Genomic DNA, 133,312 nt, shown 5'->3' on the forward strand with positions numbered 1-133,312 from the left:
GGCCTGTAATTTTCTCAGAGGAGGACGGAGAACGCCAACATGGCCGATCTGGACAGAAATAAAATCCCAGAGTAGCACCTGTAACATAGAAAATTACCTCAAGACCAAATGTAAAATTGAATCCCATCCAAATAGGGCTTTCGAGGTGGCGTTCAAGTGCGCTCACCTCGTAATTACGATACTTCTGACAGGATTTGGGGGCAGTATTAAATTCGAATAAAGGTACAGATATGTGGAGCACTGAACACACACACACACACACACACACACAGGGTCACTGCAATACGCCGCTAACGTTTACTTTACTAGCACATTTTATCAGTAGCTGAGTTTATGGCTCTGAGTTTATGGCTCTATTTCCAAGTAACACACTGTTTCACCCCCAAACTTTCAATTCATTTACGGTTTACGAGATGATTTTAATCCAGAACACGGATTATAAATTCATTTGGGCCGGATCAGAACCTGTATCGGGTCGGTTCCTGCTTGGACGCCACTGGTTTTAGGGGAAAAGGAAAAAAAAAAAAAAGCTCAGTAGCATAACATGGTGGTTGAAAATGTTCAATCTGGCAACATGGCGGACGAGAGGAAAGCGCGCGACGTAGCCCGCGCTCAGCGCGCCGAACTGTGTGGAAGCCCCGCCCACAACCGCGCTCTGAGGCGCGCGCCACTGGGAGTGAAGAGAAAAACACACACACACACACACACACAGAGCGCTCGAACGTGGCCACAGAAAAAAAATGGAGTATTTAAAACCAGAGTAAAATGATTAACGCTCCCTTTCTGTAGCCACGCCCCCTTTCTTCTTCTACCGACTGTGGAATAGTTTAATCATCGAGTCACGTTTTTTTTTAATTATTGTTTTTAAATGTCTGATTAAAAGACACTAATAACTCTCTCTTTCTCTCTCTCTCTCGAGTTCCTCTGAACCGTAAAACAATCCACTTTAAAAAAAAAAAAAAAATTTTAACGGCTTTCTTTAGCCACCGACACCAGCACGACGGCACGCGCTTCTCGTTGCTCGTGCTGCTCGCAGTGGCGTTTAAAAGAGCGACCTTTCTAGTTCACGCATCTCCCACACACACACACACACACACACACACTCTCAAACACACACACACACACGCGCGCGCGCGCCCCCTCGCATCAGTCAAAATCCTAACCGACTTTTTTTTTCTTCTTCTTCGTTTTAACGGAAAATGTTTCAAATCCAAACTCAAATTCCATTTTTTAAAAAATTCCGTTGAAGGAAGAAAAAAAAAAAAAACCCAGAACACAACAGAACCAGCTTCAGTTGGTGGTAGCTAGCGAGGTTAGCCACCGCCGCTCCCCGTCTGCGGCAGTGTGTGTGTGTGTGTGTGTGTGTGTGTGTGTGGTGCACTTGCTTTTTCGCGACGTCGCTCATTTCCACATGAAACGAACTTGTTTCAGGTGTGTTCTCGCTGTGAGGTTTATTGACTTTAGAGACGCTTTTAACCGGAACTCAGCGCTGTGAGAGAAATGAAATGAAGCCTCCGGCACACAGAGCTGCTGCTCTCTGACACTCTGTGGAGTGTGTGTGTGTGTGTGTGTGTGTGTGTGTTTGGGACTCACTTCCATGTCCTCCACCGGGTCGTCCCCGGCGGGACCCTGCGCGCTGTCGCTGTGGTTCAGCTCTGCGGGTGAAGCTCGCTTGTTGTTGGAGGAGGAAGAAGAGGAAGAGGAGGAGGAGGAGGACTTCTTGCCGGCCGCCTGCTCGCTCCTCCGCCTGCCGCGCTGCACTTTGGCCGCGTTGCGGTACGACACCGAGCCCTTGTAGTTCACTTTGAGCACCGCGTGCTCCTGGATGAGTCTCTCCAGCTCCAGGCGCGTCCGCTCGGGCTCTGATCCGTGTCGCCTCCGGACCATCCGGCAGATCCGCTCCAGGTCCGGTCGCGCTTTTCTCGACCTCAGCGAGTCTATGGTGTCCAGAATCCACTCGCGGTACCTCGGCTCCGACATGATCCACCCGAGAACAAAAAGTTTAATTTGTTTTTTTTTTTTTTTTTCCGTGTGTGTGTGTGTGTGTGTGTGCGCGCGCGCGCGTTTTTGTTTGTTTGTTTGTTTGCTTATTTATTTATTTTTTTTTAAAAAAAATTGTTCCACAGCCAGCGCGTCGACGACCTGATTATTTAATCCTGCAGAAAGCACACACGCGCACAGACCGAGAGTGTGTGTGTGTGTGTTGGAGAAGAACGGAAACATTAGCTACGGCTACTGTACGCGTGCGTTGGCTCGCATCGTGCGCTTAAGGTGGAACGGAAGAGATGGCGCGCGCGCGCCACAAAGACACTTCGTTTAAGGTGGAAATGCGGATGTGCGACGTTTGCGCGAACACAGCAACGATTCTTCTCAATATTTTAGCATCACAGTCTCTCAGTATTGTTGCACAGTCATTGTTTTACACGTGTTTATTCGCCCACTACGCAGATAAGGGTTAATCTTGGATTTTAACTTTAATATGTTATTATTTACTACATGTGTATCACAGCCATTTGTGTTTCCAACTAAATTTTAAGCACACAATTGTATAGAATGTCTTTGGATGCTGTAGCGTTACAATTTCACTGGAACTAAGAGACCCAAACCTGTTCCAGCATGACAATGCCCCTGTGCACAAAGCGAGCTCCATGAAGACATGGTTTGTGAAGGTTGGTGTAGAAGAACTCGAGTGTCCTGCACAGAGCCCTGACCTCAACCCCACTGAACACCTTTGGGAAGAACTGGAACACCGACTGAACCCCAGACCTCCTCACCAACATCAGCGCCTGATCTCACTAACGCTCTTGTAGCTGAATGATCACAAATCCCCACAAACACACTCTAAAATCTAGTGGAAAGACTTCGCAGAAGAGTGGAGCTTATTATAACAGCAAAGAGAGGAATAAATCTGGAGTGAGATGTTCAGCAAGCACATATGAGTGTGATGGATGTCTTGAACTTTAACGTGAACACACCGCCTTTCAAACATAAAAATCTAATGTTAGATTTACCTCTAAATGACGCTATGGTTAAATTTAGCAAGCTCAGGTCTGATGATTTTCTTTAGCAGGTTAGACACACGGCAAGTACACCAGCTAGCTAGCTATTTATGAAAACGACAAAATGCTGGGGTTTTTTTTTAGGAATTGCTTAGGTTATTTAAAGAAACTCCACCCTGAACTATTTACATATTAATCTTTATAATTAACATGTGATCTTAAACTGCATCTACATTTTATTTTGTAATAAAATTCCAAGTTGGGTTTTTTTTAGTATTAAACTTCTTTTCACTTTGGTTAACAGTTTCCTACGTTACCCACACTGCCGTTCGACTAGAGCACGATGCAGCTGCGCTTTAATCCTTCAGTCTGTCCAGTTCTCTCACCTCTGTACACATCTGTACACTCTGCTCAAACAGATCAGCTTCCAAAGCGCCAGATTTCACGCATGCCGTCATACCGCCGTCAACACCATCGCGCTGGTCGTCTCATGGATCGCTAACTGGACAAGTCGAGCCTCGCAATGCATTGTGGGACTTTGAATCCAGTATTTGCTCTAACGTCTCGACACTACTTCTACACTGGATTTCTCATTAATATGACGCTTGAAAATGGTGAATGAGAAAAGAAGCTCTTGCTCTTTTGTTTTTAGGAGCTAACAGCAAAATCAGACCGTTCAAAATCAGTATGTTTGAGATCGTTGAAAATTTTTTCCCCCGCCATTGTGACTGCACTAGCAAAAACAACGCTAGTGACGTCAGTGCTGGAAACAAGTGCTAACTTTTCACAGGAATAATGCAAATACAGCAACAACCAACAAATTAGCACTGCACACATCACAGATATTTCAGTATAAACATATTAAACATATTTAATGAGTTTCAGGGTGAAGTTTTGCTTTAACTACAGTGGGCATTTCCCTTCAAATTTGGGATTTTGGTTTTGCTTAGGCTAATTAAAATGTCCACGTCCTCCCCCCTTAGTATAAAATAAATAAATAAATATTTAAAAAATTCAGTATTAAACAAACAGGACCCACTTTTTTTTTTGTCATTTTAACAATTAAAACTTTATTGGAATGATACATGTTGCAAAATATTATTCTGTGTATTTTTTTTATTATTATTTTTTGGCTTTTTTTTTTTTTTTTTTTTTTTTTTTAAACATACTCCATGTGTCTTACAGGGTTTTTTCCATCAAGTTCTCCAGAAGGTAAAATAATTAAGACTGTTAAAGGCAGAAGAATATACAGTATTGTTTCCCGAAAAAAGGTACAATTAGACCACACCATCACCATACCTGCGTCGGGAGGAAAAGAGTTTCTTGTTATTGAAAATACACTTAGAAAATATGACCAAAAAAAAAAAAAAAAGTAAATCAATAATGGTGGTGGTGTTTTTTTTTTTTTTTTTTCTTTCCTGGCTGTGATTCTAAAAAGGAAATAGAAGTGTGTCGGGACGTGGATGTGTACAAGGCAAACTGACGTGTGGACTCGATGCACGAGAAGCTGATTGATGATATAACGAAGGTGAGAAGACGGAGAGGAGAAGGAGGAGATGGAGACGGAGTGGCACGTGACTCTGAACGTCTTTTCCGTTATTTATTATTTTTTTTTGAGAGAATGAAGAGGAGACAGAGAGAGTGAGTGTGCCGGGAGAACCGTGCTAAACGATCACTTATTTATATTCTAGCTCTCGTTAGTGGTGCGTCTGAGCTTTTAGATCTTTGGTTGCTGGAAAACGCTGCTTTTCTTCATCATGTGTGTAAAACACTGCGGAGAAGAAGCACCTGGATATCTCGCACTAGCTCCAGAACTTTCCACACCGCATCAGGATATGAACGGCCCACAACCGATCCTGGATCAGCTTTACTTCTAGGAACACTGACTCAGGTACGTTCTCTGTCTTGTGGAAATTTGGAAATATTCTTCTCAAAGTATCCCTGCAGCCAAGCCCGGATAGAAACAGCGTGTACTTCAATAAGCGTCCATTTCTACTTCCAGCACGTGAGTATACAAAGCAGAACAGTGGAGCTGTTTCTTATTTGGACAACCATTTTATGGCATTTAAAAAAACAAAAAAGAAAAAAAGAAAGAAAGAAAAAAAGAAAAAAAAAGTTGGAGGAAAAAAAGCTCTGTGGTGGTTGAATAAAGTGGCCTAAAAGCGAATTAACAGCGAAACAATAAACTGAAGCATTTTATTTTTAAGGAAGTGCTCTAAACCTACAATTTGTGATGCCCCATAAACTTCATCGAAAACTCAAGGAGAATGACAATCTCCGGTTGCTGGAATCAGTTCACTTGCAGCAGAATTGAGAAAACGCTACAGAGCATTTCCTCAAACATCTTTCTGTAGACTTTTTGTTTTGTTCCTGTTTGTTACACTAAACAGTTTGTTTAAAAAAATAATATGAATCACATGACCGTCCTCAAAACAATCGTGAGCATCCGAACTGGCTGACGCAAAATTGCACAAAGCAGAGATTAAAATAAGCAATATCGCACATGGTGGAGTGCTAAAGACAGTCACTGAGACACGTTCAGATTGTCTTCGTGTCGTACAGAATGATGGAGCAAGAGCCATTTTTCCTTCCACAGAGAGTCGTGTGAAAGATGAAGAGCTCTTGCTGAAAGTCCATCCTGCACACATACAGCCTTGTGACTTGAGGGGGGGGGAAAAAAGCAGAATTTATTATTAATTCTTTAATTAATTCTGCATTATTTGAATCATAAATTTTAAAAAAAACTTTAAGTAAAAAAGAAATAGGAAGATAGAAAGAGAGCTCGACAGGGTTGCTCATGAAGTGAATATGAAGCCGTCTTTTAACCATCACTAAGAGGATGTAAAACATGCTGGTTGTGTCACACTGAGTGTAAAAACAACCATTGTTGCATTTTTGCAGCAGAAAATCTACTCAGCACGTATAAACAAGACAAAAACAACAGACGTCGTTTCTCTTTCTTCACTCCGGAGCGATTTCTTTCACATTTTTTTCCCTCATTTCAGTAATGATTTACTTCATTAAGTTTCAAATATGTCAAACAGAAGCAGACATTAATGTCATGAGCTACAGTGTATTATATAACAGTATGCTACGAAAGTGATATTCAGGGAGCTCACGAGCGCCGCAACAGGATAGCGTTCATCCGTCCGCCGAGAAAGCGCCGAGAGTTCCTATCCCAACAATGACACAGCCATCCGTGGCTGGGAGTGAGAGTGTAAAACAATTGGCCATGCTCTCTGGGTGGGAGGGGCATACACTCTCTGTCCTGTCAATCACAGTGACACTAGCCAATCATGAGCATCTGTGTGCTCAAGTATGTGGAAGAGGGCAGTCAGCTTCCTCCGTTATGCCGGCATGTGAAAGAGCACTGCTTAGAAAGATCTGTGATTTTTATGCGATACATAAAAATAAAACTAGGTTAGATTATATTATATATTTCAGACAACATAGCGATATATGTGATATTGCCTAGCAACGGTCCCGACTAGTTTACACTTTTCTGGCTCAGAAATTAGCAAAGCTTCCAGCTCGAACAAAACCACTAAATCCAAGCCCCGCCCCTTTTATATAGCAAACCACGATGCTTTCAATGTTTCAGCAGAGAAGTGGAAGTCAGTCTGTCAGCTTGAGGGCTTTAAAAAAAACACCTCATTTGGTCTAAAAGCAATTCATTTTAGCTCTAATCCTGTGACAACTTTTTGGTTATCCAGAGGACTTTCATTACTAATAACTACTTACTAACGACTCCAAATGGCTGACGCTGACAATCCACATGGTAACCATGACGCGTTCACATATGCTGTCCATATGAATCGAACCCTGGTGCGTTTTCACCCCTCGTTTGGGGGGAAAAAGAAAAAAGTTAAGACACAGAAGATGTAAATGTGGGACGAACAAGCAGGAGGGCCGCTTCCTGAACCGGCTCTGAGAACAAGAATGAGAATTATGTGATGATTTCCACACTATGGGAAAAAAATGGCTCCCCTCCCCTCCAACAAAACACCTGTTTGCCGTCTCGGTATTGCTTGGACAGATTTGGGACGGGAACACTCAAAAAAACAAATGAAAAAAATTCAAAACAGGGAACCAAGACAACAGAGCAGAGAATGTGTGTTTGTGTGTGTGTGTGAGAGAGAGAGATAGAGAGAGAGAGAGAGAGCACAAAGCCATGTTTAAAAAAAAATATATCAGAGACGAAGCTCTGTGTGTGTGTGTGTGTGTGTGTGTGTGTGTGTGTGTGTGTGTGTGTGTGTGTGTGTGTGTAAAACGCAAAGAGACAACTGCACCTCGACCTAGATGACCCTCACTAAGACTCTGGAAAGAGATGAAAATGGATAAATATAATAATTATAACTCTAACAAGAACAATAAGTGACAAACGATCTCGAAAGGCAACACTGCTGGCTTTCTTGGGACATTTTTAAATACCCCCCTCCCCCTCTCTCGTGTGTGTGTGTGTGTGTATATAAGCATGTGTGTGTGAGGTGAGTGTGTGTGTGGATACAGAAGAGGGGGGGCTCTAAATTGTTGTTGTTCTTGTTGTTTACTGAATACAGACTCAAGTCCAGTCCATCATCATCTATCTCTCTCTCTGTCTCTCTCTCTCTCTCTCTCTCTGTCTCTCTCTCTCTTTTTTCCTGCTGCCCCGCCCTCCACCATCCATATCACTCCGTCGCTCTCTCCCTCCGCCTCTCCAGGCTGGCTCTAGAACTCTGCAAATTCCTTTGCGCATTTTTCTGTGAAGGACACCCGGATTTCCTCTTCCTCGTAGTCGTCGAAGTTGCTGGTGTCACCCGGACCTTTGCACTTCGGGATGAAGGGGGCTTCGACCTGAGACACACACACACACACACAAATTATGTTGGAATTCCACAAAAAAAGACTAAAAAAAAAAAAGTAACTCTTGGACAATTTATGAAACAAAAGAGCCTTGCTCTTACTTTTCTGTGATTTACCCCCCACTATAGAGAATGTGATGAAGTGCCCTATAGGATGCCCCTACATGCCCTAGTGGCTACCCTTCAAACAGACAAAATGTGATGAAATGCCCTCTAGGGTGCCGTTCCAGTGGAGAACATGTGATAAAGTGCCCTATGTGATGCTCCTACGTGCCCTGATAACTGCCCTTCAAATGGAAAACATGATGAAATGCCCCATAGGATTCCCCTACATGCCCTAATGGCTGCCCTTCAAACAGACAAACAGTGACGAAATGCCCTCTAGGTTGCCCTTGCAGTGAAGAGCATGTGATGAAGTGCCCTACAAGATGCCCCTACGTTCCATAATGGCTGCCTTTCAAATGGAAAAAAAATGTGATAAGTGCTCTCTGAGGTGTTCTGAGGTGATAAAAGATGACAAAATGCCCTCTAGGGTGCCTTTAAGTGGAGAATATACGTGACGCAGTGATCCACCTATCTGGAGGTTATACTGACACAAGCCTGACTGACCTTCCTCTGATAGATGGCGATCCAGTCGGTGGTGGCGAACCACTTGTGGCCCTTGATGTCGTTGACGCCGTTCTTGAGGTTGCCGAAGCGCTTGGTCAGGTCTACCTGGAGCAGGTTCCTCAGCAGGTCCTTCAGGTCTGAGCTGAAGTGGGAGGGGAAGCGCACCTGGAGAGAGGAGAACACGAGAACCACACCGTGAGGAACATAGTAATATTATGTAATTTTTTTTTTATTACTCCAAGAATTAAAAGCAAACATCAGTCAGTGCAGCAATAGTGTTAAAGACAATGGCATTTAAACTCAACCCCCCCCATTTCCTGATGTTCTGGATGCCAAAAATTAGACGTGTTCCAGGAAAAAGTGCACTGAACTCTGTGTGAGACACAATTCCAAGAAGAGCACTGTGAAATACCTGAGCAATATTTCAAAAGCTGTTTGGAAGCAGGATGACACACTGAGTGGATACATTCTGAGCAAAGAATGTTGTCTAGATGGAAAAATCACCCAAGCTATATGGAGGGAAGATCAATTTAGGTAAAAACAGACAAACAGCGGGTCTCGATCAATCTTTTAGTAACACTGTGTATGTTTTTCACGGACAAACCAAACAAAAAATTCTTGCCAGATTTAAAGTTTTGCTAACACTGATTTTCTTTGTACTCATATGCGTATAGAAATTACCAAGCATGTTCATGGCACAGCGGATGTACATTTAGCCACGCCCACAAAAAAGCTCACAGAGAGCTGAGAGGACTAAACAGTGAAAGAGCGCCTCTTAAGCGTGGCATGAGCAAAATTTTCCAGTAATGCAGCTCAGCCACTGCAGCACATCAGCAACCACAGACACACGCTAACGCTTCATCTTTTCATAGAGCTCCATTACTTTTGTCCTGATTGAACTGCTGGTCTTATTTGTCTTAATTTATGGATTTGTTTTGGACTACCATTCGTTCACGTCATTAACATGAACACCATGAAATGTTAATTTTAATTATACACCAGTTTAATGAAGAGGAGATTTAAAACGTCAGTGTAATCCGATAATAAAATCGCAGTAACTCGTCACTAATTATACGATTTAATGCGATCGATCGAGGTTCACATTAGTGAGTCTCTCCATAACTGCAAACATTTTTCAAAACTGGATTTTAATGAATCCCAAATTTCTTATGTAAACGCTCCTGTGAACTATTCGTGAATAATTATCGTTCCAGTTTGACAAATGAAGCCCCGGTGGATATTATAAATATGAATTGTAATTCCCACAAGCAGTGTTCTGTTTATCTGTTTTAGACTATTTTATTTTTATCTTTCACCTAATCTTCTACCTAAAAACAAAAACAAGGTTATAAGAGCAATGAGAACCACACACACTGAGGGACAGAAGGGATATACTCAGAAAAGGAAAGAGGAGGACAGGAGAACCATGTTCTGACGAAGGAATGATGAGAACCACTCTCAGGAGTAAGGTGGAGAACAAGAAAACCATGGAGAAAAGGACCATAAACAGGTAGAAGGAGAACTAAAATCAGTAGAAAGTCCTGGAACATATCTAGCAGAGAAACAAGAATGAAAGGAAAAACATACTCATAACAGAACCGCAGGAGCAGAATGATAAAGTAGAAAAACAGGAGAAGCGTACTTAGGAAAGGGGAAGAGGAGAACCATATTTAGGACTAAGCAGCGCAATATGAGAACCATTCTTACAGAAGGGGAATAGGAGAACCATACTGAGTAGTAAAAAGCACAAAAAGGGTACCATACTCAGACAGGAGGAAGGAAAACTTGAGAACCATGTCAGGATGGCAGGAAAACCCAGAGAAGCAGTTAGGAATAAACAGGAAGTAATTGTTTTTCCATTTTCTTTTTAAAATAGAAACATCTTATACACATTCTCAGTTTATTCAATTAATGCTTAGTGCTTAACTGGGCCCGAGAGATGTGCAGAATATCGGTTCCTACATCCCCGTAGGACTTTATTTCCTAAATCAAAGGAGATTCAGAGTAAATCAGGAACTACAGACGGCTGAAAGGCTTTCCTCCACTCACCTTGCCTGAGACGATCTTCTCGTAGATCTGAATGGGCTGGTCAGCAAAGAACGGGGGATATCCGGCGGCCATCTCGTAAATCAGCACGCCCAGAGCCCACCAGTCCACTGCTTTATTGTAGCCCTGAGAGACAGAGAGAGACAGAGAGAGAGAGAGAGAGAGAGACAGAGAGAGAAGGAGCCTTCAGAACCTGGCTCAGATGTTACATTTCCATGACTCGGGTGTGTTCATGCGTGTACGTACTTTACTGAGGATAATTTCTGGAGCCAGGTACTCAGGAGTGCCGCACAGCGTCCAGGTCCGGCCCTTTACACGCTTGGCAAAGCCAAAATCCGTGACCTGTAGGAGAGAGAGGTAAAGACAGGTTCTGTACATGATTCGCCATGTTTAAAATGCATAAACCTTATTATACCAAATCTGATCAGTCAGAAGGTGTTTTATTCCTTACTTGGTTTCTACTTAACGCTTATAAGCACATTATAAGCACAGACTATCTGCTCCATCTAGTTTCATTCCTTATTTGCAACATTAGCACTGTTTTAACCACCGCTGTGACAATGTGACGCAAGGGAACCGTGCTCCTCTTTTTCCACTTATTCCAGTATGACCCAACATGACCGTGACTCATCACGCTTACAACACCGATCAGAGGTTCCTCGCAGCGTTCCTGATATCACTGTAAAGTCTTTCACATGCTCTAAAATATGAAACCGCTCATTTAAGGCTGAAGTATTCAACCTGGGGGCGCAGAGGTGAGATAGAAAATACCAAAAAATAAAAGTTTATAATGATTTTATATCACAATGCGGCTGAATTCTTGAATCTGATTGGTCAGAAGGTGCGCGTAAGGAGAGTTGCTCCACCTGTTACACGAACAACGTGAACGACAATGCGCTCGTTCTAATACGTTATCATTTCTATAGTAACTGCTTATACGCAGGGAGTTGGATTCGTGAGAGTAAGCACTTCGTAACAGCTTCACAACAAAGTTTCCCAGAACAGCGGAGTTTATGCTTTCCGTTTCTCTGTAGAATGGTAAGCTGCTGTAAGAGAGAGAGAGAGAGAGAGAGAGAGAGAGAGAGAGAGAGTGAGAGGGAGAAGCTGGCGAGGGAATGACGGTTTATTGCTGCTATACCACAAGAAATATCAGGAACTTATTTGTCTCGTGGACGTTCCATAACATAATATGTCAACATAAAATGAATCCACGTGTTCGACTTAGTTATCGTTAAAAAACTATATACCCGGTTAACATCAATTAACTATATTTAATAGGGATACTACTGAAAAATGTTCAGAAAATGGTCAAAAACCGTCAGTTTTTGGATGAAAGAAGATAATGTCATGTTTTAACTAAAAATAAACATGAAAATAGTCAAATCAATGTCAAATCTAACACTTTATAAATAATTTTAATAAGAATAACTGGACAGTGATTTAAAGTGCAGCAGGGTTAAGCAGCATTTTGGAGAAAATGTGTCTGATTTAGGGTCTGTGTGTCTGTGTGTCTGTGTGTGTGTGTGTGTGTGTGTGTGTGTGTGTGCACGCGTTTACCTGTATATAGCCCTGCTGATCGATGAGCAGGTTCTCAGGCTTAAGATCCCGGTAAATGAGGTCGAGTGAGTGAAGGTATTCAAAGGTCAGGACTATCTGGGCGGCGTAGAAGCGAGCATGAGGCTCACTATAAAAAAAGAAAAAAGAAAAAAGAAACAGGTTTTATACATCACCACTTCTTGAAAGTTTTCTTCCACGACTTATTTTATATCAGTGTTCTATTCTACAGATTTTTGTGGACCATTCGTGAATGTATGTATGCAGTCAGATTCAGAATTATTGGCCCCCAATGGTAAAAATGGGTTTTTAAAAAAGGGAGAATAGAAAAATGTTTGTGTAGTTAATAAGCTTAACCTCACACTGTAATCATGAGAAGTCTGACCTTTAACTGAAGCAAATTTTACATCACCTCTTATGAAGAAAATGTTCTCTAGAGTTTACTCAGAATTGTGCGTAAAACAAAAAAAACATCCTATGAGTGGAGAGTCTGCAGGCTGAAACACCTTGCTGATGAGAGAGATCAGAGGAGAATGACCGCACTGGTCTGAGCTGACAGGAAGTCTACAGTAACTGAAATAAGCACTCTTTACAACCGTGGTGAGCAGAAAAGCATCTCAGAACACACAACACATCAAACCTTCAGGTGGATGAGCTACATCAGCAGAAGATCACATCAGGTTCCTCTCCTGTCAGCCAAGAACAAGAATCTGAGGCTATCATGGGCACACACTCACCCAAACTGGACAGCTGAAGACTGGAAAAAGACCAGGCGATTTTTTTTTTTTCTAATCTGACTTCCTGTTCTCTTAGTCACACAATATCATGTGGAAGAAAAGAGAGTACACAAATGAAACAAGGCCAAAGTGTGTTGTTCTTCATGAATCGGACAACGACTATAAAAAATAGCTAAGCTGAATATCACGGTTGGACATTTGCAGATGAAGACGAGAGCATTTTAGGGTCAAAAAGTCTCCGAATCTACAATAAGACGCCACTTCCATGCCAACAAACCATCTGTGCCAGAGGAAAACAACTTCTTCCTTCTAACCACAAACTTAAGTATCTGGGGTTCTGCTGCTTTTATGGTCAGATGAGACCAAAATGGAGCTTTCTGACAACAAACGTTAAGCTTGTTTTGGTGGAAAAAAGAAGAAAAAAAACCTAATCCTTACTGTTAAACAGGACTGGGGCAATATGAAAGGAATATCACATCACGATACATGATATGTATCATGATATACAGACTTGCTAACCAAGTAGTGTTGCATTTATTAAAAAAACAATTATGCCTACAATGTCTACAAATTGAAAAAGACACAAAAATAAATTATACTTAATTTAATAAATTCTAATATTAAAAAAAAAAAGTTAAAATGTTCAAAGTTCAGGACAAAATTTTAACATTAAGCCTTTGTAAAGTTTGTAAATACTATTAAAAATTTTTTTTTTTAACCTTTTTACCTATGATATCTCAGGAAAGTATTGTGACATAATTTACCATGATACTGATATTATATCGTTGGAGGATCTGTTTTTACCTCCAAAAAGCTCCTGGGAACCTTGTGATGACTCTGACATTTCAAGGAGCTTCTAAATGAAAATCAGACTGCCTCTGCCATGAGGTTACAACTGGGACATGACGATCTTCTAACAGCAAGATAGTGATTCAAAATAAAAGTCCAAATCCGCCCAAAATTGATTCGATGATCTCAGTATCGAGCTATAATTGTGACTCTCAATTACAGTTTAGTTATTTTCTTAGAATAATTTCACATTAATAAACTTTTATAGCCATCTTTACCAGGGGTGCCAATACTTCTCCACTGACCTTATTTACTTTATGGAACTTGCTGTACACATTTGTGCGTTTCACATTCATATCTGTGAAAAGCACTGATGTTGTTCTAACCCTTACAGCAAAAACTTTCTATAAAGGCAATGTGTATAATGACCTACACTCATAACCTGTCATAATGCATGCATAAGGCATTATATATGTTGTTATAATTATTTAGGAAAATGCATTATTACATAGTATGTAGCAGTGACTGCTTTATAACATGATATGAATAGGCTCATTGTTCTTTATAACTAGTGAATGTTTCCTAACAGCGAAGAACAGCACGGAGGACTGAAGCAGATACGACTCAGATCTGATTTAATCATGGTGCAGGAGATTCACCTGAACCTGCCGATTCTCCTCAGATGAGAGAACATCTCTCCTCCTGGAACATACTCCATCACCATGTACAGGTTAGTGTTGTCCTGAGGAGCAGAGACATGATTAGCCTGGGTCACATAGCCTGGGCGTTAGCAGGTTAGTCACTGCTACACCGAGAATACAGAAATACCAACAAGCTGCATCAATTAACCCTTTCCTCAATAGTGTCCAGACTTTTTAGTCAATTTAAGGCTCTTTTTTTATATTTTAGTAAAATATAAGATGTAAATCACCTCCAAATCACTTGAGCATTAATGTAGATTAGTCGATTAATTAAAGTAACTTTAGAAACTTCTGTACCTCTCTAGACTATTTGTTGCTCTCAAGTTCATTAAATTGTTCTAAGTTCATTAAATAAAATGAAAGTTGTTTTTTTAACAAAAATGTTTTTGTGCCAGACTCTACTGATCACCTTAGATTTTTAAAAACTAGGCTTTTTTTGTTTTGTTTTTTTAAACTAGTGTTGTTTTTGGGAAAAGGATTTTTTTTTTTTTTTACCTCCTTGCATCATGCAACAGTCCTAAATCCTAAAATGCTATTTTCCAAACTTTTTTTTTTTGTCTTCAACATGACATATTTTAGACCTTGAATGTTAAAAATTTTAAACTTTGTACATTTTAATTTTTTTCATGCATACTATTTTATTTATTTTTTTACTAGTTATTTTTATCTCATGGACAATCCATTTACTTTTTAACATGAGTAATATTTACATCATGTAATTTTAAAAGTAAAAAAAAAAGAGAAGAAAATCTATAAGTATCTGGATCTGCATGAAACGGTTAAGGAGTGTGCGCAGTCTGACATGCTTCGTGTCAGTACTATTTTAATCTTTCAGATCTTTTTCGCTGCTAATTTAGCCTCTTGATTGTCAGAGTGGGGTCTTAGAAACTTCAGGGGTCCATCATGTGGAGATTTTTAATGTCACTGGTGGTGTTCACTCTCAACAAAGCTCTTTTGTGGTGTTATAGTTATTATTTCACTACATTCCACCTGGATTTTAAATGACGCCAGTCACACGATGGTGTTTCTTATAGGAAGCTGTTCGCTGGAGCTCTGATCTGCTTTGCGTGACTTGACTGTACGCTTAACTGTATTCACAGTTAAATCTGGACGTCACATCAGGTACCGTCGAACGTCCCAAAAACACACACACGCTGGTATTTTTAGTTATATACTGGCAATTAAATGTTTGAGTCAACATGACAAACCTCCACATATTCACCCACTAGCAAGACATTTTTTTAGTCGAGTTTCTCAACCCGAGATCTGATTGGTCCATAGGTTTAAAATAAATAAATAAATAAATAAGTGCTGCACTTTTGATGTCACTTTCGAAGAAAACTAAGAAGGAAACGATGCAGTTTGTTAGGAATCAAACCGGACACCTTGAAGGAGTGCTCCAGCCGGACGAGGAAGGGGAAGCTAACAGCCTGCAGGATGCGTTTCTCGTTCAGTGTGTGTTCTATCTGTTTCAGCTTGACCACCTGAAAGACAAGACAAACAGCCAACACAGTTACACACACCAAACACCCGCAACACACACATTTTCCAATCAGCACCATTAAAATTACTTTTAGATTTAACACAAATGTACGTTTACTTTTTTTTTTTAAAACACTGTTTCAAAAAAAAAAAAAAAATCTTGTTTTTACTAATCTCAGCCACATTTTTTAACAGCATTGCTAATAAATATAGCTAACTGATGCTAACTATTTTCCGGTCTAACGTTAGTTTAGTCGAAAACACACTCATAGGTTTTATTTCACATTAACAAACTCAAAACGTTCATCGTTTTCCGTGACAGAAAGCGACGACGGCACATCTTTCCGGGGGAAGGGGGCGGGACTTCCAGGCGTTATCAGTTAAAATCGGAGAGATCAAAACAACTACACGTCTCTCAATCATTCCAGATTTATATATCTCTACTGGTTCGTCTGTCATTTTTATTGGGGGTTGGGGAGAAGATCTCTTTGCATATTTTTGAGCGATAACTCGTAGCAGAGTATGCTGCTGTTAAAATGCACAAAAGCTCCTATGCAGAAATAGAAGAAAGCTGAAAAAAAGAAATTGTCATCTCGATGCTCTTTAAAAAAAAAATAATAATAATAATAATAATAAGGGGCTGTGTTACGCATTATGTAACCAATAACCAAACAACAGCGCTGTTAAGACGAGTACCATTACCTCGTGTGTGTACCGAAAACAGAAATCTGTTGGTTTTCTTGTGCTAAACTGTTGGAAAAAGGACCAAACGTTTAATACATTTTAAGTAAAATGTAGTAAAATGACTTGTAGCGTGTTAAAGGCGCAATAGTCGATTTTTTTTATTCCTTGCTTGTACAAATAAATTGGAAGATACGTAGAACATGATAAAAAAACAACAGATTAAGTCGTAAAAGTGAAAGTGTATTAAGTCGTTAAGAAAACCTGTTTGGAAAACTGATTTCCGGTCTGGAATGCTTGCTTGCTTTTGGATGCGTCTCCTGTCAATCATTTTATAGACACTCTACTCTATGGGCCATCGTAGATCCGTAGACTGGATCGTTATCATGCCAATGTCAGCGAAAAAAAAAGATGGATCGGATATCGGAGGGAAAAAAAGGAATGAATTAGATCCGATAGTCTTTAGCAAACTGAAACGAGTCTCTCTACATGTAAACATTTCCAGGTGCAAGAATTAATTTCTTTTCCAAACCCAATTCCAATCTTTGCCATTTGTCAAGATCCGATATCTGATATATTTTCTCTGATATGTACCATTTTTGCATGGTATCAGATCAGTGGCATCTTTAATTTTTATTATATATATATATATATATATATATATATATATATATATATATATATATATATATATATATATATATATATATGCTATCATGCCGTCTCGTGTTAACACGTTTATTTTTCCCAACCTTCTGTTTGTCGAGGATCTTCATGGCGAAGTGCTGTCCCGTTTCTTTGTGCTTGACCAACATGACTCGACCGAAGGAGCCCGTGCCCAGCGTCTTCAACCTCTCAAACAGGTCCAGAGACGCGGTGTTCTGGGAAAGAGACAGGAAAAAAATAAACGATCGTGAGAATACATAATACATAGCACATACAGAAAGTACTTTATGTATCTAGACATAGTGTCTGACAGATATAAGAATTCAGCTGATAAACGTGCTTTTTCCCCCCCATCCATACACAACTCCAGGGATAGAAAAGAACTAAAACATTACTCCTGCACTTCGGCACTTGTCCAGAAGGTGGCACAAACAGCCTTGTTATCCTCAACAGACAACGAAGAGGCAGCAATTTACCTGCTGCATGGATTTTTGCAGTTCAAAATTAAGCCAGTTGTGGAGCTTTCATGTATTTATATGTTTGTTTTTTATTTTCTTCTGTATTTAGCTGACTTTTTTAAACACTCTTCACACATTTTGCACATTACAGAGCATCTCTATTGCACTGTATTTGAATTATAGCCCATGCAACAATGTTTTAAGTTTTAAGAAGGGAAACTGGACCCAACAAGTTCAAACATATGGATGTGAAACATCTGTAGATGAGTTCGACCAATCAGCAATTGGCAATACGCTGTGCACAACAAGATAACAACACAAACACAACTACTGTGTAGCTCTTAAATTAGATCTTCATGTTGTTGTTGTTGTTTTTTTCCATGATGCTTTATGCAGGAGTTTAGTCTGATTGATGGAAGGGAATATGTTACTAGGATGCCACTATGACTGCTTGAGCCATATTTACATTACCAAGTAGAGTCATATTTGGTCAAATGACGCCAAAAATGAATTTCCTGCGACCCCAAGCCTGTGACGCGCCTACGTTTCTTTAAATTCCAGATCTATAACAGGACTATTGTGTCATTTGAACATGTTATGATGTCAGTAACATACGCATGTGCGACGCAAGTGACTGAAAACCACTTTTCTGATTTAGTAGTCTAGTGGGAAGGGCTGTGTTACGCTGGGAAAATAATCCACGCCGGGGTGCTGTGATACGGCCAGATGCCAAGCAGCCTGGTTTATAACTGATGCATGACTTTACATGCACATGCGGAAGCAGTGGTAATGCGAGTGACACTGTTCACGCACCCGTACATCCAAAAGATTTAAAAACTACAACCAACAGACGGCATGTCAGAGCAGGAACATTCCTGTAAGTCAGGTTTCCAAGTCGAACTGTAAAATGTTTAGTGATTTTACATACGGCGGTGTTAAACACAATGACGAGCTCTGTTTCTCTTTAAACTTTCCGCTGTCGTTGTGACTTTTGTCATGAGCTGCGTTTCAAATTAAAAACTCAACAGACAACTTCACATTATGAAGTATTTACTAATCCAGAAAATCCACAAGACTGCTACACAAAACAAACACTTCAGTAGGTCTGAAGGTGACATGAGAGGTTTTTAAAAATTAAACACTTACTGTAATAGGAACAACCGGTTAGTGTTAGTCCTCAGTAACAGTCTAGAATAGTACATAAGTATACAATTTGAGACGCAACACTAGTTTGAGATAGATGGACGGGGATAGTTGTCCATTTTTACTGCTGAACTGCACTAGTGCAGCGTGTCAGGATAGTGGAAAAGACTAAAATAACACGTACCCTATTCATTTAAATGTGACTTGTCTGACTGCGACTCCCAGTAACATTTCACGATATTAGCCCACAAAATCCCTCTTCAAAATTCCTAATACTAGTTTGTAAAATAAATGAATGAAACAAAAGAGGAGATTGTGAACAAGCTTGGGAGTTTAATTTGTAGAAAATTAAATCGTAATCATGATACTATGAATCAGAGACATCAGTGCTGTGACTATATTGACATCATCTACTCACCTAGCAAGCGTTTATGATTTCTTTTAGACAGATATTATTAAACACACGATGGTTTTTTTGTGTGTGTGTGTGTGTGTATGTGTGTGTGTGTGTGTGTGTGTGTGTGTGTGTGTGTGTTAGAGCAGAAAAGGCTTACCTGTGCTGGATTCTCCCATTTCTTAAGGAAATCTTCTTTGGCTTTAGCGAGAAACTCCTTCACTGTAAAGAGAGACGTTACTAAATTACATTTGTTTAAACAGGTTTAAATGTAAGAGCAGCTTCACATAGAAAAGAGTAAAGACACACGGTCAAGCAGGAAGCTGTAGATACACATTATTTTCCTATAACAGCACAAAATGTTTTATTCCTCTTTATACTACAGCAATCTTCCAACAATTACAATTTTAAATCTATTAAAGAACAATCGTTTGTACTTCTTATCCATTTATAACTACATTTCATGTTGTGGAATGTCTGTGAAACGAATTAGTTCCTTTTCTGACTTACATTATAGCAGCTATAAACAGTCGTTCCCTCACAGGCCTCTCTTTTTTTCTCTCTCTCGACGTAAATAAGACCAAAAAACACGCAGATTGCGGTGTTACTGAGAAACCACAACTCCTCTGTCCTGAAGATGTCAGAAAACTTGACTGTTACAAAGCCCTGACATCGGAGACTCCTTCCATAAACATTATATAAACGTCTCCTTATAGAAAACTTCATGTCAGTAAAACAATACAGTATAAGAACAAGCGCATTAATATAAACCTGTGATGAAAATTAATCAACACCTTCTGACCAATCAGAGTCGAGAATACAACATTGGTGCCGTGGTGCCATACCAATTAATACGACTAGCAATTTCAGACTTGAAACAGACATATTAATCACAAATAAGCAGAAAGTAGAAGCATCCATCTTGTTTTTTTCCCCACTTTATAGCTTGTTGAGAATGACGTGATTCCGAGCTCAGACTTCCCAATTCCTAACACGTAATCTAATAATCTCTAATCTGAGCACTTTCTCTCTCTCTCTCTCACACATTATCCAACACTTCCTGTTCCCACCATGACAGAGACAAATCAATACCAGCTGGCGCCCTGTGTGTGTGTGTGTGTGTGTGTGTGTGTGTCTATACATACAGTGTACGTATATAACAGCTTCATCAAAGCCCTTAAAACAACTTAGACTATATAGAGTTAGTTACAAGGTGTGCCTGCTAGCGAGCACACACACACACACACACACACACACACACACACACCCTTACACTAAAAAAGGGCATGCAGAAGTACACACAGAAGCACACACATCCCCCCCTTATCTTTATTGGGCTAATGGCTGTGTGGGAACGCCGCGATTCCCGGCCCTTCCCCATTCCTCTATGCTGCTCGCTCGAGGGAACGCCAGGCTGCTTCGAAGCCTCGGGGGAGATGAACTCTGCAGTGAGTCTCAGTGCACAAAGCCTGAGAGAAGTATTTCAACTGCACACAGCAATGCTGCACATGCATACGCTTGCAAAGCACGCACGTAAAGTGCATAAAAGTACACACGCAGTCTGAGCGAAAGTGCGAGACGTTATCTCCCATTCACACAACTACGGCTGTAACTTCCCCTGCAGTTTGGAGCTCTTGGGACTACGCCTCTTCCTCCATCTCAACTGCTTCTATCTCTCTCTCTCTCTCTCTCTCTCTCACACACACACACACACACACACACACACACACACACACACACACACACACACACGGTTCTTTACAAGGCTGAGCTCTGACATTTCTACTTGATTCAGATAAGTGAGGAAGGAGGGGGAGCAGCAGCCAGAGACCAAAGTTCACGCAACACAACAACAACAGAAAAACCCACACGGAAAGCCGTGTCACAGTGCCAATATTTTTGCACTAACCACCACACATACAGCAAGCTGCTCTGCTCAGATAGGAATATGTGACAGTAGTCAACCAGAATCTGGAGTTTTTTCACTAATACCACCATAAGTGCATTTTTTCAGCTAAGTGACATGAATAGAAGAAGAAACAAAAGAAACATTCCCACTTTTTTGTTGCTTAAGAAATTTAATTTTCCCGGACTCTTCCAGAATGTTTCCAGTGACCAAAGTTGTCAAGCTGATCACAGAATCACTCAGATCTACAAAATTTACAATACAACCCTAAAAAAGCAAAAAACAAATAATAATAATAATAATTCTGCCAGCCAAAACCACACAACTTCACAACCAAATGATCATTTTAACATTACATGAAATGAAGTTTTACTCAAATATTAACTATTAAAATATAAAGGGTTACTGATGGTCTGAGAGCAGGCGCTGGTTAAAGCCGTATTAGTTCAAATACTAATACGCTAAAAGAAAAAGAAAAAAAAAAAAAGCAAGTACAACCTGAAACCTAAATCCATACCACATCTGGTCAGAATAGCTAGTCTGATAGCTAGGTCTCCTTTACAATAGAGATTTAATAACAATAACAATAAGGATGTTAATAACAATAAGGAAGTAAAATAAAACTCAAATACCTACCTATCACCCAGACTCTGATAAGTAATAGGAGCTAGGTTCAAGTACAAATGCACTGTCAATAAAATATACAAATGTCACCTACTCAGGGCAAAAATAAATAAATAAATAAATAAATAAAAAATTTGCGAAGTCTCTCGCTTCCAATCCAATTCCATTCCAGTGTTTGTGCAACTTAAGGGTGGGGCGATATGACAACAATATTATATCACAATACTTACTGGATAAACAAACTGCCAGTAAAACATTTAAAAAAATGATATCTACAAAAGTCTACAAAAGTAAATCACTTTAAACTGGAAAGGGTAAAGATTTTTAATGATTTTATTAAATTCTAACAATAGATTTTACCATTTTCGTGGCTCAAAATTTCAACATAAAATCAGCTGCTTTGAATCTGTTCATAAGTGTGATTTAAAAAAAATAAAAAAAATAAATAATAAAAAAAAAAATTCATGATGCCGGTGATCACAGAAAAGTGTATCGTGACATAATTTATCACGACATCAATATTATATTGTCAGTGCAACGGCTATAAAACAGAGTGTGTCACTATTTCTCCTTATTCACTGTGAACAATGCGCAGTGATGCGCCTGAAGCACAGCGACGAAAAAGGGGAGAAACAACGTTGGAAAGCTGAGAGTGAATTTTAGAAATGACCCAAAAGCCTTGTAGCGAGAAACAACAATCTGTCCTAAACAAATGTTTAACATTAGATATTAGATATTAAATTCATAATTACCAAACAAACCATGAATAAAAGTATGAAATGAAAGAAAGAAGCGAGTGAGTCACGAATGAATATGCTGCCTCGCTCAAAATTCGCCAATGACGGATTACGCAGAGGGCACAACAAAAAAAAACAATGAATGATTTAGCCAGACGTTAAGATCGCTGGAGACACACAGTGCTCTCATCTCCCCGATACAATTCAAGTTTTATACTAAATATCTGCCGTTATTTTGATCAGGATTTTGCTGAAAATGTGCAGTAAATATGCACACTGCTCCTTAAAATAAAAAAAAAAAAAGAATTACTCAAAGAATTCCCTGAAGCCCAAAAAAAAAAAAAAAAAAAAACCCTACTGATACTTTCACACTTCCTAGGATTATCCTGATTTTTACACTTTCAGGACTTTTTATGTTTGATTTTTGTTAACGATTTTAAAGATGAAAAGGGGGTGTGTAGTAAAATTAAGTCAGGTTTAAAAACAACTAGATAACCAGGATTTTCTTTAAAAAAAAAACAAACAAAAAAAAAACTTCCAGATCTGGGAATGAGTGCCTTTACATTCCATACATTTCCAGACTTGCATGAGAACCCTGGAAACTCTTCTCCCTCCTCCCTCACCTTCACCCAGCGATGCTGGACCCTCTGACCCTCCCGGTGCTGCCTCGAAGGCTCGAGGCAACGATGATGATGACGACGACGACGACTCCCTCTTCCCTCCGTGTCTCCTGGAGCTCTTACGGTCACACATGAGCACTCGGTGCGCTCTTCCTCCTCGTCTTCCTCATGAAAGCAGCCTCATGGCCCCGACACGGATGTCCAGTCCGAGCTGCGGTGCTAGATCTCTCGCGCAGGACCACACGCTCGCCACCCGAGCGGATCAATTGGACCCGTGCTCCATTCGTATCAATATTTATTCTGCACACACAGCGCTGTCTCTCTCACACATTAACACACGACTATATTGATCACAACAGGGGCCCAGTCACCAAGGGGAGGGGCACAGCAGCCATAACATCAGATTATTTCCAACGAGACGGGAAACAAACATCGTTCCAAGAGCTGACAGGTAGTGAGGATTTGTGAGTGGCTGTATAATCAAAATACGTGTGTATGTGTGTGTGTGTGTGTGTGTGTGTGTGTGTGAGAGAGAGAGAGAGAGAGAGAATGATCACACACTCATTGTCCTCCACTCATTGGAGTTCACAATCAATCACACAGATCAATCGGTGCAGCTCCAGGCTACCGAGCCTCGCCATGACGCCAACCGAAAGGGTCAAATCGGATTGCGCCACTTACTGTTGGATTCTCCGTTCTGATTGGTCAGAAGGTGTTAATTAATTTTCTATAACAGCTGCGATGACCGTAAGGCAGCTGCAAATCATCTGTTCTCATTCTAACATGTTATCGTTTCTATAGTAACAGCTTGTTCACAGTGACCTTTATAGCGGACACTCCACATAAATGGATTATTAAGAGAAAAAAAAAAAAGTGTCTAATTTTTGCGAAAGTTTACTGTAAAGAGACAAGCATTTAACACTGAAGGAGCCTCCAGTGTCAGCTTTAAGGTTTCTGACATCTTCAGGACAGAGGAGCTGACGCTTGGCGGTTTCTCGGTAACATGACACGCTGCATTTTTGTTGTTTTATTCATTTCAAGAGAGGGAAACGGATACTATAACTTCATTCTTATGATTATTCATATTTACGATAAATGTCTGCACTTTCCACATTTTAATAGCATGAGTAGGCCAAGTTGTTGGCACGGCGACAAAATGAGTGACACCACCCCCTTGAATTTCTTTTTTTTTTTTTTTTTTTTTTTTTTAGGATTTTGTTGCTGGAACTGAGCTGAATTGACCAGCCAAACCAGTGGGGAAAAAGCATGGAATGGCTCCAGATTAGACACCGGAGTACTGTTGGTGGAAAAAGGCTATCAAGCATTAGTGCCAATCCTCTCTCACACACACACACACACACACACACACACACACACACACACACACACACACACACACACACACACACACACACCCCACACAGCGAGTCATGCATAACGGAAATAAATAGAAGTGCTCATTTGCAGGGCAAAGACAGAGAACAAGTAAAAAGAGAAACTGAAAAGCAGAAAAGAACAATGAATGAGAAAGTTGGACAGAGCGATATCAAAGAAGGAGAGAGAGAATGATCCTCTTACATGAGCCTCTCCGTTATAAATCACCAACCCCTTCTTCATCCTCATCCTACTCCTCCCTGACCTTATTTCTGACGTCTGTAGTCGTCTCTCGAGTCCAACAACAATTTCTCTTGGAAAGTGTGGGACAAATATTTGTGTTTAAGATCAATAAATAAAAGACTGCAATTTTGCTGAGCTCAGCCAATGTTTGGTAACTGACAATTATTTATTTATAATAAATCAGTATTGGTGATACGAACAACCCCAAATGGACTACTGTAGCATTTAAAAAATTGTAGCATATCTCAGTAACATAAACATGTAGCTTAAACACTTATGTAACGCTTACATCACGCTTGTAAAACCATTTTCAATAAATGTTTCAGGAGCATATTTGTTTGTTTTCTGACTTCTGTTGTTCCAGTGAGTCAAGAGTTTCTTGATGTTGTCGAGGATCTAGCGAATGGATGGAGAAATTTGTTCACTTTTATTGCTGAACTCCTACGCTAGTGCAGTACATCAGGACAGCAAGAAAGACTGAAACAGGACGGACAACCTTCATTTAACTTGTGGCATGTTTGAATGCCACACCCAGTAATACTCATATTTATATAATTGTAATAAATGGCTGGTTGAGTGAAAATAAAAACAGACATGACACGATTTCTGGAGACGCACTGTATAAAAATAGCTATGTTTCTTTCCATTATTCCTCCAGTTCTCTTTGCAGAACAGACAATCCTTCCTGCCTGTGTCTCCCCAGACAATCCTTCTTCCATGTATTTCCTCCTCCTTTCTCTTTTTTTCTGGTTTCCATACAAAACGGTGCACAGACAACCAGATGCTCAGGCTCCATCTTGATAAAGTTGCCCGATAGACATCGCTCATAAGAACGTGGGATTAGGAGCGCTTCAGTAGCAATCTCACTGTGAAGACTAATGCAGCTTCACTGGCACATGCTTTTGTAGTGTGCACACCCCTATGTCCACAAACAACCAATGCCATGTGATTAAAGGTGTGTAGCTTAAGGACTACAGCAATTCTGAAAGATTCTGAAAAGTCATTTAGTGTCCACTGGCATAACTGTGCACCTCTTTTACTCGTTGACCTGCCAGCTGCCATTTGGCCACATTGAGGATCTCTTGGTAGTAACTAGAAAAGCAACATCTGGCTGTTTTAGTCAGCACTACATCCAAGGTGGACTTATTACAAACTATTATAACTAGTATAAAATTTGATCACACACAAATATGAAAATATCCGCTTCAAATCACCTCCAGTTCTTCAGTTTCTTGCTGATGTGGTTTAGGACACAGTTGGACTTGCTGTAATCTATAAACCCTTGGCCTTGGCCACACAAAGTCTGAAAGTGTAATTCTCGCAGAAAGCAAAAGGGTTATGCGGAAAACAGTACTTCAACTCAAATTCGTAAAACACAGACTGTCGTTGCTATAGAATACTTTGAAGCACATATCAAGATTCAAGATATCAAGAAAATACTCAGCAATTTAACAACATTAAACTAGACGCTTCAGTGCAAAACAATACAGAAAACGCTGACCCTTAAACATGGTCTCTGAAGATCGACTACATTTGGTGTAGGTGGGAAATTGTGTCCATTTTCTCTCAGGAGTTCAGGATGCCAATCGAGGACGAACAACAAAACAGATGCTGTTGCGCAAGTTAACATGGACTGTAACCCACAGATATATTTATAGACGTTGTAAGTGCTCCACCTTGACAGCATGTCAAATCACAGGCTGAAGGCCTGCAAACAAAAGGCTTTCGTGGGTTACAAAACGTGCCACTGTCGTAATTTTTGGGGAAGTATGCAAATCATAAAAAGAGTGAGATCAGAGCTGAAAGGACCTTCGACTTTCAACAGGTAGTTCCAGCCCTAAAAGCGCTTGCTGATTGAGGACAAAAGAAAAGTTTCAAATATGAGAATGAGTTTTGAACAAAATCCTACAGGTGCTGATGGACTGACGGATGGATAGCACCTTGTCCAGCTGAAGAGAACAGAGTGAGGGATGGAGCGAGGGAGGAAAGGAAAGGAAAGCAGGACACACTGACAAATCTCCATGGGAGACAGACACACGGCCTCTCTGGAACTCCTATGTGAAACAGCCAATACCAGGCAACAGAGCAAACATTAGACGGTGAATAAAAAGGGCTTTGTGTGTGTGTGTGTGTGTGTGTGTGTGTGTGTGTGTGTGTGTGTGTGTGTGTGTGACCGCGCGCGCATGTGTGTTGGCAGACCACATCAGTCCACTGAGCTTCAACTGCAAAGTGTATTAAAATCATCTAATCCTCTCTACAACGCCCCAGCTTACAGAAGCTTTCCACCAGCACTTTTTTAACTAAGCTGCTAGATTGCTGATTGAGACAAAGCAAAAAACACCACAATTGCACGAGATCTCAAGAACTGCATGACTTGATCTTTATTTCACACACACACCCCAAAACCTAACCTCTTGTTTGGCTCCTCCTCCCACTGTCCCACCCAATCATGAGTCGCCTCGGCACAGTGTCAGTCTCAACCTCTTCAAGAATGCTCTCTAAACTGAGCCACTCACTAGAGACAAAGGCCTCTGGGTCATCCTGGGTATGGTGTCGACTGCCCTCACCAGCATCCAGATCACCGAGACATGGACCAGCGTGGTGGAAGAGCCTGCCTGCTAATCTTTGCAGAACTGACATCCCCAAGTGTGCGTTTAACTTAGCCAGGAGGCGTCCAAACTTGACAGAATTGGAGTTTCACATCCGAAGGAAATAGTAATGAGATGAAGTATCGGAATACCAATCAGGTTCCCTTCTTGCGCAACTCCACCTTCAAAGCTCCTTGCCTCAATGGACTCGTCTTCCCACCCCTGGTAGGCCACCGGAACTGTACCTCAACCTTGTTGTTGTTCTTCTCCCTACTACATAGGCAGAGCAGCCATGTTGTCCTTTCTGTGTGCACCTCCAGTAAGAAATGGCCCTTGTTAGACAGTGGCTCTGATTGCAGCCCTGCACCTGTCTCTAGGGATCAGGGTGGGCCAAAAGAGATGGCAATGATAAAGCCATGAGGCATGCCATGGGCAGGAAATCCAGAGCCCTCCCCATCCCCTTTCACAACCTGTCCTGGGGTCACAGGCCTCATCCCTCTCCTCTACGGACCTGAAAAAAGCTTGTGTCCCCAGAACTGAAAAAAGCTCTTTGCTTTCTCAAAGCAAATCTATCAGCCTTATTCAAATGACATTCAGTCACATGGCAATAGAAATCTGCTCTTCACACCTAAGTTCGAGCAGCAGCAGGGCCGCTGAGACTCATTTCGCACATATCTGTCCCACCTCGCAGCCAAGGCTCTTCAGCTTGGAGCGACCCGACAAAGATCTTGATTTTGGGTGGTGGGAGTATGTCAGATATCAGAAAACAACAAACATCAAATTAATTTTGCTTTCCACCAATCCATGTGTGTGTCATAGACCACAGTCCATCATACACTTCCCAAAGAAAAAGTTCCTAAATGTCATCAGTGGCCACAAAGTTAAACATATTTGGCCTGCCAAAGCAAATCAGCATGCAGTGAGGAAAAAAAAAAAAACACAAGAGAAAAAGCAGACAAGAACAAGAGGAGAAGGTATCACCACCTAAAGCCATGTGCAGGAGGCCACACAAAGTGGTCTTGTTCTTAGCACTGGGCGTCACATGATGTTCAAAAGACTTTACAGCGTCACACTCCAGCCCGGAGAGATTCACGCTAGCTGCATCATATGACTCCGCCTCCACAGCTTCTTCAGTGGAGAATCAGCAACTAACACACACACACACACACACACACACACACACACACACACACACACACACACACCCCACACCCATCCCGCACCAGCCTCCGGCTCCCCTGAGATCTCGGCCCTACAAGCTTCTGTTTATATTTCAGGATTTCTCCACTCCAACCCCCCTCATAAACACACATCAAGCTCTTCTCTACAAGTCGACCTTCAAGGTCAGAGAATCTTTCTCAGGAAGTCCACTGTGCCTGGAAGCTCCAAATTTTTCCCACTTCTTTTCCCTGCCTGAAATGTTACTGCAACTTTCTCCCTGAAGAGTTTTAGGGTAACCCCAAGTAATACAGTATATCCCGTCCTATATCCCATCCCGTACAGTCTATCCTGTGGGAAAAGACATTTAGCAGTTCCTCTTCAGCATAAAGACACTGCAGGAAATGGGAAGCGCTCGCTCATTTCTATTGTCTCGTGCCAAAACAAAACCAAGTCCAAGTTTAAAACGTGGAAGAACAAAATATAGACGACATTTAAAAGGATGCGTCAGAGATTTGACCGTCAGTTACTGAGTTCCTAGCACAGGTATGGCCTACATACATGTTATGGGACCTACTAATGATCAAGCGCAACATGTGCGGCCACGCCCCGTACAACAAGCGATTGTAATAAGAGGTGGAGATAGTAAACAAGGTCTGCATAGAGTTTTTACTGTGACGTCCATCTGTTTATCGTGAAGACTCTTTGCGAAGAAACTCATCCCATACGAATAATACTCTAGGGTGTATTCACATCTACTTATCAAACTTGCTGCCAACCCATCAAACTTTTTCTTTAGGTCGGTCTGTTTTGATAGATGTGAACACTACTAAGGTACTAAAATGTACACCAAACAACTGAATCCTCGTCCACCAAAACTCGGTTTTCTCAGCCTTCATCCAAGTGAACCCAGGTTCGGTTTGTTACTGGTGAGAGGTTTAAAGGTTTTATGATGGTCCACACCAAAAAGATGTAAAAGGGACTGAACACTAATCAGCGCTATTGAATTTGAGAGGCATAATCAAGAGAAATAATAGACAAATATTCAAAAAACGAAAAAGAAAAAGCTTTACTCAAGGTCAGCTCCTCTGCATCCAAGTGAAAACCACTCCTGAGACATTTTTAGTCTCGATGCACCTCTAATATCATTTATCTAATATACATTTTGTACTCAATCTTTAAAATGCCTATGAAGTCACTTCTCTTTCCTTTTGAAACAAACTCAACAACTCTGGATAAGTGAAGAGTGTAACCTGAGCCTTTTTTTTCCCAGCTGTGGAGAATTTCTCACTGCCACCTTCACCCAAGCCTTTTGACATTAACGATATCCTATCCTAAGATGCACTGTGTTTGTTCCATACATATTTTTGAGCCGAGATTGAGCCACAGAGTCATCACCTGGAGACGTCCGAGTCGTAGACTTATATCTAAAAAATTATCATTATCTGCATATAATTTTGCTAATGGGGGTGTTACACAGCGTAGAGCAAAACCTGCCTCCGGGACATATATGTTTCTAAAGAACATTTAATTAGATGATCAGGAGTGAAGTTGAGATATACATCATAGAAAATTTATTGTAAAACTTCCCAGAAGTAACAAACTAAGGCCCAATCCCAATTCTATTTTATACCCCTTCACCTACCCCTTCCCCTTGTCCCTTGAAACAGAGCATCAAGGGGTAGGGGTGAAAATATTCCCCTAAGAATTGGGACACCACTACACTACCATTACACGTCATCATACGTCATCTAGGTCCTAATTCTCTCTCTCGAATTGGCAATTTAGCAATTTCTAATTATTGGTGGTTACAGCCCTGATCAGACATGAAAATATGTTGTGGCACTATCATGCAGTCTGTAGTGATATGACGTTAGCAAACTTTAGCGATTTTTTGCAAACATTTCTTTGAATAACATCACCGTAAATATGAACACACGATTGAATGTAACATAAAACAAATAATTTATGTTCATTAAAATCTTTATTAACGTCAGTAATGCTTACATTTGTGGGTCTTTTTGTTCGCTCGGGCAGCCACGTTGCCGCTGTAGCCGGTTTACGCTGAGATAATTCATACCCCTTCGTTTGAAGTGTGGTCCCAAAAAATCTTCGTTTGAAGGGCTATCTGGCCCTTCCCCTTACCCCTACCCCTCCAACCAAAAGAGAATCAAGACACCCCACGTTCACGTGAACGTGCGAAACGGAGGGGTAGGGGAAAGAGGAAGGGCTAAGGGGTAGAAATGGGATTGGGCCTAACTATAAAACCAAAATGAGAATATCTCTGGTGTTCATGCCACTAAGGAATGGGTACAAAAAGCTCTGAAAGGTATTTTTACAATGTGAAATGTTAAATTAAATTACACAAAGTTTACCTTACTGCCTTTTTTCACTGTTATATAATTTATCACTGTATACATTAAATGAAAGTCTAACCAAAACTCCAGCTTTTTAAATGCAACACTAATGCTTTACTGTCTTCAAAACATCGTCCAGTTCCCGTCCAAAGTATTCGTTAGGCTTCATCGTACACAGGAAGTCATTGAGAAATTCTGAAAGTGAAAACCACGTCTAAAATGATTTTAAGCCTCAATGCACCTCTAACTTGCACAAGATGACAGTGCTACTCTCTGCAAAAAAAAAAAAAATCTGAGTTTGATTTGTTTTAAAGATTCAGCTACTTCCATCCAGAGTTTAACCCATGCATACTCGTAATCACCTTAAAGATGTTAAAACGCATACAAAAATGTATAAAAACCATTCAGTTTGGCCGAGTGTGGCAGCAAACCAGTCATGTTATTTTAAAAATATTTTTTAATTAAACAAAATGAGAATAAAAAAAGATTTGTATTGTCTAATAAGTGATAATGAAGCCGAAATATCCATCAGATGATAACCACAACACTCCCCAAAAGCAAATTGTAATAAAATTCATCGATATTCAACAGCATATCACCACATCGCCCACCCCTCGTGAACCTTACCCCCGACTTCACCAGGGAAAAGAGAAAAAAAAAAGAAGCACAGAACTTCTTAGAACGAACTCTTTCACACCGAAGTCCAAGAGAAAAGAACACAAGACCTCAGGTTTTATCTCGTCTAATGCTAACAAGCTTGTTCCCAGAGTGTCATAAAAGCTTAAATTAGTACATCAGGCCATTCTCATTAGGCCTACTTCCTTCACAGCACACACACACACAAAAAAAAAAAAAAGGTACGAATGATTTGGAGGAACTCGCTGGAGATAAGATTCTCTAATCATTGTAGCTGTGTCTCAAACCACACACTGCGACCTTATACCTCAAAGTATTTACTATGTGCTTATCTACAAGATTACTACACGGGACACGATTTAAGTGCGTTCCGACACGAGACGCTCGCTAGTACTCTAGGTTCGGGACGTACCTGATATAATATAGCACACTACTTAGTACAGTAGTATGAAGTACAGGATGTTTTGATCTTGTTTACTTCGGGACGGTTTAGGACATTGCCTGTATATTTAGCCACACTACTACTGATGTCCTGTTCTGGCACGCTATTTAGTACAGAAGTGTGCACTTACAGATCACCTAATGTGTTTTTTTACACACTATTAAGTCCAGTATTATGTAGTCCGGGGTGTAGCCTATGCAGTTTTGGCACACTATTTAGTAATGTGCTGTACTATTTGAGGTGGAGCGTGAATATTTAGCCATACTACTAATGATGTGCTGCTTTGGCACACTATTCAGTACAGTAGTATGTGCTTACAGACAGATCTAATGTGTTTTACACACTATTATGTAATCTATGTAATAGTTTTGGCACACTATTTAGTAAAGTAGTGTGCAGTTTGGGATACAGCCTATGTATTTGGACCTAATACACTATTTAGTACACTAGTGCTATATGTATTTTGACTAGTCAGTCTATTCAGATCTAACACACTGTTTAGTACAGTAGTATGCATACGGGACATATTTTGAGTGTACTGGAACCTAACACACTGTTTAGTAGTATGCAGTGTGGTACAGAGCCCATGTATTTGGAGTGTACTAACACCTAACACCTAACCTTGCACACTGTTTAGTACAGTAGTATGCAGTGTGAGATATATTTTGAGTGCACTGGAAGCTAACACACTGTTTAGTACAGTAGTATGAATGTGATATCTGGAGTGTGCTAAAACCTAACACACTGTTTAGTATAGTAGTATGCATGTGGGACATATACAGAGTGTACTAGGAGCTAACGCACTGTTTAGTACAGTAGTATGCAGTGTGGTACAGAGCCCATGAAACCTAACACACTGTTTAGTACAGTAGTATGCAGTGTGGGGCAGAGCCCATGAAACCTAACACACTGTTTAGTACAGTAGTATGCAGTGTGGGGCAGAGCCCATGAAACCTAACACACTGTTTAGTACAGTAGTATGTAGTGTGGTACAGAGCCCATGAAACCTAACACACTGTTTAGTACAGTAGTATGCAGTGGGTACAGAGCCCATGTATTTGGAGTGTACTGGGAGCTAGACCTAACACACTGTTTAGTACAGTAGTATGAATTTGCGACATATATGGAGTGTACTAGGAGCTAACACACTGTTTAGTACAATAGTATGCAGTGTGGTACAGAGATCATGTATTTTGAGAGTACTTTGATCGAACACACTGTTTAGTACAGTAGTATGCAGTGTGAGATATATTTTGAGTGCACTTGGAGCTAACACACTGTTTAGTACAGTAGTATGCAGTGTGAGATATATTTTGAGTACACTTGGAGCTAACACACTGTTTAGTACAGTAGTATGCAGTGTGAGATATATTTTGAGTACACTTGGAGCTAACACACTGTTTAGTACAGTAGTATGCAGTGTGAGATATATTTTGAGTGCACTTGGAGCTAACACACTGTTTAGTACAGTAGTATGCATGTGATATATTTTGAGTACACTTGGAGCTAACACACTGTTTAGTACAGTAGTATGCAGTGTGAGATATATTTTGAGTGCACTTGGAGCTAACACACTGTTTAGTACAGTAGTATGCAGTGTGAGATATATTTTGAGTGCACTTGGAGCTAACACACTGTTTAGTACAGTAGTATGCAGTGTGGAACTGAGCCATGGTGTGAAGTGGGCAGCTGTACAGCAGGTACTCGGGGTACTCACCGCTCTCCATCTCGCTGCCCTTGTTCTTGGCGGTGGGCGCGTTGCCCATGACTGCAGGCCGGGGGTCAGGAAGGAAGGAAGGAAGGAAGGAAGGAGAAGGAAATCCCTCAGTTCGTCTCTTCTCACACCTCAGACCTCTGATCCCGACTCAACATACGAGTTGATTCCTGATTTCCGGCGCGCGCACTAGCTCGGCTCAGCTAGCTATTTATAACCATAACTCAGAGACTCACTCATTCACCGTGGAGAAATCAGCCAGTCACACAGTCAGTCAGTCAGTCAGTCAGTTAGTTACTTAGTTAATTAGTCAGTTACACAGTCAGTCAATTAGTTATGCTAGTCAGGTATGCTAGTTAGCCTGTGGTTGTCAGCTAGCTAGCTAGCGAGCAAGCGCTAGCTAGCAAAGCGAAACAGGCTGTAAAGAGCGCGTGCACTGGCTGCAATCTCCGTCAGTACAGTCCAATCCGCCGAGGCCACTTTATTATCACAATCCTGTCTTTGCAATCTTCCTCTTCCTCTTTTCTGTCCTTTCTTTCCTCCCCAGCTCCTCTTCTGAACCGAGGCAGGCCGTTTCCACTTTCCCCCTTATTCCGCGACACACACACACACACACACACTCACACACACACCTTATATAAATATATATATTTTTCCAACTCCAGAAACAATAAACGCCAAAAATCCGTTCTGTTATCCTTTAAAACCGTCAGTCCTGTTTGTCCAAACTTTGTTCAGCTACATTCGGCATCGATTAACCCCCGCAACTACACCTTTCCTCCTCTCATAATTCGACAGTGAGAGCCCACCATTAACATTAATCCTCTACCACAGCTACAGGGAACTCCTGCTCCCAGAGAGCCCGCCTCCGGACGCTCGCGATTGGACGACTCTCCTGTGACGTAGAGCAAATTCCCGGCGCGGATTGGTTACCGTGGCTGACCATCATGAGCAGGAGGCGCTATGATTTGTCAACTGATATCTGTCTGTAAGTTTGTATTCCTCCTTCGCGCACACACACACACACACACACACACATACACTAATAAATAACCGTCATTTATTTATGTATTTATTTATTTGTTTTTCGTTTAGGTTTAACACAAGAGTTTTATTTTGGAACTGTCAGGTTTTAGAGTAATATCCTATCTACCAAAAAAAAACCAAAAACAAACCAGGCAGACATTTTGTAATCCGCGATGGCAGATGACTATCACACAGAGGTTTTTAGTGAACGGCGCGAGCCCCTCCCGCTACGCTAATCCGTGATTGGCTGCGTGACGTCAAGGCGGGCTATTTTTAGAAAGTTGGTCAGAATTTGCGGCACTCGGACAGCCTGCGTCTAGAATATTAACACTGTGCTGTGCAAGACACACACACACACACACACACACACACACAGAGTCAGGTCGTGTGTGTGTTTATGCAGGAATATCAGACGCAGCGGTTATGCATGCCGTGGTTCTTAGACACGGGGTGGCACAGGAGTGGTACAAGGGTGGTATAGGGTGGTACAGGGGTAGTATAGGTGTGGCACAGGGGTGGTACAAGGGTGGTATAGGGTGGTACAGGGGTAGTATAGGTGTGGCACAGGGGTAGTGTAGGTGTGGCACAGGGGTGGTACAGGGGTAGTATAGAGGTGGTACAGGGGTAGTATAGAGGTGGTACAGGGGTAGTATAGGTGTGGCACAGGGGTGGTACAGGGGGTGGTATAGGGTGGTACAGGGGTAGTATAGGTGTGGCACAGGGGTGGTACAGGGGTAGTATAGGTGTGGCACAGGGGTGGTATAGGTGTGGCACAGGGGTGGTATAGAGGTGGCACAGGGGTGGTATGGGGTGGTACAGGGGTAGTATAGGGGTGGCAAAGGCGTGGTATAGAGGTGGCAGAGGGGTGGTATGGGGTGGTACAGGGGTAGTATTGGTGTGGCACAAGGGTGGCACAGGGGTGGTACAGGGGTAGTACAGGTGTGGCACGGGGTGGTATAGAGGTGGCACAGGGGTGCCGCAAGGGTGGCACCTCCTAATTATGGGTTGCAATTCCACAATATCTGATTTGTGTAATCACATAATGACTTCACTGTAGGGTACTGACGTCACAGTTCCTCTATAGTTACTAATATTTCAGTCACATGTTATAATAATAATAATAATAATAATAATAATAATAATAATAATAATAATAATGTTGTTGTTGTTTCTCTTTCGGCTGCTCCCGTTAGGGGTCACCACAGCGGATCATCAGTCTGTGTATTTGATTTGGCACAGTTTTTACGCCGGATGCCCTTCCTGACGCAACCTCCCCAGTTTTATCCGGGCTTGGGACCGGCACTGAGAGCGCACTGTTGCACGCAAACCCAGTGGCTGGGGCTGGTTCCCTGACCCGGAATCGAACCCGGGCCACAGCCGTGAGAGCGCTGTGGCCTAACCACTACTCCTCCAGGGACATACATAATAATAATTATTATTTTGTAATTTATATGTTGTAATCATTATTATTATTAATAATATGATTACTACAACAACAATAATAATACTAATAACAATAATAGCAACAACAACAGCAATAATGTAAAAAGTAATAATAATGATAATAATGCATTCATTTAATAATACATTTAATTTATATAGCGCCTTTACAATGTAACAAATAACAAATAAACTACTATTAACTTAATAAAACTAAAATGTATTAAAATCAACATCAGCTAAAACAACGTGTTTAATTTATATAGCACTTCTCTACAACTCAACAATAATAAATAACAATGTCACAAATTATAAATAAACGAATATTTAAGGTGTGCGAAAATCAACAACAATAGTAATAATTATATTAATTAGTTTATTAATAATTAATTTATTAGTTAATAATAATAAACTCAAGGTTAATAATAATAAACTCAAGGTTGCTTTTCAGAGTCCCAACGGTAAGCAAATGAAAAGCAAAAAGCAAATATTTAACTGGTTATTAAAATAAACAAGAGATACATAATAGTTTCAAGAAGAAGAAGAAGATATAATAAGAAACTGAATTTATGTACCTTATGTACCTTCATCAAACTCAAGGTCACTTGAGTCCAGCAGTAAGCGAGTAACAAATAAACAAATAATAATTCCATACAAACGTCCTATACAAAAAGATATAAGATCAGATCAGATCAGTTGTACAGAGGCACACAGATGTGTCAGACAGATCGAAGGAGAGGAAGGAGAGCTGTCAGTTACAGTATAACTCATAACTCTTTCAGTCATTAGGAGTAACGAACCTCTCCGAGAGGCGTGACCTGAGATGTCGAGGTTTATTTAAAGAATCTGCCATGTCCCTGATAACACACCTTGTTTTGTTCAGAGACGAATAAAATGTGATGTGAGGTTGGACTGCGAGACGTGGAAAAAGGATGAGATGTCGTGCAACAGATTTTACCTTGTTGCATTATTTTGATAACATGGCAATGAAGCGTGAAATCCGTATTAAAGTAGATTTAATTCCACTTCTGATTTTCCCTCAATTACGTACAGAGTATATAATAAACCTGAAAAAGATCAGAAAAACATTTCCAGCTCTGCAGAGAGAGAGAGAGAGAGAGAGAGAGAGTATATACACATATGTATACACATAAATATAATAAAGAATATAATAAGGAAAAAAAAAAAGAAAAACATGAGTATATTTAATAATTTATTGCCTTATTTGTATGTTTTAATCAATTATTAAAAGCACATTGTAATGGGAATAAAAGCACTGTAATGAAATACTCAAACACGCAAAGTTTTAAATGAATGATTTTATTTACACGATTAAATGAATAAAATAAGTGGGCTAAGGTTTGGCCTAAAACCCCTGTGGCTTATTAATGCAAAAAAAAAACAAACAAACAAACAAAAAAAACCCAACAACAAAGAAGAATCAGATGAAAGCGGAATCAAATTTGTGGCGCTTTGAGGATTTCTCATCATAGATGCAGTAACACGCCTCGTTGCCTAGCAACAGGACCCAAAAATGGCGCTACAGGCTAGTGTGTGTGTGTGTGTGTGTGTGTGTGTGTGTGTGTGTGTGTCTTCCAAACGCTGTGGCTTTTTTATGAATGAAAAAGAGGAAAACACAGCTGCGTGGAAAAACAAAAAAGAAAAACACACTCAGTGCAACCATCACGTAACAAAAGATATTTATTTATTCGGAGAGCCAGAATACAAACAGAAGTAAACATATATACAGTATAGTACAATCTCACCTGCACACTTAAACGTAGTTAATCTGAAAAAATCCTGCTTGTGTAACACTCCTAACCTTTAACACTCCATATCTGACATCAGTGATTATCAACCTCCTGAAAATACTGAAACACAAATCCGAAAAATCAAAGACTGCGTCTTTTTGCTGTCCGTGCTGTTCAGCTAGTCAGAGTCTCTGCGCTGCTGGATCTGGGGTCTATGAGCTCGTAAAGGTGATGATGATTCCTTAACAGATGGATTGGAGGCTCTACAAGCAGTCCATGGAGTTATCTGGCATCAGTCCGAGCGGAGGTGCTTTCCCCGGAGGGCACGACGGAGGCAGCATCACGTTCGGAGCCGGGTCCACGTTCTCCGAGTCCTCCATCTTCTCAGAACATCCCTCCCAGTTGATGTGGAATCGGGTTACGCGTGGGTTCGACGCCAAAATGTTTCTCTGGAGCTGAGAGGAATAAAAACACCAAAAAAAATCAACTCAAGATGACAATAATAAAAAAAAACAAGGTAGTGTGTAAAATAAATATGTCCCAATAATCAGTTTTCATGGACCAGGGATGTTGAAATGGATTTCATGATGAGAATTTACACATTATTTATTTATTTATTTAACATTTACACATTCAGAAGACAAGAATCAACATTTTGCTTTCAAGGCTGGATAATACGCGCTTTTAAGTACGTGCACATCGACACAAGATGGCTGCTGCGCGTGTATCCTGCGGTCGATTGGAGCGTCGCTTGTGTACGTCCTCAGAAATTAACGCTACGAATCCGTGTGGTGCAACAGCAACGTAAATAATACGTACAGCATCATGTGACACTGTTTTCATAACTGGATAAACAACCTAACGTTGTGTGTCAAACTGCATACTTATGTACTGTTATAGACAGTTATTCAGTACTAGCACTAACCAGATAAAAAAAAAAACAAAAACAAGTTGTAATATATCGAGAAAGAAATATTACTAATAATATTATTATTAATATTGTCTGATGTTACCAAAAAAAAAAAAAAAATCCAAACACAAAACTATGCTGGCAGTTTAGGGCCACTGTTTAAAGAATAATACAAGTTTTCGAGAATAAATTCACAATATTTCGAGAAAGAAAATCATAATATATCCAGAAAAAAAGGTGTAATGTCTGATGTTATTAGGAAAACAGTCCTAGAACTTTGAGAATAGTCACAATATTTCAGAAATAACGTCATGATACTTTGAGAAAGTGGTACATACCAGAGCAATGATGTGTTAAAAACACACACTTTGCTCGGATATGCACCATTCTGTAATAGTATTACAACTTTATTCCCAGAATATTGCATTTTCCCCGTTATAATATCAAATATTCCAACTTTTTCCTCACTATATTACAACTTTGTTCTTGAAATCTTGAACTGTTGTCTTTTAAACGTCATTGAAGTTTTGTTTTCTGGATTTTCTAGATGAGCCAGAACTTTTGAATGTAAGGTCAGAGTTTCTGATTTGAGACGCAGCTCATGACGACAATCACGACGATGGCGGAAAGTTTTAAAGAGAGACAGAGCGCGAGAGTGTGTTTAACGTTGCTGTGCGTGAAATCGCTGAACATTTCACAGCTCGACTTGGACACCTGATGGTCAGGGATGTTTTGTTTCTGATGTGCCATCTAGTGGATGTCGCTTTTAATCCTCTAGCTGTACATAAGATACGCAGGTGAGTGTGTGAGCAATGTGCCGAGCTGCACACAAAGTCATGTGTCAAGTATAAACCATCATTTATGTAACTGATAAGAGACGCTCTCACTTTTCAACACTGTGATCAGCGTCTACTCTGGGAACATGGCCGCCATTTTATTACTGGTTATTTTATTTCTTTGGTTTATTTTCATTTATTTAAGATTCATTCAATTCCAAAAAAATTCATATTTTAATTTAGATTAGTAAGTGCTTTATCCTGGTCAAGGTCACTTTGGATCAGAAGCCAATCCTGGGAACACTGGGACTGAGGTGGGAATACACCCTGGATGGGATACAGTCCAACACACACAAACACACACAAACACACACAAACACACACAAACACACACAAACACACACAAACACACACTAGGGGCAATTTGGAAACACCAATCCACCTGGTATGTTTTTGGGAGGTGGAAAGAATCCAGAGAACCTGGAAGAAACCTAAAAGGACACGGAGAGAGCTTTGGAAACGCCGCACAGAGAGCAACCCGAGCTCAAGATTGAAATTAATCTGTCCTAAGGGTGTGCAAACTTTTGTATCTGCATGACGGCATTCATATTCTCGCTTTAGTTTCTTCACCTGCGAGTAGTCGGGTTTGAGAGGTGGGTTTTCCCGGAGCTCGGCGTCGGTGTACTCGTTGTTGACGTAGTAACCGATGCGAATAAACTCCTGTCCTCTGTACGTGCAGGTGATCAGGACGACGGTGACGCCCACAGCATCGCTCTCAGGGATCAGGCCCGTGTTCGGAGCATCTGCCTGTTACACACACACACACACACACACACAGTTTATTTATTAATTTGACTTTTTCCTCATGTATTCCAACTCCAGCAGATGGACGTCTTCATTCAGGATTCTGGAAAAAAAATTAAACATAAGTTAGAAAGAATAAATCAGCGCTAACTCACCTGGAACACAAACATGTGTCTCCCCGCAGGCACCGGTCCCACCAGGACCGAGTCCAGGGTCTGGTCGTACTCCTCGCTCTCAGCCGAGCCCACATATATGATCTTCCACTCGAGATCTGGAAATGAAATCAAATACAGATAATCTGCTCGATAATCTGACGGTGAATCAACAGTTTAGGGTTCTGGGTTCTGATCTAAAATGTTGAGTTCAAATCCTGACATGATCAGTGCTGTGTCTGTGACCAAGGCTCAGCTTAACCATGTCGTGTTTCCTCAGAAGACCAAACACGGTAAAGATAAAAGCTGTAACCATTTCGTTCAAATTAAAAAGAAAAAAAAAAAAAAAACTAAAATTTACTAATTACTAAAATTACAGTTCTGTCATCTGTCCTTATGGGTGCTTAGAGTTATAGTTAGCTTCTACTTTATACTTTACTTTAAGCTTATAGCTTAGCTTATACTTTAAAAAAAAAAAAAAAAAAAAAAAAAAGGTGGAGAAACTAATCCACCTTCCCTCGCCTTAAGGTCCTCCTGGGAAGTTTGTATATCCGACTTCGGAGGTCGTGATAAGGACACGGTGTGTGTTCAAGTAGTTTTGGATGAAAAAAAAAGCCAATGTGAAAAAACTTCTTTTCTTTTTATATATTTATTCTATTATGACGAGTTTATTTTGCCTTTTTAAAATAAAAAGAAGAACTGAAACAGATAACATGCTGGAGAGGGTGAAGGCTAACATGTGCTTCCTTCCAGACACGTGAAGACAGCCAACCACGTCTTTTCGAAAATGCTGCATCACAGGACGACGCAACACACTCTGAGGAAAGCGCTATCTGCCCTCTTCCACATACGTGCGCTCACAGCAGCCCACGATTGGCTACTGTCCCTGTGATTGACAGGGCAGAAAGCGTATGCACAGCAAATGTTGTTCTCTCAGACTCCCTGATTGTTGCTTCATCAGGATTCGAACTCGCGATCTCATTATAATTATGACATTGTAGTGATGTTCAATTGCGCTCACGTCGTAATTACGATATTTCTGACGGGAAGTGAAGGAAGCCATGTTTGGGTTTTTGGTGGAGAGTTCTTGATGGTTTTTTTTCCTTTCTAAATGCTGCAGGGATTCTTTATTTACACAAAACCTGCCAATCTTACTTGAAAAGCCACAAAATATTTACTGTGAATGTTTTGCCATTTTGTAGCCATTTACAAAAAACATAATGAACAATTTAGGAATTCCCACAATGCACTGCTGAGGCTTAGTGCCCAGTAATGTTCTCTAAAAAGACACAAAATAGCTCAGTGCTTTTTACGGTTTCTAAGAAGTTAGGAGTAGTGACCATTTTAGAGTCAGAAACAGGAAGTGCAGCTGCTTTACTACTTCCGGTAAAAACTTTAAAAAGAAAAAAAAAAAAGAGTAAATTTTATTGTTTCATTACTGGACCATGATTTCCATACGAATTGCAATACCTTGCAGTTAAAGAATATAATAAATGCATTAAAAAATGCATATTTTGCAACAGAGAAAGACACTAAGCATCAAGTATTTCTTGGAAACTGAGCAATTTAATACTACAAAGTAGTTTAGAATTTAATTTGCAAAACCCAACTATTAATGCACGTGTTTGTGTAGACACTAAATGACTCCTTTATCATGTGCAAATGCATTTAAGTGTAAAATAACGGGCTTCGCACCCTACACACTGCACAAAATGTCCGTCTTCAGACAATAAAAAGCAGCTCAAGTTTATTCAATTCAGCGCCGCTCGCGCCCCGTCCCGCCATAATGACGTCACGAAGAGAAGTTGCTAGGCTACGCTAGGCTAATTCAGCGAGTCTACAACTTTTTTAAAAAAATATATATTTATTAAAAGAATAACTACAAATAGAAAAAATTGTCACCTTCAGGAAGATCCTCCATGCACTCGAACGTGATCTCGAACTGAAAAGGATTCCCGAAAGGACTCGGGTTGTCCAAAACAGCAACGTTTAGCACCTGAACCTTCGCCATTAGCCTCTGGGTCGTTAGCAAGTCAACGAGCAAAAGAAAAATGTCGAAAACTGTCGTAAAATTTCCAAGGAAACAAATAGACAAGGATAGATTCTAGATGATCTAGATGCTGGTTTCTTTCTTTCTTTTTTTTTTTTTTTTTTTTTTTTAGATTCTCAGCAGACTTTTCTAAAGAGACATTGGGCTTAAGGATAAAATGTTAGCTTTCCTAGCTAGCTTTTATGTTTCTGGGAAAACCAGCTGATTTTCGGCGGGCGACTTTTATCAACAAAAAAAATAAATAAAAAAATCGAGCGTCCTATTGAGCCTTGTGTCTCTTCTGTGGATTTTAAAAATGCAGGAAAAAATATAGAAAAAAATATTTTGTGCACCGCGCTGCTAATCACGGGCTAACAATAAAAGCCTGTGCTTCTTTCTCCCTCTCTCCCGCCAGTGTGTTCAGACCATTTCAATAAAACGTCAAAGAGCGGATCAGTCTCTGATCGCTGATTGGCTAGATGCGCGACACGTCACGGACATGCTGGTCGATGATTGGATGCCAGTGACAGCGCTGTAAAGATTACTGACAGCTTCCGGTCTCTGTTATTTCCATACTACGACTCGGGGTGTGTCTCAAATCGACTCGTTGTTGTTAAATAGTAAACTAAGCAAGCAGTCAGCCATTTTCTAGGGTGTGCAAATTAGACAACTCTGCTCTGTCCGAAATGGTGCCCTACTCCCTGTTCCCTACAAGCAGCAAAGTGCATTATGGGTAATTTATACCCTCTAGGGCAGGGTTTGCAAACAGGGACCCCTTCCAGAGTACAACAGTTTCACAGGACCCCCTTTTTATTCACAGCTCAGATTTAAGTTAAGAACAAAAGAGCAAATATGTACTATGATATTAACTGAATGTTAGAGCTTTTTATTCCTGAACTTTCCACTCATCCAGATATGAAACACTGTGTAGCATATTAACAGCACTTCCTGATTTTATTACAGTCATAGACAGATTAAAATTAACATTGTTTTTATGTGGTTTTATTATTATTATTTTTCATTTTTAGATGAACCCTTTTCATTTCACATGACTAGGCTTACATCTTGGATAACTTAAGAACATCCCTGATGCTTGATAGCAGCAGAAGCACATATTATTTGTCACATAGACATTACAGCACAGTGAAATTCTTTTTTCGTCACATATCCCAGCTTGTTAGGAAGTTGGGGTCAGAGCACAGGGTCAGCCATGATACAGTGCTCCTGGAGCAGAAAGACCTTGCTCACGGAGCAAACATTGACAACTTGGTAGTACTGGGGCTTAAACCCCCGACCTTCTGATCAGTAACCCAGCACCTTAACCATAATCTCCACCTGTTGTGTGATTTAACTTTAAATTAAAAAAAAAAAAAAAAAACACAGCACAGACCCCACTTTGAGAACCATATGGCTCTACATCATTTGGACCTTGTGTGGGATTTCCTGAGCTCAATGGAGACTCTCTTTAACTGTAAAAAAAATAAATAAATAAAAATAAATAAATAAATAATAATAATAATAAAAATAAAATCACAGATTTCCTTGATGTGGATTTATTTAACCAAAACTATTAAGAAAAAAAATTAGGCACATTATTTAAATGTCTGCACCAGTATTTTGGCTATATTTTGGATTCTTCAGTTCTGAACTTTCCACCCTAGGAGCCATTTTTTATTAAAATTGTCACTGGACATTTTTGCATTACAAATTTTCCCAATTTGTTGTTTGTTGATTATTTTGTATCTTTTTCCTTTACTGCTGTTACTTTTCTATAACATTTTGCACCAAGGTGGCACTAAGGAGAACGCTATTTCGTTCTTCTGTGTACTCGTATGTGGTTAAAAGACAATAAGGCTCTCTAATCTACTCCCTCTACTATTATTTACAGGAATAATAACTTGTGGTTTCCACAAATCTAATAAAATTATGAATGTCACAGATTCATGAGAGTCCCTACTTTGAGAAGTGTGTGTGTGTGGTGAGAAAGGTGCAGCTTTGGACACAACATGTAAAACTGAAAACGTGTTTGTTAGCTGTTATATCACGCTAATGCTGCTCCGTAGTTTTGCCTGTTCTCGTCATATCAGGGTGGGTTTCCTCTGGGTTCTCTGGTTTTATCCCAAATCCCAAAAACATGCAGACTGGCTGCACTAAATTGCCCCTGGGATGAATGTAACGGACTAGAATCCAGTCTGGGGTAAATTCTCCTGCCTTTGACCCAGTGCTCCCAGGATAGACACCAGATCCACTGCAACCCTGACCAGGGCTTTTACAGGACTACACCCTGATAACAGCATATTACTGTGGAAAATTAATTTTAGTCTCTTGTTTTATAAACATGGGAAACAATGAATGTGATATAAATGTGTTGATAGACAGAATCAATAGAACATCAGAGAAAAATCTAGCAGAAAGTAAGCTTTATGGGTTACCTATTACAAAAATATCAGGCTAGCTAGCAAACATCAGCTACCTAGCTAGGCTAACATTATCTAGCATCCCTGCTGAAAAATTCAGCTTCTGATCAGCTGCCAAAACACACACCGAGCTTGTCGAACTGGTAGATCGTCTTTACCAGCTTGTAGGAAGGAAACGGTTTCTGAGTTAATGCTACTAATGCTACATCATAGACTAGTTATTTTTATTTCTCAATGTTTATTCATCAATTTATTCAAGTAATAAGGAAGCTGGAAGATAACTTACCAGCCAGTAAAGATGGTCTAAGAGTTTGACCAGCTTGGTCTGTGTGTTTGCAGCTGGTATCTGGTCAAGTGCTGGGTTTTTTTAAGTAAGGGTCGCCATGCTTCCTTGCCAGGCCTTATTTATTTATCCCTTATGTATTTATTCTGTTTTTTTTTTTTTTGCTAAAATAATTGAACCCTTTCTCGCAGTACACTGGCGTTCCATTTCACAGACAGAATGAAAATCGACTTATCAGACATTTTCAATCCATATAAACAAATGATTTATTTTATTACTGCAAATCTGCTATAAGATCAGTCAGGACACTGTTGGGTTTCTGTATGTAGAGTATCGTCAATAACACTGGTACAAGGATAAAACGGATAGCACAACTAAAGCTTTATTTGATAGTAAAACTGTATACAACTGCCACAATAAAGTTATAATATTTAACCCTAGTAGGCTAGGTAAAAAAAAAAAAAATGCTTATGAAAAACTGTGAATTCTTAAAGCCCTGCATGTCTACTTTCATATGAGCCTTTAACCACTACTGTGGAGTGTGACGTCACTAATTCAATGCTGAACACGGGCGCCCCCAAAACAGGTGCAAATTCCACTTTTGGCCTCTGGTAGAAAGAGTTTAAGCTCTTAACCAGATGAGAACCAGATGAGGTTCCTTTGCTTATTCAGGTAAACACTTTTATTGGCTAGTTTTACAGTAAAATTAACATTTACTGACTTAGTCCCAGAGGTGGGAAGAGTTCAAAACACACTGACACGAGTAAACGCATTCCTACCGTAGAAATAATTCACTTTGAGTAAAAGCAAAAGTAGTCATCAAGAAAATTACTCAAGTAAGAGTAAAGTAAATCTTTCAGTAAATCTGAAACTGTTGTACCTCCATTATCAACAGCATGTAAAGAAAACGTTAGCTGGCTAGCTAACTTAGCCGAATGCCATTAAGGGTTCAGTAGCTTGCTCGGTTCATTAGCTAGCAAAGCAGACCTTTAGACATTAGCATCACATATACACTGTAGCAGCACTTTCTTATAATTAACATGACAGACAGTCACTACAGAACATCGAAGTGACTGAACATCAACATCAACAAGTTTAATTCAAAGCTTTCATACTGAAAAACATCTAAAGAGCTTGCTAGCTAGTCTAGCTCACTCAGCTAGCTAATGGCTAACCTGTACATGTTTCTGCAGGTTGGAAGTTGAGCTGTGAAATGTCGATATCTCTACAGGTTTTGGTTTGCATAAATTAGATATTGTTAGTCTGTTTCCTTTGAAGCATTTAAAAACGAAGATAGCTGATAAATTGGGTGAGTGATGATCATCTGTCTCCACTGTCTCAGACATTGCTGCGAAGCATTAAGCATCTGAATTGTAGACTTGAGGCTTTAATCAGGTTTTATTTTTTCTTTTAAAATGTTTTTATTTCTTAAAATTTATTTATCTATTTAAAATTTGCACATAAATATATTATTATTATTATTATTATTATTATTATTCATTTCTTTCTTTATTTACGCTGTAACAGCGAACAAAAATACAGTACTGTGCAAAAGTCTTAGGCAACCTATTTTTTTTTTCGTCCAAATTTTGTCTTAGATGTTTATTTTATGATTTTTGCTTATCGAGTCAGCACAAAAACATTTTATATTTCCAAATATTCAAACAAAAAATTAAAGATCACAGAAAAAAGTCTGTATGTCAGTAGAGAAAGCAAGGTATTATACAGTCCACGTTTCAGACAAAAAAAAAAAACATCTCCAAAGTCTCCAGAAGATTCTCCGTAAAACTTATAATTTAAAACTCACCAGATAATTTCCGTATAAAACTACACAAACTGTACCTGAGACTACTGATTTTTTTTTTAAAGCAAAACGTTCTCAGACCAAATACTGACTTTATTTATTTTATTACTATTTATTGCTGTTTGTAGGGTTTTTCATGCAGAAATGTTTCATTTCATTATATTTGAAGGCATCTTTGCTTTACAGCAATTCTTTGCATGTGCCTAAAAGTATTAAAAGTAAAAGTAAAGGTACTATGAATTATTTATATTTTAAAAAGTACTGTTACAGTGAAATGTGTACTCAGGTAATGGAACGCTGTAACGTATATATTGCTTATCATCTTAGACTAACGGTCACTTGGTTAATCATTTTCACATGAGAGAAAGAGGATTAACAATATTATGGAATGGCAAGAATTTTTTCAGCTCTTGGTGTTTGGAGATTAACCGATTAACTGCCTGACCACAGCGAAAGCTTTCAGCGCCAGACCTTCTCGTTCGTTTAAGCCCTGGAGCTTTGATGTGTGTTTTCAAATAAACACTGAAATGATAGACATTAGAGATGTGTGTCATTCACATTAGCATAAAGAGATCCACGTCTAATGGAAATAAAGAACAGAGTTTAAAAAAAAAAACAGGAAACCAGGATGAATAAAATCTATTGTTCATTATGAGGGGAAGAAAAGATGGGATGGAGGAGGAGGTGGTGAACGTGTGGCTTTAGTGGGCAGGTGCATTTTTCAGTCCTGAGCACAAAGGTCATGTGTGTGTGTGTGTGTGTGTGTGTGTGTGTGTGTGTGTGTGTGTGTTTTAGTAAGGACAAAATGTCCCCACAAGTATAGGAATATCCGGCAGTTTTGTCATTTGTCAGGCCCCCAGAAGGAAAATAGTTTTTTTTTAAAACAAAACCTGCAGCATTTATTTATTTATTTATAGATTTTATTTTATTTATTCCATTTTCTTATACCAAAATTAAGCGAGGCTTAGATTTAGGTGTGTAATGAGGCTGCATTAATAATTACGTCAGTAGAAGGGCCTTACAAGGATAGTAAGACAAACAAATGTGTGTGTGAGTGTGTGTGGGCATGTTTTTATATCCAAGTGAACACCAAATGTCCCCACAAGGATAGAAATATCTGACAGTTCTGAGCCTGTGGGAGCGTTTGGCAGGTCCCCACATGGGAAATCAATCAATCAATCAATCAGTCAATAAAAAAGCCATTGTGGGGACATTTGGAAAGTCGTCACAAGACAAACTGTAGTTTTTTTTAAATTTAAACAAACTACAAACAAATAAATAAAAGAGCCAAAAGGTTTCCTGTTGTTACTGAGGTTAAGGTTAAGGTTAGGTGTAGTGTGTAATCATGGAAGTTCCTCACAAGAAGAGTATGACAAACACTGTGTGTGTGTGTGTGTGTGTGTGTGTGTGTGTGGGCATGTTTTTCTACAAGGATAGGAATATTTGACAGTTTTGTGTGGACATTTGAAATAAATAAAATGAAACTAACTAAACAAACAAACATGTGTTTGTATCTCTCTGTGTGTGTGTGTGTGTGTTTGTATCTTTGTGTGTGTGTATCTGTGTGTGTGTGTGTAAATGGGTGTGTGTGTACATCTGTGTGTGTTTTGTATGTGTGTATCTGTGTACGTACATCTGTGTGTGTGTGTGTATGTGTGTATATATCTGTGTGTATACACAGTGTGTATAGTGTATATGTGTGTGTGGGTATGTGTGTGTATTTATCTGTGTGTGTGTATGTGTGTGTATGGGTGTATATCTCTGTGTGTGCGTGTGTATCTGTATGTGTGTGTGTGTATGTGTGTGTATTTATCTGTGTGTGTGTGTGTGTGTGTGTGTATGGGTGTATATCTCTGTGTGTGCGTGTGTATCTGTATGTGTGTGTGGGTGTGTCTGTGAGTACATATGTGTGCGTGTATGTGTATATATCTGTGTGTGTGTATGTGTATATATCTGTATGTGTGTGTGTGTGTGTGTGTGCGTGTGTGTGTGTGCAGGTTGAGGCTCAGGTAGTACTGTAACCCGAGCCTGTACCATGTGATCAGCAGTGGGAATTCAGGAGGAAGACGGCAGAGGAGAGAGCGCAATAAACCCGCGCTGAGTGATCCACAGATCTCGACATGGCCGTCGGTGTGTGACGGACTGTCTCAGTGTCCGCTCAGGAGGAGAGATCAGTACTAAGGGTTGATCAGGAACACAGAGAAACGCCGTGATCTGCCGCAGAAGAGCGCCGAGCTTCGGGCGCGCGCAGTCCCGGCGCGTTAAGGTGAAGCGGAAGCGACCTGCGCGCTGGAGAGATCTGGATGGAGCTCCGCGTCTGAATCAGCGGAAAGGCCTGAGTGTGATCAGGAGGGCAAGGTAAAGCCACAGACACCTTTCTACACTCTATACACTACTCCTCTCAAACCATTTCCCATGGCAGTGTGTGTATTAGTGCTTTATTCACCTCAGCAGCGCTACAGAATACAGCGTCAGATCTTAGGGACTGAAATAATCCTAAACACTGAAGTGCACTTTGAAGTGCACTAGGGTACACAAGCGACAATTTATAGGCGACTCTTTCAGCCACTATGATCTAGTCACTGGAAACAGAGCAGAAGAGCCATGTTAATGTTACACCTGGTTTATTCTCTTCTTACCTGATTTATATGTGTGTGTGTGTGTGTGTGTGTATATGGAACAGGTGCATACAGCTGAGTGCAAAAGTTTACACCCCCCTCTTGTTTCTGTGTGGATTAAAACATCTAATTCACAGTGGTATATATATATATATTTAAAAAGCCAATGTAAGAATCAAAAGTGAAAGTTAAAAACAACATTTTTCTACAAAATATAGCCATTTAAAAAATTTATTTATTTATTTTTTTTGTTTACAAAAATGTAGCCTTTGGGTTTCAGAGCTGATTTTTTGCAGAAGGCTGTTTATGAGTTAAAAAGAATCAGGACACATAATTAATACTCATTCAGAAACCAATTTTTCACTATTATCTGTCTTAATATTCACTATTCAGCCCTTTTGGTTACTTGTGATAATCGAGGAACATCTAGTTTAAAGCGAAAGTTTGTACTCCCCCATGTTTCTGGGTAGAAAAGAGGACAATGGACGGCCTATCTGAAATCAAAAAGTTAAACCATTCAAATCATTTTATGATAAAATCCAAAAAAATGAAGAGTCAAAAACAACCCAGAGCAAGACATGAGCTTCAGGGCTGATTTGTAGAAGGTTGTATATAAATTTGAACAGATATGTTAAAAAGAAAAAAATTATACACAATTTGTCCATTTATATAGCTTGTAATAATGAATGAACAGCTATAAAATCTAACACGCTAAAGCTCTTGGTATAAATTAGGCCTACATTCCTTCATGTTTGTCATTTTCTTAAACTAATGCAAACTTTCGAACACTCAAGGTCGCTAAACACATGCATAAAAAAGTAGGAACACTAGTAGGAAGAAGAAAGGGAGAAAAGTCTTGGGAGAAAATGTTTTTTAAGTTGACTCTTAAAATCAGAACGTATCACCTCATAGGAACATTTTTTTTTCTATAAAAACCACATTGTACTTGTACTTGTAGTAGATATCACAAGGTGTAAGAGATTCGAATTAGCTGAATTGTCATGACACACCACGTAAACAAGGCAGACGCGCATTTTTAACCGAGGCGTGTGCTTCACTCCTACAGTTACGAGGAGATTACAGTCGCTGCTGTGGTGATATGCAGCCCCAGCATGGTTTTCTCCTCAGTGCTGTCCTGAGCGTCCCGAGACTCGGGGGTGTGTCAGAGGGTCGGAGGTTCGGAGTGTCGGAGGGTCCAGGCACACTGGAGCGCACCATGCTGCAGACAGGATTCACAACAGGCAGCGATGTGCTCCGGCTTCTCAGAAATGGTGAGTCATTTCAGGGTATCTGTGCAGCAGAGGCTGAATAATTACTAATCTCCCTAAAAGTTCCACTTTCAGAAGGAAAAGTACTTTTCCTTCACTGGGGTGGTACTATCAAGTGTACTTTTAGTATGTACCTTTTAGTAGTTTTAATCTAGGAAGGTGTTATTTCCGAGAGAGTACACACAGGCAAATAAAATAAAATAAAATAAAATGATCTGAGCCGAGTTACGGAGTGACCTTAACACATGACACACCTTTCACAGGGGTTGTATGGTTAGTTTTTAATCTAAGGCAAGTGTAAGCATGTCAGCTTGCTTCACAAATGCTTTAGGTATTTAGGAGGTAAGAATGTGTCGTACTTGCACTCTTAAAGAGCAAAACAAACAAACCCATGGCTGAAGTCAGTAAAGCTAATGAAAACCTGCTTTGATGCGAGTGATCGGTCTCCTGTGACGCTTCATGGTCATCGGCCCAAAGATGACAAGGCACAAGGAATGCAGTGTTCATGAGTGCTGCCATAATCTCCCACAGAAACTCAGAAAACATGACTCACAACCGAAAGAACAGTCAATAGTCATAATGTAGCCAAAAATAAAATACCCACATGATAAACACAGAGAGATCGAGAGAGAGAGAGAGAGAGAGAGAGAGAGAGGGAGAGAAAGAGAGAGAGAGGTTAACAGGAAACCAAAACGTTAATCATTCACGCGAGTAAATAATCCCCCCTCAAGGATGAAAGTGCACAGAGATAACACAGGAGTAAGTAACTCATGGGAAGGGATTGTACATTGGAAGCAGTTTGACCTATATTTGGGAGCTGATGCTTAAATATCCCGAGGGCTCGAAAAGTATTTCAAAAGAAAACTTGCACAGAACAATTCAAACAATTAGAGAAACTACTTGCTTACTTACTTATTTGCTCTAACAAAAAGGATTCTCATAAGAGCTTATTAAAAAAATATTGTTATTTTCTCTCAAGAAACAGAGGGGCTCCTGAGTGGCACAAAAGAATCTTGTCGGGAGTTCGAATCCTGACGATGCCGCCGCCATCCGTGGCCGGGAATCTAGAGAGCAGAATTTCCTGTGATTTCTGGGTGAGAGAGATGGCATTACTTTCTCTCTCCCCTGTCAGTCACAGTGACTGTAGCTAATCATTGGTGTTTGTGAGCTCATGTATGCAGAAGGGGGCGGATAGCACTTTCCTCTGAGTGTGTTCTGCTGCCCTGTGATGCAACATGCTCAGCTCAGAGGAAGCACATGTTAGCTTTCACCCTCCCCGGTTGGTAGCTGTTGTATGAAAGGGGAACGCTGGCTGGTGGGTGGGAATTGGCAGGTGACCAAATTGAGGAGAAAATAGAGAAAAAATGATAGATAGATAGCCCTTCTAGCCTGGATACTGAGTTTGGCTGGATGTCCAGCTCTAGGAAGACTTACATGGTTTCAGACTTCTTCCATGATGGATGATGATGGAGTGCACTGTGCTCCTGGGAACATTCAAAGCTTTAGAAATGGTTTTATACCCTCACCTGATCCATGTCTCAACAAAATTTGACCACAAAGGTCTGCAGAGAGTTCCATGGACTTCATGGCTTGGTTTTTGGTCTGAAATGCACTGTGAATTGTGGGATATTATATACACACAGGTGTGTGCTTTTCTAAATCATGTTCAATCAATTGAATTTGCCAGAAATGGACTCCAGTCAAGTTCTAGAGACATCTCAAGATAATCAAAGCACACAGGATGGACCTGAGCTCAATCTGGAGTCTAATTGTCTTTACTAATGTTACTTTGTCATTATGGATTATTTCGCGTAGATGAGTGACCAAAAAAGTCAATTTAATCAGTTTTGAATTAAATCTCTATCACACTGAAGTGTCCAAAAACTGAAGGGGTCTGAACACTTTCTGAACCCACTGCATACATTAATTTATAAGTAATAATTTGTATGTCGTTTGTAATTACATAATTATAATTGTTTGAACTACATATGTGAAGATATATGTGAAGAAATGTTCTTTCGGAGTGCCAGAAATTTTCCACATATGTTTTTTGTTAGGAAATATCATATATGTACTTTTTTTTAAATTAAAAAATAAATAAATGATCAAGAAGTCTATAGTTTACATATGAACAGTTCTTGTGTCCTTGTGGTGTAAATATGGGGTGTGTAAAAATCTCTTTAGGAAAACCATAAAAAAATATTTTAAACTATTACTAGGACATCATATTTATTATTCTTCTATATATAGACTTTTGCTCATTTTCATAAAAAGGTACCAGCATCTTGAAGCTAACTATACACTGATTTTATCCATGAAATCCAGTATCTATCTTTTTGCATTTAGTGTCTTTGAACTGAGTAAATGTGCTGCTTTATTGCGCTTTAGTTTTATTCTTCCCTTCTGTGGATCATCAGTGATGTCATGTAAGCCAAAATACAGAAGAACATGTCTGTTTGTTCTTGACCTGCATTGAAAGACAAGATGAAGTCAAAACAAAACAATTTTTGTCCCGTATTTTCACGTTTTTAGTCATATGGGATATCGTATGACCTGGAGGTATTAGTCACTTATCGACCTCCAGCTATCATCAGGTGAAAATGACTGAGTTTTCCACGATCCAGTCCACTCCTGATCCGAACGGATATTTTCCCAAATGAATATCATGTTTCAAAAACGTCATGTTATGGAGTTTCTGTATTTACATTCGTATGTTCATTGCTGTGAACAAGCAGTTTCAGCTCCACTCGGGATGAGTCTGGTTTTGTCTGGTTTAGATACGAGTCATCTTGCGAGGTTTCTTTATGATCATGTCTCGTGACATCATCCTGAAGGAAGTAACGTTCTGGTCATGTTCACTGGCTGAACTGAACGTATGTTACTGATTAGCATTAGTAACGTTCAGCATGAGTCAGAAGTGGAAATGGTGGATCGCATTAGATTACTAATTACATAAAAGTAATTAGTACTTTTATGTCACATCAGTGCTGTTGAATGCTGAATTCTGATTGGTCAGAAAGTGTTGATAATTTTCCCTGACAGTAGTACAGCTGCAAATAACAGGTTTATATTAATGCGCTCATTCTGACAACTTGGTCCGTATGATCTAAGTCTAATAATAAATGGATTTAAAAAAAAGTGCTAAGATGATGCGATGAAGTTAGTAGTTATGGAAGGAGACTTCAGTGTCAGTGCTTTGTAAAGCTGTAACTTTAAGTTTTCCACTACGGGAAAGTCTTCAGGATAGAGGAGTTTACACTTTGCAGTTTCTTGGTAACATGACAAGCTGTGTTTATTTTTTGTCTTGTAAACTTTAAGAAAGAGAAAAGAGAGGCTGGGGAGGGAACGACGGGGAGGGAAGAGTTTATAGCTGCTCTAGCATAAGTGATAGGAACTAACTTGTTTTACCGACAACTTTAAATATAACTATAAACGGAAAAGGTAATATGTAGTTCTTTACTAAATTAAAAAGTGTAATAATTGGCAAATTGCTGCGTTATAATAGGAATAAACACTTTGTTTCATGATGTTATTGGAAAACAATCTGTTGGTGGTAACAATAACTCTGACTCATCACACCACCCTGTGCATTATTTTCCTGTAACATCATGACACGAAGTGTTTAATTCCTTACCTAATGTACAGACATGATGTTCAATTAGTGTCCTTGTCTTGTCTTGTCTTTTCATTTCACAGATAATACCACTACACCGGCTAACACCACTGAAATTCCAAATCCTGCAACTCCGGTGAGCACACACCTTTGCTTTTTTTGGGGTTGAGTCATTCCGAGTACAATATTCAGGGCTCCAGAGTGGTGCAACAGAAAAACGTTTGCCCTATTGTAGTGAGATCACAAATTCAAGCAGCACACTCTCTCTGTCCTGTCACAGCGACACTAGCCAATCATAGGTGCCTGTGAGCTCATGTATGCGGAAGAGGGCAGATAGCACGTTCCTCCTAGCGTGTTACGCTACCCTGTGATGCGACATGAGCAAAGGAGGGAAGTCTTGGAGGAAGCATGTGCTGTATTTCATCCTTGCGATTACCCGATCTGTGTCCTGATACTAGAACAGTACAGATCAGGCAGCATCATCGCTACCTGATTCGTACAGTTCTAGTTTAGAGCTCGATTCATTCCACCACACATGCGCAAAAACCTTACATTACGAAAAACGTGAATATTTATAAAATTTATGAATATGTATCAAGCATGGTGGTCTAAACTTCCTCCATTTTGCCTTGCATTTAAAATTAAGATAACTAATTAAGAGAATTAATTAGAATTAGAATAAGAATTTTACTAATGTGGAATATTATTTCCAATTTTTTATTCATAGTGGACAGTTTCGAGTCTTTTTGTGGTTTATTTTCAATGTATCAAAACTACCAGTTAAGCTGTTCAACTTTCCATTAAAAATGTTTTATTTTTATTCGGATTAAAAAAAAAATCATTAAAATATTCTAGTTGCTAAATGAGAATTTGCTGTGGCAATTGATGCTGTTTACATACGGGGTATGAGTTGATTTGAAATGTCGGGGATATAGCGAGACATAAAGAATAAAAAATGTGTGCGCATGAGAATTGGCAAATGACCAAATTGGGAGGAAATAAGCGGAAAAACCCCTCCAACATTCAAGCTTCAATTATGTGTGTGTTTTTTTTTTCAGGGAGCCAAGATTGTGGAGATTGTTGTGCCAATAGTGGTAATACTGGTGCTCATACTGATAGGTGTGCTGGTCTTCCTGTTCTGCGTGGTGAAGAAGAAGAGGCAGACGGAGGGAACGTACAGGCCGAGCGCTGAGGAGCAGACGGGTACGCGCAGTGTCGAGGCACCGAACGCCCTCAAACTGCCCAAAGAGGAAAGACTCATTTGAAACACATTCACTACTGTGAGGACGTGGTGTCGAATGCACCAACCATTTTACAGAACGAGTCTGATTTCTTTTGAATGAATCACACAAGCACATGGGTGCGTAACGCCTGAAGAGCGCCACAGCTGATGGCTTTTGATTGTTGTTGCTACACTAAAGGCTCACAATGAGGACCTCTGTCTAAAAACACACCCATCATCCTCTCCTGTGATACACTACAGAGAAAAGAGCCGCAACGAGGCGTCGTCGAATCCATACCTGGTTAATTGGTTCGTGAACTGAAAACCAAGACCTGATCTTCCCTAGAGGTTGGGGGTGTGAATACTTTTGGAGTAGATGGATGTTTGTCTGCCTCTTCCCCAAACAAGAAGTTTTCCTGTTCTTGTTCGCGAAGTCTTGCTTTTGCCTGCTGCTGTATGCTGTAATTCAGACACTTTTAATATATATTTTTAAAAAATTTCATCAATGTTTATCCAGACATCTTTTTTAAATGGTTTTTTTTTTTTTTTTTAGATTAGTTAAACCTCGAACCACTAGGATTTACCACAAGTGATTATTTACCTCCCATTTTATTGTCCATCAGTTGCAAACCTGATTTTCCAGAAATGATTCTGGATGAAACATTCACATCACTCTTGTTTTAATCAAACTCATGATGAATGTACTTGAATTGTATTTGTAAAAAAAAAAAAAAAAAAAAAAAAGACCACAAATCAATCTCAGCATAAATTATCTTTTGGACCTACAGATCAGATCAGTTTACGTAGATGATATGGTTGGTGTTTGATTTCATCCCTCATATCCAATCCTTTCTGATTTGGATAAATGATTAAATGATTTGCTGTGTTTATGTACACACAAAGCACAACCTTTCAAAAAAAAACAAAAAAAAAAAACAATGAATGCTTGATTACTTGTCTAAAGATTGGTCTAAACATGCAAATCTGATAGAGAGATAGAGAGGAAAAACAAATATGAGTTGATCGTGCTGGTTAAACACAGCAGAAGACATTTCATGTGGAGAAGTTTTACAGTTGTATGACTTTGTACAACGGCAAAGAAAACAGATATTAAATTATAATTTAATAAGATGACCAGTCTCTGGATTTCTTTTTGGATTTCAGGACAAATCTGCTTGGTATTTTTACCTTATATTAAATTAAATTAACCCAGTGGAGACATAGACATGTCCAGGTTTCAGATCTGTAGTGTCTTTTCTCAGATTATTTAAGATAGTAAATTTACATATGTACATTTTATTTGTACACAACATTTAAAATCAACTGGTGCTGCCGAAAGTGCTAAAAAAGAGAGGATAAGCTAATCACATGAGTATAATTTAAAAAAAGAAAACCCAGAAACTAGGACATAATGAGATTTAATGTTATTGTAGATTATATATTATAATCCTACCCATACTAACCCATACTAACACCACAGCGCTGCTGAATTCTGGATTCTGATTGGTCAGAAGGTGTTGATTAATTTCCTGTAAGAGTAGTGCAGCTGCAAATCACAGGTTTATATTAATGCGCTCATTTTAACACGTTTCGTTATCATTTCAATAGCAACAACGTACACAGGGACATGTACAGCAGACACGCCACATAAACATATTTTTAAAAAATCAATGAAATTGTTGATATGTTGAAAATTTTCTGTAAGGAGATGTTCATTCAGAGAAGGAGTCTCCAGTGCCAGCACTTGCTAACAATCAGAGTTACAGCTTTCACTTTACGTTTTCCACCATGGGAAAGTCTTCAGGACAGTGATGTTTTTATTTTTGTCTTATTAACTTCAAGAACGAGAAAAAGAGAGGCTGGTGATGGAATGACTATTTATAGCTGCTATAACATAAGTGAGAAGAGGAACTAACTTGTTTCACGGATGTTCCAAAACATACAAATATAGTTACAAATATAAATGTAACTATAAATGTATAAAAATACAAGTAATTCTTTTAATAAATAAGAAATTGTTAATGTTGGTAAATTGCTGTGGAATAAAAGGAATAAAACACTTCAGGAGGTGCTGTTATTGGACAACTCCGCTTCATGTCAGCCTTCATCACACTACCCTGTCGCTGATTATTTTCCTCTAAGAGCACACCCTAAGTGTTTTCTTGCATTAGTTTACATGAACAAACCAGGAAGTTTAGCATTAATAAATCATAGATGATGTTAACAAAGTAAAGAATCACATGCATTAATTGATGTTTTATAAAAGTTAATGAAATACACCTGTTTCAACTGTTTATTTAATAGATTAAATAGACTAAAAATAAGACACATAAAGGAGCAAAAATTAAACTACAGCATGTTACTAAATGTTGATAGTTTATTAAACTCAGGTGTTAATGTGGGTGTTCATTATTGGGCTTATTTGCTTTGTTATTAAAAAAAAAAACATCAAGTAATACATGTATCAGATACTTTATTAACTTTATTAACTACTTTATTAACATTATTGATGGTGTATTAATGCTGAAGTTCATGGTTTGTTCAAGTTAACTAATGTAACCTAAAGCGTAAACAGATCTATTTCTGCACCAATGCTTTCATTTCCCTTCCTTTTACTGAGACAAATAATTTATTTTTTAGATAATGAAATAACTACATGAAACCAGCCAGTGGGAGTTCGGCACGAATCTGAAGCAGCACTGCGTCTCTGTTCTATGGACATTCCTGAGCGTGGCTATAAAGAGGGAAGTCATGCAGTGCAGGTCTATAACAGGCTCCAGTGTTACCGATGCTGATGAATGTGAGCATTGTTGTAGTTAGTGGCTCAGTGTAGACAGGAATTGGGACAGCGGAGGACTTCTGAGATAGCATGTAACATTTGGGAACTGCTGAGGGATACTTGTCAGATTCCTGTGTTATGAAAGCACGAGGATGGAAGAAAAAAACAAGTGAAAATAATACACAGTGTTTGAAACAGTTCGTCATGAATAAAAAGGGAACAGGAGCTTATAGACGTCATGGCAGGGAAATCTGAACTTTATTTTTACTTTTAATGAATGTAAATGATGTGTTTGGAATGAAATGGTGGACTTTTTTTTTTTTTTTTTTACTGGAACACGGCAGACACTGTGCGTCAAATCATTTGGCTCCGCTCACCAGTAAGAGTCGACTCTTTCGGCTCCCAAATGACTCTAAACTCTGAACTGAACAAACCGACAGATATTTTGTCCTGTGAGAATGGGTTTTTCGAATAAATGATGGTGTAATTCTTATGTTTCAGCGCTATATCTAAACATAAGCGTGGCCCAAGAGCGCTTGCAGACTCAGGGGGTCTAAAAAACAGTCCTACAGTAGAAAAAAGACAAAAAGTGCTGTAGGGTGCCTTTACAGTACAGAAAACGTGCTCACTTGCCCTAATGGCTGACCTTCAAATGGAAAAAAGGTGATGTAATGCCCTCTAGGGAGCCACTATGCGCAAAAAAACACAAAGTGCTCTCTAAGGTGCACGAAAACATGATGAAGTACCCTGTAAGGTGCTAATTTGTGTGAGAAAACATTATGAAGTGCCCTCTAGGGTGATGCAGTGCCATATGGGGTGCTCTTCCTTGAGAGGAAACATGATAAAGTGCCTGATATAATCTTAGTTCCTGTGTGTTTTTTTCTTTCTTGAAGCATCTGTTTGAACAGAGTCACAGGGCGGTGTAACACACACGGAGGAAAGTGCTCTCCGCCCGCTTCTGCATACATGAGCTCACAGACACCCATGATTGGGTAGTGTCACTCTGATTGACAGGTGAGACAGAATATGCCATCACTCAGCTCATTCATCGCAACAGATGGCTGTGGCATCATCGGGATTTGAACTTGTTATTGGGGTGCAACCCTATGGGGTGCGTACTCGGTAAATTTAGTTACATGGGCAGTTATGGTTGTGTAGCTTCACAGCTCATTTAAGGGACATACTTGGACCTTAAGGAGCACTGTTGTACCTGTGAGGGTACATTTACACCTTTTCTACCTGGATGTACAATATGTTTTTTTCTTGCCGCTGCAGACTCATGACCACTTGTACTGTAGAATGTTTCAATTACATACTTTGAAAAATACATATATGCATACACTTAGACCATTGGTGTCAGACTGGTGTCAGAGTCATGCTAATGTTGTGTATGTTGAGTTCGAACTAGAGGGCTTCACAGGTCCACTTGGATCCGAAAACCCGAGGTTCGACCCAAGACCTGAGCGGGTTGGGGTCTGAAACTTCGACGAGTGCCTCGGACACGGGTCGGGTTCAGTATTAGTTGCCTCGGGTCTCGGGTAATTTAACATAAATGTGCTTTTTCCAAATGGACCCAATCAGACCCGATCCCTTTAATTTACATTTACATTTATGGCATTTGGCAGACGCCCTTATCCAGAGCGACTTACAATAGTGCTTTGAAGTCTATCAAAAATACATTCTGATATTGGCTCGCTAGGTCACAAACTAGGAATACCATCAGTCCAAAACTCTGATGGGGAGGTGATTTTTTTTTTTTTTTTTTTGTGAAAGTGCTAATTTAAGTATTTTATGAAGAGGTAAGTCTTTAGACATCGTTTGAAGACTGCCAGTGACTCAGCTGTTCGGACATCTAGGGGAAGTTCGTTCCACCACCTTGGTGCCATTAAACACTCCATTAAAGTGTGGTGGAAGTTCGTTCCACCACACTTTAATGGAGTGTCTGTTTACAATAAACAGCCCGCCTTGTTGGCAATTGAAAGCCGAACTCAGAAATAACTTGTATCCGTCAGACAGGCAAAAAATTTAAAGTAATAATAAATAAGTAAATAAATAAATGAAAGTAATGGAGCAGCGGCCAAATCAGTCAGCAGAACAGCGGGATTTTTATCCTGACTGGCTGCGGGGCTGCGGGCTGTGCACACGTCAATGCCGTTTATGTTCGGGTCCAGTCAGGTTCGAAAATAAATGCCATCGGGTCGGGTCAGACTCAGGTCTAATTTCATCGGGTCTGTCTCGGGTCGGGTTTTTCTTTTAAAAAATTAATCTATGCACGTCGGGTTCGGTAAGAAGTGATTCGGGTTGATTCGGGTCGATTCGGGTCGGGTATGGATTTTAGGACCCGAGAAGACCTCTAGTTCAAACCCCTTTATGATGCTGCGGAGAAAAAAAAAAAAGAACAAAACAAAACAAAACAAAACAAGGTGCTTGGGTGTAGAATTAGCCTTTATTCAGATCTTGACACAAGTTAAGTTAATCACACATCTGAAGGCTTCACAGTTGATATACCTTCTTTTCTTGTGCAGGTGAAGATGATGCAGTGAACTCACAATGTACAAAAACACGAAGACAAATGAAAAAAAAAGTTGCACGATTTATTGAAAATGTCACAGCTGTAAGGACCATGATTGCAACCGGAGATGTGGAAAAAACCCTTCGATTATTTTGTGAACACCTGAATTGAGATGAAGATAAGGGTGGATGGATGGATGGATGGAAAGGGGGGAAAGGGCGCGGTTTAGATTTAAGCGACCTCCTCTTCGCCCTCCTCCTCGAACTCGCCCTCCTCTGCGGTGGCGTCCTGGTACTGCTGGTACTCGGAGACCAGGTCGTTCATGTTGCTCTCGGCCTCGGTGAACTCCATCTCGTCCATGCCCTCTCCGGTGTACCAGTGCAGGAAAGCCTTGCGCCTGAACATAGCAGTGAACTGCTCAGAAATGCGCTTGAACAGCTCCTGGATGGCCGTGCTGTTGCCGATGAAGGTGGCGGCCATCTTGAGGCCGCGTGGCGGGATGTCACACACGGCTGTCTTGACGTTGTTGGGGATCCACTCAACAAAGTAGCTGCTGTTCTTGTTCTGCACGTTTAGCATCTGCTCATCCACCTCCTTCATGGACATGCGGCCTCGGAAGACGGCGGCCACGGTGAGGTAGCGGCCGTGGCGTGGGTCGCAGGCTGCCATCATGTTCTTGGCATCGAACATCTGCTGCGTGAGCTCGGGTACGGACAGAGAGCGGTACTGCTGGCTTCCCCTGCTGGTCAGAGGAGCAAACCCGGGCATGAAGAAGTGCAGACGTGGGAAGGGCACCATGTTGACGGCCAGCTTGCGCAGATCTGCGTTCAGCTGCCCGGGGAAACGCAGGCAGGTCGTGACTCCGCTCATGGTGGCTGAGACCAGGTGGTTCAGGTCGCCGTAAGTGGGCGTGGTCAGCTTGAGCGTGCGGAAGCAGATGTCGTAAAGTGCCTCGTTGTCGATGCAGTAGGTCTCGTCTGTGTTCTCTACCAGCTGGTGCACGGACAGCGTGGCGTTGTAGGGCTCCACCACTGTGTCGGACACTTTGGGCGAGGGCACCACGCTGAACGTGTTCATGATGCGGTCGGGGTATTCCTCGCGGATTTTGCTAATGAGCAGTGTGCCCATTCCTGAGCCGGTGCCGCCGCCCAGAGAGTGAGTGAGCTGGAAACCCTGCAGGCAGTCGCAGCTCTCCGCCTCCTTACGCACCACATCCAGCACAGAGTCGACAAGCTCCGCCCCCTCAGTGTAGTGGCCCTTAGCCCAGTTGTTTCCAGCACCACTTTGTCCTAACAATGAAAATAAATACATTTATAAAGAAAGTGTAAACAAATACTTTTTTTTTTCAGCTCACTGAGTCTATTTATGTAGGATATTATATATTTGTTTATCCATACAGGTGTAATTATTTTAGTATATATATATATATATATATATATATATATATATATATATGTGTAAGTATTCCATCTAGACCCGATTTAATCTTAAACTAATGGGGTGTATTACTGATGACATGGAATAAATAAAGCTACAGAAAGATATATCACTTGTTTTTAATCATTATGCATATCCATATAAAAACAGATGATAAATACCATATAATATAAATGTAATATAATGTAACGCTGCATAACCACATTTTCTGGTATATTTTTGTATTGAATGCTTCATGATCTCCTCCCTTTCTGTATTATAGACAGTAATTAAGTTTTTTTTTAAACCGCAAGTAAAATTGTCATTAAACAAGCTCACAGATGTTTATCAGCACAGCAATATTGTGAGTAATTTTTGTATTATGGCCTATTTTTTCCAAATACATAAAACAACTAAATAATGAATTATATATTGAATAAATTATATAATTTACATTTGATGTCAGAAACACAATATAGACTTCCTTTCTAAAAGATCATTTCACATTTTAGAGGTTTATTTTACTCTTAGTATGTAATTTTACCTTTTAGTACTGTTATACAATGACAGAGAAGTAAGGAGTAGAAAATATTATGCAATATTTATATATTATTATATTATTATATTATATTCTATAATTATAATAATATAAGCCTATTATTCTTTTTTAAAAATAAACAGCCTTATGATGCACGAACGGTATCTCATCTTTGTTCGTCTCCTCACCAAACACAAAGTTGTCGGGTCTGAAGATCTGTCCGAAGGGGCCGGAGCGGACCGAGTCCATGGTGCCGGGCTCCAGATCCACGAGGATGGCACGGGGTACGTACTTCCCACCTGAGCACAGGGAGACGGGTTAGGGTGTGAAAAATCTCCAATCACAAACAAATATTGGTTTTTATTGAAGCCTAGAATTTTGTAGTAGATTTTAATCTGGATCTATGCAGAGACCTCTACCTTAATTGCTATTATTATGTAACGTAGCAAAAGTGTCTAATGCGCGAGTGACATCTCGACATTGTTGACAAGAACCGGTTGTGTAGCGTTTAACGTCGCTGCTCGTTACGTGTCAGTACCTGTAGCCTCATTGTAGTAGACGCTGATCCTGTCTAGCTGCAGGTCGCTGTCTCCGTGGTACGTCCCAGTCGGGTCGATGCCGTGCTCGTCGCTGATCACCTCCCAGAACTGAGAGAGGAAGAAAAATGGAGGCGAGACAGACAGAGAAAAGGGTGGAGGCCAGAAGAAAAGAGAGAGAGAGAGAACAACAACAACTAAGGCTGTAATTCGAATGCACTCAGGATCACGCAAAATGAACAGAAATGTAATTAACGTGAAGGCTTGTAAAGTATTTGTGTTATTTATTTACAGGTTAGCCTCACTGTTATATATTAATGACGTCATCCTTCTACAGAAGAACATCTCTATTATGTCATTATGCAAATAAAAATATATCAAACAAATATGTTTCTTCTATATTACAAAAATGATGTATATGCATAAAACGATCTGAGTGGTATGAATTCATTTTTTGAATTCTGTATGAATTTTTGCAAAATCAAACAAACAAACAAGCAAAAAAACAAATAAATGAAAGGATGCAGGTCAAATACAAAATTTCAGAATTAGATCAAATCTAACAGAGAGGATTTTAAACAACTGGCAACCTGTAGGGGGTTGTAAAATGTTTGTGTCATTTATTTACAGGCTAGGGTCGTTGCTATATATTAATGACGTCATCTCTGTTATGATGCAAAGCTACAATGCGAATATGAAAACAAACAAACAAAAAAAAAAAACCCCAAAAAAACCAAACAAACAAAAAACAAAACAAAACAAAAAAGGATGCAAAAATAACTGATCAAACTTTATGCATAAAACAGTTTGCGATTGTGCTGAATGATTTATGGATTTTTAAAATAAATAAATAAATAAATAAATGATGTGGGTCGAGTACAAAGATAAGTAAAAATAGATAATAAATTAGACTTCAATAAATATAATCAAATGTACTGCCGGTTATTCGGATGTTTGATCAAATCGGATTTTGCTCATTTGGAAAAGTTGTCTCTATTCAGCTGTTGACCTAAAATAGGCTAAATATTTACAGAATCACGCTCGCCTGTGCAGATACATTGTTAATCATGTTGTACTTCTGAAACAGAATGAATGAAAACAATGATAAGCCAGATTTCTTTAATGTCGGAAAATGGCGACAGTGTCTCCAGGAGTCTCCGCCGCCCCCTTTCTCCTTCCCAGCACACAAAACCAGCACTTTCACCCATGCACAACTAATGCATTCATCACTTTTGTGTAATATGCACACATTTTGTGTATGAAATCCATTGCACAAGCTGAAGTCACTGCAAAATATCCAAATGAATGAGAAAGCATCCTCCGCTATTTTCCCACCCCCACGGAGACGTTCTAGATGATTCCTGCACACACCCGAGGGGGGAAATCTGTCCGTGTTCTGCATGCAAAATCCTAGTTTTAGTCCTAGGCTTAGTTTTTGGTCTAATTTTACCTTTGCTCCGATCTGGTTGCCGCACTGTCCGGCTTGCAGGTGCACGATTTCGCGCATTTTTGCAGCTGAGAGGAGAGAAGAAGAGGAGAAGAAGAAGAGGAGAAGAGAAGAAGAAGAGGAGGAGAGCGCACTGCAAGCGAAGACGAGATGGATGGAGTGATAATGCAGGAAAGAAGGACCGTTATAGCGTCTCGGCGAGTCCACGCCCTGTTGCTCGAGCTCTTCCTCTCTACTGGGCCGCAATCTGTGGTGCAAGGTGACGTCATCGCCATGGTAACCAAGAGCGGAGGAGAGAAGGAGGACCCTGAGCGCGTGGAGACACCGGATAGGATGCATCGGATCCGGAGACTGCAGTGATGAAGTGGACAAGATGGCGACTGTGTTTCATATGAGACATATGCAATGATGGCTGCTGGTGATGTTAGACATAAAGATTAAAATCTAACATCTATCACCAGTGGAACTGTCAGTGCTGAGCACAGCTGGAGTGCTAGACCATCTCCTCAGGGTGGGCCTGGCTGGGCCCTGCCCTTCTGTCAGAGGGGCCAGTTACATTAAACCTTTTTATTCTCCAAATATTAAGCCACTGTGCTCACAGTATTGTGGATATAAAGACACAAGACATGTGCAAACTCTAGAATCTGGTAGTGCAGGACGACATTAATAACGACGGTTTCGAATAAAATGAAGTCGAGAGGTTGTAACACTTGAGTTATGCTGGGGACTTTTTATTGTAACCCCAAGTTAATGACATGCAGTCATCCAGCATACAGTCCAGAAGCTCGGTTTAGAAGTATTTTTGTTCAGCTCTGGGTTTACACATTTTTACACTTACAAAATTTCCACAGAACAACTACATCCCAAAAAACACACAAAAGACATGAAACTAACCCAAACATGTGAGCAGTAGAAAAAGAAGACATACGCATCTTTTCTTTTTCCTCAGCCTTGGTGTGGGAAACGTTATTTCACACGCATTTCTGATGTAAGGACATTATTCACGCTATAATCCGCCTTTCTCTCTCTCAGTCTTTACAGTGTTTCTTACAATAGAAATGGTTCTGTGCATCATAGACACACCGTCTGCACTTACACTTTGCATCTGTATTTTTGTCGAAATGTATTAGATTAAATTCCAATTATTTTATATGAAACAAGATCTTGGTGTCCGCAGAGTATTTTTAAACTAGTCCACCCTGGCAACCCGGTCGTTAACTGTCCTGTCCTCTGCTCCTCCCCTGAGCATGGAGCAGCGTGATTCCTGCCCCAATGAGCCTCTAGTAGCACTTGTTGCAGTTCCCATCTCTGACCACTAGGTGCAATAATAACTTTATAGAAGCTACTCAATCAATGGTGCAAATCAATGGGGCGATTTTTTCAAATCGTCATTCACTTAAAAAAAGGTAAATAGTATTTCAACAGAATTTAAACTGTATGTAAGGCTATGGATGTTTTCTGCATGATTCGTACGAATACCAAACACAGCAAACGGAAAAGTTGTTACTCTTTCATTCATATCAAAAAACACTAAACTGTTCTATTGTCTGTCCTTTTGTGATGATACTGTATTTCACACACGCCTTCTCAATCATTGCTGATGATGTGTTACGGATGTGTGTGAAAAATATCAATGCAAGCGGAGATCAGATCTAGGGGGCGTGTCACACAGTGTAGTCAACTGACACAACTGTCACTGATAGGCTGCATGAATGTGCGACCGTTGGTGGTGCTGTTGCGCTTCCTTCCACAGAAATCCATAACAATCCACTTTAAGAGGTTTGTTAAAAGCAAATAATCTAATGTGGATACTAAAAATAAAAAAATGTATATTGATGTCTTTTTTTTTTTTAAAGGTTGGGGCGGGGCTTAGCCCTGCTTGCAAATTTATACCCCCCCGCATGTGAGTGTATAAGTAAAATAATAACGGAATTGACATCTTAGTTATCTAGAATCATTTCCAGAACTACTTTCAGAAAAAAAACCAATAGAAATAAGGAGACATTCTGAAAAAAAGCATACTCATTGGCTCTGTATTATGTAGACCAACCATATAGACGGACCACTACTGACTAGATATTATAAACTCTGTCATGGTAGTGTGTGTGTGTCTGTGTGTCTGTGTGTGTGTGTGTGTGGTGCTGCTATGAGTGTAGCTGTTCTTTTGGTTTTATAAACCGTGGTGTTAATGCAGGGTTGAAAAGCAGAAATCTTCAGGATCAGGACTAAAAAAGATGAACATTATTCTCTCACTGTGCGCTCGCAAGGCAGGTTGCATAATGTTCACTGAGTGTTTAAAAATCCCAAAAATGCTGCTGTGCCTGATTTACACACCACATAACCCACCCACACACACACACACACACACACACACACACACACACACACACACACACACACACGCCATTTCAATGTCACTGCTGTGCTGAGAATAAACCATCACCTAAATGAGAGTTGGATCTGATAAACAGACCACTGAGTTTATTTAAACATTTACAAATAAGCATTATTGTCATTTACACCACCGCCCTGTTGAATTCTGGATTCTGATTGGTCAGAAGGTGTTGATTAGATTTCTATAACAGCAGCTCTGAAAGTTGTGCAGCTGTAAATCACAGGTTTACATTAATGCACTAATATGTTATCGTTTCTATGGCAACAACTTACACAGGGACTTGTATGGCGGATGCTCCAGGTAAATGTGTGTAATTGTTGATATGATATAGTTTTCTTTAAGGATACATTTATTTAACATTTATGGAAGGAGTCTCCAGTGTCAGAACAGTGTAATAGTCTTCAGGACTTGTCAGTGACATGACAATCTGTGTTGTTTTTCTCTCATAAGGAGAAAAAGAGATGCTGGTGAACAACTGCTATAACATAAATAATAAAAGGAGCTAACTTGTTTCACAAACATTCCATAACATGAAATGTAACTATAAATGGACAAATAGTTCAACATCTCGCTCTTTAATTAATAAAGAATGTAATCATTGATAAAATGTTGTGGTATAAGAGGAATAAACAAATTTGGAGCATGCTGTTACAGGAAAATAATCAATAACAGGGTGGGTGTGATGAAGCAAAGTTACTGTTACCACCCTGAAGTTGATGATATGTGTGTGTGTGTGTGTGTTCATTTTTGTGTGTATCTCACTTATCTGAGTCTGAATGAGTTCAGCACAATCTGCCTAGAGAGCCATTCAAATCACACACTTCCTCTTTCTATATTTAGAATAATAAATTACAACTTTTTTATGAGTGTCTGGCATGTACCGCTATAAAGTGTTTGCAAAAGATAAGATAAGATATGATATGATATGATATGATATGTTATAATATGATATGATATGATATAATTAAACTTTATTCACCCTGGAGGGAAATTTCTTAATGTATGATAATTGCAGCAACATGAGGAACCAGAAAAAACCCCAAATATACTGTATGTTTACTGTCTCACTGTCTCACGTCACACTGTATTTAGGTAATGATTGGAACAAGCTATTCATTCACAGTTTATCATGTGTCTAGACATTTTTATAACAGTTTTGTTCTCCAGTCTCATCTCCAAGTCTCATAGGAAAGCTTTTTTTCTGGAAGTCTGTAAAAACAATAGAAAAATATAAAAATACAAACGAACTCTTTCTACTATCTTCATCTCTGCATGTTCAGACAAACTGAATTACAGTGTTTATCCTCTCTAGCAACCGTGACAGCACGAGCATGGTCAATTTAATTTATTTATTCTTTTTTTTTTCTCTGTAAGTGATGTCTGTCTGTGTGAATGTCTACACTGTCTACACTGTCTGAATGAACAGGAAGTGAAAATGAGAAATGAGAATTGAACTCCAAAGTAATCTAATCAGCAAAAAAGCACTCGCCTGTATAGATCTGCAATAAATAAACCATGGGTAATTATGGTATATGCAGAAATTGTCAATTCACAGTGACATTATGTAGTAAAGGGATGGGTTTAGTACCTCATTGTGTGAGGTTTAATCTCAAAAGAAAGGCACGCTGACGCAATTTGGCACCAAGGGAATTTCTGAAGCTGTTCAGAGTCTTTCAGTCATTTTTGCAGTTAAACACTGGAGCTACATTTCTATCTGTTCTTATGATTTACACCCAGCACTGTTCGTTTCTCAATTCTAACTGGTCAGAAGATGTTGTTCACTCAGATTGAACGATTTTAATCCGAATCTCAATAACTCAAAAACAAGTCTTTAAATAATGTCAGCTTGGACCATTTTTAATAAAATGTGTTCTGTGAGTGGAAAGGTCAGAGATTAAAATCTGTTTTACTCTAATAAATAACCAAATATTATTGTGCATGTTTAAATAATGAGCCCAAGATGGATGAGGCTAATAAAACACAGTTTTCAGTGGAATATATATATATATATATATATATATATTTACAGTTAAAGACAGCCCTGGCAGTAAGAAGTGTGAGAACCTCTCTATAAGAAAACAAACAAAAAAAAGTTATTCGGTGGCATTACACTAAAAAATCTTTATGGCACCTCCATTTATTTTACAAAGTAATATGAAAATACAGTGTACAGTATGTATATATTTTGAGTCTCTATAAAAGTTTCTACAGTGCAGTACAAATGAACAGGACCATTAAAGTTGGATCTTGTAGATGTACAAATGTCAAAGCCAGACGATAAATCAATGATAGAGTCATGTAAACCTGCCCAAAATAGGGCAAAATGCTGGTTCCACATTAAGCAAAACATTCAGATCATCATGAGACTTGAACTTCCTGTTTTGTGTCTCGCGTGCTACTCCTCCCTCTCTGCTCTTCCTGAACATTCAAAAGCAGCTCAAAGGAGCTTTCCAAAACCTGCCGAGCGAGGCGAGATCGTACCATCCCTGCACACCCGTGTGCCGAGGGTGAAAAGACAGCACTTTGGCTCTTAGTATGACAGAAGCGTGTCGGGCGTGAACATGTCCTCCAAGTTGCCCGAAGAGGATCTGTCGTGTCCTGTGTGCTGTGACATCTTCAGAGATCCAGTCCTGCTCCCGTGCAGCCACAGCTTCTGCCGGTCCTGCCTGCAGAGCTTCTGGGAAAGCTCCGTTTTCCGGAGCTGTCCCGTTTGCAGGAGAAGATCCTCAAAAAAGCAACCTCCGAGCAACCTGGCTTTGAGGAACCTATGCGAGGCCTTCGTGCAGACCCAGAACTGGAGATGTGAGAAAGAGAAGAAGGCGGCGTGCCCACAGCACGGAGAGAAGCTGAAGCTCTTCTGCGTGGACGACCAGCAGCCCATCTGCGTGGTGTGCCAAGCCTCGAGAATGCACAAGGGTCACAACTGCGCTCCCACAGACGAGGCCGCGCTGGACTGTAAGGTACTGTTCGGACAGAGGCGCTTTGTGTTGCACTGCTCTGTTGCTACATTGTGTCTGTAAAAAAAAAAAAAAACTCTGTTCCAAAAGGATTTGGTGTGGTTGCTTGAGAGAATGCAGTTAATCAAGTCCAGTCTGACACAATCTCAGTGTGCTCTGGCGGAGGATTACGAGCCGAGGCATTCCAGCAGCACCTCGCTGGCTCACATCTGCCTTTTGTACCTTTCGAACTCGAACGCTCTTGAAAAGTCTTCAATAAATCCATGTGCACATGTGTTTGAGCTAGAACTAGAATGCTTGTATTTCAAACACATGTTTTGGAACAAGAAAGTCTTGTTTCTGGAAGCAGAAGTCAGGGGTTAACCCAGTGCAATGCACTTTATTACATTCTCTATTAACTCTCTATTAAAAGCCGTGATTGTATCATTTAAAATGATCCTACTAATTTCACTTTCATAAAGTCACATGGACATGGAAGGTTACAGTGAACACGACTGATCTAAGTGTTTTTATGTATATTTAGGTAGATGTCAGTAAGTTTTATGGAAGGAAGAAAGGTTTGGCAAGATGGTGTAGATACCAGATTCTTAAGAAAAACACTTCTTAGTTGCAGTGGCTAAGTTTTCTTTCTCTTATTTCATAAAATATGCATTCAGTGTCATAACTTTTTTGTTTTTCTATTCTATTTCAATTTTTCTTCTCAATTTAAACACAGAATGAATTTCATGGAGCATTATCGTATATATGTACTTTTAATTTTCATCTACCCTGCAGTAAATAACATCTAGGCAAATGAAAATATCTTGAATACAGTCAAATTTGTTTAGTATTTCCTATTATAAGATTACAATAAACCAAATATACTATATACTACCAAATATACTAATGCATACGGCATACTGTACGTGAGACGTTTTACCCCAGTATATTGTGTAAGACTATGGAGAATATAACACATGGATGGATTTTAATAGCTTTAACATTATTGAGGGTCAAAAATGTCTGCATTAGTATCTTAAAATCACAGATTAAAACTTCACAGATTAAAACTATGACTTATGACAATTCCACGGTCTCAATTTGTAAAAAAAAAAGAAAAAAAAGAAAGGACTTTCAGGAGTTCAGGACTTCATGATTATACTTAAACACCATTTTACAGAATACTTTAATCCAGACGTCTTACTCCTTACGTTTTTATTTAGAACATCTGAGTACTTAATCTCAAAGATCAAGATTTTCTTCTGTTTTGCCCAGCAAGAAATTAATTCAGTCACATTTCTGCATTTTAAATTGATAGATCAAATCTATACAAGTTTATACGGACAGTACAAACATCTTTTCATCTTTGCACAAGAGATACAAGCGATTAGTCTCAATTTGTAAAGGAAAAAAAACTGATTTCACTAAAGAATTTCATTCAGTTTTGAAATTCAAAGTTATAAAAAGAAAAAGAAAGAAAACGTACAAAGTTGTAATAAAAGGAAATGGAGCACCAAGCCCACCTGTAACCTTAACCTTCATAAGATTTACACGAATTTATTTTATAAATCAGTTTTCAAACTGTGAGACTATGATGGAGAAAAATACCCAGATTTTTTAAAATTTATTATTATTAAAATCATTTACTTTTAAATTTTATTTTAGATATGTTTAATTTCAGACAAATTTCAAATGTAACCTTTGATTAGCAAAAATCTTTTTAAAAATTACAATAATAATATAATTTTGTGTATTTTATTTAATATTTATTTTATTTTATTTATATTCAGAATTTTAAGTGCATTTATGTTATAAATGTAATCATCATGTCGTAGTAGTAATAATAAAAACAATTAATAATAATAATAAGATTAATAAGGAGAATAAAATGTATATAAATATTGGTATAAATAGGGAGGAGATAATAAATCAGCAAAAAGTATAGAGCACAATAAGTATAAATGTTTATGGAAATAGAGTCACGTAGATCTTTTTGCTGTACTTTTTGCACTTCCACTACTACCTGAGTAAGATTTTCACATAAACTTTCACTTTGGTGTAAATTTTCTGCACTTTTTATCATTTTTGTGCTTATTTTGTGCAACCATGCTTATAGGAGAAGCTCGATTCTGCTCTGAAGCTGCTGAAAGACAAGCTGGATGTCGTGACTAAACTCAGAATGACTTCAGCTATGACACTCGAGCATATCAGGGTAATTTTTTTTTATCTAAAAATTTTTAATTAGATAAAAAACGTACAAATAAAACAAATCAAGATTCTGTGTTCTTTAGAGTCAGGCCCAGCTAATAGAGAACCGAGTGAAGCATCAGTTCATGAAGCTTCACCAGTTTCTGCGTGAGGAAGAGGAAGCTCGGCTCTCTGCGCTAAAGGAGGAAGAGATGGAGAAGGTCCTTGCTATAAAGAAAAGAGATGAAGAGCTGATGAACAGGATCTCTTCTCTCTCAGACATCATCAGTCGCATAGAGCAGGAGATTGCTGCTGATGATCTGACGCTGCTGCAGGTAAAAATATCACGACCAGTGACTCTGGAATTTCCTGGATATCGTTGTTTACGGCGTGTTGACTGACTGCCAGGAGAACTTTCTTATTCTTGTTCCTCCTGGCTTTCAGAGTGTTCAGTGATGGCTTATTGTGTTTTGTTTCCTTCCACAGAACTTCAAATCTGCCATGGAGGGGTACGTAGAAACCCACCTTTCTATGTTAAAGGAAAACTCCACACACACACACACACACACACAAAAAATATATGAAATATTTTTATCTTGAAATATTTGTGATGTTTTTAGTGATTCTGTGTTAATTTGTGGGTTGGTGATGTATGTTTGTCATTCCCATGAGAATGAAGTTAGCAGTTGTGTCCCGCACTGATGTCACAGGGGGACGTTGTATAATAGCCTTTAAATAGAAGAAAAACTTCAACAATTTCAGTCAGGTTTTGCTTTTAGCTCCCGAAAACAAAACAGTGAGAGCTTCTTTTCTCACTCACCATTTCCCAGAGACGTTCAACCTCATATTAATGATTAATCCAGTACAGACATAGTGGGGACATTTGCACAAAGCCCCAGAATGCAGTGCAGCTGTAAGGCAGATACTTGACTTGGCTAGTTAGGGATCTAGGTGATGACAAGTGCGATGATGTGGATGAAGTTTTGGAAGTTTCAGCAGAGTGTACAGATGAGAAGGTGAGAGAACCCGACAGACTATAGGACTAAAGCGCTGTTGCATCGAGGGCTAAATCCCACTGCATCACTATCAGTACACAGTTGAAAGGCATTGTGGGAAATGTAGGAAACCAAACTGAAAATAGACCAACATTGGTTGGTGGTTGGTTTATTTGCATTAATGGATAATGTAAAGAGGGACTGGCTGTTCATATTGCTGGAATTACTAGCCATCTGAGCGCATGTTCTGTTTTTGCAAAAGCTTTTTTTGTTGGTTTTCTTGGTGAAAAACAGCCAACCGATTTTAATAAAAACTTCTTCTTTCTACAGAACTCAGAGTTCACCTCCAAATCCAAAGGGGTTTCATGGGGCATTAATAGATGAAGCCAAGCACTTGAGTAACCTGAAGTTCAGGGTCTGGGAGAAGATGCAGGAAGTTGCTCCTTACTGTAAGTACCTCAAAGAAACACAACACATCAGTGATGCACCATGGAGGAACAGTTTTAACCACAAAACATAAATGCAGATCAGTCAACAGACAGGCGTTTGTCCCAAAAAGAAAAAGTGTGATAGTGGGATGCTTTTATAGAAAATTAATCAACAGAAAGTTTACAGAAAACTTCACCATATCAACCTTTATATATTTTACTTTGTTAAATTTAACATGGACCAAAAGAAGCATATTTCGGTATCAAACATGGCTGACCAGGATCAACCAGAAATCTTGAACATCATATTTAAGGAGATTTAATCTTATTTATTGGCTGTCCATGGACATCTCTGTTAAGCCGAGCTCAGTTGATGAATTCGTTCTTCTTACAGTCTGAATCTTCATTCCTCTCTCAGCTCCTGTGACTCTGGACCCGAACACGGTGCACCCGTGTCTCAGGCTGTCAGAAGACCTCAGCAGCGTCCATTACAGCAGCCCGGGTCTTCCTCTCCCCACCAATCCTGAGCGCTTCTGCGTCAGCGCAGAGGTTCTCGGCTCGACAGCCATCTGCTCTGGCACGCACGCCTGGGAGGTGGAACTGGGACAGAGCGATGACTGGATCCTGGGCGTAGCCAGCGTGTCCGTTAAGAGGGACTTGGAGGTCCCGGCACGCCCGGAGAACGGGTTCTGGACGCTGTGCATGCGGGACGGAGAGTACAGGGCCATGGCGTCTCCTGTAAGGACGCTGAAGGTGGACAAGAAGCTGCAGAAAGTTCGAGTGGAGGTGGACTGGGATGCCGGAGAGGTTCGTTTCTCTTGTCCCGAAGATGGGCAAATGCTGCACAAGTTCACACAGACGTTCACGGACAAAGTGGTGCCGTATTTCTACACGCAGAGTAAAAAGCCTCTGAGGATTGTACCACAGCTGGTGATGATTTCAATGAAACGAAACTGAGATGTATGGAATAAATGTGTTAAAAAGGAGTAGCTTATGCTTGGGGTACTGATAAGAAGTTCAAATCTCACCACTAAAAAGCTGCCAGTGTTGAGTCCTTGAGCAAAACCTTTACTCCTCGACTGCTCAAGTGTTTTCTCACTTTGGAGGAAAGAGTCAGACAAAAGAGTAAAAATGTATGTGTAAAACTTTAACTGTCATGGCCAGAGAGTGGAGTTTTCTGTCTTTCAGTTCCTGTTTACTTCCTGTTTGGTTGCTCATCCCCAAAATCCTAAGACCCTGGTGCACTGAATCTTTAAAGTCACCCAAAACACACTTTTACCCTAAACAAGGAATTTAGATTTTATGAATATCTATGTAAATGTGATTGCACTAGCTTCTTTATGATACTGTGGTATTGTCTGGTGCACATTTGCATATTGGAATCTGATTGGTCCTTGTAGTTTATGATGTAATAACACCTGCCTGACACATGTTCAGAAGTAACACATATTTGATTTTTCACTCAGATATTTAGCTTCCTTGTGTTTCTTGAAATAATAACTCCCTCATCTTCAGGAGTCACTTTATCCTGGTCAGGATACGGAGTCTATTCCAGGTCTATTCCAGGAAAACTGGACATGAGAAGGGAATGTATACGGGATGAGACGACGGTCCGTTGCAGGGCATCACTCACACACATTTACACCACGGGCCAATCTAGAGTCACCTACTAGTGTGTTTTTGGGAGGTGGGAGGAAACCAGAGAGCCTGGAAGTAATCCACATGGACACAGGGAGAACATGCGAAAACCTCAGAGCCCAGGATGGAGCTGTGAAGCAACTACTGTACCACCCTAATAATAATAATGATAATAATAATAATATATAATTGTGTGATCATTGAAGAATATATAATAATATATGTTATAATATATAATAATAATAATTGTGTGATCATTGAAGAACATGAATTTATTTATATACATATTTTTTAAATAGACTGACTGATAATAATCAAATAAAGATGTGTATAGTGTGTATTTTTAATGCATTTTTCATTTCCTCACTGCTCCTGCACAGCTGCTTCAGTAAGAACAGTAGACTTCATGGATTTCAGATTTAATTTATTTGCCATTACGTGTTTTTTTAATCAAATATATAAATATCATCCTGTATCCAATGACTGTAGGCCAGCTGTGAATAAATACATATTACGCAATATAGTGTACATTAAGAAAAAAAGATCATTAATATGCATTATGTATGTTAAATATTTACAGAGTGAATCAGTCAGTAAAATGAACAAGACCTGAAAACAGAACAGATTTGGAAAATTATGGTAATTATGTGTAAGCATGAAACACATGATGGCGCCAGAATTCCACTCAGCGAAAGCGGTTCCTGGGTCAGCTTTAAGGATGTAATGGTTTAATCCACATTCTGTGTCTCAGATCTTTAAAATCATGCATATGTTAGATAGTATTCCAGCTAAATGCTTCCGAATGGCTTGCAAATGCTAGTGCAAGGAATTCCTTCTGGAATTAAACTCACAAATTAAATATTTCTATTATAATATTTATAAAATGCACATATAAGAACTACATGCAGAATTACTGGCACCCTCAAAGTGAAAAATATTCTATAAAATAAACATTAAACACATTTCAACTCAGATATCGAAAATAAATAAAAATTAATTTATTTATTAATCAGATGTTAACTATTAATACCATAATTTAAAAAATGTCAAATGATTGTTAATTTATGAAAAAATATTATAAATAATAATTAATTATTTTAGCAAAAATCTTCCAATAAGTGCTCACTTAAAAAATTCTTAAAACCCGTTTGAGAAACAATCATTAAATTGCTCTCAAATTCCAGATGTTCTGTTCTGTGAATTATTATTTTTTTAACCCAAATATAAAGTGGTGCATACATAAAACATCTTTAACATCTGTCATGTTGGGGGAAACCAAAGAGCTTACAGTACAAAGTGATGACTGTTATTGTTATTGGTCAGTTATTGTTCAAATAAAATTATAAGCAGTTACAATACCATTAAGCAAGATTACGGTATGTTCATAATAATAATAATAATAATAATAGTAATAAAAAAACAAGTTTAGTTTGTTGTAGATGCCACTTCCAATCAGTGGTTTGCAGAGGACATCCCAATTTCTGGAATTCCATCCCTAATGAAAACCTGTGGTCTTAAAGGATGGGAGGATGGACCAAGTGTGTTCAACCTTGTTAGACACTGCAGGTGCAGACTCAGTGCAGTTATTCCAGCGGAGGCTTTACCAAGTGTAAAGGTGCCAATAATTATGCATAAATGAATCAAACTAGATTAAAATGTTTAGGCTCAAAATAAAACCAGTTGTAGAGATTAGTCATATTATTATATTCATGTTTGCTCATTTTTATAAAGGGTGCCAATAATTTTGGAACTCACTTTGAAACGTTTTCAAAATCTGGACCAATCTGGGTGCTCGAGTCTTGTGGAGATGTAAGGCTCTAAGCTGGCGATTGCTCTGGTTTTTTTGTACAGCAGAGCTTCTTCACCAAAGACTCGGGCAGGAAGGGGATCTTCTCCAGGCGAGAGAGGTAGATGAGTGGCTGGATGCTGCTGCTGATGTTCAGGAAGGCGTAACCCACAGGCTGGACATAGCAGGTGAAGACCATGGGCGAATAGTGATCCTGGAAGGGGAACAGGGCCACCAGAGGAAGGTAGTTAAAAATAATGATGCACAGGATGGACAGCACCATCTTGAAGGCCTTCTTCTTCATGGGGTGCATCTCGTCCTTGCCTGCGCCTCGTGAGCGCTTCAGGGCCCACAGGATGGATACGTTGCAGATGACCATCCAGGTGAATGTGGCCAGGACCTCTCCTGTGAAGATCTTCTCGAAGTCAGGGAGGCCGCCGATGGTTTTAGCCGAGGCGTAAGCGAAGGTGAGGCAGAACACAAACACTGTCAGGCCAATCCTGTACTTAATGTGCTTCAACTGACCAAAAGCGATTGGGAAGACCACAGCGACAAAGCGGTCCAGACAGATGCAGGAAAGGAAGAGCGGCCCACTCGTGTCCTTCACGCCGTAGGAGAATTTCAGTGCAGACCAACCTTCCTTGCTCTTCCAGTAGAAGAGATTGAGGAAGCTTATAGGGACCATGAGACCGAAGTAGGCATCCATGAAGGCCAGGCAGCCCAGGAAGATGTCAGAGGTGGAGGGCTCGTGTCGGTTACGGATCAGGATGGCGATGACCAGGACGTTGGCCGGAAATCCTAACACTATGTTAAAGGTTTGCACTGCCAGGTCGAACAGGACGCCTTCCACCATGTCATCACACCCATCAAACACACTGAAGGGCTTAGGGGTCGTGTTCAGCGCCGGAGAGGCTGCAGTGGGATCGACCGTCAGGTTCATTCTGATGTAGAAGTCGTACAGGTAACGCATGGCTTCAGAAGAGTCAAATGTGGTGAAAGAGATTCTGATGGACAAACCTAGAAAAAAAAAAAATACATATAAATAAATAACCATCTAAAAAAAATTATGACAAGCTGATAGACTGTTTGGAAATTTAGAACAGAGGAGTCTAGCATCATCATCATCATCATCATCATTAATAAATAAATATTAATTTAATGAAATAAAAAAAAACAAAAAACAAATCCACCAAATCAACAAGCAAAATTAAATTAGAAAATATAGTAACATTTCATAATGCGAAATGTTCATATAATGGAATTAAAACCCTGACAATTAAATAATAATGACACATTAAGGAAGGTATAAAACACTTGGTGCCTTGCTGTTATAGGAAAATAATCAACAACAGGATGGTGTGATGAAGAAGAGTTACTGTTACCACCCTGAAGCTGATCATTTTCCCTAAACAGCACATCCCAAAGTGTTTTATTCCTCTTATACCACAGCAGTTTCCCAGTGATCATTACAATCTTTCATTTATTAATGAAAGTTCATGGGATTTATCCATTTATGGTTACATTTAATGTTGTGGAACTTTCCCAAAACAAGTTCCTGTATTGGTACTGACACCTTCCACAAATGTTAAAAAAAAACATCTGCTAACAGAAAACTTCACCATATAAAAAATCAGACATTTTTCTTTTGTTATTCAATTCACTTATTATTAGACGTAGTTTATGTGGAGTGTCCTCCTTACAAGTTCCTGTGATTGAGCTGTTACTATAGAAACGATAACGTATTAGAACGAGCGCATTAATGTAAACTTGTGATTTAAGTAGTGTGGTATATTTCAGTTAAAATAATATATATCCATTGTGTTTAGGTAATATTTTGTGTACAATGGATATAAAAAGTTTACACACCCCTGTTAAAATGGCAGGTTATACTGATGAAAAAAATTAAACTAAGATAAATTATGTCAGAACTTTTCCCACCCTCAGTGTGAAATTACAACGTATAAAAATTAAAATTAAGTGAAAAACAATCAGAAATTTTTGGGAGAATTAGGAAAAATAAAAAAGTTACACTAACCTTGCTGCCTAAGTGTGTGCACCCTTTTATAACTGGGGATGTGGCTGTGTTCAGAATGAACCAATCATATTCAATCTCATGTGCAAAAGTAATTATCATACAGCTGTTATCAATGAAGTTATTCTGATTAACCCCAAATAAAGACCAGCTGTTTCTGTAGGATTTTCTTCTCATCTTCTTGGTTTCATCTGACTGCTGAAGCCGTGGTCTGCAAGGAGCTTACAAAGCATGTGCGGTATTTCACGATCAGGAGAGGGGTATAAAATAATTTTCAAAACATTCGATCTACTATGGAACACGGTGAAAACTATTATCAACAAGTGGAGAAAATGGAGTACCACAGTGACATCAGCAAGAACAGAACGTCCCTCTAAAATTTAGGACAAGACAAAAACACACTACTGTTTTTGTCAGTGAACACACTACCGCACAACTAACTGTACACACTGTTTATATCATACATACGCTGTATGTATTATTCACTGTCATCTATCTATCTATCTATCTATCTATCTATCTATCTAGTTATTCCTTCAGTCAGAAATGCAATTCATGCTTAAACAGCTGAGCCTGATGTTCAGTAATCGTGTTGCTGTGTTAATAAACACCGAGCAGCAGCAGCAGCAGCAGTGCGTGAGTCATGTCACTGTCAGAAAAATAAATCAGAGGCCACAAACAGATGAAAGTATCTCGAGACAGCAGTGTCTCCTCCTCAGGGCTGTTATTGTGTTATCCTGTGTGCTCGTGCCAAAAGCCACAGGGAAACAGGCTCTGTACAAACAGCAGCTACACACACACACACACACACACTCACACACACACACGTTTGTCTTACTATCTTTATGAGGACTTTCTATTAACAAAATTATTAACGTAGTTAATGAATGATATGCTACATCTAAATCTAACTCTCAGTAACCAAAAGGAAACCATTTGGAGAAGTTATTTCCCAAACAAACATGTGGTTTTTAATTTAAAAAAGCAGTTTTTCTTGTGGAGATCAGCCAGATGTCCCCATAAGGTCAGAACCGTCAGATATTCCTTTCCTTGTGGGAACATTTGTCCCCACCAAGATATAAAAGATCCCATGCACACTGATGAGGAGAAGAGATACAGCACTGAGTGTCACATTTGAGAAGTGTATCAGTAAAGATATCAGTTAGTAAATAACCACGAGTCAGAGTCACCTGTCAAAAACATTCAGTGTCTGTGTCACCTCTATACCCTGAAAAGTCAGATCTGTGCTTTTATGCAAATCCTTCCTGCAAAAGAACGAGTGATTCATAACTATCAACATGATTAAATCGTATCACTCCCACTATTTTAATATCAAATGTTTAAGAGCTAATATGATGCCTGTCTACCTTTTGCTTTTAACATAAAGATGCTATTTCACTTATATATATTATATATATATATATATATATATATATATATATAATTTATATAACACTCTATAACACATCATCACAAAGCAGCTTTACAGAAATCAACACTCCAAAAAAAATATTTCTTAGAAAATGCAAATATCTTGAATCTAGTAAAATTGATCTAGTAAAATTGATCTAGTATGATAAGATTACAGTAAGCCATTACATGCTTATTAAACCTATTTCTAGATTTCTAGACTTTTTTTTTTTTTTTAAACTTTTTCAAGTCAAGTCAAGTCAAGTCAAGTCAAGTCAAGTGGAGTTTATTGTCATTTCAGCCATATACAAGTACACAGTGAAACGAAACAACGTTTCTCCAGGACCAAGGTGCCACATAAGACAACAAAGACCAACACAGAACTACGGGGACTACATAAATTACATAAATTAAACGTAAAGTGCACAAGTGCAAACATGTGCAGACAGCACAAGACAGAACAGACAGTACATAACTATGACGTCGACCAGTACACAGTCCTGTTGAAAGTGATAAAGTGACAGTAGTGCAAATATTACAGCTGAGGTAGTGTTTCCAAGCTTGAAATAGTCTTAGGCTAAATTTAATTATTTATTTCTAGAAAAAAAGCAAAATGATCTGCCATTTGAAGCTTGATATGTCTAGAAATAGGTTTAATACCCTTATATTTTGTTGGTTGTAATCTTATAATAGGAAATACTAGATATATTTGGCTATAATAAAGATATTTTCACTTGCTAAGATGTCATTTTTGCAGTGTGGATGTAGAATTAAATCCCTAATGAAAAAGCCAGGGGTGAAAGGGAGCTCATCCTCATCTGATTGACACAGACAGTGTGATTATAAAGCCTTACTCTTCCATAATTGTATACTTTATAGTCAGACATTATTACGCTGAAAGGACGAGTCTTTTCTCTTTTCAGGGTTGCCAGGTGACTTGTGGTCAATAAATCAGTCTGATTTCACAAACTCCATCAAATAAATAAATAAATGATATAATGAGTAAAGCAATTCATTCATCCAGTAAATGTAGTTCATTTTTATTCATTTGCAAACAAACAAACTCATTCATCTTTCAACCTTGTTTATTCCCTATCACTGTCCACACATGTATGTACCAGACAATGCATTTACTTTTTCCATAAATTTGGCTTGCAAAACATTGGTTCAACATCTAACCCGTAGCACCAAGTCAAAAGCACGCCTATTTCAGGGAAAAACCGCAGGCCTGATACTACTGATAAACAAATTTCCTTGTTTTTTTTCTTCTAATGATAAAATAATAATAATGAATAGAAGAAAATGTTTCAGACCTAAAAACGTTAAAAAGGCACGAGGTTAAACATTTAGCGACGTACTTGGGTCATTTTAGGGCAGAAAAACAATCATTAAATGATTTTTTTAAAAAAACATTTGACATAAAATCATCTGTAGATAACAGATAGATAAAACCAACATGACTCTAATACCAACAACCATGCCATGGTCCAAATCACTAGCACTTTTTTTAAAAACCTGAAGACACACCTGCAATATGTACATGATTTCCTGCATTGTGCTGCTGCCAGGTGATTGGCTGTTTGCATAACTGCATGAGTGTGTGGAGGTGTTTTTCACAGGTGTTCCTAATCTAGTGATCGGTGAGTGTATACAATTTGTGCACTGGGGCGTGGATATCAGGGTAAACAGGGAAATAAAGATTAGATGTTAAAACTGTCCCAATTAACCTGAACTCTGTTTGCTAAGCTTGAAAATCCTCTGGAGTCGGAGGTATTTTTGAATAATAACTAACTAACTAGATTTAATTTTGCAGTATTATACCACCTTAAAAATGGCTTTCAAATGTTCCCAAGTGTTTCCTTCTTTTTTTCATTTTTTTTTTTTTTTTTTTTTTTTAGCAGAGCCTCATGTTTTAGATTTTATCATTTTTTTTACTCTACGTAAGTATGTATTGATGTAACAAAATGCAAAACCAAGAACATTATAAATCACCTATGAAATAAAAAAAAATAATCACTTTTTTTTTCAAGAATGTTTCCTTTCAACACTATAAATGCAAACCACAAGCTTTAGAAGTAAAAACATATGATTTGAACCAACTTGATGCTTATTTTGTTACAGTAGTATGCCTTATATATATATATATATATATATATATATATATATATATATATATATATATATATATATATATATATATACATACACTTATATATATACACACACATCATCGATATATGGAATATATGAGCATGTTTGTGACAATTTCATAACCTTGTGAAAAACAACAACAAAAACAGTGGATTTTCAGGGTCAGCTTCCTGTTTGACACTGACCACACCCCCTTATATGACATCACATCAATTAAGTCATGTTATTTGTATGTCATGTGATCAGGCACTTCCATTGCAAGGACAGAGGAACATAAGTTTCGAGTTTCACAAATCAGGCTAGAAAATAAACACAGCTCAGTTAAACTGTCCCACATATACCTGATATCATCCTATATACGATTCTAGTGACATGCATGAATTACTGTTTCATTTCTGAGTTATAACATGGCGTATAACAGTGCAAATGATGATACACTGAAACATGAGCTGCTGTCTTGCTGTCTTTTATAACCAAGCTCGTGATTAGCGCCGCCCTGCGTGGGTCCACAGAGAGGACACATGGGAGGACGAGTGTGTCCCTGACGGTTTGTTATAGAGCTCTGTGTGGGACAGGACATGTTCCTAAACACACTGTTCACCTGCCATGTCGCTCTGGGATCGAACACACACACACACACACACACTCACGCACAGCGTGTGCTAAACAGACTCTCTGGAGATGAACTATGTGTTTATCACTTTGACTCTTGTGGGAATTGGGGCCAGTTATAGTTATAAAAGTTGATAAACCGCTATAATTAAATGTCAGTGAAGAGACGAAGCGAATCATTTAAACAATAAAGTGCACACCTTGAAGACAGAATTAAGCTTTAAATGCTTTTAAAATTTTAAAATTTATGCTAGTGTGCAGAAATTCAAATGCGGTTGCTGTATTCCTGAGGATTTAGAGCATCACACGTGTTACCCTTTAACTTCACACATTCCTCACTCATGTAAAAAGATTTATTTTTGTTCTGTTAGTTTTGCTGCAATAACTGAATAATTTCCAGATAACAATTTTAGGCTAGGAATATATATATTTTTTAAATTATGGTCCTAGGAAATTTTGGTTTAATCTAAATCGTGCAATCTGTCAAGTCTTCTAAGAACGTATTTTAATTTCTGTAAACGTTTCTACAATATTGCTGTAACAATTTGAATTGTAAGAATGTTAACACTAACATCTACATAGAGTTTTTAAGCAACAGGGAATGCTGCATTGGAAAAACGCTGTGAAACAAACATCGCAGGAACATTATTTTCAGAACATCACAGCCTAATCTTCTTAAAACCTGTTTATTATTATATTTATTAAGGGTTTTATATTTATTATGGGTTAATTAAAAAAAAACAAAAAAAACAATGAAATAACTGAACAAGCGTAGAATTTAAGTGGTTAATGAATCACTTGGATATTTCTGTTAGTTGTAAATCCAAATATGTTGAAACACTGATGATGATTATGATCAAGATTATGATATTGATCATGAAATGATTATTAGGTCATAAGTAATGCTTGAACCTGTAAATGAATATATTTCTCATTACTACAATCTACATGTCAAGCAAGACAATGAATTCAACAACCAAATTAGATAAGTGAATAGATAGCAAATTAAATTATTTAAAAATGGCAAAAAAAAAACCCAAAGAAACTTACACAGGTTATGAAGTAGATGCGCGGCCTCGTCCACCGTAGACGCTCAATGGATCAGATAAAAATGTTTGTGGAGTTACAGAGTTCTCAGTATAAACTTTGTTAAACCCTGAGGAATTAGAAATATCGAAGAGAGGGAGGATCGTTTTGGGCCGTGCCTCTGGAGAAAGGGCCGACTCGCTGTTTTGTTAAACGTTCTCCTGTGACATTTTTATCTGCAGGTGACAGCCACCGCCTTGACGATGTTTATCTGTCACACAAATTTTGGTGCTCATGCAAATTAATGCCTTATAATAGCAGCTCAAATAATGGCATTTAATCTCATTTTCTAGATTTGATCTTTTTTTTTACTCTATGTGAGAATATATTGATGTAACAGAATGCAAAACAAAACAAAATGCCAAATAAAGAACAACAACAAAAAAAAATCACCTATGGAATAAAAATCACATTTTACTGAACAAATGAGGAATACATCTCTTTTCTTCAGGAACGTTTTCCTTTCAACACTATCAATGCAAACTATAAGCTTGGAACCCTTTAAACTTTTAGATTATTATTTATTTATTAGTCTTAAAGCATATTATCCAGGAGCCTCAATCAATTATTCAAGCACTACAGAGAAAATGATAGAAAATGGATGTGCACTCTTGGAAAAGAGTTGGAAAAGCAACACTTTGGAGCTTCAAGGGTTCTTTAAGGCTTTATTGGATGTTTAATGGTTCTTTATGAAACCCCCACAATGCCACCGGCTGGGAAACACTGATTTAGATAAAAAGTGAGACCACAAAACATTCATTCATTCATTTAAGGATGATTAGCTTCCAAAAAACCTGGATATCTTTCCGATAGGGAAAAACTCCGTTAGGGATTAAGGGTTTTCCCAAAGGGACGACCGAAGAACTCTTAATATTTCCCAATTTTCTAGAAAGTGAGGAACATAAAACAAAAGTAAACACAGTTTCAGTTGTTAAAACTCAGAAATCAGAGAGATAACTATAACTATCTAGCTAATAAACAAGCTAATATCTAATATTCACAATATCTCTACTTGTATATATATTTTATCATTTGTTATGTATTTAGCTCATGGTGAAATACTGTATGGACACATCTGAAAAACCCCACAAGTCTTTCATGTCTTTCATGATCTTGCTTGTTTGGCATGAGACATATCTATAGCTTTGGGGCCTTGTCACCTTGACAGTCTGAGAGAGAGCCTCCTGCTGCTCTGAACTGAGAGGTGGTTTGGGTGCCTTATATAAGGTTCCCCAGTGGTTGAGCAGTTTCAGACATGTCTCATGGACAGAGACCCTGGGGCAGATCCAGGACCCACTGGAGAGATTATGTCTCACAGTTGGATTGGGAACATCTTGAGATCTGGAATTTATGGCTAGGGAAAGAGACGTCTGGACTGATCTTCTGACCTGGCACCAGGAAAAGCAGAAGGTACACTGAATGAATGAATGTGAATGAATTTTGTGTTCTCACTTTTAAACTACATTTAAACTAGGCTTTCCAATCGGGGAGTAAATTGTTAAATTCCAGTTTTCCCCTTAAATTTCACTTCATGTTAGCCTACGTAAAGTCTCAAGGGGTAATCAAAGGCAAATAATTCAAGCTAAAAGAGTTCTGCTGACAAAAAATGTTAACTGAATACAAATACATTAAACAGGGAAGGCAAGGATTGAAAAAGAAAGAAAGAAAGAAAGAAAGACAGTAAAATAAAACAAAACAAAACCACCCTGGTTTAAGCCATGCAAACTTCAGGTTTAAATCTGAATCCAGACACAGATAGTGGCATTACGTTACACTCCTGATCTAAGCCAGTTTTGTACTGCGTCACTGTCTTCTCTTCAACCGATACATAGTGAAATCCTCACACCTGTAATGATCAAGAGACTAAACTGACTGTTTTTTATCTTCATCAGTGTTTCTGTATGAGGAGTTATATCAGGCATTGAAGGATTCTGTGAGAGATGATGCGTGAAATGTACAGAGTGTGTGTTTGCTCTAGAGCGTGAACCCTCTTTGGTCCAGTGTGGGGGATGTGCTACGCTCTGGGACTGGATAGGGGCTCGATCCTGTCAGCCCAGGGGGGCCTGGAGTCACTCCCACCTCAAACACACGTCACTCCTGAGTCCCGTTTATAAATCCCCTCGTCTCAGACACACAGCAGGTACGGCCGCGTATACCTGAGTATAAATCTGACAGACGGCTGACATGATGCTGATGAAGAGGTGTGTGATGGACGCTGTAAGTATTCTTACACTACTACAAGAAGTGACAACGACATTACTAAAGACACTCAGTACGTGTTTTAAAAACCTCGAATGATGGCCAGATGTCTATCTGAACATATCTCGGTTAAGATTGTACAAACTCAGAAAAAATGGTACAAAACTCTACCTTTCTTTGGCACTGGAGTGGTTCCCTTATTTTTTGTATCTTTAAAATGTATCTTTCACCTGAAAACATGGATATTAATGATTTAAAACGATTTTTAGAGTAAAGCTTTAAAAGTATACTACATGCACCTTTCTAGGTAAAAGATACATACTAAAGGTACCAAAGATGTACGTTTGAAGATCCACACTTAATGGTACCACTCCAGCGACAAGGAAAGGTACAGTTATAGTATCCTTTTCCCCTGAGAATGTAAAGTTAAGGTGAATTGTGAATGTATTTTTCTTATTTTTCTGTTTTTTTGGTTTGGTTTTAAAATGTTGAAAGGATATTTGGCTACAAGAAAATAGCATTTTTTAAAATTTCTTTTATTTCTGAGTGTAATGCCTATTATTATTCATCCTCACTCATTCGTATCATATGCTCACACACACCTATACACACACACACACACAAAATAATGAATTTAAAAGTGTTAAATATGTAAAACAAATAATTTAAAGAGCAATAAATGGTGCAAAGTTCTCTGTGAGGAAGGAAATCGGCTGGTAGGTTGTTCCTGCATCTTAGAGAATCTGCACACTTATAGCAACTGCTGTGTGTGTGTGTGTGTGTGTGTGTGTGTGTGTGTGTGTATTTACACGTTGCCAAATCTTCATTCAAAAAAGACATGCATGAAAACAAAGCGCCCTTTTTCAGCTGAAACTGCAGAAACATGTACAAACTGTTTGAAACACACTTTTCACATTAAAAGACATTTTGATCATTTGGTAGGGGTTCATAATACAAAAACTGTGTGGTCAGTTAAAAAACCATAAGTGCTTGTTGTTATTATAATCCCAAGGAACTAAGAAATTCAAGAAAATCATTTTTCAAGGGTCTTTTCCTGGTGAGACCATTAAAGGGTTCAAATGGAGTCAATGGGCAGGTTGAGAAGCCCTGTGTTAATTCATTTAAAGTCTACATCTTTAATATGTACCTGGTACTGTGGGTGGAATAAAGAGGAATAAAAGGCTCTCATAATAAATGATTTTATACCCTGGAAGTGCTCAGTGACATTTGAAGTGTAAGCAGACATTTTGTTCCACTGAGAGAGAGAGAGAGAGAGAGAGAGAGAGAGAGAGAAAAAAACACACTCTGGACCAGCTGTGACTGTAACAATGAAAAGGTTCTAAATCCTGTATTGTGAAGTCGCTACTCTGGAACTCCTGGGGACCACAGAAAGCTCAGAAAGCTCAGAAATCTCAGAAAGCTCAGAAAGCACAGAAAGCTCAGAAAGCTCAGAAAGCTCAGAAAGCACAGAAAACATAGAAAGGTCACAAAGCTCAGAAAGCAGATGTGTAGCGAGGAAGACTGGTGTGCAGAGAAAAACAGCAGAGACCGCAATACATTTAGCCAAACTATCTGTGAGGATGAAACAATCATCCTCAGTGATCGGTGAGGTGGCTTTTTATGATTTATTTCTCAAAAAAAAAACCAACATATTGTGTCAAATGGTAAAAGGAAACAAAATGAACCTGAAAAAAGACACAATTAAGAAAAAAAAAACCCTTTCAATGTATCACTGATACGTGAAGTTAAAAAAAAAAGACTCGATTTGTTTAGTTTTTGCCAGAATGCCGATCTGAGAATGAAATTTTCTGCTTTTCTGCTCTTTTCTTTCGCACACTGATACTGATAACTCGCTGGTTCGGAGTCTATTTCCACTAATCATCCTCTTTTGGATGTCATGGTCCTGATTTGTTTGTCTCCTGATCCCAAAGTTTAATCATTTTAGCTCTAAATTTCCAAATTTAGATGAAGTCTGTGACATGATTGTCCATTTTGTGTGTAGCATGAACCAAACTGAACGTGTGAGGAAAACACACAGCAGCTCCACACACAGTTTTAAGTCAAATTGCTATTACACTTATGTTAGGACGCTACACAATCATAGAATGGGACCAGGAGCAAAACAAAAGGCGCACAACTCAGTCAAAAAGATACCAAATGTGTGTTACCAAATATGTGTTAACAGAATTCCTGTTTAAGATGATGTATAATGTAAAGATTTTGAATGTTTATTAATTGATTAATGGATGGATAGATGGATGGATTGAATAAACAATACTCTAAAGTTTATGTATCATGACTTACAACCACAGTACTTTCTTTAGTCAGACTGTTTTGCATGTGATTGTCCTCATTTGTTCTTCTCCTGGACCCAGAATTGAAATATTTTAGCTCCAAATTTCCAAATTTAGATTAAGTCTATGACATAACTAGCCATTTTGCGTGTAGCACGTACCAAACAGTCTTAATTCAAATTGCTATTACACTTACGTTAGGACGCTACACAATCATAGAGTGGGACCAGGAGTTAAACAAAAGGCACACACTTCAGTCAAAACAGATACCAAATGTGTGTTACCTTTCTGTGTATGTCTGAGAATTCCTGTAAAAGATCATGTATAATGTGAAAGTTTTGGATATTTATTAATTGATTAATGGATTGTTGGATTGAAGGATTGAATAAACAATACTCTAAAGTTTATGTATCATGACTTAAAAGCACAGTACTTTCTTTAGTGAGACTGTTTTGCATGTGATTGTCCTCATTTTTTCTTCTCCTGGACCCCAAATTGATTTATTTTAGCTCCAAATTTCCAAATTTAGATTAAGTTTTTAACATTCTATTACACAACTAGCCATTTTGCGTGTAGCACGTAGCAAACTGAGTGTGTTTTGGTGCGCACGCTGCCATTAAAACAGACTCACAGTGTCCCATGCGTAATAGTCCATACTGTGAGGAAAACACACAGCAGCTCCACACACAGTTTTAAGTCAGATTGCTATTACACTTACGTTAGGACGCTACACAATCATAGAATGGGACCAGGAGCAAAACAAAAAGCGCACAACTCAGTCAAAATGATACCAAATGTGTGTTACCAAATATGTGTTAACAGAATTCCTGTTTAAGATGATGTATAATGTAAAAGTTTAGGATATTTATTAATACATTAATGGATTGATGGATGGATGGATGGATGGATTGAATAAACAATACTCTAAAGTTTATGTATCATGACTTACAGCCACAGTACTTTCTTTAGTCAGACTGTTTTGCATGTGATTGTCCTCATTTTTTGTTCTTCTCCTGGACCCCAAATTGAAATATTTTAGCTCCAAATTTCCAAATTTAGATTAAGTTTTTAACATTCTATTACACAACTAGCCATTTTGCGTGTAGCACGTAGCAAACTGAGCTTGTTTTGGTGCGCACGCTGCCATTAAAACAAACTCACGGTGTCTCATGTGTCAACACACAGCAGCTTCACACACAGTTTTAAGTCAAATTGCTATTACACTTACGTTAGGACGCTACACAATCATAGAATGGGACCAGGAGCAAAACAAAAGGCGCACAACTCAGTCAAAAAGATACCAAATGTGTGTTACCTTTTTGTGAGAATTCCTGTAAAAGATGCTGTATAAAGATGATGGTTTTGGATGTTTATTAATTGATTAATGGATGGATGGATGAATGGATGGATGGATGACCAGATGAATAGATGGATGGATGTATAGATGGATGGATGGATGAATGGATGAATGGATGGATGGATGACCGGATGAATAGATGGATGTATGGATAGAGGGATGTATAGATGGATGGATGGATGGATGGATGGAATGATCAATAACCTAAAGTTTATGTATCATGTGATCTATGTATCACCTCAGTTAGGGAAAGTGGGCGCATCAGAGAGAGTGCTCTGAGAGGATCCGGTGACTTTAGGATCCGGGGGTTAACCTCAGAGTGAAGATTCCCTAAACCCCCTTATGCAGCTAGTGCTCCTCCCTCTCTCCTGACGTGTAGGGCCCATTGGTAGGCAGGGAAAGATTAGGAAAGGGCACACATTCCCTCAATGTTAGTACAGAAGGAAAAATCAAAAGTTTTTTTTTTATTTATTTAAAAAAAAAAAAATCTCCTTAACTAATATCAGTGAAAGAGGGATAAAATAGTGGATAAAAGCTAAACGTGGATAAAAGGGAAAGTAATGTGTGAAAATTCCTGTTTAAGATATATTGCATATATTGTGAAGGTTTTGGATGTTTGTTAATTGATTGATGGATGGATGGATTGTTGAATGATCAATTCCATCATGTTTATGTTTCATGACTGTGAACTTTTTGTACTTCATTGTCATAAAAAAAAATTAAAAATAAAAATTAAAAAAATTTGCCATGTCTCATGTGTATTATTTCATACTGTGCGGAAAACACACACAGTTTAATGTTAAATTGCTATAACACTTACATTAGGATGCTACACAATCATAGAAAGTTTAGGATTATGATTATGTGATGGTCCTCATTTGTTTTTCTCAGGAAGGGACAAACACTTTTTTCACAGCACTATAGTTTTTTTGGTGAATAAGTACATTTACCCTGTTTTCCACATCTGCTCTATTTCTGCTTTAATAAAGGTTTTAACTTGAGTTTGGAGTCCTGTTTTTCTTACAAATTACACAGTATTACACAACAATGACGTACAGGTTACATACAGGTTAAGCATTTACTTTTATGAGTAATGAAAACCAGCTTATAGATTATGAATAAAAAAGGAGAAATGGTTAAACTAAGTCTGGTATTTAAAAGGTTTGGCATTTGAATGCAAATAAATAATATTAATAAATGTCAATAATTTGAATAAACCAATCATTTTATACCACCAGGCACAGACAGGCAGATCCACAACTTGTATTTTATAAACCACAGAAGGTGAAAATTGAGGCAGATTTTATAAGGCCTACATATAGCCTGCTTCAGATAGTGTGTTCCACAATACATTTAAATCCATTTCAACAGACTCACAATCTGCTACTGTTTCTTTAAACAATGCATTGCTATACTAGAATATAGTAACATAGAAACGGGCTATAAAGGATTAGTTGTGAAAAATGTTGTTGAGAAGTTAGTGAACATGATTTGCATGAAAAAAAACTCATCTATGTTAATCACTTCTGTTTCACTCTACACAGATGATATATTACTGTTTATCTCTGAACCCGAGACATCAGTCCCCAGAACGTGGAAAGTATTTCATGATTTCAGCCATTTTTTCAGCCATTTTTCTCTTCCTTTTGATATCCCAGTACAGACTACCATCACGTATTTGAGTATTGCTGTTCAGTCCTCGCTACACGTCATTGCAAAAATCAGTTACTCAAAAATATTGACAAATGTTGAACGGGACTTTCAAAGATGGACTACAACGCTAATGTCACTAGAAACCAGAGTGGTACGTGTTAAAATGAATGTACTACCTCGGATTAACTTTCCTAGCTCAATGATCCCTCTACCCCACCCTCCAAGGAATTTGGTTAAAGCTTGTCTCTCTGATATGTAAAATCATGTGGAATGTGAAACAACCTAGACTGAAGTATAGGATACTGCAGCGATGGAGGAATGGAGGTCTGGTGCTTCCTAATTTTGAATTATACTACAGGGCTTTTCAACTAAAATGTATCAAAATATGGATGGATCCACATTCCAAGATGCCTTGGAAAGACATGGAAGAAAGTTTAGCCGGGAAATACAGATTACAAAATTTTATTTTTGGGGTTTGGGATTAAACAATGCATGCTAGCTTTCAGTCCAATCATTACCAATTCAATATCCAATATCAAACAAGGTGAAAAATACATACATTATCCGAATAAATGGCATATACGCTCAACCATTCGGCATAACAGATGTCTGGAGGCAGATCATTTGTTTTTGAACAGTGGGTGCAGAAGGGTATACATACATCTGTGGACACATTCGGTGCTAATGGCCTGATGACTTTTCAGGAATTATGCTCATGCTAAAGGACAGAACCTTCCTCTCTATTTCTTTACTTGCATCTCAGCAGTGAAGGTCTATGGGATACCTTGGAGGGAACAACTTTATGCACATCCTAGTATTAAATGGTTTATTTATTTCTTTCCAAGAACCTGGTCTCTTGGATGTATCCGAAGATTTTGGAGTCATTTACAAAACGGCTATCGATATTTCAATAGAGGGAAAAAGTGAGGTGGGTGTGGGGGGTGGTGGTGGTCATGTGTTATTTATACTTTATACTTAAAATATGTTTGCACTCTGCTCTTCTCTGTATTCATTAGTATGGGTTTGAATAAAAAAATCATTTGATCACAAAAAGGTTAATCACTTCCACAAATCTCTAAATTATTCATCTGGACAAAATATTTAAGCAACATTTCCATTGAAGTTCCATTAAAAGTTTCCTGGGACATTCACCAGACATCAGAAGAGAAATGAAACACAAAATACACACTGATCAGGTTAAGGCAGGATCAAACGCAAAAAATAAATGATTTAAAACATTCAACCACTTTAGTTCACAGAGCTCTTAGGGTATAATTGTATAAAGTGCTTTTATAGCTTTTATAGCATACTTGAACACTCATTAACTGTGTCTCTGCTACACTCCAGCAAATATACAAAATATAGACTCTTTTATACCATACAGTACAAATACATTAAATGTTAGACATCAATATTTCTTGATAATGTTACACATGCAATAATGTCTCACTTCACACAAATACACTGCAGCTGTGCGAAAATTAGCACTGGTGAGGTTTAGAGGACTGATGGCATCCAAGTCCATGTGTAAGTTGTTACTATAGAAACGATAACGCATTAGAACGAGCGCATTAATATAAACCTGTGATCTGCAGCTGCACTACAGAAAATGAATCAACACTTTCTGGCCAATCAGAATCCAGAAGTCAACAGCGCTGTGGTATAAATGAGCTGAAAAACAACTTTAGGTTTGTTCCTGGAGCCATATTCCGCAATATATGCTAAAATGTTAAATTAGCTTGCAGTTGAGTGCAAAAGTTTGCACACCTTCAGATCAACATGATGACAAACTTCTAAATTTTTGCACTGAACCATAAGACAAAGTTAAAACAAATGATATCAACACCTAATATTGTTCTAAAAAAGGTACACAAATATTATATACTAAATAAAAATATGGCTTTATATTAGATTTGCATACACTATAGCATTGTTGAATTCTGGATTGTGATTGGCCAGAAGGTGTTGATTAATTTTCCAGAACAGCAGCTCTGACAGTAGTGCAGCTGCAAATCACAGGTTTATATTAATGCATTCGTTCTCATGCTTTATTGTTTCTATAGTAACAGCTTATTCACAGGGACGTGTACAGCGCGTCACACACCACAATATTTAAACACGTGTAATTGATGATATGGGGACGTTTTCTGTGAGAGGTTTATGGAAGGAGCCTCCAGTGTCAGTGTTTTGTAAGTGAGAGGAAAAGGTTTAACTTTAAGAGGAGGAGTTTACGGTTTGCAGTTTCTCGGTACCATGACAAGTTGTGTCTTTTTGACGGAGAGAAAGGAAAAAAGAGAGGAACGACTGTTTATTGCTGCTATAACGTGAGAACAGCAACGAGCTTGTTTCACAGACATTCCACAACATTAAGTGTAACTATACAGTAAATGGATAAAAAGTATGATGTGTAATTCTTTAATAAATAAAAATGTAGTTGTTTTTTATAGGAGGAATAAAACACTTCCTATAGCCATCACTTTAAAACTCCCCTGAGATGATGTTTATAATAATTGTTTGTAATAATGTTTGATATAGCTTTATACACACTGCAGGCATTCCTGCGCACAATCCCTTTATCTGTGTCAGATTTCTGGACTGCTGCTCGGATGTGAAATGAGCTGTAGATTAAAGCAGCTATAAGCAGACATGACTTCTCACTCCCACTGACATCAAACTCATCACTGCACCGCACCGCGCTGAGCGAACTGACGAAGAACAGACACGCTAATCACTCTGTTCTGCTAAATCACCTGAGTGACACTTCACAGATATATACACATATAAAAGTGAAGAGAGAGCGAGAGAGAGAGAGAGACACAGAGACAGAGAGAGAGACAGTGAAGAATGAGACAGCCACAGAGACAGAAAGAGAGAGAGCGATAGAGAGACACTCATAGAGAGGGAGAGAGAAGGAGAGATAGACACATAGTGAAAGAGACATTGAAGAGAGAATGAGAAAAATGAAGAGAGTGAGACAGACACAGAGAAAGAGAAAGAGAGAGACACTCATAGAGAGAGAGTGAGAAGGAAAGAGAGAAATATATATATATATATATATATATATATATATATATATATATATATATATATATAGAGAGAGAGAGAGAGAGAGAGAGAGAGAGAGAGATAAACATATATATAGAGAGAGAGACCGTGAAGAGTGAGACAGACAGAGACAGAAAGACAGAGATAGAGAGAGACACTCATACAGAGATTGAGAAGGAGAGCTAGACACATAGAGAGAGAGACAGTGAAGAGAGAGTGAGACAGACACAGAGAGAGAGACACTCACAGAAAGAGTGAAAGATAGAAATAAATATAGAGAGAGACAGTGAAGAATGAGACGGACACAGAGACAGAAAGAGAGAGAGCGATAGAGAGACACTCATAGAGAGGGAGTGAGAAGGAGAGATAGACACATAGTGAAAGAGACACTGAAGAGAGAGTGAGAAAAATGAAGAGAGAGTGAGACAGACACAGAGACAGAAAAAGAGAGAGACACTCATAGAGAGAGAGTGAGAAGGAGAGATAGAAATATATATATATAGAGAGAGAGAGTGAAGAATGAGAAGGAAACAGAGAGAGAGAGAGAGAGAGAGAGAGAGAGACACTCAGAGAGAGAGAGAGAGAGAGAGAGAGAGACAGTGAAGAGTGAGACAGACAGAGACAGAAAGACAGAGATAGAGAGAGACACTCATACAGAGATTGAGAAGGAGAGCTAGACACATAGAGAGAGAGACAGTGAAGAGAGAGTGAGACAGACACAGAGACAGAGAAAGAGAGAGACACTCATAGAGAGATTGAGGAGGAGAGATAGACACATAGAGAGAGAGACAGTGAAGAGAGAGTGAGACAGACAGAGAGAGAGAGACACTCACAGAGAGAGTGAAAGATAGAAATAAATATAGAGAGAGACAGTGAAGAATGAGACAGACACAGAGACAGAAGGGGGGGGGGGGGAGACACTCATAGAGAGAGTGAGAAGAGTGAGACAGACACAGAGACAGAGAGAGAGACACTCATAGAAAAAGAGAGGCAGTGAAGAGAGTGAGACAGACAGACAGACACACAGAGAGAGAGAGAGAGAGAGAGAGAGAACACTAGGGGGCAGTGTTGCATTGTACCAAATTGGAATTCATGGGGGAAAAAATACCATGAAGCAGAAAGGTTCATGTTTCACTGTAGGGTAGTAAAAAGAGTAAGCAAAAATAAATAAATAAATGAATAAATAAATAAATAATAATAATTAAAAAAACAAAAACAAAACAAAACAAAAAAAAAAACAAATTACTTGATGGAGTGTGTAATAATAAAAAATCTTTACACTGATCCTGCCAGAAAAAAACAAACAGTTTTCAGACTTTAACATGTAGAATTATATGTGATGTATTTAAGGGTGATTCTAGGATGGAGGTGCAATTTGTGTTCCACTGACATCATATTTACAAATATAAAATATAAAAGTAAAGATAAAAGACATTTTAAACACAGGTACAAATCATATTAATTTAGCATTAATGTGTGAATCCATTAAACATCTCATGCGTGAAACAACCTTTTCCACGAGTCGTCCATTACAGGTTATGAAAATGGACATTTTACTTTTGTTCATTCACTCAACACATTAACCCTTATGAAATATTTAAAATTACATGCTCAAAAGTTACAGACTGAAGTGGAAGTTTCATCATCCGAATTTCTGGAAAATTAGAGGAAGAAGAAAAGTAAGTTCTCCTTTTCTTTGTTTTTTTTTTTCATCTACAGTGATATTGTGCTAGACTGATGAGGTCACTCAAATTACAGCCCTGTTATGCAAAATACAGAAAATATTAATTAATGTCTTTAATAGTATAATGGATGATAGTTAATCACATTTTGTGTATTTGCCATTTCTCTGCTAAAAAACTCATTTAAGAAGAAAATGCAGTGAAGAAACCTTATTAAAAAATGAGATTGAGATGCGTGCTTTCTTATATCCAATGTTGAAAAAGTAGAGAAATTTAATTGTAATTTTTAAGAGTTCAAAGGGCTAAATGGCACCGTAACCAATAATTCTTTTCATGTCAGAGTGACTTTGTGAAAAAAATGCCAAAAACACGTTTAATTTCTGTAAATGCGCATGAGTAAATGTGGATCTTTGCCTGACCTTTTCACTATCTCCCTCTAAAGATTCCTAGTCGCCTCTGTTTTTGACACTGTTTTAGAAGATGGGTTGTTTAAAAGCACACAACAGCTCCATTTAGTTTTTCACCTTGTGCTTTTTGGGTCTCTTCCCAGTTCCAACACTGTCCAATTCACTTACTTGCTGCTGATTGATGGCATTTTCTCACGACATGCAACTCAGATGCTGGAGGTGTGCACACGGCTCCTGTGAAAGCTGCAATCACCCATAAACTCCTTCTCGTTACCTCAACACACATACATATGTGTGCATCTTCACCGAAGTATAAATCAGCTCTAAACCATCACAATTATCCCTAATTCCTCTACGCGGATGTCAAAACAGTTTTTTTGTAACCAGCGAGAGGTTACAGCTTCTCTTTAACCAAACATCCTGGGCTGATAAGATTCAGACACAAACCTGACAGCAGAAATCAAAAAGACTTTCTCCTTCTCTCATTATATTTAATAAGATGGCAGCTGTGATGGTGGTCTAAATTATTAGTGCTGTATTATGAAAAAAAAGGAATAATCTTCTCATTACTAGATTAGAATATCAGTTAGCATGAGGAAGAAATAAAACACTTGGAAAATATCCAACAACAAGCTGACTTATTGTTACCACTCAGAAAAAAAGTAAATATCTATCAATAATAACGAGATACTTTTCTCATAATAGTGAGACACCTCTCGTATTAACAAGATACTGCTCTTGTAATAATGAGGTGTTTTTCTAATAATAATGAGATGCTTTTCTTGTAATAACAAGATGATTTCTAATAAACAAGATACACTGTTATAAAGAGATGCTTTCTAATAACAAGATACTTTTCTCACAATAACAAGATGTTTTCTAATAATAACAAGATTTTTTTCTCCTTATAACAAGATTTTTTTACAATAACAAGCTGCTTTTCTAATAAAAATAATGATGTTTTCTAATAACAAAAACACACTTTTCTCATTATGTCAACATACTTTTCCTGTAATAACACAATTTTATTAATAATAATGCAGTGCTTTTCTCATAATACCGACATTCTCAAATAGTAACTAGATATTTACTTCATAATAATGAGATACATTCCTTGAAAAAAACAAGATGTTTTCTAATAATAATGAGATACTTTTCTCATAATAATGAATTGTGTTCTAATAAGCTATTTTTCTTGTACTAATGAGATACTTTTCTCATAACAACAAGATGTTTTTCTTGTAATAATACGTTTCTTCTAATACTAACGTTTGCTAATAATTATGAGATGGTTTTCTTGTAATAATATGATACTTCCTCATCACTGCAACTTTCAACCTTCTTTTCACTGCTGTGTTACAGTTAGTCTGCTCTCATTATCACACAGTGAAAAGACCCACATGTGAAACAAGGGCAGGCAGAAGAAATGATCATCACCTCTACTTTCAGCGCAGACCAACGCGGTCCAAGGAAGCCGAAGAAGAAATGAGCAAAATGTGTGTCTGACCTCAAGGGGACTGGATGAACAGCAGTAACAACGCTAACACTACAGCCTGGACGTAATCCAATTGTCTGATAAACTCAGAGGAAAAACAACTAGAGCAGCCTAACACCCATTTCCTTATGATATAAGACAGGATGTGACACATGGCACACCTTGCAATTTTGTTTTAAAATGCTATGAAATGGTGAACAGTGATGTTGTTATTCATCACGTGTTACATGCAATACAGAATATTAACCACAGAGCCAGTGGCTCCATTTTACACTATGTACTATTTGAGGTTTAACAAACTAAAATGTTAAGTATGTTACTTTTCTCAGGTTTTGTATCTTCTGTGTGTGTTTTGTATATTCTGTTACATGTAAGCAAGTTTCGTGAGCCTTGACATAAGCATTTCAATGTACACGTTGTGACATACTGTGCAAATAATACAGTATAAACTTGACTTTTTTAATTTAATAAAGGGCCCAGATTTGAACCTTGAGGTACTCCGCAAATATATCAAGTGATGATTAAAACGACAAGCTTCCACTACAGTGTAATTTTCCAAACCACGTAACAAGGTAAGACGGTAAACAGTCTAAGAAGTGTGATTCATCTCAGTCTATTTTGTGGTCAGCTTTCTTGAAGTCAGCACTGAAATGTCTAAGAAAAACAAAAATAGACTGATTACTCAAGTCTCTTTTGGCACTTTTTTTTTTTTCTTACATGAACCATCTTGGCTTCTGTAGCAGATCCTCTCTTGTGCCTTATCCAAGCACACGCATTTATGTCAGTTATTTAACTGATGGCAGCTCGTTGACCAAAAGAAGAGATTTATAGATTTTTATAGATTGTTGATTTTTGATTTTTTGATCTTTTGTCTCATTAGCAAACTGTCAACAAGACCCTGGTCAAAGGTAACTAATCATTAATGGTTAAGTATTAAAAGGTACCCGTTGTCTCCATTTAGTCATGTCAGTCGCTTATCTTCGTAACCAAAAAAATCTCAAATTTTTAGTTAAACGCCTCATCCATGGACTCTAAAATCATTTAAATATGTAAATAGGGATGTTTCAGTACTATGCTAGGTCTCAAAACTGACTGAATTCTTTAGATTCTTTATCTTATGGTAATCTTTGAACAGCTTGGACACTAACTTCTCAGTTATTTTTTAGAAAGCTAGAAATATGAATAAGTGAAAAGGTGTACATATTGCCTGAATATGTGGTTGGAGAGTAATTGATTTATGAGAACAAATGATCAGTGTTTTTTTAGCAGTTGTTTCATCACTTAAGAATGCCTGAAAGGCAATACATTTACCAGCTGTGAAAGGTGTAGATATGAAGGGAAGGGTTTATCTATCTCACTGTTTCTGTAGGTTCTCATTGTACATAGTGAGCACCAATTTAATACTGAGCATTTTCCATATGTATTTATGGAATCTGTATTAATCTGTTTAGTGCTATCTATTGTATCTGTATCTGTTTAGTGCTCCAAATTTCTGTATCTGTATTCAGAGTTTAAATATTCTGAAGGGGGCGTGGCCTAAACTGGTAGTTTTGTTGTTAAATTAAATATAAATCCTAAAATATGAATCCTAGTCTTGTAGCCTAATTTAAAATGGAACTGAATAAATGTTGTACGAGCCTCACATACCCTGTGAACCTTTCTGACAAGCTTTCTAAAACAATAGTGTGCCTTTTTTCATGCCTGTATTTGGACGCATTATATGTTAGGGTCACGGTGGAGCTGGAGCCTATCCGAGGAACACTGGGCTCGAGGTGGGAATACATCCAGGATAGGACAACATTCCATCACAGGGCTCCATACACATACACTCTAACGTTCATTTACACCTAGGAGCAATTTAGTGTAGTCAATCCACCTATTGGCATGTTTTTGGGAGGTGAGAGGAAGCTGGAGAACCCAGACAAAACCCACGCAGACACTGAGAGTACATGTGAAGCTCCATACAGGCAGTAAGCTCAGGATTGAACCGAGACCCTGGAGCTGTGAGGTGGCAATGCAATGTACTGTACTGAACATTGTTAAATGTTTTGTAAAGAATTATGGCAAACTGTTGGCTACTGTACAACAATACAGTACAATACAGTTTATGGAATTTCACACTCCTGTTTTTTGTCCTCAAGCACAAGACCATCACCAATGTAAGGTTTGTAAATTTGATTAAGTGTAAAAAACTGTTTTGAACACAGGTGAGCTCCAGAAGAGAGACCCCCAGGGTTCCTCTGGTCCTGAAAACAGTTGTCTTGTGTTCTCTTCAATGAACTCGGGTTCGACTGCACCATTTGTGAAAGCAATTCACTCCTGGGACTGGGTGTTAAATTTCATAATTCATTCAGTCTGTCACGTTACTTCATAGTTCAAGTTTCTGAGTGGCAGAGAAAAGCAGGATGTGGTGTGTTAAATATATGGAGTGAAGACAGTATTCCCAGTGTACGCTTTGGAAGAAAGGTTTCTTCGTGAAACCAAACCTGCGATGATGGCGCCCTCCTCCAAATACATCCAGATTTATGCAGAGTACAAACATTTGCATTTGGGCTACAATGAATAACAAACATTCCCCATTACACCACTGCACTGTTGAGTTCTCACTGCTGATTGGTCAGAAGGTGTTGATTAGTTTTTTGCCATGCAGAAGTCTTCAGGAGGGGTTTACGCTTTCCGGTTTCTCTTTAACATGACAAGCTGTGGTTTTTTTGTCTTTACGAGAGAGAAAAAAAGAGAGGCTGGTGAGGGAAGCAGCTATAATGTAAGTGATAGCAGAAACGTCTTTCACAGCATTACATGTAACAACAGTATAAATGAAGTAAAAAGTAAATTGTAATTATTGGCAAAATGCTGTGGTATAAGAGGAATAAAACACTTCAGGATGTGCTGTTAGAGGAAAATACTCTATTGGTACTGGTAACAGTAGTTCAGCTTCATCATAGTGCCCCATTGTTGGTTATTTTTCTATAACAGCATGCTTTCCATTATAATACCATTCCAGATCATTGGTTTGCACCTATAAATGGGTGTTGCCGAAAGAAATGTGCTTTTCTGCGATACAGACAGGAAGCACTGTTCTTATTCCCTGTGGAAACTTTGACAAAGATGAAATTACTCATCGAGTATAAATCTTAAAAAAGTCAGACAGCTTCATGATTTGTAACTAGTCAGAAAAGATGTGTTTGTTAACATACAGACATTTACGAGACGCTAATATGAGCTCCTCTGGGTTATAGATATTTACAAAGGACCAAACATACAAACATGTGCTTTTGGGTTTAATAGGAGTGGAGCACATTTCACCAGCCATGCGAAGAACTGACGGCTCATTAGTCATGTCTGTTGGACTATGTCAAGCCATGTTGATCTGAGCTCCAGGCCACAGCAGCGCTCGCGGATGATGAAATATTTTGCTAAGCAATAAATTATTCCATCTGAGGATTTAGGAATGCCTCCTGCTACAGGATTTCGGGTACAGAATGGGCACTGTTACCCCAGGGGCTCATTCAGAGGCTTAGAAATATGGCCATGATCTTGAATGAAAATCAAATGTGTGCATGTTTATGTTTCAGTATACTGTGCTCCTCTGGGCCAGATGAAAAAAAAAAAAGAATGACTGCAAAGAATTTCTCATGTCTGAACAAAAAACAGTTTCCCACAGGATTTGTTTATTATCCGCACCACTGAACAGATCCATGAATAATCATTCAGTTTCAGTTTCAGTACCTTTTTTTTGACATTGTGTGTCTTTTTGATATATTCCCTACATTGCAGCCATGGGATATTTCATGGTTTATGAATATTGTTCAGCTTGAATGAAGGCTGTGGTTACTGATGCAGGTTTTAGAGCTAAATTCGATGCTTACCGACTCTTCACAACTGATATATTTTGAAAAACACATCCCATACTGTAATAAATGGAGCTCAGATTTAAGCTGCACACACATTATGGTTGCAATGTGTTTCTTTATTTACACTGCACATCGTGTATGATGTGGTGCGCCATTTAAAAAAGCCTTTACAATGACGTACGACGTCTTTCAGTCTTTTATGTCTTTTACTCCATGTTTGATCTTTAACACACCATATACTCTCATGATGGAATATTTCCATCCAACCCATAGGCAAAAAGTGTGATGTTTGCTTGTAATCTCTGTTTATCTTCCACAGAGGCAGTTAAATGTGCAGTTATTCGTGCAATTATCCAGCCGATCATGTAGCAGCAGCGCAATGAATAAAATGATGCAGATACAGGTCAATAGTTTCAGATATGTACAGTATTTCAGAAATTGATGAGGATAATAGCCAGACTGGTTTGAGTTGACAGGAAGGCTATGGTAACACAAACTGCCACTCTTTACAACTGTAGTGAACAGAAAAGCATCTCAGAATGCACAACACATTATGACTATTGAGGCAGATGAGCTACAACACCAGAAGACCACACTGAGTTCCACTCCTGTCAGCCATGAACAGGAATCTGAGGCTACAGTGGGCACAGACTCACTGAAACAGGACTGTTGATGATCAGAGAAATGGTACTCGCTCTGACGGTACTCGAATTCTGCTATGACATGCAGATGGTAAGGTCAGAATTCAGCCTCAAAAGCATGAACACATGGACTCAATGTGCCTTGTGTCATCGGTTTAGGCTGCTGCTGGTGGTGTAATGGTGTGGGGAATGTTTTCTTGGCAAATGCTAGGCCCCTTAATACCAATCGAGAGGTCACAATTTACCATATTATAATGGCAGGATAATACACAATGTCACAAAGTTGTCTCAAACTGATTCCATGAACATGACAACGAGCTCAGGTTACTTCAATGTCCTCTCCAGTTACCAAATCTGAATCCAGTAGAGCACCTTTTGGATTTTTTGTAGAACAGCAGAACCGCAGGATGGATGTAATGCAATCATATCAAAATCTCAAAGGAATATTTCCTTTATTTCCAATAAAGTTGATAGTGAGTGTTTTGGAAGCATTACTGTTGCTTAGGATGAGTCGGAAAAAAAATTAGCCACCGTGTTCACTGACTTTAAGAAAAATTCTGTTTTTTCTCTCTGCCTGCGAGAATTTTCTTGTTAGCGATATATAGGCACCTCTGCAAGGCTAATCACTGAGGAGATGAACAAGCAGTTTTAATGCTTTGGTTTTTCCAAATTTCCGAAGTACTTCCCCCAACATTCCGATGGCATAAATCAGGTTTCAGCCAACGGCTTTGGAACATGATGTGGGCTAATTTCAAGTACAGCTTGAAAACCCATTCTGCAATTATATAATCATGCAGCCGAAATGATCAAATAATTGGCAAGCTTCTGGACCAGACTTCACCTCATTCCTAATTGCGTTTACTTAGCAACAGGAAATCCCTCTCACATATGTACAGGTGTTGATTTAATCTTATTTGGAATATGAAATAAAACATTAGCCGCCCAATACCCATAATGCACGATTCACTCTTCCTAAAGCTCCTAATGCTCTCCAGATTTTTCCACATTTTGAAAGCGGAATATCGCACGCTGAGCCCCCAGTCTGGAGTCTTTAAAGTGTCAGGAGTGCAGAAGGCCTGACAGGCGGGTTTTTTTTTTTGTATGCTGACAGGTTTAATGTGGAACAAGGAAACCTCAGTGCGTGAGAACGGCACTTTCAACAGGATTTGGCTCTTGAAGAACAGACTCTATTGTAGGAATGCTGAGAACATAAACTCCACTATCTATTATGTGTTTGAGATTTTACAAAGATTTTACAAAGCTTCATGATGCATGGTCAATTCTTACGCCTCCAAATCATCACAAAGAGTCCTGCAAACAAACTTGTTAAATGTTCTAACATCAACTTGTTCACGCACACCTCTGATGAGTACACAACATATCAATATGAATCTAAACACTTGACATTTGTTTAATTTATATCTTTATTTGGAAGAATACGCCAAGATCTCTAAAGAGCTCTTTCTGAGCGTTGGGCCAAACATGGAGTGTTGTTTTTTGAGGTTGATTTACAGTGATTGATGTAGGTTGGAGACTCCTTATTTGTGCAATTTAATGAATGTTTACTGCTTTTGTCCCCTTTTGCGATTACACAGAATGTCCATTTTTGTTGCACTTGTCAGATTTTTCCATTAACCACGAACACCACGACAAAAACAATAAAACTGGAGCCTCAGTCCAACTGTTCCAGCCAACTGGCCAAATTCAAACGCACTGGGTGCCATAAATTTTATCCTTTGTTAATGTTCGTGGTTATTTTTGTGAAGCTCTTGTGGCTCCCTTCACTTGGTGAAAGTATGGTAGCCCTAAATCACACAAGCAATCAAGGTCATGTGTAACATTATTTAAAAGTTTTCAAATAAACTTTGACCTGCAGCTGAAGTAAAATCTAGCTTAAGTGTAACTTTCTTAAAGCGACACATTTGGCAGGATGGCATTTTATATTCCAGATGTTGAAATACCACAGATGTGAAATGTCACAGTTCATTAAGGGTCAGAGGAATTGTTGCACCAAATTCCATTCGATTAATCGCCAGACATTTAAGCTGTAGGACACCTTCTTATAAGACCCTCCCAGGAAAGACAGAAGTAAAGTAGAGATGCACGATACCACTTATTCTTTTCCGATGATGATACTGATACTGAAACCTTGAGTATCAGCTGATATCGGCACACATTCAATATTTTTTTCTTTAAAAACTACTAAGATTGAATTTTTTAAAATGAAACACTTAAAATTACTGGAAAAACATAGCTAAATCACTTACGCTGCAAATATAATAAAGTATAAATATAATGTTAAAAAGCCTAACAAAAATATAATCATGTCTCTTAATACATAAACATTTATTCTTTCCAAACCCAATTTCAATCTTTTCCATTTGTGACAGCATCAGATCAATATCAGAGCCACCAATTTTTGCTGGTATTGGTCCAATACTGATGCTGGATATCAGATCGGTCTTATGTGTAAGGCATAGATAGATAGATAGTAGGGATGTATTGATCAGACAATTTGGATCAATGCATTGATTTTAAAGGCGATGATTGAAATGAATCAAGGCAACAACCTTAAGCTGATTATCAGCTGTAACTGATTCTAAATCGATTGTAATTTAAAAAAGCTCCGACTTCTGGGGTGTAAAAATAAATCCAAATTTTTAAACTGATATGTAAATAATTTCGTAGGCTAGCGAGGTGATTTGCCTGCAACTCTGCTACGTTTAAGATAGTCGTTTTCTACGTTATCATCGTTTGCAAATTAGTAGACTAGTAGACTACACAGATTCTGAATAAAGCTGGTCACATATTGATCAGAGGCTATTAAATCAAATCCTTTTATAGTAATATCATCAAATGTCCAATCATTGCCTTATGAATCAAATTATATTGTGTCGTAACAGATTCAGTGGTTCTGTCAAATATCATGTGAGGTATTGTGGTATTGTCAAATATCATTTACACATCTAATGAATGAATAGATAGATAGATAGATAGATAGATAGATAGATAGGATTACTTTTTGTGTCTGGTTCATCTTCATGTCATCTCAAGGAGCTTTTCCTTGCCACTGTCACCTCTAGCTTGCTCATTAGGGACAAATTTATATCTGCATCTGGATTTCTGCTTTGAGACAATGTCCCTTGTTAAAAGCTCTATATAAATAAGTTGAATTGAATTGAAATAGATTTTTTTCTGCACAGAAAGGTGCTAAATGCATGCACACGAACCTGAATACTAGACTCATGACCTAAAAACATATGATTAGTCAGAAGGATTTGTTTGAAGGCTATGGGTTTGCTGATTATACAGGGCATCACAAAAGTCTCCGTACATAGGGGAAATGAACACTTTTTAGCAAAATGTCTTCCAAAATCTTTCACACTTAGTTTGTAGTATATATATTTTTTTCAAATAGCCTTTACGAATGCCTTTGATAAACGAAGAACGTATTGAAATCATTCTCATGGCTGGATGGGGAAGCTGTCGCAAGGTTGCGAAGGACATGCAATTATATGCATAACACCAGATGTGTGAACAAGAGTTCATTATGAGTGGGAGAGACGCCTCCGTGTGAGTTTACAAAGAAATGGCAATCATATAGAGGAAATTTTGTAAATAAAGTTACAAGTTTTTTGTTTATACTGTAGCTGAGCCATGAAGTTATGGGTGGATTTGCAGTAGTGATTATTTTTCCTGTTAAGACAGATCTCTGTCACAAACTGCAATTTAAATGAAGTCTTCCCCCCAAATATGGTATTTCCTAAATTATTAATCAATATATATGATCTTTCATGATGTGGGTGCCATCACAGACTTAACACTTGTTATTTGAATGTTTATATTTTTTAAATTGTAATGAATTAAAATGGATTTCAACCAATGATTTGTTACTAACCACTCTTACAGTCCATCTAATTCCAACACCATAATGTCAACAACCTAACAAGCAACCACCAAGCACCTTTTCATTTATTATTAGATTGATATTAATATATTTTAAGTGTTATTACATGGAAAATCTAAGTGCATTACAGGGGAAAAAGGCGTTCGAGTGAAAAGGGTGAATTTGAGAACACATGCATGCTTTTCAAACATGAGCGGAGCAAATTCATGCATCCAATTTAGTGCATGAGCAAAGCAAATATGGTGCGTGAGTGTGGATGTGTGGTTTTGTTTGAGAGCAAAAGAAATCTGTGCAAGAATCGTGATTATGCATTAAAGCAGGGCTTTTTTTTTTGAGATATAGGCAGTATAAGTAATCACTTATGGCTCCATGGGACCCTGTAAGAATGCAGGATGTTTAAAAAAATATATAGATTTCAAAAAGTAGATGGAAAATAGGAGGTCGTTTATGTCAAAACCAACAGCTCTGCATTAAAGAATTAATGCATTAAGCTCTTCACTTTTGGCATCAAGATAACACCATAATAGTGTTGAGTTCCTGACAGAATTTGTAGAAATCCACAACAGACTGTGGTTTTTGTTTACCACTTTGACGTGGTGTTTATTCTGTGCTCTGAATGATCCCCTCTAATGTGCCAAGAATGAGATACAGGAGGTTATAACACCGTGAAACCATCGGCGCTGCTGCGCTAACGTGCCGACAAGCAGCTCTGAGCAATCTCAAATACTTAGCTGTCCTGTATGTTAATAATAACTCTCGCTGTGTTTCACACAGTCTAATGAAATCTTCTTCCCCACATGCCTTTGCCATGGGCAGTACGAGCATCTGTGCACTCTCAAATATTGATGTAGGTATCACAGGAATTTCATTATCAGCTGTGGGATTAATTACTGCAATACAATATATTGCTTCAGTAAAGATTACGACATGCAGTGTATGTATTAATGCAAAAGCAAACACATAAGTAAACCTGACAACACCCCACACTCATGGACAATCAGTGTAAGGCAGATATTTATATATAAGATGTAAATCACCATCAAATGACTTGAGACATTACTGCAATTTAACAATTGTTTAAAAATAAATTATTATCCTAATTTATTTTACTTTCTAGACTATCTGCCATTCACAACGTAGGATGTCTTTGGTATTTCTTAAGAAACTTTCTACACAAAAGTAAATTAAAAATTTAAATTTTTTACACTCTGGTCATGATTTGATTCACTTCATGATACTGGCTTCATGATTCAATTCCATTCTCAGAATATTTTGAACTAAATTTTAATGAAGAAAATGATGACTGAAAAAACTTTTTATTTGAATCATAAACAATGCAGAACAATGTGCATTTTTGTTTGTATAAAACTAACTAAATAAAAAAGTCTATGAAATATTGTAAACAAAATGTATTACTGGTTCACCAAATAGAGCTCCAAAGTCGGCTAAAATGCCTGACTTCCGTGGCCTCTTTCTCAGGCACCGTAGATCACAGCAGTGCAGGGCTGGTGCAGGGCTGATTCCTTACAAAGCTAATGAAGAGCTCTTTTTAACTGTTATAATGTGGTTGTGTAACTGTATAATGTATAATGTCTGTCAACCGAGACAGACTTGAGATCAAATCAAAATCGCGTTGTGGTATTAAACTATCTTAACTTTGAAAATGCATGAGCTTAGATTTTATACCATAAACATCTTTAATTGAATGGTCCAGTGGTTTTTAAACCTGTTATCATGTTATCAGTTATCATGGACAATTTCTATCATGCATCTCTTTCAGCTTAGATCACTCTCCAAATTCAAACCATTTCTCTCCTCACATGACCTAGAAAAAGTTGTTCTTTCTTTTATTTCATCTTTTCTGAATTATTGTAATGCCATGTGTAAAGGACCGGCCAGTCGTCTGTCGCACGTCTGCAACTCAGCTACTTTTGGGGTCAGAGACAAGGGATCATTTTTAGCTTCCTTTCATTGGCCCTAGTTAATCTGAGGATTCAGTATAAGGGTTTATTGTTTGGTCGCCTCCTACATAGCAGTCATGCTTTGCATGCCTTCTGCATTCCTTTAAGGTTTGTCACACAGTATGTGTTGACTGTTTCTCAATCTCAAATAAAACAGAAAGGTGATCGTGCATCTTCTGTTGCCTTTTCGAATGGTTGAATGCATATTATACAGTTTGTGTACAGTACATTTGCATATGTAAATATTTGAAGTAATTTCACTGCAAAAAATATCTTAACCAGTGAAGATATCTTGAATATAGGAAAAGTTATCTTATATTTCTCATTATGAGATTCTTATATAACAAATATGACCATTAAACCTAGACTTACATATTTACTAATTTCAAATTTAAAATGATCTTATTCTATTGGCAGATAATTGTGCTTCTTTCTAGAAATAAATGCTTGAAATAAGACAAATTCAAGCTTGAAATGAGTAAAATATCTAGAAATAGGCTTAATCAGCTTATATTGGTTTACTCAAGAGAGACGCTAGTCTCTGAATTTGCCTATTCAAGATATTTTTACTTGCTAAATTATCCATTATTTTGCAGTGTGGTGGAAAATACTTGTTCATCTAGCGCTTTGTACAGCACTTTGGTCAACAGACATTGTTTTAAATGTGCTTTAGAAATAAATAGGTAAGTAATGTTCATCTTGCGAGATGACAAATGAGATGACAAACGAAAAAGTTTTAGACTTGAGCAGAACTCTCTAACTAGAAACCTTATCCTAAATGAGGTCATATTTGTAAAATGTGCTCATTAATGTTCTTCGTGCCTCATTATAAATAAATAAATAAATAAAACCCACAAATTTGTGTTCTTTCATGAAGACAAAAAGCCTTTCACTTTTTTTTTTTTTTTTTTTTTTTTTTTTTTTTATAAAGAAGTCATTTAAGTTTCATTAAACAGGATGCAGTCTGCACCAAATGAACTGCTGGATTTCTATTAACATAATTAAACAGATGTGTTCATCATCTCTAAGCATTAGTGACGTTGTAGTTAATGGGTTTAGATTTTTTTTTTTTTAACACAGATGATAAATGGGCAAACAGCTTCACTGGAATGCAAATAATTACCTGTTTAAGGTTCTGTTGCACTTCAGTTAGAGCACACTGGCAGACAAACAAATCATGAACTATGATACAAAGCAAATGAAATCCTCATGACATATTGGAATTTAGTGAATCTGAAATTAAATTTCTAAAAGATTATATTCCAATTTACACAGCATCATGTATGCAAGCAGGTGGTAGTCATGAGTCATGATGAACATATTGTAAGAATTTTCACATGAATATGATGTGTACGTTTGTATTTACTGACACACATCTCATTATTATACTTCTAGAGATTGATCTATATGTTTGTATGAAGTATGAAGAGACAATTTTTTTAAAAGACAGAGGAGTCATGGAGCGTGAGCATAAATTTCCGCCTCCGGCTTAAGTGCTCTGCCAGCTTGAAACTTGTGATTCATTATTCTTCAAAGCAGAGTCATCATGCCTTTAATTTGCTTCTGCCCCACGATAAGGACAAACTCAGAACTCCATTTTCACAAACTCCATTTTCGGCGATGTGATGAAGCAGACTTACTGTTCCTGTTCGTTTTTATATTAAACAATGCCATATTGTTTTACATTTTATCCATTTATGGTTACATTTAATATTGTGGAACATCCATGAAACAAGCTAGTTCCTATTCTCACTTATGTTATAGCAGCTATAAACTGTCGTTTCCTCATCAGCCTGACTTTTTCTCTCTCTTGAAGTTAATAAACCAAAAACAATGCAGGTTGAAGGGGACAGCTAGCGTCGTGTAACGGCGGTCATGCTATCTCTTCCCCTCTCTCTGAATGCAGCGTGGTGCTGACAACCAAACAGGTCGTGTGTCTTCACCTCCTGATAACACACTCAGTGTTGATTTTTCTCTTTACAGCCTGTGCTGAAGGTTGATTTGAGCTGAAAGCTGTAAAGAGCATGCCATTAATCTCTCTGAGGTCAGAGTGCTGTGAAATTACAGGGGTTTTAGATAGCAAAAGTTTGACACACTGTCATCCTTTTAGTTCACACTGGTTCATTAGCCCAGCTCACTGTGGGTCAGCAAGCATTTTTTAACACTCGCTAGTCTCCCAATTTAATGATCAGGAGCAGTGACCAGCTTTTAAAGCCTCATCGCCGGAGTGACTCCTTCATACCCTGAACATGTAATGTCATATGATTACGCCTACTTTTCTTTATTGTTAAAATGCATGAATTAGGTTCAAGGTTCAAGGTTCAAGGCCCTTTATTTGTCACATACATATTACATACACGTGATGTAATGTAGTGACGTGTTTTTCCTTTGTGCCTCGTCCCACAGTGCAACAATGTACAGAACAACGAACTAGATATACACACATACATAAAAAAACAGAATATAACAAAATCTACTAGACTATATGATAAAGAAAGAGTAGCAGCCTTTAGAGGAATGTAATGTAGAATATGAATATACATAAATAGAATATGTTTAAAATGCAGATATACAGAGCTGTAGTGTAAGTTAAAATTTTAAGAGAATTAAGAGAAAGTCCGCTGACTCTTTGTTACAGAGACTGTTATTAGGGACGGGAAAAACATGGTATCATTCTGTAGAGACAGAAGAATTAGGTGCTTGATATGATGACGTCATGTCAAAAAATATACAGTATGTAAAGATGAAACTAAAGATTTTTAACAATAACTATTTGATGCAGCAAATAAAAAGTCTAGTTAATCTTTTTACAAGGGTACAGTGTATAAGGGTATTTATTAGAATTGATGTCTCTTTCATTCATTCATTCATTAAACACAATTAGACTACATTTTTAGAAGTGAATATAAAATTTTTATTGATTTTTTAAATAACATTTAATGTGATGAGAAAATAATCAACAACGGAGTAGTGTGATGAAGTGAAATTACTGCTACCACCTGAAAATTAATTATTTATTTTGTAACCACATGTTCTGAAGTGCTTTATTCCTCTTATACCATAGCACCTGGCCAATGATTGAAACCTTTATTTATTAAATAATTGCACATAGTACTTTCTTTTTATTCATTTATGGATACATTTAATGTTGTAGAACTTCCATGAAACAAGTTAGTTCCTGTTATCACTTATGTTATATACCCATTTTCTCTCTCTTGAAGATAATAAGACAAAAAAAAAAAAAAGCAGAGCTTGTCATGTTACAGAGAAACTACAAACTGAAAGCTAAATACTGACTGTTATAAAGCACTGACACTGGAGACTCCTTCCATAAATGTTAAATAAATGCCTCCTCCCAGAAAACTATACCATATCAATGATTAAACTTTTTTTTTTGTTAAATAACAACACTTTTAATACCTTAGTCCCATCTTTTAATCTAAATTAATCTCTTTATTATTAGTGTTAGATTATGTGGAGTGTCTGCCATACAAGTCCCTGTGTTACTATGTTGCTATAGATACAATAACATTAGAATGAGTGCAGAGCTACTGCTATAGTAATTAATCTTCTTCATGGGGGCTTAGCGGTTAGCATGGTTTCCTTCCCCAGTCCAAAGATATGAGCTGTAGGTTGATTGGCATTTCTAAATTGTCCGTAGTGTGTGAATGGGTGTGTGAGTGAGTGTGTGATTGTGCCCTGTGATCCAGGGTGTCTCCCACCTGGTGCCCCAGGCCCCCTGGGATAGGCTCCAGGTGGCCCCGCAACCCTGTGTAGGAAAAGTGCTACAGAGAATGGATGGATCTTCTGGTGGAGTGCTGTGAGAAAAATCTCAAAAATTTTGCCTAAAAAACTGAACCTGATGGAGTTTCATGTAATACTACGCTCTTGCTGTAAACAATGTTTTATGCTTTACATATGTATGATCAGAGGATGGTGTTTCAGGACATCCAAACCTTGTCAGGTTAAAAGTCAAAGTAAGATGTTCAGGAGGAATGAAGGAAGGAAGTGCCAGAAGCACATTGCAGACTTTATGATCTGACTTCTCTCATATGCTTCCTCATTTGTCACGGTTTTCCTGCAAGCCCTAAGTGCTAGGTTATTATTTTACAGTGGACCTGCTTTGTCTTGTAGGAGAGCTGGAAAAAGAGAAGGAATAGACTTGTAGATGAGGATCTGCAGGGGGTACTGGCACTTTCAAAACTCTTTGGTAGATTCTCTCATTTTTTGGCAGTGTTGGAATTTGGGAAAGAAATTGTGTTTAAATTCAAAGACTATCTTTTCCACATTTTGTAGCGTTACATCCTGGAACTGAAATGGACTTAATATGTCATGAATCTACACAAAATATCCCATAAAATTGAATCGAGAGAGAAATCGTGGTTGCGTGGTTATTGTGAAACCCCTAAATCAGTTCTGTTGCGCTAAGAAGGTAACTGTAACGAACAGGACTCAGAAGAGTGATTAGGATCCATGTGCGGGAGGTTTATTTTGAACAATATCCAGAGTCCAAAATCTACAGTGAATAAACAGGCCAGGGTCAAACACAGAGAGTACAATATTTCCATAACAGAGTAACAGTAACCAGGTAAACAGGCAGAGGTCACGCATGGTAATACGCAAACTATCCACACTAGAAGGGCAAATCCAAAACAGGCATATATGGTAATCAGACGATAAACAATGGTTCGGACCCATTGTTTATCTCCTCATTACCAATGAGTGTGAGTCTCCAGATTATGAGGGAGAGTGCCCCCTGGTGGGGTGGCAGTGAACTGTCCTGTGGGGGCGTCACGGTCACATAATTAGAGATTAAAATTTCGTGTGATCTCAATATAAATTCATATAAGGTACCAAGTTTGTTAGAGAAAATACCTTAACAACCAGCATTGTGTAAACAAATGACCTGTTATACCAAGTCAAGGACAAAGTATCCCAAACTTTTAGCGTAAAGAGTGGCAGAGTGGCATGAAATTCATCCATTATTAAAAACAATTAAGTCAGAGAAGGCATTAGTAAGAGAGGCAACCAAAAGACGAAGGGTAACGCGCTGCGTGATGCTACCACCACCATGCTTCACTCTGGGGATGGGGGGAGCAGATTCGGGTTTCTGACAAAAAGTTACACTTCAGTCTCAGAACAGAGACCAAATGTTATTTGAGTCTCCATCATGCATTTTGGCAAACTCCGAAAGTAATGTCGTATGTTTTTCCCTAATAAAAGCCATGAAGCCATAAAGTCAGTAATCAGGTAAAGGAGGGGATTAGTCAGAGAATTAACTAAGAGGCCAAGAGTAACTCTGAAGGAGCTATTTAACAAAAAAAAAAAAAAAGCCCAGTGAAATCCCAGTTGGAGACTGCTGAGACTAAAATGTAACTTTTTGTTCTTGGCACAAAGCGCTATTTTTGGCAGAAACGCTGTATTTGGCAAACACTTATGCAATGCACTGCATCATCTCAACAAATGGCAGTTAGTGTACTGAAACTAAGCAGGAAAACCTTAAATCAGATTCACCTTTATTGCCAAGTACTGTGGGTTTACATGTACAAGGAATTTGTCTTGGTGTACTGGTGCTTTACACATTTATTATTATGCCATTGCTGTTGTGATTCACACAGAAGTCTGTGTATACTGCACACTTTTGGCAGTCATTACTGTGGAACTTAATCGCTTATAATCAAGATGAATTACAATAATTAACTCAGTCCGTCTTGACTTTTTCTCTTACTATGCTTGTGAAGAACCTTCATTGACATAATTGACATAAATGTTAAAACTAACTCTACCACTAACCTTAATCTCAGTAACCAAAAGGACATCTTGTTGCTCTTTCAGTTTTCTAAATAAAGGCTGCAGTTTTCCTTGTGGGAACCAGCCAAATGTCCCCACAAGGACAAAACTGTTAGATACTCCTATCCTTGTGGAGACATTTGTTTACAACCAGGATATAAGAACATGCACACACCCACCCACACACCCACACCCACACACCCACACACACACACACACACAAACACACACATTGGATGTCTGATAAATACCTACATCACTAATCAGATGCTAATTGACATCCAGTCCTTAATCAAAGCAATCTCTAATTGACCCTAAAACGACATCAGTGGCAGACTGATTGTGTGTGGAGGTGTGTGTACATGTGTGTGTGTGTGGTGTGTGCATGTGCGTGAGTTCTCAGATCATCAGATGTTTTAGACTCCGCTGATAACAGACGCTGATCCGATCCTCACAGAAAGTGAGCAATCTGGAAACTTCTGTTGCACAATATTCAAAACACACAGATGGGTGAGTGTGATCTATGATGAAGACTCGGTACTGACATGATCCAAAGTTAATGGAGAGCAAGCTAGTATATCAAATTCTATAAATTCTATAAATAGCCAGTCACTTTGGATAAACATGTATGGCAAAGGACTCAGTGTAAATGTAACTAGCAGCAGGTGCCTTGTAGGCTACCATAAAAAAAAAAAAAAAAAAAAAAAAACTTGAACAAAACAGAAAAAAAAGCCAGACGATGATCCATTACTGCTTCAGGTAAATGCTTTTAGTACTGAATTTTACAGTAAATTTAATGATAATGTATGTTTTACTATGTAATGATAATAAAATATTAATGATAATAAATATCTGAAATATTTTCCCAGAATATCAGGCAGGCTGATTCATCATACTGTAAGACATATTTAAAGTATTATACTGGTTTAAAAACAATATATTACAGTATTCTCTCTTTTGAACAAAATATTTTATTGCTGAAATTACATACATTTTTACAGTGCACTCAAAATCAGTAAAACTCCTGCAGTGAAACTACCCCCTTACAAATACAGTTTCATCAAAACGTAGCACATTACCTGGCACGGCCAACAGCAATGAAGGATGTCTAATCACAGAATCCGATAAGAAGTGGTCACGTCCGAGACAAATGCCAGGCAATCCATCTCAGCTGTCCACTTGTGATTGAAACACCTGAGCCGGATTTTCACACCAGGCCTGGACAGGGCCTCAGAGAGACATTCCCACCTTGAAAGTGTTTGATTTAAGGCACAGCGTATAACCGTTATTAGTTTAGCCTACAGCAAGGTCACGGGGAAGCTACACTCCCCTTGCAAATGTATAATGACGCAAAGTAGCTTGTGAATTTATGGTCCCTCGAAATCATTTTGACATGAAGACACAGTGAATATATTCAGGTAGGATTTGGCCTGAGGCCCTGAGCTCCTTCACTCTTGGAAATTAAAATAGTACTGAACTGTACTTGTTTCTGAGGTGGTACATCTTTTGTAGGTTAAATAAATAGTTTTTAGGGAAAAGGTTAAAAGTTCACTACATGTAATTTTCTAGATAAACGGTACATACTAAAGTTAAAAAAGGTAACCCTTTATGGTACCACCATATAGACATGGAACTGTTAATTACTGTATTTCTGAGAGCATACTATAGCATACAGCCGAATACAAATACATTATTTGGAATGAACAGATAATGTTTTCTAAACAGAGACAAATATAGATATGATTTTTTTTTTTTTTTTTTTTTTTTGAGAAAGCTTGCTAGAAACGTTCACAGAGCATTTGGTTGAAACCAGAGGTGTGCATGGGGACTGGGATCATTTGGGATGCACCATAACCTTGCAGGACAAATAAAGACCACATTCATTAACAGGGACAATGCATTTATAGCATTTATCTATTCATCCTTAGTAACTGCCTGGTCAGGATTGTGGCTAGTTAGGTTATAGGAAAAATAGAACCAACTAAAATTATTAGAAAATGTCGTAGGCAGGTACAAACAAAATTAATAACTGTACGAGTGCTTTTAAAAGAACGGTCCCACACACATCTCTGTTAAAAAAAAAAATCTTCCAGTTTAATCCACGCCTACTTCAGGCTTAAGTCCAAAAATAAAGATACAGATATAGATATGAATATCTGAAGCACTAAATAGATAAAGATGTAGATATTTGCTTTACAGTAGCATTTGAATCCACTAGGAGAATTATCAGAAATATCATAATCATGAGTTGAATTTAGTAATTGCTGTTGACTTCTCAAGTCTGGTTGGTCAGAAGCTGTTAATTTTCTATAACAGCAGCTCTGACAGTAGGACAAATAACAGGGTTCTATTAATGTGCTTGTTTTAATACATTTGAACTGTTTCTATAGCACTAGCTCATTCACATGGCAGATGCTTCGCATTCACAATGACTAAAAAATGTGCTGTTATTGATTAAAGAAAAGCGTATAATTGTTGATATTTGGTGAAGATTTCTGTAAGGAGACGTTTATTTAACAGTCAGAGGTAAAGATGTGACTTTCTGCCACAGGAAAGTCTTCAGGAAAGAGAAGTTTACGCTTTTAAGTTTCTGTGGTACATGACAAGTTGCATTTTTTCCCCTTATTAACCTCAAAAGGGTGTAAAAAAGAGAGGTTAGTGAGGGAATGAAAGCGGTTTGAAACGATGCAGTGATTTCACGTCTCAGAGGAAGAACATGAGCCTTCACTTCATGGTGAATAGTAACGTTTTAGAAATATTTTGTCACTACATTTTGGAAATATTTCTATGTCACTCAAGTACATTTTCTGTCAATCTGTTAACTATTGCTTCACTACATTTTAGGCTACTTTTACTCACAAAAATTATACAGACACACTCATTAATTAATGCAATAAAAACTCTTTCACACCACAATTAAAAATTGTCAAATCAATTTTTGTAACGATCATCATCTTCAGATCTGCGATCTGCTTCACTGCCCAGATCTAAATAATTTCCAATGAATAAACTGTGACAGATTGTTGACATCCTCCGTCGATCACTTCTTAAAAAAAAAAATTCCTCATTAGCCAAACATAGCCAAAACTTAATTAAAATATATTCATCATTCACTCTTGAGCTCCTCCAGATGTGTTTCAGAATGCACTTTGGCTAGACAACAAGAATGCTTCAGAATAAAACATGGTTTATAGAAAGCAACATGGGATAGAACGGGAGATAAGGAATGTGCTACTTCATGTCCTCTGATGTGCATTCCATCTTGACTCTACTTTTCCGCCATGCTTAGAAGGTACCGCATGGCTGCTGTTCATCATTCTGCTGACAGGAAGCGCACTCGTGAACTCTGACTTGGTTTGGCCGAATTGTTCATCTCTTCTGTCCTGGCCCACCCAGCATGCTGCGCTCTCTGTGGAGCCCTGGTGACTCGCCCAGCTGCTGTGTGCAAATCCACAGCCAAATGCGTTCTCCTGTCCAGCGTCGTGGATAATGAGGTTAGTCTGTTTGACAAACACATTCATTCAAGCTTCATTTAGCCCCAGGCCCACTCTATTTCACTAGACATCCTGGAAAAGTCTAAGGTCGATCATTAAGACGCGTGTTTGTACACCTCGGCTAGCGAATTGGACAAACAAATTATTTGTGGAGGCTGAAAATATCTTTCTAAGAAGTGTCTGTTCACGTCATTGATGGGTTTGAGTGGTATTGGGCGAATACACGGAAACGTCATGTTTTAGCTTACTCGTGCGAAAGTGAGAGCTAACCTGCAAACAAAAGGAACACAAGGTTCTTTAGAAATGGCTCAGTTTGAATAAGAATAATGGTGCAACGCAATGTCATTTTCTATCTGTATCTGTTTATTATTTAAGAGTTTAGTTTTTTGAAAATATTGGAAAAAACCCTAAAGGTACATCAATAGAGTTCAGAATTATTCTCAACTGGACACGTGCTCAGAAGTCGGCAGTTATTATTATTATCTGCATTTACTACATACGATCAAGTAACGTTTATACGAGATTTTTATTTTTACTATCTGCATTTACTACATACGATCAAGTAACGTTTATACGAGATTTTTATTTTTACTATCTGCATTTACTACATACGATCAAGTAAAGCTTATACGTGATTTTTATTTTTACTCTCTGCATTTACTACATACGATCAAGTAACATTTATACGAGATTTTTATTTTTACTATCTGCATTTACTACATACGATCAAGTAAAGCTTATACGTGATTTTTATTTTTACTCTCTGCATTTACTACATACGATCAAGTAACATTTATACGAGATTTTTATTTTTACTATCTGCATTTACTACATACGATCAAGTAAAGCTTATACGTGATTTTTATTTTTACTCTCTGCATTTACTACATACGATCAAGTAAAGCTTATACGTTATTTTTTACTTCTACATTTTGTGGCAGTTAGAACATTCACAAAGTTTAGATTTGAGCTGATCCCACAGATGTTATAGTAGGTTACAGACTGAAATATTGCCCACATGCTGTTTAGATTGTGGTAACACACTACCAAATAAAGCATGAATATTGTATTTTGTAGGGTTTCTAGAGAGAAACTATGATCATGCTTTAGGAAAATCTGTTCATTTTAATTTTAATTTATTGCTGTGGTCTGATGTAAAATGGGCTTTACGGGTCCAAATCAAATGAACGCTAAAGAAATTTTAATTACCAAAAAAAAATTGCTATTCATATCTGTATTTGTATTTGTATCTGTTCAGATAACATTATCTTCTCATTCCAAATAACATATTTGTATTCGGTTACACTCCTATGACAGAACACGGAGGACGCTTTACCCTTATATGCACCTTATTTGTGTTTTAATCAGCCTGATGTAGTACACGCTTAATTGTATATGCAAATTCCTCTTGGATGTGTAATTAGATATTTGTTCTATCTTATTTAAGAAACGCATTAAAATACTGTTTATCACTCCCTAATTGCGATTTGCAGCACATCAAAACTCAAGTCTGAAAACTGACATGAATAGAGTAATTACAGTTAGACGAGAACCTTTTACACATAATGATATTATAATGTCATTTGATTTGAAAGGCTTTTTCTTTCTAAAGTTCGGTTCATGATGTTCTGTTAATAATACCGGAAACCGTCACACATTAGTTAATTACACACGGCCTCAAAACCTAGTGCTGTCAACACTCCTCTACTCCCGTCCATTTCGTCTTTATCTTCTTTTATTCCTCTGGCCCTGAGAAAATCCTGCATTTCACTTCTCATCCATTCAAAAGATGTAGTCTATTATGCGGTTCATGGAAATAACGCACTGATCTATGTGTCACTATTCATTATTAGACAAGTCTTACGTGTATAAGAGGCAGCAGGAGTCACAGTTCAGGTACTATTACTGTTAGAACGCAAAGTGAATTATTTTCATACTCATTGATGAAATCTTTTCAGCCAGTTAACACTCAGCTTAATGAGAAGCGGAGAGAGGTATTTAAAAAAAAGAAAGGTATTTAACTTCACGTAAAATAGTCTTTATTTCTGTATGAACTGATTTAGCATTGATACTTTACTCCATTGTAATAATGTGCAGTGTTAAGTGAGTACCAAGGATCAAATGGACTCATGGGAATAAGGATTTGAATGCCCATATTAGGCAGCTAGCACTCAGAAAAATGAAATTAGTCAGACTGAGAGAGGGAGTGTGTGCTAGATGAAGAGATAACATAATGGACAGCTCTTTTGGTTTGCTGAAGGAACATCTTCCAGCACACACTTTCATTCCGCTCCTACTCCGGGATCCTGTTGCATCATCTCTGTGGCATTTACATTTTTTGCTTCAGTCATAGATGTTTTCATTCAAAAAAAATTTTGGGACACAGATGTTGCAGTACTTACTGTTAATTTTCATGTATTTAAGTTAGGGAGACTTTGCGGATTAGGCACTTTTTATTTTCTGAATTGTATGATGTTATGTATTTTATGATTTTATTTATATATGGTTTTTGTTATGATATGAATTTTATATATTCATGTAAATATTTCAGAGATTCTACTTTACACTTAAGTTGTTGTCAGTAATATAATTTGTCAAAAAATAGTTGTATTAAATTAGAATAGAATTTTTTTTTGCATTATATTGTGGATTTATGATGTGTCTATATTCTTGTGAGCTGCAGTGCACATACAAGTCGAACCCGATGCCAGTGGCTTCAGCGGGGATGTCTCCGCCACCAAGGAGTCTAGTCCGTCTCGTTACTAATTTGTATGTCAGAACTTCCCTTAAAATATGCTTCAAATGTGAAGGAAGTCATTAAAGAAAAACAATTTCAGACATTTGACCTTGCTGTGACCTCGACCCTGCTGGGATCAATTCCAAAATCGAATCAGTTCATCTCCTTGTTACAATGATAATATAAATGCAGATAAATTCTACAAACATTCAACCAATCGTTCTTGAGATATCTTGCTAATGAGAATCTCGAGTCTCAGACAGACAAATGGATGGACACACAGACAGACCGAGGGCAAAAACTGTAGCTAGAAAAACTATCTCAGACATTCGACCTTGCTGTGACCTTACCCTGTACAGATCAGTTTATCTGCTGTTTAGAATGAAACTTCCATATAAATCTTACTTTCAACCATTTGTTCAACCAGTCGTTCTTAGATATGGCCCCAACGATAATCCAGGATGGACAGACTGATGAGCAGACGTATGGACAACCCAAAAACATAATGCCTCCCCCACTCAGTGGCAGAGGCATAAAAATAGTACAATCTAGTTGCAGAGTAAACTTCAAGTGCAGCGCCAATCAGCTGTCTTCCTCTGTTTCAGAAAGCGTCAGGGTTCTGAGACTTTTTCTGGTGTTTCTCCACAGACTGGTGGATGGATGTGAGGAATAAGCATTCAAAGGTGTATTGGGTGTTTCTGGTGGAGTTAGCTAATGTTTTAAAACTCAAAATTCAAGCAAATATAGCCCCTCGATGATCTTTAGTGTTCCCGTCAAAACCACACCATCACCACACAGTGACATCATCTCGTCCTGGTTGAATGCTGGTGGTCCGTATTGTTTGTGGTTTCTAAGAGTTTCTCCTCTGAGCAGATATTTTCATTGATGCTACCACAATGAAAGAAACAAAAAACCTTACAAACATTACACACAGTGTTCTGACTTAGATATTTACCTTTAAAGGGAATGTGCACTGTCGAAAGGAAGAAGTATCAGGAAGAAGTACAGCTGCCTAGAAAGGATGATAAGACTTCACAGAAAGACAAGAGGTAACACAGGGGTGGAGACTGACAACAAAACAGAAACTGAAACAAAACAACAGGTGAAAACACATGGTCCTTGTTGCCATGGGAACTGAGACACAAAGCAAGAGCAAATTCATGAAAATTGGATAAAATGAAGAAATGAGCAATTTTAAGAATTTGCTAGATAGGACGATGTGAGGATGGATATGAAGTCTCATTCACAGCATGAGTCTGATTTGCACCATTTGCATTGATGTTAAATAAGGAATAAAACACTGTTATCCTGTTATAGGAAAGTAATCAACATTGCAGTGGTGTGCTGTGGCCCGAGGCAAATCTGTGCTACTGTTACCACCCTAAAGTTGATTATTTTACTATAACAGCACATTCTGAAGTGTTTTATTCCTCTTATACAACAGTGATTTTGTCAACGATTACAATGTTTCAATTTATTAATGAATGACACGTCATGCTTTTTACTGTTTATAGTCAAATTTAATTTTGTGGCACAACCGCACAAGAAGTTAGTTCCTGTTATCACTTATGTTATAGCAGCTATAAACAGTCGTTCCCTCACCAGCCTCTCTTTTCCTTCTCTTAATAAAGTTAATAAGACAAAACCACAACATCTCATGCTAACGAGAAACCGAAAAACGCAAACTACTTTGTCCTGAAAACATTCCCATGGGGTAAAACTTACTGACCCTTACAAAGCGCTGACACTGAAGACTCCTTCCAAATTTGAGAATTCAACAGAGCTGTGATATAACAACAGAAAAGCAACCATCTTTTTTCCTTTATATTCTGTAACGGGAAAATATGCAATATCACCCCTGTCAATGTATTCCTGTGAGGTTAGCATAAGCTAAGCTAATGAATGACTATTGGTTAATCATAATCGTGCTAAGCTGTGGGTGCCAAACCACATTCCAGTAGAGTCAAAGCACTACACGGCGAAGTCTCTCCCTGCTGTAAAACACCTGCTTCAACTCACACGGGACTTGATAATTATCTCATGAGTCTAAACAGGCATGTTGGAGGGAAAACGGTAAACTGTGCAGCACTGTGGCCCTGCAGGAATGCAGGCTGACAGATGTGCTGTACAATTTGTATATAACAGAGCTTCTGTGGTGAGAATGACATCTGTGTCTGTAGGTTGGTCTCCCTCTCTCTCTCTCTCTCTCTCAATTACTGTACACTCATTTACTCTAACTACCATAACAAGACATTGACTGTAAGTCACTATCTGCTGTTTCTTATCAACAGTTCACAAAGCCATGTAGTGGTAATTGTTTGACTCTCCTGGGTGCTGGGTTTTTAAAAGCATTTCCTCTTTAAGTAATGGGGTTAGAGCGAGTGGAGTATACCATTTCCATACATATTTCACATTTTACAGTAATGAAGGTTAAACAAAACCAAGCGGCTCAAAAAATAAGACAAACTCTTCTGCTTATTAGTGCAGAACCCTAACTGCTGAGGCACCACAGAACATGAACTTTTTTAACACGGGGGTGCTCTGGGTTTCTCCCATCTCCCAAAAACATGCTGGTAGGAATGTTGGCTATGGTAAAACTGCCCCTAGGTGTGTATGAGCATCTGAATGTGTGTGTGCATGGTGCACTGCAATGGACACCAGAGTTCGTTCCCACCTCATGCCCAGAGTTCTCGAGATAGGATCCACCACGACCTAGATCAGCAGTTACTGAAGATGAATGAATGAAAGAAAGAAAGAGTAAGTGAGTCACATTAGAGTAATTGTGACCTTCACAAAGCTTTTCCCCAACTTCAGAAGGTTTGTTAACACAGGCTCAGAACGAGGAACTTCAATAACAAATACAGCAGGCCATCAGACCACTTACTCATTTACTTTATGACAGGAGTCCTACTCCTTCATCATGTCAGCCATCTCTGTGTCACTCATCCTCTGATTAACACATTCAACAGACAAAGCTTCCAGCACTTAGCCTAATTTATTGGCTTTTATCCTCAATAACAATCCACACTGGCATGAATTTTGTCTAAAATCAGTACACTGTAGTGTAATGATCAGGAAACTCAATAGGACAAACATAACACAATAAAAGAAAGAGCCTGAGTCACTGAACGTAAGCCCAGTGCAGGTAAAGCCACTCTCGGTCATATCGCATCAAGAACGAATCCATTAAGCCTTAATGGGACCTGTTTTAAAAACCTGCGCGGAAGCAATAGAGCAATTATTAGAAATATTTAGGCTGGTAACGGACGTAAAATTGCCTCCTGACGTCACTGTCATTATGTGATTTTGAATCCATTAAGTCTGGAAGTCACTGAGCAGAGGAAACAAAAGTGGTGGGAAATGGCGCTGTAGTCCACCATTTTCTTCTCATTCGTGACGTGATCAGCAGGTCAAATTAAAATATGAAATGCATGTCATCTACTTGTATATGACAAATTCATTCGAACACACTTAAGTACATCATTTTGGAAAAGCGAATTTTGATTGTATTATATTCGTCCCTATCCCATTGTAGCAATTGCTCCTGTCTATAAATAATAAAAAAATCATTATAGCTTCTGCAGTAGGATGAGAAATCTCTGTGATAAACATTCAGTATTATGCAAAAGTCTTAGGCACGCAAATGCTGCAAAAGTTACATATCAAGCAATAGACCATTGATCATATAAAGATTTGTACCTGTCAAGAAAAATGCAAAATTATGCAGGAGAACCGCTGCATGAAATAACCAACCAGCCAATTTCCTTATACAACTCCACACCATGTACCTAAAGCTGGCATTAACTGTACAATGAGAGAAATGGTGTCATGTGACCGCTGCTCACACTGCACAACTCATTCTCTGGACGTGATGGTGAAAATGAGCATCACAAAATTGCTCACACTATGCCTCATACCTCATAACACTTATATTCCAGTGATGTCACAAGTCACCTCAGTCTGACAACTTTAACAAGCAGGCAGTGCTCAGTTTGCTCAGAGTTATGCGTTGAAAGCAAAGAAGGGGATCAGGGATCAGATCATTGCCACCGTTCCGTTATAGCTTTTTTCAACACCTAGGTGTTTTTTGTGATCTTTTTTTCTCTCATTTGGATTCACTCGTGATACATGATACTCATACATCATATTAATATGGTTACCAAGCAACCACACCACATTGATGATAGCAGAGACTTCCCTTGCTAATTAGGTTCCTAATATGTATGACGGATTGTAATATTGCTCATGCTACACAATGTCAGATTAAATTGTTTGATTTTTTTCATCCCAATTTTCTTCCCAATTTGGTCACCTACCAATTCCCACACACCAGCCAACTACCAACTGCTGGTCATGCCTTGTCAGTGGGCAGAGCAGCACACTTGGAGGAAAGCACTAACTGTCCTCTTCTGCTTACATGTGCTCACAGAAGTCCACGTTTCATTAGTAAATCACTCTGACAAGGGAAAGAGATTAAAGTCATCACTCACACCCAGAAAGCACGGCCAATTTTACTCTTTTGGCTCCCAACCACGGATAGCTGTGGCATCGTTGGGATTCGAACTTGTCATCTCTGGATGACAGGGCAAAAAAAAAAAATCTTACTTTTTTTTTTACATTAATTGTGACCATGACAGGTCAGTGGAATGAATTTATCAGGGGTTATACACCCTCTCATACACTATTCCCATGTGATTTACCCACAATTTTTTTTTACTGTTTACCCCTATTTAGTCATTTCTTCTGTATTGCATGCAATATGTTTTCATTTCATTATTTTATTTTTACACAAGACTTCTGCACAGTACTCTATGTTTTTGTTTGTGCTTATGCCATTATGGGGTGGATGCATTATGTTTTCGGGTTATTGGTCCGTGCCTCTGTCCGAGATTCTCATTAGCACGATCTCTCAAGAACGAGTGGTTGAATGTTTGTAGGATTTCTATGGAATTATTATTGCAACCAGGAGATGAACTAATTAGATTTTGAAATTGATCCAGTCAGGCTCAAGGTCTCAGCAAGCTCAGATGTCTGAAATATATTTTCTTCAATAGCTTCCTTTCTGTTTGTCATACAGACATGTTACAAATTGATGCTCAGGAACTCAAGGCCTGTTTTCTGCTATCTACAATTTTTGCCAACAGTTGGCTTTCTTCAATAGCTTCTGGTTACGTTCTAGTAGTTTTTCAATCCCTTCCTGTTTGAAGTACACTATATGGCCAAAAGTATGTGGACACCTGACCATCACACCCATATGTGATTCTTCCCCAAACTGTTGCCATAAAGTTGGAAGCACACAATTGTCTCGAATGTCTTTGTAAGCTGTAACATTACAATTTCTCTTCACTGGAACTAACCTGTTCCAGCATGACGATGCCCCTGTGCACAATGTGAGCTCCATGAAGACATGGTGTGTGAAGTTTAGAGTAGAAGAACTCGAGTGTCCTGCACAGAGCCCTGACCTAAACCCCACTGATCACCTTTAGGATGAACTGGAACACAGACTGCACCCCAGACCTCCTCACCAACATCAGCGCCTGACCTCACTAATGCTCTTGTGGCTGAATGAACACAAATCCCCACAGCCACGCTCCAACATCTAGTGGAAAGGCTTCGCAGAGGAGTGGAAGATATTACAACAGCAAACGGGGGCTAAATCTGGAATGGGATATTCAACAAGCACATATGAGTGTGATCATCAGGTGCCCACAAACTTTTGGCTATATAGTGTATGTTTTAAGGGCATTTCAGGCATACAAATTAGTTCAAGCAGAACTAGACTTGTTGGCAGTGCAGGCATCCCAATCGAGGCATTAATTAATCTTTTATTTATTTAATTTTAACAGCTTGCATTGCTTGCACAACTGGTTATTTAGTTATTGCAACATAAAGTAAAACAGCTCAACATTACACTATTTAGAATTCAGATACATACATACCAACACTCCTGTTGCTTATATTATGACTCATATTAAAGACATGAAAAACAGAGTGCTGAATTTGGCTCAAGTAAACTGTCAGTCATTGACCTTATGTACTGTATGCACAATAATGTCAAACTTACAACAGCAGGTTTCAGCCTGATAAGCTATTTATTATTAGTTTAGACTCATATGTTATTGACTTTCTTTTTATGTGATAAAAAATATACATTATGTGGCCAAAAGTATGTGGACATTCAATTGTAGTTGCAGATATAACTCTTGGTGTTACTTCTTATATTTCAATTCCTGTGGGCTATTTGCCTTTTTTGCTTTTGAATCAAATCTTGATTTAGTGAATTTAATATGCATATTGGCTAAATTGGCAAAATTTGAGTTCTGAGTTCAAAACTGAGTACATTTTGATATATATTTTCGAAAGAAGACAAACACATTTTTAAACTTTAAATCCAAATCATAATGGCACAAATATAATTTCATAAGGAACAAATTGTAAGAGTAATGAAGAGGGGTCATGACGAAGGAGCAGTTCTATTTTAATGAGCATTGAAGTGCTAATTGTGATAATGCATTAGGCAGACAGTGTCATGATGATTATAATGTGACCCAGATGGTGAGCAGTGTACTTATGAAGTCAGTATGTCTGATTGCAAGCAAATCTTTTTTGTCATTTTAATGTGATCACATTAGACAAGCATAGCCTATAGAGCGTTATGTGAAATCAGTGCTACAGAAGAGACAGAAGATGATTCAATATCATCAGCTGAACCAGCCTGTAGCGGTAGGTTTAATTAATTCCCTAGGCTCAGAGAAGTTGAGTAACTAAATCTGTCGCCTGTCTCTGGACAACTGCCTGTTATGAAAGAGATGATTCACCCATATCTTATTCTTTTTATAGAGGCCATGTCATTTACTTACTAAATGACTTAGATGTCATTTACTTGACATATATACCTAAATCAAACTGCACATATTCCCTAGAGCAAAACAAGGACGATTTGCATATTACACTGTGTTCATGCTGAAAATATCTATCCAGAGCTGGAGAGAAGGTTGTCCTATAGCCTTATAAGGACTTGAGATAAATGTAGCCCCCTCTGAATACATTCGCTACTGAAATATTCCCAGGCATTAGATGCATATATTTGTCCCTAATACCTAAAATTTAAGATTTGGTCTGAAAGCATGCTTTGTAACCATTTCCATTTAGATACCATCACATAATTTCTAAACAGTGGTATAGCTTTGGACAACTAGCTATCAAACTCGGCTCATGTTGCTAACCTGTCATGTACAACATCCAGAGGTTTAGCCATTTTGCTCAATGAGGGCACTCAAGTGCTTGTTCAGTACCTTGTCATTTTTAGATTAGACTAATGATGCTTGTTCCTAACAAGTCTTCTCTTTCATGCCATCAGACCCCTGTATCTGATCCAGAATACAGCTGGACACATTTTTTCCCCACATCACCCTATTGCTTCCTTTTACTCCCGTGGTGAGTGACAAATTAAAGAAACTGCAACATAAAGTGCCTTAGTAAGGTGCTGGGCCACCTCAATCTGCTAGAACAACTACCTCGGCATCAATTCTGCAAGTGTCTGGAACTATACTGGAGGAATGGATACCGTTCATCCAAAAGATTTTCCCTCAGCTAGAGTTTTGAAGATGGTGGTAAACGCTCAAATCTCTAAAATCTTTCATAGGCATTCATTTAGCATCTTCACTGTGTACTGGACTAGCTGTATATGGTTGAAATAACAAAAAGCCACTTGACTTGCCTTGACTTGATTTGCATTGAGAGGTAGTGACTGTGAGGGTCATAGAATATGATTTACATCATTTTAATCCTCATTAAACCATTCAGTGAACCCTTGTGCTCTGTGTATGGGGTCAGGGCCATCCATTTTCATCCATTGATTTATTTCTTTACCATTTTGACCTACCATTTTTTGTAAAACTAGTACACACAAAGTCCTTACCATATTACCTTCAATTATTAGACCAGATTCAAAGATCAGATTTTTCACAAAATTACAGAAGGAAATACTACTGGTCTGGATACTGTCCTAATTTAGAAATTCAGTATTATCTCAAGCCAGGAAGTCTTAAAGGAGTAGATAATATGGAATGGTTCCCTGTTTGTTATACAGTCAAGTATAAAGGATGCTCATTCATTCTTTCATCTTCAGTGAGCACTTTATCCAGGTCAGAGTCACTGTGTATCAGGATCCTCTCACTGGGCAGGCAGCGAGAATACATCATGGATGGGACACCAGTTTATCACAGGGCACCATGTACACACATTCACTCCTCCGGCAATTTAGAATAGCAAGTGTGCCTACAGACATGTTTTTGGGAGGTGAAAGGAGACTGGAGAACCCAGAGTACTTATGTGGACATGGAGAGAACATGAAATTTCACACAGACAATAACCCGAGCTCAGGCTCAAACCCAGGGACCCTGGAGCTATGAGGTAAAAACATTACTGGCTGTGTCACCGTGCTGCCCTATAAAGGATGTAAACTGTGCAATGAGTGGGGAGTCAGTTTGGATTTAGCCATATTAGACTGCTGCTATTGTAAAAAAAAAATTTACATTTGTGTTTATATTCACTGCTTGCAATATAAATAAATGGAATTATTTTATGTAATTGTGCTAATAAGCTTAAGCTGTCACCATTGCCTATTATTTTTTCTTAAGCTGCTAGTACTGACTAGCCCATGCCTAGCCACAAACAGTCAAATAGACTAGCTAGTTAATAATAATGAATATAGCTTGCTACACACTCAAACTAATTTCATTGGCACTTGATTCAGTGGAACTCGTTGAACTTGATTACTCTGTTTACATACTACAAGACCTGTTTGTGTGTAGCTATTCATCTGCATCAAATAACTATGTTAAGGACTAGCTAGGCATCCTGCCTTTTTTCCTGCCCTGCCTTCTTTCTCTTGCTGTCTTGCCCAGTGACAAACTAATCACCTGTCTGTGGCTCTGACAGTGTTAGCCTGATTACACAAGCACAAGAGACTAAGAATAGAGCCAGAGAAAGACATCAGATCATCTACGAGTGAAAGAGAGTCACATATGTACACTGATAAACCACACCAGTGTGGAGAGCAATCAGCTGCACTGATGGCACTTTAAACTAAAAATTATGGATATTTTAAATATTTTTGAATATATATGTAGTTTAAGATTTTTTGATTAATTGTTTTTTTGTCTATGTAGTTCTGTCTTGTTTATAAAAAATAATGTACAGTATGTTTTAAATTGTAAGTTTTGTGTCTCATTTACTCAAGAGCTTGACAATTAATTATTTATTATTTCAATATATATTTTTTTCCACTGTAAGTTCTGTTTTAATGGTTGACAGCATTACCAAAAAAAAAAAAAAAAGTAGAAACCCTTTATATGACTTTTGGATGTTAGGATGCTTCTCTTTTCCATTATCTTAAGAAATGTTATTCTGTAATAGCTACTGACTGAAATCAGATCCTAGAGATGGATGACAAATTAAAGGAGAATACATAAAAATAAAGTGTGTTATTAAGGAGTTGGGCCACCATGAGCCACCAGAATAACAATAGGATAACAGTACACATTGTCATAGATCTTAGAAGTCTCTGGAACTGTACAGTAGCAATGCTGTACAGGAGCAACACTGTTCTCCCAAAAGACATTTCCTCAGTTGGTGTTTTGATGATGGGCTCATCCTGCTCCTAGACTGTCAGATGTGTTGCACAGCAATCGGAAAGAATTTAGAGCAGCTGAGAGAAAGTGGAAGACATCACAACTTGATACTGATCTCCCATGATACAGCAACTCTCTCCTGTCCAAGTTCTCATTCAATGTGACAGCTGCTAAGACCTTCTTCTACAAAGGAAAGCTGGATGCCTCTGCACATAATCCTCACGAGTTCCACAACACTTTTCTTCACTTCTTAGTCTGCTGCCTCTTCCTTCCTCATCCTCCCTGACTGCTGATGACTTCGCCACCTCCTTTGATGAGAAGATTGGAGAAAAATCTGCCAGTCCTGTACTCCTGCCCCTATTCCTTCAGTACACATCAGGATTCCCCTCTTTCTTTCTGCAGATAATCCTGCAGATTATTTTATCCTGCAATCCCACCACCAGCTATATCTCAATAACATATCTGGTCAGGTACCGACTTCATTCAAGACAGCAAGGGTTATTCCCATCATGAAGAAACTCACTCTGGATACCTCAGACATCAGCAACTAACAACCGGTATCACGTCTCTCTTTTGTTTCTAAAATCCTTGAGCGCGTTGTCTACAATTAACTGTCTCATTTTCTCACCCAGAATAACCTTCGAGATCCTATCCAGTCTAGATTCAAGGCAGCATATTCCACAGAAACTGCTCTTGTGGCCTTTGCTGAGTCACTTCATGCTGCTAGGTCAGCTATCAGTCATCAGTCCTCATCTTCTTGAACATTTTAGCAGCCTTCAATGGTCAGTCACAAGACTCTCTTGTCCATCCTCATGAGTCATGGAATTTGTAACACAGCATGGCAATGGTTTGCTTCTTACCTGGAGGGATATTCATTTCAGTTGACATGCAGGGGATCCACATCTGCCCCATGCAGACTCTCCACTGGTGTCCCAGAAGGCTGGGTCCTCTTCTATTCTCCCTCTATACCTATATATAACTGTGCTTCTCGCCTCACATTGCTAAACTGACTTGGTCATGCAGGTTTCTCCTCTACAGCATTAGGAATATCTGGCCATTTCTATCCCCAGAGGCCACTCAGGCGCTTGTCCAGTACCTTGGCATTTCGAGACTGGACTACTGCAAATCGCTCCTGGCATATCTGTCTCTGCACACTATCTGACCACTGCAACTTATTCAGAATGAAGCTGCATGACTCGTTTTCAACCTCCCCAGGTTCTCCCACATTATCCCATTGCTATGCTCCCTCCATTGGCTTCCTGGACCTTCTTGCATCAGACTCGCATCAAACACCGATGCTTGACTACAAAACCAAAAAAGGCCCAGCACCCACCTCCCTCAAAGATGCTTGACTACAAAACCAATAAAGGCCCAGCATCCACCTACCTCAAAGCACTTATCACACCCCGCTCTGCACCATGTTCACTCTGACCCTCTAGCACTGCTCCATTGGACCCACCATGTCTCAGGGTACAGGAAAGACATGTATCTAAGGTCTTCTTCTTCTGGCACCTAAGTGGTGGAATGAACTTCCCCAGGCTGCCTAAAGTCTACCTGTTCACCAAGCACTTAAATTAGCACTTTGTTATTAAGAAAATCCTTGTTTTTCCATACTGTACTAACCTCCCCAACAGGGTTTTTAGACTAATGGTACTCTTAGTCACTGATGTAGAGAACTTGCATGAGGATGTGTTTTTTGATAAAGTCACGCGAAATTCAATAGGCATTCAATTGGGTTGAGATCTGGTGGGCGTGAAGGCCACAGCATATAATTTACATCATTTTCAATCTCATCAAATCATTCAGTGAGAGCTCATTCCCTGGAAGAGACCATGTCATCAGAGGATAAAAGTGATCAGTCAAAAGAACTTTATATTTATTTGCAGCGATGCTTCTCTCTATGGGGACAAGTGGAGTCAAACCATGCAAACAAAAAGTCGCTCATATATACTTTGTCTCATGTGGGTGTGTAGTGATTTCTACTGCTGCTTGTGGGTGTGCACCGTCCGCCATTTTTTTTAGCTCTGATGAGAAATAGCCAAAATGTACAGCCCACTATACGATGTATACACATCACTTTTGTTTAAAATGTATTGAAGTTTGATTTACGTCACATGCTGGGATTCACACTAGCTCCATTGGCAGATTAGCAAAGCAAGCTAACTGCACTAGTTGCATACTTTTTTCTTTGCTACTACCTTCCAAGCATTTTTTTTTCTTCATGTCTCTATACACATTTAATGAGAGGTTGTATATGCATTTTCCTCCATTTTTCTACGTCGAACAGTAAATGGGAACTAATTTCAGGTAGGAGCTAAAGTTGTGAGTAGGGAACTGAAGAAACGTCGCACTACAGGACTGGTCCAAGGAATCATTCAAGCCAGTTGTTTGGATTTGTTACTGTACTGCACCATACCTAATTTGCGTGGAATTGCAAATACTTCTATTCAACTGTCGCTTGTCGCTGAAATTGTGAACTGAAAATTTATGAATGAGTGTTCACCTACCACTTTGACTCTTATGTGAACATAGGGTAACAGAGCCACGGGGTTTTCCATTCATTTGTCACTTGTCTGTAACTGAAATTGGTTACTAAACAGACAAGATGGGGTTTTTTTAGAGTTAGGAGGATTCTGTAGTACAGGCTCAGGTCTGAATAAGGTAA

General features: G+C 38.5%; 7 protein-coding genes and 1 long non-coding RNA gene across 9 annotated transcripts in view; 2 read left to right on the plus strand and 6 right to left on the minus strand.

Annotated features, from left to right (window-relative positions):
* The window catches only part of samd1a (sterile alpha motif domain containing 1a), a 14,665-nt gene extending 12,233 nt beyond the window's left edge, over positions 1 to 2,432 (minus strand). Inside the window, exon 1 of the mRNA XM_053228316.1 lies at positions 1,594 to 2,432. Coding sequence (XP_053084291.1) covers positions 1,594 to 1,980 — 387 coding nt within the window. The 5' untranslated portion in view covers positions 1,981 to 2,432. The remainder of the gene's footprint in view (positions 1 to 1,593) is intronic.
* Positions 2,433 to 4,602: 2,170 nt separating this feature from the next.
* On the minus strand, positions 4,603 to 34,297 carry prkacaa (protein kinase, cAMP-dependent, catalytic, alpha, genome duplicate a). 2 transcript variants are annotated; one of them, XM_026946013.3, is made up of 10 exons: positions 33,503 to 34,297; positions 19,261 to 19,322; positions 17,192 to 17,320; positions 15,662 to 15,760; positions 14,235 to 14,317; positions 12,053 to 12,179; positions 10,742 to 10,837; positions 10,499 to 10,621; positions 8,450 to 8,614; positions 4,603 to 7,832 (listed from the first exon to the last, which is right to left on the minus strand). In XM_026946013.3, exons 1-10 carry the CDS (start codon positions 33,549 to 33,551, stop codon positions 7,707 to 7,709), a joined length of 1,059 nt encoding a protein of 352 aa, XP_026801814.1. In that variant the 5' UTR covers positions 33,552 to 34,297; the 3' UTR covers positions 4,603 to 7,706. The 2 variants fall into 2 exon arrangements, with proteins under 2 accessions (XP_026801814.1, XP_053084292.1); XM_053228317.1 differs by lacking the exon at positions 33,503 to 34,297 and adding an exon at positions 22,991 to 24,167.
* Positions 34,298 to 37,648: 3,351 nt separating this feature from the next.
* asf1ba (anti-silencing function 1Ba histone chaperone) lies at positions 37,649 to 42,819 on the minus strand. The gene is made up of 4 exons (XM_026945953.3): positions 42,261 to 42,819; positions 40,362 to 40,477; positions 40,033 to 40,209; positions 37,649 to 38,171 (listed from the first exon to the last, which is right to left on the minus strand). The coding sequence occupies exons 1-4, from the start codon at positions 42,367 to 42,369 to the stop codon at positions 37,980 to 37,982; spliced, it is 594 nt and encodes a 197-aa protein (XP_026801754.1). The 5' UTR covers positions 42,370 to 42,819; the 3' UTR covers positions 37,649 to 37,979.
* Positions 42,820 to 48,868: 6,049 nt separating this feature from the next.
* crb3a (crumbs homolog 3a) lies at positions 48,869 to 56,743 on the plus strand. Its single transcript, XM_034298498.2, has 4 exons — positions 48,869 to 49,249; positions 50,576 to 50,780; positions 54,474 to 54,526; positions 55,449 to 56,743. The coding sequence occupies exons 2-4, from the start codon at positions 50,609 to 50,611 to the stop codon at positions 55,653 to 55,655; spliced, it is 432 nt and encodes a 143-aa protein (XP_034154389.2). The 5' UTR covers positions 48,869 to 49,249; positions 50,576 to 50,608; the 3' UTR covers positions 55,656 to 56,743.
* On the minus strand, positions 50,376 to 51,622 carry LOC128317262 (uncharacterized). Its single transcript, XR_008300806.1, has 2 exons — positions 51,199 to 51,622; positions 50,376 to 50,799 (listed from the first exon to the last, which is right to left on the minus strand). It is a non-coding gene; the product is annotated as an uncharacterized LOC128317262 (long non-coding RNA).
* Positions 56,744 to 60,818: 4,075 nt separating the features above from the next.
* On the minus strand, positions 60,819 to 65,062 carry tubb4bl (tubulin, beta 4B class IVb-like). Its single transcript, XM_026946015.3, has 4 exons — positions 64,844 to 65,062; positions 63,396 to 63,504; positions 63,046 to 63,156; positions 60,819 to 62,192 (listed from the first exon to the last, which is right to left on the minus strand). Exons 1-4 carry the CDS (start codon positions 64,898 to 64,900, stop codon positions 61,135 to 61,137), a joined length of 1,335 nt encoding a protein of 444 aa, XP_026801816.1. The 5' UTR covers positions 64,901 to 65,062; the 3' UTR covers positions 60,819 to 61,134.
* A 4,686-nt stretch (positions 65,063 to 69,748) lies between these two features.
* Positions 69,749 to 75,775, plus strand: LOC113546255 (nuclear factor 7, brain). The gene is made up of 6 exons (XM_026946014.3): positions 69,749 to 70,195; positions 72,288 to 72,383; positions 72,463 to 72,693; positions 72,845 to 72,867; positions 73,684 to 73,802; positions 74,200 to 75,775. The coding sequence occupies exons 1-6, from the start codon at positions 69,797 to 69,799 to the stop codon at positions 74,736 to 74,738; spliced, it is 1,407 nt and encodes a 468-aa protein (XP_026801815.3). The 5' UTR covers positions 69,749 to 69,796; the 3' UTR covers positions 74,739 to 75,775.
* Positions 75,776 to 77,236: 1,461 nt separating this feature from the next.
* Positions 77,237 to 78,303, minus strand: LOC113546216 (G-protein coupled receptor 183-like). The gene has a single exon (XM_026945980.3). The coding sequence runs from the start codon at positions 78,257 to 78,259 to the stop codon at positions 77,237 to 77,239; it is 1,023 nt and encodes a 340-aa protein (XP_026801781.3). The 5' UTR covers positions 78,260 to 78,303.
* Positions 78,304 to 133,312: the final 55,009 nt, after the last annotated feature.

The sequence above is a fragment of the Pangasianodon hypophthalmus genome, chromosome 23, assembly GCF_027358585.1.
Source record: "Pangasianodon hypophthalmus isolate fPanHyp1 chromosome 23, fPanHyp1.pri, whole genome shotgun sequence".
NCBI classification, from domain to species: Eukaryota; Metazoa; Chordata; class Actinopteri; order Siluriformes; family Pangasiidae; genus Pangasianodon; species Pangasianodon hypophthalmus.

What these genes read in the sequence shown, in the direction of transcription:
- prkacaa (XM_053228317.1), bottom strand. Translation starts at nt 23,120, where the DNA reads ATGTGTGACCGTAAGAGCTCCAGGAGACACGGAGGGAAGAGGGAGTCG. An exon ending in TCCAGCATCGCTGGGTGAAG is followed by an intron (nt 19,323 to 22,990) that starts GTGAGGGAGGAG and finishes CTCTCTTTACAG; the next exon opens with TGAAGGAGTTTCTCGCTAAA. An exon ending in AGGAGAATCGGCAGGTTCAG is followed by an intron (nt 12,180 to 14,234) that starts GTGAATCTCCTG and finishes CTTTTTTTATAG; the next exon opens with TGAGCCTCATGCTCGCTTCT.
- LOC113546255 (XM_026946014.3), top strand. Translation starts at nt 69,797, where the DNA reads ATGTCCTCCAAGTTGCCCGAAGAGGATCTGTCGTGTCCTGTGTGCTGT. An exon ending in AGGCCGCGCTGGACTGTAAG is followed by an intron (nt 70,196 to 72,287) that starts GTACTGTTCGGA and finishes CCATGCTTATAG; the next exon opens with GAGAAGCTCGATTCTGCTCT. An exon ending in TGACACTCGAGCATATCAGG is followed by an intron (nt 72,384 to 72,462) that starts GTAATTTTTTTT and finishes TGTGTTCTTTAG; the next exon opens with AGTCAGGCCCAGCTAATAGA.
- asf1ba (XM_026945953.3), bottom strand. Translation starts at nt 42,369, where the DNA reads ATGGCGAAGGTTCAGGTGCTAAACGTTGCTGTTTTGGACAACCCGAGT. An exon ending in CATGGAGGATCTTCCTGAAG is followed by an intron (nt 40,478 to 42,260) that starts GTGACAATTTTT and finishes TTTCATTTCCAG; the next exon opens with ATCTCGAGTGGAAGATCATA. An exon ending in GACACATGTTTGTGTTCCAG is followed by an intron (nt 40,210 to 40,361) that starts GTGAGTTAGCGC and finishes TGTGTGTAACAG; the next exon opens with GCAGATGCTCCGAACACGGG.
- crb3a (XM_034298498.2), top strand. Translation starts at nt 50,609, where the DNA reads ATGCAGCCCCAGCATGGTTTTCTCCTCAGTGCTGTCCTGAGCGTCCCG. An exon ending in GCTCCGGCTTCTCAGAAATG is followed by an intron (nt 50,781 to 54,473) that starts GTGAGTCATTTC and finishes TTCATTTCACAG; the next exon opens with ATAATACCACTACACCGGCT. An exon ending in TTCCAAATCCTGCAACTCCG is followed by an intron (nt 54,527 to 55,448) that starts GTGAGCACACAC and finishes TTTTTTTTTCAG; the next exon opens with GGAGCCAAGATTGTGGAGAT.
- LOC113546216 (XM_026945980.3), bottom strand. Translation starts at nt 78,259, where the DNA reads ATGGTTATTTATTTATATGTATTTTTTTTTTTTCTAGGTTTGTCCATC.
- tubb4bl (XM_026946015.3), bottom strand. Translation starts at nt 64,900, where the DNA reads ATGCGCGAAATCGTGCACCTGCAAGCCGGACAGTGCGGCAACCAGATC. An exon ending in GCAACCAGATCGGAGCAAAG is followed by an intron (nt 63,505 to 64,843) that starts GTAAAATTAGAC and finishes TTCCTCTCTCAG; the next exon opens with TTCTGGGAGGTGATCAGCGA. An exon ending in ACCCGACAACTTTGTGTTTG is followed by an intron (nt 62,193 to 63,045) that starts GTGAGGAGACGA and finishes TTTCATTGTTAG; the next exon opens with GACAAAGTGGTGCTGGAAAC.